The sequence below is a fragment of the Plectropomus leopardus genome, chromosome 10 (genome assembly GCF_008729295.1).
Source record: "Plectropomus leopardus isolate mb chromosome 10, YSFRI_Pleo_2.0, whole genome shotgun sequence".
Lineage (NCBI taxonomy): Eukaryota > Metazoa > Chordata > Actinopteri > Perciformes > Serranidae > Plectropomus > Plectropomus leopardus.
Genome location: NC_056472.1, coordinates 16,647,394 through 16,779,500, shown reverse-complemented (window position 1 = coordinate 16,779,500; position 132,107 = coordinate 16,647,394). Strand labels below are relative to the sequence as shown.

The 132,107-nt window shown below is 38.9% G+C and overlaps 4 protein-coding genes across 10 annotated transcripts in view; 3 read left to right on the top strand and 1 right to left on the bottom strand.

The window, feature by feature from the left end:
• The first annotated feature begins 6,820 nt into the window (after nt 1–6,820).
• Nucleotides 6,821–14,170, top strand: cd302 (CD302 molecule). Of its 2 annotated transcripts, XM_042494853.1 has the most exons (7): nt 6,821–6,973; nt 9,403–9,528; nt 9,644–9,754; nt 10,604–10,786; nt 11,416–11,436; nt 11,540–11,787; nt 12,013–14,170. In XM_042494853.1, the coding sequence occupies exons 1-6, from the start codon at nt 6,883–6,885 to the stop codon at nt 11,740–11,742; spliced, it is 735 nt and encodes a 244-aa protein (XP_042350787.1). In that variant the 5' UTR covers nt 6,821–6,882; the 3' UTR covers nt 11,743–11,787; nt 12,013–14,170. The 2 variants fall into 2 exon arrangements, with proteins under 2 accessions (XP_042350787.1, XP_042350786.1); XM_042494852.1 differs by having other exon boundaries at nt 11,540–14,170.
• A 7,884-nt stretch (nt 14,171–22,054) lies between these two features.
• Nucleotides 22,055–87,824, top strand: LOC121948856 (bromodomain adjacent to zinc finger domain protein 2B-like). 6 transcript variants are annotated; one of them, XM_042494368.1, is made up of 39 exons: nt 22,055–22,412; nt 31,472–31,515; nt 55,893–56,054; nt 58,387–58,572; nt 59,077–59,208; nt 60,535–60,692; nt 60,819–61,055; nt 61,793–62,076; nt 62,239–62,395; nt 63,008–63,632; nt 64,550–64,846; nt 66,438–66,498; nt 68,054–68,162; nt 68,361–68,462; nt 69,615–69,825; nt 70,250–70,342; nt 70,427–70,488; nt 70,786–70,851; nt 71,748–71,813; nt 72,769–72,813; nt 73,084–73,110; nt 75,562–75,627; nt 75,822–75,962; nt 76,568–76,822; nt 77,945–78,168; nt 78,623–78,697; nt 78,842–79,076; nt 79,177–79,239; nt 79,317–79,461; nt 80,291–80,958; nt 81,100–81,388; nt 81,541–81,696; nt 82,414–82,568; nt 82,720–82,925; nt 83,151–83,286; nt 84,533–84,679; nt 84,840–85,129; nt 85,348–85,491; nt 86,623–87,824. In XM_042494368.1, the coding sequence occupies exons 3-39, from the start codon at nt 55,895–55,897 to the stop codon at nt 86,768–86,770; spliced, it is 6,621 nt and encodes a 2,206-aa protein (XP_042350302.1). In that variant the 5' UTR covers nt 22,055–22,412; nt 31,472–31,515; nt 55,893–55,894; the 3' UTR covers nt 86,771–87,824. The 6 variants fall into 6 exon arrangements, with proteins under 6 accessions (XP_042350302.1, XP_042350299.1, XP_042350297.1 ...); XM_042494365.1 differs by having other exon boundaries at nt 61,793–62,395; nt 83,154–83,286; XM_042494363.1 differs by having other exon boundaries at nt 61,793–62,395.
• Nucleotides 87,825–88,999: 1,175 nt separating this feature from the next.
• Nucleotides 89,000–108,789, top strand: LOC121949175 (WD repeat, SAM and U-box domain-containing protein 1-like). The gene is made up of 13 exons (XM_042494794.1): nt 89,000–89,211; nt 89,320–89,793; nt 91,895–92,082; nt 93,707–93,793; nt 95,383–95,476; nt 95,992–96,025; nt 96,196–96,236; nt 96,618–96,724; nt 97,274–97,303; nt 101,933–102,109; nt 106,899–107,033; nt 107,136–107,330; nt 108,547–108,789. The coding sequence occupies exons 2-12, from the start codon at nt 89,396–89,398 to the stop codon at nt 107,285–107,287; spliced, it is 1,443 nt and encodes a 480-aa protein (XP_042350728.1). The 5' UTR covers nt 89,000–89,211; nt 89,320–89,395; the 3' UTR covers nt 107,288–107,330; nt 108,547–108,789.
• An 11,030-nt stretch (nt 108,790–119,819) lies between these two features.
• tanc1b (tetratricopeptide repeat, ankyrin repeat and coiled-coil containing 1b) overlaps nt 119,820–132,107 on the bottom strand; it is a 127,137-nt gene continuing 114,849 nt past the window's right edge. The window contains exons 19-26 of the mRNA XM_042494126.1: nt 129,541–129,674; nt 127,735–127,858; nt 127,431–127,606; nt 127,131–127,263; nt 126,123–126,214; nt 124,179–124,325; nt 122,644–122,744; nt 119,820–122,534 (exon numbers count right to left, since the gene is read on the bottom strand). Of these exons, the coding sequence (XP_042350060.1) occupies nt 120,938–122,534; nt 122,644–122,744; nt 124,179–124,325; nt 126,123–126,214; nt 127,131–127,263; nt 127,431–127,606; nt 127,735–127,858; nt 129,541–129,674 (2,504 nt within the window). The 3' untranslated portion in view covers nt 119,820–120,937. The remainder of the gene's footprint in view (nt 122,535–122,643; nt 122,745–124,178; nt 124,326–126,122; nt 126,215–127,130; nt 127,264–127,430; nt 127,607–127,734; nt 127,859–129,540; nt 129,675–132,107) is intronic.

The window sequence follows — 132,107 nt, the reverse complement described above, 5'->3', positions numbered from 1 at the left end:
AACAGTCATTAAGTTATATGAAAAAAAAGTTCTAATTTATGAAGATTGTTGTACAGACAGCTTGAGGAAATAAGAGATTTTTCATAGAGCTATATGAAAGTTTATTGTTTTTATTTTTTTTACTTGTGCCACACAATTGCCAGTGGTAACTTGTATGTACAGTTTAAAGAACCTTTCCTCTGTCACTTTGTTTTGTAGTGTTTGTTAAAGCCAAAGACTTTTGTTTTCTCACTAGAATGTTGCCTAAGGTTTATTCTTTTCATTTCTTTGACTTTTTTGAATAAAAATTTTCAAAATTTTCAACTTTTAATCCATCGTTAGTCTAGTCTTTTCTGATCAAGAGGAGCTGCTTTTCTTCATCCTGAGCCAAGACTTCACCTGTTATTCCCATTTGTTTGATAATAGCCATTTGCTAATCTTGGATTGATGATTATATTATGTAATGACATTATTTGTGTAGTCATGAAGTCAAATCTGCCGGGGGTTCCAACACTTTTTGATAAAATATTCACTTCCACAGTTACAGTCACAGCACAAGCTGACAAATTGATTTAAAATGTATATTTTTTTAAGGTAATTTTCTTGTTTGTTGGGTTTTTTTTTTTTTTTACTTTACTCTCTTTTTTGTTACTAATTATCAAATAGTTTTCATGTAACTTTTTTTTACTAATTTCTTGCTTATTTGGGGGCGATTTTTTTTTTTTTTTGTGAAGTTGCTTGTCGCTTTCTTCCCATGTTTTTGGAAGAAACCAATCCAATTTGCTTAGGTCTTAAAGGGTCAAACAGTAATCAGAACAGTTTAACAACTTAAGCTTCTGTTTTCTTCCGAGCATGTTAATATACCGCAGCTCTGTTGATCTGGCAGTATTTAGGAATGGCATTTAGGAAGTGCTTTCAGCTTTTCAGATCAGGACCTGCAAAGGACTACATAAACACTGGCGCATGGTATTGCTGACAACATGCGTGGCCTGGGCAGGGTGAGTTATGGGTATCAGGAGGTATGGTGTGGGCTGGGTGGATGGGGGCGTCTGTGTGCAGGCCTTGCAATGGCAGATGGGACCCTGCGGTATCCTGCGGGGTGTTGTGCCACCCTACAGGAGGCCACCAGCTCCAGACGAGGAGCAAAACTAGCGCTCCAGCTGTCTGTGTTTTTGCCACCTGCGCCCATAAGCAATGGAGTTGAAACCCCCCCAACCCCCCCGAACAACAACCACCCTGCCCCCGAGGCTCTCTGCTGTCCTCTCCCTCCTCACCTGCTCAGGTAGGAAGCACCTTGAATCTATACCCGGTTTATTTTCTGCAGCTTCCTAAATGAAGACAAAAAATACTTACCGTGATTATTCAGGCAGCACTGTTGTCCTATTGCAGCACTGTTGATTGGGCTTGACTTGATATTTTAGTAATGACAGTGAAGATACAAGGACAACAATTCAATACAATCATCTGCACTACCCCAACAATAAATACAACCATTGCAAATCTTTTACTATTCAGTTTTTGTTGGAACCATTGTGGAGAGCTGTTAATTTTACTTTGTGATGACTTTTGATGCCATATTTTTTCCAAAATAATAGAAACACATAAATATATTGCAATATAATGCAGATTTGTTGTGGTATAGTATGTTTAAAACAACCACAAACAATCATCAGATTATTTATTGATTTTTCTTTTATTAATCAATTAATCATTTGGTTTATAAAATAACATTAATTAGTTAAACATGACTGTGGCAGTTCCCATAATCCAAGCTGACTTATTCTGATATCAAAGACCCAAAGATGTTCGGTTTAGAAGCAAATCCTCACATTTGAGAAGCTGAAACCTAAAATGTTTTCATTGATAAATGGCTTAAACGATTAACCAAATTTCAAAATTGCTGCTGATTAATTTTCTGTCATTCGACTAGTCGATTGATCAGTTTATCTTTTCAGGTCTGATTATATTCTTTCCTTTATTAAGACATTGTGATGGTGACTTGTAAAACCCGAGTACATTTGACTTTATGCTTGCTTTGCAAACACAATAACAAACAAAATTTGAAGTGTTATATCATAATAAAAAACACATTCGCGCGTATATTTGAATACGTGTTTTGTTTACAGCAGTGTTTCTCAACTGGGGAACCGGGGACCACCAGAGGTCCTTGAGGGAATTCAAGAGGTTTAGAAAAAATAGGGAGTAGTTCATTTTCGCAGCATAATTCACTAAAGAAGTGAGCCCGAAGTGCGGAAGAGTCTTAAGGTCACTATTCATCATAGGTTTCATTTCCTCAATGTTGATCTATTTAAGTTGACAGAATTCTGGTCTTAATTGAACAGCCAAAATCTTTTCAGATGGACAACTCAACCTTAAATGGGTGTATTTTGTATTTATTTTAAATCTTCTCTGTACCTTAAAACATGTAAGTGGGTTTTAAAAGTATGTTTTCTTTAAAACAAAAAAACAAACACACTATTTATCACAGCCATTTAAGAATGTGTATGTTACAAAGAAATCGACTTAATAATTCTCAGAATTCTACTGCTTGCTTTTTTATTACCAGCATTTACTTGTGCTTAATATCATCATCGACACGCAAACTTCTCAAGTAACATTTTAATAGTTGATTTTAACTTCTACCAAAGTCATTTTCTGATAAGATATCTGTAATTTAACTCAGATATGGCTTTCAGGTATTTCATCACCACTGTACATATGATTATTTGGATGTTTATGTTGGAGGAAGGTTATGCATTTTCCTCCAGTCACTCTGGAAGGCCAAGGAAAAAATCTTTGTCGCCCTGGGGAGGGTCATGATAGCCACGCCCCTACTCTAATGAATAAAGTGCAGTCCCTAAATAACATTTATTTGTAAAAGATAAAATATAGTAAAAAGAAGGGAAAAAATCAGCAAAGTATCAGCAAAAATATTTAATCACAACATCAGAAACAAAAGTCAACAATAACCTTGGTAGTTCACTGTTGTGGAAAAATTGCTCAATATAATAGTATTTGAATGTCATCATATGTAACAATAAGTGTATAAGTGTATGATCATGATCGTGGTTTAGATAGCCTAGTTTTGGAGGGCTCAGAGTCCCTCTGCATGCAGACATGTGAGGAGGCTCCTAAAAAGAAGAGAGGGCGTCTCCGGGAATTTAGCTGGTTTAGAGTGGCAAGGTGTAGCAGGAGAGTGGTGTTCCCATCAAAGAACACGGATACAGATGTCCTGTTCAGGGTTGATTTATTTGGCTGTGGTTTGTAATAGCAATACCAATAACAATCAGTATAGCAAACACCATACATAACACGCAACATAATAAGATAATTAATGTAACAAGAACTGTATTCATTACTCAAATATCATATGGATCATATGACATAAACAAATCACCTCACACGAGGTATACAGACAGTACGAATTAGCTTATTAGCTTTGACCACGCACCTGCATAAGATAACATGAGCTTATATGCGCAGCTAAACAAATACACATTAACACAATGTTAACATCCAACTTCTACAGTATAATGTCATTAGACTCACTTTCTGGCATTTACACACAACAATAAACCAGCAGGGTACAAGTGAATGAAGGTAAAGGCAAAAAGGAAAAATACCATCTATCCACCCTTGTGTTAGGAAAGAAACTAAACTTCAGGGCACTGCATTTCACACACAGGTGTGCTGCATTCAATAGCTTCAGAACAACTATGGTGCGTTCAAGAGCATGGGACATATGAAAACTTACAGAGAAACAAACCAGTAGTGAAAATCTTAATTCAATAAACAAGTCAACAACACATTAACAGTGTGGGCTTTCTAACACAGCCGCCACCGACTGCCTGCATAGATGGTCGAATCCAAGGTAGAAAGACCACTCAGGTAGGTGGATCTTCATCGGCGTCTTCAAGCTTAGGGAGCTGGACCAGACGAGATACTGGTCAAATGTATGTCCAATCCTTGACCTTAATGGCAGCAGTCCATCAGCTCCAGGGTAAGTAGCTGTCACTTTCCCAACTGGCCATAAAGCTTGTGGGAGCTGAGGATACACAGTGAGCATCACTTGGTTCGGTTTGAAGCATTTCTCATCTTTCTGACACTTCTGTCTCTCCTGTAGGCTAGGCAGGTAGTGACCACTGCATGCAGTGACTCTGATACCTCTTGACTGCTTCCCTCCCCCGCAGGATCCAAAACCGACGATGCAGCTCTGCCAGGACTCAGGAGTGTCTCATCCAAGTCCTGGATGATAAGGTTGGTCAGAGGATGCTTTGGATCTAGCAAGACCAGGTGGATGGTGTCTGGCTCTAGCTGATCCACTCTTCGTAACCTCCCCCCAACTCTGAGGAGTCCTGTGTCCCTAACGTACTCTGGAGATAGGGAGCCCAAACAACTGGAGGTTGGTAAGATTCTCAGCTTTGATGTAATCTGCTGCTTTGCTGGGCGAGTTAGGGTTTGGATTGGCCGCCTCGTGTAGGGACCACGCTGTTGCCTGCATGAGGTCCTTCCATGTGGAGAACATGCTGACATCAGGGAGTTGAGGACAGGAGTCGACAGTCACTTGTCCACAAAAGGAGGATTTCCTCAGTTCGCTATCCTCTGGCTCTGGATAAATTGATGGGCTGGTTGGCCAATGGTCATCAGTGTCACTCAGGAAGTCAGGGCCTTGGTGCCACCGGTGAGGTCGGGACAGCTCCTTCTAGGTCTTGCGCCGTGTGATATCATCAGCGGGATTGTTCACGCTCTCCAAATACCTCCAGTTGTTCACATCAGTTTTTGTGGCCACATGTGTACCACAAAAACTTTGTAGTGGCAAAATTCTGACCTGATCCAGTGATGAATGGTCGTAGAGTCCGACCAGATGACCTTTCTGATGGGTAAGGTGAGCTCAGCTTGAAGGACATCGGCTAGCTGAGCACCAGTGAGAGTGGCACTCAGCTCCAGCCGGGGTATGGAGAGTTGCTTCTTAGGCACGCGGGATCTGGCCAGGACAAAGGAGATATGGACTTATTTCTGGGCATCTTCTGTCCGTAAGTAAGTAACAGACCTGTACGCTCTCTCATAGGCGTCGCAGAAGATGTGAAGATCTCTACTTGAGGTTGGTGAGTCTGCGGACACTGGTGCATAACATCTGGAGATTTCCATCTGGATCAGGTTGGGAATCTCCTGTTCCCAGGTGAACCATCTTTCTCATAGGCTCTGTGGCTGGATCGGGTCATCTCAGCCGATTTGTTACTTCCAGAGATCTTGGAAAAGAATCTTGGCACTTGTGGTAAAGGGTACAATATAGTCTAGTGGATCATGTTGACAGTCAAGTACATTATACACTTTCTTCAGCGTGGGTTCAATTTGCTCTACTGGTCTATGTTTGTACTTCAGGGGGTCATCGAGGCAGTCCCAACGTAAGCCAAGAGTTGGCTCCTGAAGGCCCATACTGGATTGAGAAAGCCATAGCTCACTGCTCTCGGATCTGGTGTCGGGTGGAAGATCTTCAATGGCAGCTGGAACGTTGCTGGCCCATTGGCGTATCTCAAAGCCCTCAGTGTGGAGCAAGATGATGCTTCGCTCCGAGCCATCGTTTAGTATTGCATAGGTCTCCAGTACTCTGTCTTGATTATGAAGTGAAACTTTCACAATCTTCAGCATTACCTTGGGGGATCTGTTTGGTCTACCCAGGTACACCTTCGCAGTAGGAGCGGCCACCATGAGCACACTCTTCTGGGTTTGCTGGACTGCATCATGCAGTACAGTCAGATGTTACTCTTTGCAGGTATTGCAAGGTCTCTTGAGGGTGCAAACCTCGGGCTTGTGAGATCGTCCGCACTTCCAACACCAATGTCTGTACATTAGCCACCTCACGATCTAGTTTGTGTTCAGTTTCTTGAACTCTGTGCAGGCATTCAGGAAATGCTCTTTATTGTGGCAATTTGTAAAAAAAAAAAAAAAAAATTTTAAAAAATATGTAATTAAAATCATTTTAGCTTTACAGTTTGCAATTTGTGGAACATTTCTTGTCATGTTGCTAATGCCTTTTTCCCATGTTTTTTTTTTTAATTCAGAGGTTTAAATATTTTTGAAAGGCTTTGCAAGCCACACAAGAAAAGTGAAGCTGCTCCAGGTTTTTTAAGGGTTAAACATGTGCTTTCAAAACTATACTTCAGTAAAAGTAAGAAGAATTGTCAGTACATTGTAGTTAAAGTAGCAAAAGTGAATGAACTCGTTTTGCAGTAAAATGCCCCATGATAATATTAAACTCATATATTCATGTGAGATCAACTGTGGCTCGTGTATTTCGTTAATAATCATAATGAAATTGACCATAAAATAAGTTTGTTTTCTACAGCATTTACAGAGAACATTTAAGTATGTTTTAGTACATACAGTTTACACTGTGCAGTATAAATCCATAAACTTCAGCAAATACTGTGTGTGCAGCACCACCCAGAGGTTCCTGTGTGCAAGATAATCTGAGCCTGAACCTGTCTGTAGTTTTTATTTCTATCATACTAACAGAGTGATTGAATTACCAGGAGACTTTTCAAAACATTAGCCTAAATTTGCATATTGTGTAAGAACTGGATTTTTATAATGTAATAGTCTATAATCGCAGATAAAAGCATTCAAATGGCTCTAATATCTTGCCAGTTATGTGAAATCAGTGTAATTACAAGCATCAGCATTAATTTGTAATGTAGGTGAAATGAATGTGGTATGATTTGTTGCATTGTGTGTTCACTGGTGTAGTGTTGAGCCTGGTGGTGAGTGTTACTGAGCTGCTTGTGCTGTACTGTAGTATGTGTGGGTGGGATCTCGCGCTCACGTTGGCGCTGCAGGCACGAGAGAGTCGAGCAACAGTCCGAAAACTAGTTTGGTGCTGCATGACTACTTGTGTCGGCTGTCATGGAGTCAGTGAAGAAAAATCACCGCTCTCTGTCAGTAATATGCTGTGTCTTTGTGTTGTGTGTTCAGCTGCAGCTCTGTTTGACGGGAGGTAAGACTTTAAATCTTCGCAGTGAACGTGGTGTCTTATTGTTGGCGAGCTATGATTCTTCGCAGCCGTTAAAAATAGCATTGCGTAGGCCCGTGTGTTTGCTCTTTGTACTTAATGTTTGTTCAGTGTCTCCTTTCTCTCGATGCGGCTTGTTAGTAACGTTTGTCCAACTTTCCTGAATGTCGACACTGTTGTTTTGTATATAGCAACTTAACTTTTGAGCCAACGTTAGCGAACACGTAGGTTAACAAAGTTTAAAGCTGTGTGCTTTCCTGTGTTGCAATACTACTTTTGAGCAAATTAACCAACGTTAAGACCGTGTCTTGCCTTCAGGGGTGATTGAATAGCAGGACAGCATTTTTGGGGATTTTGCTTGAAGGTGCCTCATGGCTCATTTTGACAGTAAACGTCATGTGGAGTAATGTCATTCAAATGGTTACACACTGCAAACGTATTAACTGTTAAGTAAGTTTATTACCAAGTTAAAAAAAAAGAACAGTTGCAAAAATGAGACACTTCAGATAAACTATCAACATTTATGAGGCGTGTTTTTAAAGTAGGGGAGACCGGGGTCCATCGGCACGCAACTACTTTCAGCTCTTTTGAAGGTCACAGTGGCAAAAATAATAACCACGATTATTTTAATTTCTATTAAAATCATTGACTCATTGACTTTGAGAATATCAGGCATTTATTTAATATTAAGTCGGGTGATTATTTTTTATACTGGATGTTTTTTTACCTTTAAATACAGTGGAACTTGAAAAACAATGAAAGCTTTGTGCTGCAACCACGACTGTGTAACACATCTTGCACATGATTGTAGTTTGTTAACATTATGTAATAAAACCTAACCCGACTAATATAATTTCACAATACATAATGTTTACAGTATAAATAACGGCAAAATGAGTTTTGAGTAAGGATCAATAATTGTATTCCTAACTCAGGAGAGACTCAGTAGCCATTTCTCCATTATCTTTTTACACACTGTTTTCAACCAAGCCTCCAGGAAGTACACCAGCCTCTGATGCAAATTTTACAAAGTGGCCAAAAATGGTATTACACTGTCGGGGTTGGTCACGTGATGCCCACTGGCCCAGAAAGACTTTTGCCCACTGATTTACATTGGAAAAGAGACGTCTGTAAATAATATTTTTTTGTGAGTGTCATTTAATGACAGCCAAACTCTATGCAGTCCTTCGTTTCATTGTAACTGTGGCATTTTAACTTTGTGCCAACCAGCTCAGTGATTGCGCTGGTTGGCACAAATACACAACATGACTTAAATCAAAAATCAATCCATTTTTAGAAAACATCTCAGCTCATTTTAGAAAACATTTGTGCATATTAAAACATGTTTTTCTATAGCTAAGACATTAACCTTTAATTTACTTCTGGTTAGAATATTGTAACATGAATTATATTATACCAACTATATTGGTTTCCACTAACTTGGGACCAGTGGTGGACCGTAAGTACATTTACTCAAGTACAAGACTTCAGTACATTTGAGAGGTTTTGTACTTTACCTGAGTAACTTTATTCTGGTTTTATGCTACTTTTTATATTTACTCCACTACATTTTAGGGGCCAATGTTGTAATTTTTGACTCCACTTCATTTGTCTACTGCAGATTCGGATTATTAATACAAAATACAAATCAACTGATAAATTGTGATGAAATATTATAGTTGGAGCTACCCTGCAGTATATAACATAGTTGAAAATTAGCTTCACCTTTACCAGCTGCAATATTAAAGTGATGTATGCATCAGTAATTACAATACAGCAATATTGTATAAATTATTCTAAAATGAGCTGTTCTGCATAATGAGTACTTCTGCTTTTGGTACTTTAAGTATGTTTTGATAATACTTTTGTACTTTTACTGAAATGATATTTTGAATGCAGGACTGTTAGTTGTAACATAGTGTTTGTACACTGCCGTATTTCTACTTTTACTTTTTAAGTAAAAGATCTTAGAACTTCTTCCACCCCTACTTGAGACAAAAAACAGAGCTGCATAGAGGGGGAATAATCTGATCCCAAATAACAGGTGCAGCAGTTAAGGGGGGAACAAGTGGAACAGTCCAAAAAAGCAACACACCATTTCTCAAGCACAGACTCAAACTGTAATTATAAAGAGGAACAATGGTCACAAGTTGAAACTAACCAACAGGGTAGTTTCAAATTTACAGACATGTACAGTCTGTTGGGGGTTATAAAATCCAGCCAAACATTATACAAACACGTTTCAGCATCTTGAAATAGTGCTTTGTTTATTTGTTTAAGTCAGCTTTATTTCATAAGATGCTTTGTTAATGTTCCTGCAGCTTCTAAGTCCTCCTGCACAGATGTAAGATAAATCTAGATAGGTCAAGTGTCAAATCTTTCCATTTCCGGGCTGTCCCGTGATTTTTTCTCAGACTGCCCTGCAGACGGACGCACCTGGGTGCCATTTGGAGATGGGTGTTACCACTTTGTCCATGGAGAGGAAGACAAAATCAAAAGCTACACTTTTGAGAGAGCAAAAACTCTCTGCCAAGGATTCGGTACCTAAGACATCTTATTATCAAACATTTTATCAAGGACAAAATGAGAAATGGACTGTATGTATTCTCAATATGTGCATGACTTTGATGTCATTTAATGCTATGCTCTTTCTAGAGCTTTTGACCATCCAGAGCGCCGAGGAGAATGACTTCGTCGTTAAATATAGCCCAGAGGTTTGGAAAAACAATGTCAACGTGTGGCTGGGAATGTATTATGATACAAACAGTAAGTACCATGTGACCGGAGGACTGTAAAAACATGCTGGTTAACTTCCATGACATAAAATCTGACTCTCTATAACAATCAAAAAGGAAAAAATGCAACTTTTTACGACTGTTTGGTGGTAACTAAATGGAAAACCATCACTGGATCTTGAAGGGGCGTTGTTTCAGATGTTTGTAATAATTATAAAGCAGTTGGCCTTAAAGTCCAGTTATCACCTGTGTCTTTTTGGATTCAGTATACTGTTAATTCTAGTGAAGGCAAGTTTATCTACATATTACTGAGCACTTTTTGGACTTGTTGTCCATGTTGGCTTAAAAGTTGAGTGTGAAGGTTTATTCTTGACCTTCGTAACAGTATTTTGACCAAAGAGATATATCATCTTAACTCAAAAATTATCTGATATATTTTCAGTTTTATTGCCAGCTCTGTGTTTCAGTAAATCCTCTATTTTGTTGAAACATATTTGATTTAGAGACTATCAAGCTGTTAGCCCCTGGTCCTATTTTCTGCTGGTGCTTTTAAAAAGCTTGTAGGACAACACTTACTCATCCTTGTCTTTAAAATTCTGGCACAACTTCAGGAAATCCTGTTTTTTGAAGCAGTCATTGGAGGCACCGTGTTACCAGAGAGTCCATAAATCACATTTCAATTACTGTAAATCCTGAGGAGCAAAACACATTTACGTTCAACATTATTTTGTGCTGCAACACAGCTCAGTGCAGTTTATGCTGGACAGAGACTAAATGCAAAATAAAAGGGACACTTCCACCATCATACTGACATGTCTGTCATAGTGGCCATAGTCTGGCTGCCTGTCATGCTGCAGCACTGATTGGTGTGTCTTGGCAGGTGACAACATGAAGTGGTTCGATGAGAAACCTGTAAGATTCACTAACTGGGAGGACAGCCCCTCTCCAGCAGACCTGGTGCCCTTGGATACATGTGTGACTTTGCACAGCAACACAGGAAAGTGGGAAAATGTGAGCTGCCTGGAGCAGGCGGAGAATGGAGTGGTCTGTGAGACAAATCAGAGTAAGATTTAAGTCTTTTTTTGATGCTACATATAAGTAAGGTTCATGCAGATATTAAATGGCCTTTAATACATTCATCTAAAACATGCCAAGCAGATAGTCAGTTTTTTCTGAATTTGTAAAATCCCAAAATAATGGGTAAAATCCTTTTTTTTTTCGCACGCACCCTGATGTATTTTTTGCAGTGAATTTTTATTTTTTTACTTTTAAGTGTTTTTCAGTCATTGTTTTCAGTTAAATATTCAACCTGACCTGCGCCTTTCCTGATGCTTCATTATGTTTATTATGAATATATATTCTTTTATCTATATATGCATGTCATTCTTGTTGTTTTTTTATTATCATTATTGTTTGTCGCTATTTTTTATTATGTACTGACTTTATTATCTGATTTTTTAGAAATGTCCTTGGGTGACTTGAAAGGTGCTTATATATAAAATGTATTATAATTATTATTGTTATTATTATTATTATTATGCAGTCTTTTAGATCTAGATGATATTAAACTTCCAGACTTTCTGAAAGTGAATCCATGAGTATGTAGCTAGGATTTTAGTAAATGTGACTTCAGAAAATATGTTCGGGATTGTTTTTCCAATTGCCTCACAATGTGTTTTTTTTTTTCTTCAGAGGCAGAGGAAGCCAAGCCGAGTAAGTCGACCTTTGAACTCTTTCAGTTATTTCTTTACTTATTCCCATGTGACCTTGTGCTTACAGTAGTGACCTTCCTTTCATTGTTACTTGTTCTCCTCAGAACCCAGCGCGCTGCTGTCCGCCCTGGTCATTCTCAGTGTGGTGGCTATCATGGGAGTCTCAGCAGTTATTTGGTTCCTGCACCAGAAGCACAATCTTGGCTCCGGTATCCTCACGGCTTTCGAGTACCACCCTCCGTTCCGAGTCCTGGACACAGACCGGTCCTGCCTGGTGGAGGCTGAAGAGACCGACAGTGTGCCGTAGGAGAACTTCCTCACTCTGCCACAACATGGAGCGCCTCTTCACTGGGTGTGTGTTCATGCATTAAGAAGTCCACTCTAAACAAAAACAGTTACTGAAGTAGTTTTGGGTTAACACATTTCAATGTCATGGCACAGAATAATGTAGTGTGATTGTGAGAAGACTGACACCAAGCTTATTATAATGCTATTTTCTCATGTGGCACATAAACATCGCACTACTTTTGCTTTTTTGTCATCTGCGCTAACGAAAAATCATCTGTACATTTTTCAGATTGGTGCATCAGCAACTGCAGCAGCCTGGTCTATGTCGTGTAAAATTATTATAATCAGGCACAACACATTTCTATTGGGATAATTATTTCTCTCTTGCATATAAAAAGTAACTTGCTATTGCTCGTTGAAAGAGGGAGAGATTAAATAAAGAGCAAAGCTTTTAAACTTTTTTTTGTGAGCAGACAGAAATGATCAGCGATTTAGTATTGCATGGCCATAATCTTTTGGGACCAACAAGAGGGAGCTTGAGATATAAATGGTCACTTGATGCAGCAGAGACAGACTCCCTGACGTTTAGTCCCGTGTATGTATCAAGCTTCAAAAATGCTGGATATTTCACATAATGCAACAAACTACGTTTCCGTTTGACCCTCCCTGCCTGGTGAATGTTAATGACTTTCAAACTAGTGGAGTGTCCTTTACAAGCAGTATTAAAATAAACAGGAATACTCTGTCACAGGCTATCAAGGGTCCATGTGAATAGCCTGAACAGAACAAAAACCCAGCTAGTAATTGCCATTTTGACTTTCCAACACTTCGTCTAATACCTGAACATGAGTATTGACTGAAAGCGAGTACTGATCTGATAACATGGCGCTAAAATAATAAATAAAAGCCTTATTGTGTTAATCCTGTAAGGATGTGAAATAATTGCTATCCCTTTGTAAAACAAGAACAATGCCATAGAACTTTTATCATATTATTTTTATAATTTGATATTTTGCTCGCAGCTAATGTTACGCTATTTACCAGAAATGAACTATTCTTGGCCGCTCTAAAACAGTAGTAGCTAGTGGCTGCACAGCCATGGTCGGTAAAAGAAATAATGGACATAGCTACCGTGATGTCACCATGGGTTTGTGCACTACTAATTTGAAAACTCAAGTTTTGGCATTTCGGCTATCTTGGTTTTCTGGAGCAAGAAGTGACCATATTTTAGACTGGAGCTGTGGAGGAGTGAGGGGTAGATCTGACTCACAGACTGTAGTTATGCCTTGCAGACAGCCTGTCTCTCACAGGACTCAAGGACTCTGCCCTTAAATATGTGTGACTTTGGGCCTTAATGAAATGTAAAGAGGTGAGATACAAAAAAACATGTAGCCTCCGTACAGTTGTCATGAATGTTGAAATTAGGTATAGAGGCCAAAACTATTTTTTTATACCAGGCCATAACCATGTATATTTCTACTGTAATGTTGGGCATTTTATAGGGATTGACACTGTTTTGGAGCCAGCCTCAAGTGGCCATTAGAGAAACTGCAGGTTTTGGGTCTGGCTTAATATTTCAGCCTTGGAGGTTGCAGCTTGTGCACAGCACAATTTGCTGTGTAGATTACTGTTTTAGAGTGAAAAAAAAATATACAGGAAGACTGTAATTTCATCTACTTTAAAATTTACTGGTAAACAACGAAGTATCAGATCAGTGCAAAGACCAGCATACTCAGCAATACCAAATCAAGCAGTTTAGGCAGTATGAGTATTCCAATTCCAGTATCGCTATCGGAACAACTCTAATGTAAACCACTGAGATAGATTTGCACAGTCAGTGAAGCAGTTTCTGTTCCAGATAAATGTCACTTTGAAAAGAAAAGCCATCCCTAAAGCAAAACTGTCAAAGTCCTTATGAAGTTCCTTGCATTTTGTCCTTGGCTTCAGTTTTAATGGTGACAAGGTTAGAGACTTACCAAATATAGCCAGTAAAGCCAGGTTTTGTTAAAAAATAATTACACTGATGAAATCGATTTTATTCATTCCATAATATATTTAGGTGGCTTTAATAAAAAATAATCTACATTCACAGTTCTTCAATCCTTTATATGCTGTTTATCTGGCCAAAACATGCAATGTGTATTTTTGTGTTTCCTTTCAGCCCTGTGAAATCAAATCTTAGTATTATCTTAGCTTTATTTTTAGGATTAGTCATGATTTGGTGTTGGAAATAATGAATCCTTCTGTAACATTAAAAGACAATCAGTATTTGGCTGTGTGATGGGTATCCTGCAGGATGATGACGAGACTTAATAATATTGTGTAAAATACCCCTCTTAATACTGTTGTACACTTTAACAGCATGAATGCTTTTGTGCAATATTTGAGATTTTGCAGGAACCGAGCCGCTTCTGAGTTTTTCGAAATAAAGTGTTTGACAATAAAAAGGGCTTGTCCTTTTTTTTTTAGGCAGTAACAGGAAGTATTTCTACCATGGAGCCAGTTATATGTTGCCTTCCAGCTGTGGGTTGGCCAGCAGTGTGAAAGATTTGCAAGAAAGAAAGAACGACTCCTCTCCAGTATGTGTGATCTATATAGAACATTTTTGCTAAATATATATGCATAATTGAGGAGATGAGGATGAATTAGGACACAGAAATTGGGGATAGAGTTTAATTAGACCTGAAAGGATATCTAAATCAATGTCATGTGAAAAGTGCCACTCCCTCCAAATGTCCAGTGGCTCTGTTGACATCTCAGCGTGGGCCGAGATGAAACAGAAGTCAGCAGGAAATTTTTTCTCATCCCATTTACACACATCTAATTTTAGACTTCCAAGAAGTCTTGTCTTCTGAAAATTTCTCCTTAAAACTCAACTGCATATGCATCCTTTTTTTGAGTGCTTTCTCTCAATGTTTTTAACCTTTTGTTGTGGACTATAAATAAAGACTATCATTTACTGATGTAAATGTTACTGATGCACACTGATATAGAAAACCATAACAAAACCCTTTTCCTCCAAACATTCCAGGTAATGTCTATATTTGGCCACAAGGTGGGACATTGAATCACATTTCTGTCAAGTCCCTTCCCTGACAATACTTGTGCGAGTATTTGTTGTTGAACAGAAATCTATAAGAACACTGATTTGTAGTAAGGACACACCTGTGTCTTGAGGCAACAAATATCTATAAACAAACTAAACACAGTTGATGAAATACAAGATCTGATCATGTCTTCAAGCTGAGGTCAAGGTCTTCTTAGAATAAGAAAGTCATGTAGTCTCACTGTGGTGGCCAATAATTAACGCGTTATGCAAGAGGAATGTCCAAATAGCCGAAAGTAGCTGCAAGAGAAGGCCATGGCTGCATTCAGTGTCAGGTTATGTGTGATTGGTTGGAGATGCTAAACTGTTGCTTCTTGTAAGCTCTGCAATGTCCTCTGACAATAATGATGTAATTTGAAAAGAGCCTTGCATAAACAGAGCTTAACCCTTTTAAACCTGAAAAAAACGGTTTAATTTCTTTAAGAAATATGGGCAGAAAATGATGAGCAACTTTACAAAACATGGCAATAGGAAAAGAAAAGTACCTGCAAATGAGAAAACAAAAACACACAAGAAAATGACCTGAAAAAAATGCTGAAAATTAAATAGATAGATTTAGTTACAGTTCGAAATTTTCTGGATATTATTTTTTCTGTTTTTTTGTTTCCCCTTTTTGTTAAACGTATTATTTATTTTGTCACATTTTACCAAGTTCTTGCAGTTTTTTGTGGCATTTCTTGCCATGTTGCTCATTGCCTTTTTTTTCTTCTTTTTCTTGTGATTTTGAAAGAAATCAAATCAAATTGCTGAGGTTCCAATTTTAAGAAACAAGAAGACTGATGTCAGTCTAGATTCCAAAGAGTTAAAGACTCATTTCCTGATTTAAATATGAACAAAAGCCTGATTGCCAAAAATCAGAAACATCATGCTTTCAGTCTGAAAGTGATTGACAGGTCTTCATATTATGACAAGACAACAAAAATATCTGTCTGTAAACTGCATATCAGTATGACTATACACTGTTTACAGTGTAATGTGAACTGGAGTAAAATAGGCCTATATTGTCAAAAAATACTAATAGCTGAGAAACGCATAAAACACTGATGGCATTACTTCAATCCTGTACAGCACCTCAAATCAAGGCAGTAATTATAAAATGTATTGGGGGGGCCACATATCCCTAAATATTGAAATATGACAAAAATTTAGGTGGCGTTCCCCTTTAACCCTTTGAAACCTGGAAAAACATCAGGTTTCTTTCACCTACATTTAAACCCTTGAAACCTGAGCAAATTGATCTGATTTCTTTTGAAAACATAGTCAAAAAGCCAATAAGCAACTTGGTTGGAATTAGGAAAACAAATGACGAGAAAATGACCTGAAAATTAGTTTTAAAAGAGAGAGATTAAGAAATTATTGGAAGTTAATAAAACTAATAAAATACAAAAAATGTCCAGAAAACAATTTCATAATAATAATATCGAGTATTGAATATTAAGTATTGTAACAATTTCATCTATATTTTTTATTTATTTATTTATTTATTTATTACCTTTTTTATTTCCCTTTTTGTACATTTCAGTTAATTTTCTTGTAACTCATAACTTCCTCCTGTGTCAACTTCCTCATGCCAATTTGTTCAGGTTTCAAAGGGTTAAGTACCAATCATTTATGTTGCACTGCATGTGCATTTTATGTACAACATATTGCTTTAATTTTTTACATTGTATTCATATAGAATACACCTGTGCTTGGTTATGACAACTAATATAATATAGTAAGAAATTAATTTTCAAATTTTGATATTCCTTCAGATTTGGACCCCCTCAGTGTTGGCTCCATGTTTCCAACATCCCCTCAAATGTGCTTTTTATAATGGCCTCATCTGTTAGATTTCAGCAGATATTTATTTTCTTTTTCCAAACCCAAATGTACCAGTTTTCTCAAGGTCAGAGAGTGATTCAGGCTCATAAACATGAAACAAAGTATAGTTTATTAGACATGCTGATCGCTGTGAGTAAGCCTGGGAATGGCACAGAGAGCTTGGGGTTTGGTTGTTAACACTGTACAGTGTTAGTCTTGTTTTAGGTCTCTTTATTGCTGCCTTCATCTCAGATGTTTTTATACAATTTAAACAGAATAAGTTCAAATGAATAATGATATGAAAACAAAATGTCAAATAAGTCTGAGGTCTGCTGATCCCACACAAATTTGTAATGTGTTGTAATGCTGCAGAAAAGTGTTAAGCTGATAGTCACCAGTTGCAACAGAGAAAAATGTGTATTGACATGCAAAAAGGATGTTTATCTTTAATATGTTTTCCTGCACAGGCGTAATTATGTTAATTAAAATTATGATAATTAATTGTAACACTAATATACTGAAAAGCCTCATTTGATTTTTTTGTGAAATAATGGGGTTGAATTTATGATAAACCTTTTGAGGCATAACCATTTATTTTTTGCACAGGGATACTAACTGATGTGATTAATGCTGTTACATCTCGAATACCATCTTCTCTTTTGAACTGGGATGTATGTATTTTATTACCATATAGGGGCTGTTGTCTCGTCACAATGGCTCTAATGGCCTATTTCCACTCAAATAATAGCACATGAATTTCATTCACACATCTGCCACACCGCTGCTTAGAGCAGGAAGAGGTCTGCGTTGACCCAGAATGACTAATTAAAATGGACATTGGTATGCATGAATACAATATGACATACAGTAGCGTGACAGATGGAATGAAAATGAGAGCCACGCTGGATCACTAAACATCAGCTCATCAAGCCTGTGAATAATCAAGGCATGTGTCCATAAAATACAATAGACTTCACAATGGCTTCAACTTGTTAGTATGTAAGAAACAGTACTAACTCTGGCCTTTGTGTAAATACAAAAGGAGTCAAATCAGTCTGAACTCCTTCCTGCCATTCTGGTTTCACCACGTCTCTTTTTCCCAGGAATCCACTGCATATCAGTTATTGTTCAGCTCTTCCTCTGTTCCTGTTCCCGTCTTTCCTTGTAAAGGTGTCCGTCCACAGTAATGTAGAGCATCTGTTTCTTGTGTCCCGGAAATCCCGAGTTTCTCCCCCATTCACTGTCTTGGAACATGCTCCAATTAACAGAGGAAAACAAAGGCCATTATTTCGATGACTGCTCACTCATGGGCCAGTATACTTTATTATATCATGTCAAGACATGGAAGACTACACTTCTTTAAAACCTACAGGGCTGTGGTAATCTTAATTACAGTACAATTTACACTTGTAAAGTAATTGTTTAAACCTGACTTTGTGTTATCACAATTTTAATATAAAATGCCATGTGTTTGATGCCATTTTTACATTTTTTTTTACTTTTCATAATTTATTCTTAAAAAAAATAAGCCTACATTTCAACCCCTGAGCATATTTTCAGAGAGGTCAGAGATTTTTAAATCTTAAGTTGTTGTTACTGCATTTTTTAAAAATGAAACAAACTAGCCCACATAAACCTCCAGGCTACATAAAGTCATATGGTAACCACAATGAGCTGATATGAAGTCTTGGAAGATCAGCCAAATTTGCACATTTCCATAATTTATGACAATATAATAATTCTAAAAATGTTTTCCTTTTTCTTAAAGAAATGTGTAAACATGTACAAATTTAGACTGCATTTTTTTAATGATATTTTTAGACCACAAAAGGGTGTCCAAATCCACCCAACAGACTATCCTAATCGTCCTGGAGAAGCTGAATTTTGGGAAAAGGCACTCCTTGAACATTTTATAAAATTGTGCCCTTCACGTTTGGGTGTTACTCTAAAACATTTATATTTTTTTTTTTTAGCAGACACCTGTATCTTTTTAGGCTTCAAATTATTTTCTTATCTGTTCACGTTGTCTGTAAGTAATATAAGGTTTTTTTCATGTTGATTCAAAAATGTTCCATATGACCCCACTCTCCCCTATATTGTAGGAAGCAAGGACATAGATCTTATTTCAACATTTGGGAGGGACTCCCAAATGTTGAAATGGGGGTCTTCTGCATTTTTAAATGATTAATTCTCTGCATTTTTAATTTTTATGAACCAAATTGTGCCTTTTCTCCACAGCTTTATGCTCAACAACTTTATGCTGTACATGTTTATAATTTTGTCAAAATAAAAGTCCTTTGCACCCTTCATGTTTTTATTAGGGGGAAAATGCATGTGCTCTTAACATTGAGGGGGACATGTCTCCTGCGCCCTCCACAAAATCTATGCCTATGGCCTATGCATAGAAGACAGTGTGATTCTGAGTACAGGCTTACATTTTTATATCTGAAAACACACATGTTGGACCACTTTTTTGGGGGACTGTTTATCCCAGATCTGTTGATAACACATATTTTAAACTGTACAATCCACACACAAACAATTTCAGACACACACGCACACTGACTCACATGCACACAGCTGCAAACTTAAGCGATGAATGTACTCAGCTCAGACACTGTGCCATTTTCTAAATCAAATGCATGTGAAGTGCTGGAAGGCTTTGGTGTTAAAGGGATCAGAGCATTGTGTGCTGACATGATTAAAATCTGTATTATTCAAATGTGTCAGGGAAAAAAAAAATCAATGACAGAGAGTCCAACTCCTGTGCCTTATGGGTGTACTGAGCTTTCTGTGGACTGATGGAAAAATAATAATTAAAAACAAAAAGCACCATCTTAATTTGTTTTCCATCAGTCTCTAGAGAGATCATCTTTGCTGTGTCTTTGGTATCTCATTATACTTTCTAATCAAGACTCTTTAAAAATCCCTTTAAAGGAGACAGACTGTTTGCCCTTCCCCCAGCATGCTGCTGCATTGCAGCCATTGACTGCGACTTAGTATGTCACAAATGACCAAGGTAGGCTGACATTTTGATTGTGCAATGTGAAAAAGCCTGACCGGAAAAAGGCTTTTGGATGTGACGCTGCCCTGATCCGTCTCATCGCTCATTCCCTCTAATGAAGATTGTCCAATACAATTAAATACCCAGGTATCCTGTGGCTCGGGTGACAAATTTATCAAACCATTATTTTCCTCTCTCTCACCATGTTTGTTCATTCAGCCAGGCGTGTTTTTTTCACTCAGTCCAGTCAGTCGTTCCTGTGACTGCAGCATCGAAAATGACACAGAATTAAGCAGGGAGGAAAATCAATGAGCACAAGGGATTGTGAACAAGCAAATGAACCTGTTTTAAATGACAAATTTCTTGATGAAAGGATGTTTTCTTCGACATATTTAATTCAAACATGCATTTGTGCCTTAATTACTGTATCCAATTAGCTCAACTTTATGTTCGTTGTGCTTGGGGAAAAGGTGCAGTACCATGTATTGAAAAACACTCCATCTACTAAACATAAACACATCTTTTATAAAAAAAAAAAACAACCCCAAAACAACACAGTGCACTTGTGATTATAAGTGACCCTTTGTGTTTTATCCATCCAGAAATTAAACACAGAAATCTCATTACCTTCATTGTACCCTCTCAGAAAATGCAAATCTCTCGAAAACAATTCATTACAAAAGCTATCATTTGTGATATTTTAAACACTGGATCTACAGCATTACATCAGTCCACTTCAGCGATATAGTTTCATACTGTTACTTTGTTTTAATCACACTGTGTTGTAAATGTTTGTTGCTGAGTTTAATGATAAAAGTGCACCCCATTTCCTCTTGCAGATTGTATGCTTGCTTAATGATGAGGAAAGAAAGGCAGATGGTAGTTGTTGTCCAACTGGAGTCACTTTATTGGATGATCGGATGCCTTGTAAATAGATTCTCTAGCTTAATTTGGTCCTTGACTGGCAGCCATCCACATTTTGAGTCTACAATCTTAACATAACAGTCAAGAACATATAATTGACATTAATAAATAAAGAGTCTGATGTGCTTCTTTAAAGACAGATAAATGGACTCCTCAGAACAGGTGCAAGAGATCCATACATTCATATTTAGGTATGTGAAATAAAATGACTTTGCAGTTTGCACCCTATTTTCTGTATATGCCAACACTTGCCCTGTAATAGAGCTCTTGTCTTGTTTTTTTCAACCTGTTCCAATGTGTATTTATTCATTGCTATCACCTTTTGTTCTTACTGTTATTGCATGTTGATTTTTCTTTCTTTGTATCTTTTTTTTTTGCATTTGTTGTTGAATGACACTGCTTTGATGTGTCTGTTTTTGGCATCCTGTAATCCAATCTTTGCTTGTAGAACAATCACACTGACCTGAACTGTTATAGCCAACCAACTTAAGCACCATCAAGTCTTTAAATGGAGACATAATTTATTTAATTTGTCAGTAAGTTTTATTTTCAGAAATTACACTACACACTCCTATGTGCTCTGTCATTGTCAGTAAGACTATTGTTACAGCCTCCTTTGGTTATCAATCACAAAACAAACTATGAAGATGTGTGCAGTTATGCAACAGACAGCACTTTGTGCTTAAACTCAGAGAGTGTTATGTGAATAGAGGTTATTATTATTAGTGTTATTTCTATTATTATTATTATTATTATTTTATTTTGGTGGGACAAATGCCCCTTTTAAATATTGAGCGAGACGTCTCACCTGCATCTCCTGAAATCTTCACACACACCCCAGGTCATATTTAAGAGTCAGTTTAAAGTACTATAAATAAACCCTGAAAATGTGTAGCAATTTTAAAAAATAGTTGGATTTCACTGTCATACATTATTGATGTGATGGAAATTGAAAGCATTGGAACGGGGGCATGGAGGGGGGGGGGTGGGGGCAAGAAAAGCCTGAAATGAAAAGTTTGGTTTTCTTTGCAATTTATTTTTTTTTTTTTACATTTCTAAATGATAGGTAGGGTTACTAAATTAAAATGGCAGACTAAGCTGGTCAAAGAACTGCACTTTTAATTTAACAAAAAAATATTGAAAAACTCTCTGAGTCTCCTCTCAACCCTCAAAGACACAAAATGGTTTAGTCAGCCGTTCTCTGCACTTGGATTTATCTATAAATGTAGCTGGAGATGAGTGAGTGACTGACACTGCCATGTCTTTCCAAAAAATAAAACAAACAATGTAACAATAGGGGGGGTGGGGGGTGCATATGTAGCCTGTAGGACCCAGAATTTGGTGCTACACCCCTGCTACACCAACTTGTGCACCTGTTTGAGAAAGAATGATGAGCATTGTAACACAATAACACTCATCAAAATCGTTTTGAAATCGCCTGCATCATCATTTACTTTAAGGTGTCATTTTTTTTCTTTTTTTTTGGGGGGGGGGGGTAATTTTACATTTAGAGGGCAACAGCTACACATATTAGCAGTGCATCCGCTGCTGTTTATGCACGAGCTGGCTGCAGTTTTTTTGGGCGAACAAAAGTTTGCATTGTAGAAGCTTTGAGCTGACGTCACTTCTGTCGAGTTGCTCGTGGAGTGAAGCGGAGGAGAGTCTCTTCAATCTGCGACCAGAGACCAACACATCCAGTCACACTCCCAGCCCGGACTCAATTACACTGACCAAATTCTCCATTCATCTCTCTCAACATCCTACAAACTGCGCAAAACTGGAAAGTAAATTAAAACAGTGTTATTCCATTTCGTCTTGTTTTGGGAGGAATACACCGGTTTTCAACGACAAGGTGAGTTCGTGTGTGTTTTTCTAGGTGTTAGTCACCAGCGTACGTTCAGTAATGTTGTATTTCACAGATTCCTGTCGCCCGGGCTAACAGCTAAGCTAACGCTCCTCTGGCTAAACCAGTAGCATCCCTTCCTACACTTGCCTCACTGAATCCGTGAGTTCAACACGGCAAAAAAAAAGTTCACGTGGAAGTATAAACAGCTTTTTCGTTTGTTTCTGGTCTAAACTTTGTTCATAAAATAAGTGTTGTCATGTTGAACTCGTAACTTGGTCACGAAAGAAGAATGTTCGGACGCAGAGTTGAGAAACTAACGTTAACATGTCACCGGCACTTGGCACACAGAGGCAGCGCTGCTCAGTCTTCAGTCAGTACCTTGCAGCGTGGATCTTGTCTTTGTTGCCAGCTAGTCCACTCTGCGGACTCACCGTGTGTCCGGACACATTAACGGACAGTATGATTTAAACAACATGTACACAAGTTGTCCAAAAATATTCCGTTCTTAAACCCACAGCAAGCCTCTTGTTGTGCATCAAAGTAACGCATGTGTATGGCATGTTGTGGTTTCCAGCTTCGTGTGACAACATGTCATGAAATGATCAAACAACTGCATATAACGCAGGTGGGATTTATTAATGTTTTATAATCAAATGAATTTGTTTGTTATGAGTGTTGAAGCCGGGGGCTGCACGCTGGTCTCGTCTCCCCCCTCTATCTTTTCTTTTTGTTGCTTCCTCTTAAAGGAGAGCGCAGCTAATGCTGCAGCTGCGGTCTGGGTTGAAATTTACCCTTTGAGATTATGACAATACCCTCCATTTTTCTGCTTTCATATTAACAACAAGGCATTCGCCATCTTGTGGTATTTAAATTAGATTAGCGCTGTCTATTGAAACGGTGTTTATCCCTAACAAAGTTCTGAAACTTTGGATGTGAATCATATAACCGTCTGTAGAGTTGAGAGTATTTTAATAGCACTATTCTAAATAGGCTTTGTAGCTCTGTGGTTTGATGTATGCTGGTTTGATTTCAAAACTGACTGAGTATATTAGGAAATTGAAATCTGCCTTCCTGTAATGACATGTCACACTCAGAATTCCAGTTTTTAAACCTTGTAATGGCTCTCATAATCTTCCACAAACACAAAATAATCCTGCTTCAATGCAGAAATGAGAGCATTTTTAACAATGCCCTGGTTTCCTCCATCTGTTATGTGTTTTTCTTTGTTTATAATTTCTTTATTTGAAACGCATACCGTGCCCCTCTCTGTCAAGTCTGAACACAGACATAATCACAGTTTAGACAAAGTTTTTTCAACATTTATGGGCAATGTTAAGGACAATTCTGTAGCATGTTACAGACTATTGCATCTGAAATTAAGACCATGCTTGAGATAAGTAAACATTAAGACCCGTTTACAGCACATACTGTATCTTGACTTGTCATACAGTTGTCATATACAAAGTAAACCAAATTTATGCAAAGTAATGCAATCAGAGAATTTTAAAAATCCCCTGATTTCTTCCATGTTTGATTTGTTTTTCTTTATGTGGGGCATACTCTAAATTTTAAGAAACCTTCCAAAAAAATTATTTGAGTGACATACCGCACCCCTCTCTACCAATTCTGAACACACAGGCAACATTAACCCAGACTAGACACAGCTTTACTACATATAAAGTGCAACATTAAGGGCACTTCTACAACATGTTACAACCTATTGCACCTGAAATAAATTAAGACCATGCTTGAGATAAGTAAACTTTAATAGACCTATTTCACAGCACACATCTTGACTCGTCATAGTTGGGCAAGCACAGGTGTTACTAACAACAATGGCTTTGTTGTATTCAGATGTCCAAGAGAGCCATGATAGTTAGACGGCATGCACAATACGAGGAACCTGAACCAGAATGCAATTCATCCATCATTTATTGTATTTTTTAAACCTGGGATGCACGCCAGAATGTTTTTCCTGAAAAAGGGCCGTTGATTCGTAAAAGCTGGAAATTAACTTGTAATAGGTCCCTTCAAACTTTGTCATCATCAACCCCACTTTTTATAAAAGAGTATGTGTTACAATTTCTGAACAACTGGGCTCGTGCAGTGTATAGAGCTTATTCTGATAGTGTAAATTTCACTTACGTCATTTAGTTTGTTTTGGCAGGCGTCCTTTGTTTGCTGCACAGTGGCGCTGATTCGTCTTCGCAGATATAATTGGTAGTAATGAACTCATGTGTGCCCTTTGCACACACAGTCCTGAGCAAAATGGCAGTAAACAATATTCCTGGTAAAGTCCATCATTTAAATGGCTTCAGTAGCCAAGGCAGTGAGATAAATCAGATCACAGCCTTGATGTGTTATGCATGCATCCAGTAACTGCCAATGAATCAAAACACAGGTAGAAGGTCACTAAATTTGCCTCATATTTATTCAGAGCACATGTCCTTGAAAACCTCTGCAGAGAGAACAATGTTGAGGTGCCGTATATTTGGATTCTAAAATGAGCTTTTAACTTAGGAATCAAAAGAGTCAGCAACTTGGCATTTGAATGTTAAAAATCTTGCAGGTCCTTGCTATATTTTAGGCTCCACTGGCAACATAGCTCATGGTTATTAAGATGTATTTACTTGATCACAAACTATTAATTGTATAACTTAAAATATCCTCTTTATAAACATTTAGACCAGGGATACTTGCTTTACCTGGGGGCCTCTTTTGCAAAATGACAGGAGGCCAAGGACCGGTCCCAGCAGCCCCATACATGTATGTAGGATTTTAGGACATTTCTAGGATTTTAGGATGTTTCTAGGGTTTCGGATGTTGTGTTGTGATTTTAGGACATAAATAAATAGGACCTCTGTCAAGGGCTTCAAGGGATCGCCACTGGCACTTTTGTTTTTTGTTTTCAATACAAAAGCTTTATTTTGAAGCTGTTTTATTCACTCCTGCACCTTATGTATACTAAAAGTACAAAAACAATTCCCAGTATGAATCACTTTATTTTTAAAGTGAATTAGAAAATTAGAAAAATTAGGAGGCCGCCCAGCAATTTATGGAGGGCCAGATTTGGCCCACAGGTCATAAGTTGAGTATCACTGATTTAGACCCTATCTTCCATTTGCAATACCATTCATTAGCCTTGGTAGATTTGTGTGCACAAAGTCAAGACCTATAGTGTCAATTCAGTTGACTAATATCTTATTTTTCCTATTTACCAAGCTGTGTTAGGCATAACCAGATTTGTGTTTTGCTGAATTAGTCACAGTGCTCACCATTTGAAGTGGGGATCCAGTAAAAAATTCCTTAGCACCTCTAATTCTTACAGAATATGAGAAGGTCCTCTCTTTATGTTCTTTTAAAAGTGCCCATTTTTCCTTTGACCTTTTGAAAGGGCCGAAGGAAGAAAAAACAGCACTGCTAATAATTGTGTTTTCTCCCATTTTCACCCCGTCTCCTATTCTTACCCTTTCCACAAGTTTGCACTCATTAATCAAAGATGCTGGCCTCCTGCTGAGGGCTGAGCAGGTTCATCAATTTGGCAGCCGGCTTGCTGTAAGGAACAGTGCCGAGGCTCTTAACACACAAGCATAAATAAATCTATGGTCTTTATATGCAAGCCCTGAAGGTTAATACTGTATAATTCAATGTACCCTCTTTGTCTGCTGTGATTGATGTTTTCAAACATGTAAGGCTTGACGGGAGTCCCTTTTTGTAGGTCAGTGTTGACACTTTATGATTGGGTGAGCTTGGGGGGAGCGGCACGAGGGAGGTGGATTATTAGGAATATGTCAGGGAGATTACTCTTTTTCACTCATCTTCCTGATCTATTTTCTCTCCGCCTGGAGATGCTTTACGTGGTGCTTTATTTGAACCAATGATGCTTCTAAGGTTGAAGTCTCCCCTGCTGTGTAAATGGGGCTGATGTTTAAAATGCTAGTGGTCTGGTCTATTTGTTTGACTGTTTTGTATTTATTTGCCTCCTTTGCTGCAGGAATTACAGGCCAGTCCATATTAATAATTCTCACTTGGATAGTGACAGGACCAACACAAACCTTTCACACAAAGACTGTTCCTCAGCAGCCCCCTTTTTATTGATCCTTTTGCATTTAAAATCTGGTCACTGCTGCCACAAACACTTCCCACTTAAGCTGCGTTAGGCATGCTGCTGCAGCCATATTTTTAAATATTTAATTTTTACCCAACATTGTCTGGCCTGATAAGATAGGAGAAAAGAAATGTTTCCACCAAAATGTTTGGATCAGCAAAGGCCAAAATCTAGGGCTTTGTGAACCTAATTGCATAAATTCTTTCCTCACCACGATGAGACATTGTGTAGGCAGTGGGCATGGCATCTTTGCATGTCTTGAGAGTCTTGCCTCTTAGTCTTGTACTTAAAAAATGCACACTTTCTTATTTTGAAGAAACACCTTTGTACCATACAGACCTTACCGGTTATATATGATGTATAAGTTAATCCTTTAATGAAAATAAACTGAAGTGTTTAGCTGAGAGGTTCAAAATTATCTGAGGTTAACGTTAAAGGAGTAGTGTGTAGGATTTAGTGGCATCAAGCGGTGAGGATTGCAGATTGCGTCCAGTTGAAATGTCTCCCATGTGTATGAACTCCTGCTTAGGATTTCTTCAGTGTTCAGGAGGTTTTTATCACGAACCAAATTATCCACAGAGTTCTCTTCTTTAAAACAAATAAACCAGGTGATTAAAACAAAAACACCAAAAAAAAAAAACAGCTTCACGGTACATATTTGTGTTTCTCTGATACTGAAAGGCTCCCTAGAGATGGATTGCTAGCTCAACACCTGGGAATGTGTGCTCCCCTTTTTTCTCGGATAACTTAAAACCCTGATGTTCAGGAGATTTTTGCTGGGAGCCGAATTAGCCACAGAGGACTCTTCCTTTTCAGCACAAATGGACCCGGTGATTAAAACCAGAAAATACACTGAAAAAAGCAATTTCATGTTAAAAGTCTGTGTTTTTCTGACACTGTTTGGCTTCTTGTGGAGGGGGTGGCAACTACGGTGGCTGTTGCGAAAACACATATGGGCCTATCTAGAGCCAGTGTTTGGGCTACAGTGGAAACATGGTGATGCAGCATGGTGATGTCCGCAGACGAGGCCTTGCTCCCTATTTAGATGCCAACGTCTCATTTTGAACGTAAAAAAACAGGATTCCAACACTCTTGGAAATGTATTTATTATGTTATATTCCACCTCTGCCAATATATCCCCCTAAATCCTACACACTGGACCTTTAAGGTGAAGTAGATTATCTTTATATTATCTCCATTAGAAATAATCTCCACAAGGTACCTCACAACAACAACATATAGGCACACTCCAATTTTGACTTTTATTCTGACGGGAATTATAGGTGGAAAGTCCTCCCATCATTGATTAGGTGCGAAACCACTATAATATTTTGCCTGTTCAACAATATCTACTTATTTAACACAAATTATGTTCATGAGATTAAATTTTGCATAGATGAGAGAAAAGACACTTTTGCCCATTTTGTAATTTTCTTGAACATATCTGAAAGACTGTTTATATCGGATATTATAGATAACATTGCCAATGTTTTCATTTACTTTATCCCACAATGTATGACATTTAAGGTACAGCATAGTGAACATAAAAATATCAACATTGAGCTGACACCACTATTGAGGCAAAAGCTTATGCACAATCCACCACATCAACCAGTGCACCTTTCTTCCTCACTGCACTGTATGAATGTCACACTGCTTTCTGTATTGCCATTAAGTGTAGTGCTACGAATGTAAACAGCTTTGTATGAACATAATTTGTAGGAGACCGTGTTGGTTTGTCAGAGTTAAGAGGGTGCGTTTAATAAATTAAGAACAGATTTTAAGATGCTACAGTCTTAACAAACATGATGTTCGCCCTGACCTCACTAGCAAGCGGAAACCTTCAAATCATGTCACACAAGGACTGTCAAGGAGACTATCAACAGGGAACCTCTTGGTGGTACCCACGTTAGTTATTACTCATGACTTAGTAAACAGCTTTCTGTGTCGGGAGGCCAGTGTCATTATCTGCCAGATACATGGAGAGCAAAGTAACTCGAGGAGGCTGAGTGTAGTTCAAAGACGGGTTGCAACAACCAGATATTTGAAACGAGAGAGTGACCTTTTTCCCTCTTGACACTGAATGAAACTTGCAAGTGTAGAAGACAGTAATCTCTTTTACACTGGTATTCACACCACAAAATGACACAGATGGAACTGTAAGGTGACCCGCTTGGAGATGACGCACAACAAGTGTTGCTGCGACTGATGTGAGAGCATAAAGGTCATACTTGTAAGTTACAAGAGATCCAGTGTTTGCTTATAATATTTAGAGCTGATTGAGAAAAATCTCTAGAATCATAATCAAATGTCCTTGTTAGGTTGTCTTAACAGTCTGTTGTGTGTGTTTTATGTGAAGGCCTTGACTAGTTCTCACAGGCCCTTCAGAAACAGCATACAGGTGCTCAAATGTATTATGATTATATTAGATAGAAATTAGCATTTTGAGAAAGGATGACAGGTTACATTTTTTTAACAATTACTTAACTTTGAAACCAAAAAGCTGAATGAATGACCCAAGACAAGCTGAAGACCATCAGTTGATTTAAGTTTAATTAAATTAGTCTCTTATTTTTTGGTTGCAGTAAATGATTAGCTATTATATACAAATCCCTTACTTTGGAGGAATAGCTTTAGTAATTGTGAGGAAAATAACAATCCTTTTGCACTCAGTTAACATCTTTTTGGTTCTCAACCCCTCACCAGGAAGAATTTAGCTCCAAAACAGTGTTAATAAAATTAGTACAAGTTTGTTTTCTTGGCAGTAATGGTGTTTGCTTGTCATTATTATAAGACTTATCTGGTTTTAATTCCATTAAACATTTTCCTTTCAAAGTAAAAGGAGTCAAAGGAAGGCTTGACCTAGCAATAACTGTCTTTTTTTTTTCTTATACCATAACACTTGTTCTGTTTAAACCCCATTTCAAGAGAGGATTGCGGTTATTCAGAAAAGGTTTCTTCCCAAGAAAAAAATATGGTATCCGTATTTTTCTTTCATTACAATGTGAATAAAACCTCTAATTTAATTCAGATAACATGGAGGCTTGCAGCAATTTTCAAACTAGACTATGAGGATAACATCACAGCCTTCAGATATTCAAAATCAGTGGAAAGAGTTTAACCTAACATATGAGGCCTGTCCTTTTTCCTATTCCAATAGTGTTTTTCCCAAAGGGGAGAGTTTTTAAAGAGGGATTGTGTGAAGAGAATGTGGGAAAAACGTGGCGGTTTAACAGTAAGATAAATTGCAATTTCTCTGTATCATACATGCCATGTGGTGATTTAGAAGTTAAGAGCTTGCAGTGATTGTTAGACCTCATAATGGTTGTTGTGTCATTAGGCTTGTTTTTTTTTAGTTCAGAGTTATGTATTATATGAGACCAATATTCCTATAGTTCTAGAGATACCTTAGAGTCAGTGATTTATAAACACTTGAAAGGATGTAAGTGATTCAGGATTGATTCAAAGATTGTACATTCCAAACAAAATGAACCCAGATGTCAATGTTTAAATAGTATACATGTGGCGACTGGTCAGAAAGGTTTGTAGAGCCTAACATATGGGTGTTATGTTGTAAAATATCTTGACCATTAGAGCTGCTTTGTCAGAGGATGAGCATTAAAGCAGGCAGAAATCTGAAAAAGACAAAAAAAAACACAACACAACAAAAAAAAAAAAAACACAAGACAACCACTTCGTACACTGACTCAGTGTTTACCATACATTGATTTGTTTAATCTTACCTAATTGTACATTTGCACGCAGCTCCTTCGCTCAGCCTGACCTTGTCCCGCTGTCTCTCTCTGTTTATCAGATCACAAATGAGACAAGAATTACCTAGCTAGCCACCCAAGACCCCTCTGTTCGCTCCTTGCTGCTGTGGACTGCTTCCTCTGGAGGAGAGCAGGCACCAGCTTGGAAGATGGACCTTTGCTCGGTGGTTGTAGCAGCTTGAATTAGGCCAAAAAGCAAACCTCCCTAGCGCCAGGTGTCAAAGCAAGCTTATTGCCAGAGGCAGCGCTGGCCAAGCTAATGTTAAGGCAGCAACAGAAAGTTTTCTGATCCAGCAGTGGAGTTGAGAGTGTGTGGCACCCTGCATCCGCTAGCTGGGGTCTATTTCCGGAGCTGCTGCTCGCTCTCCTTCCCGGCAAGGTGGTCTTTAGCAGCGGGGTGCAAATTAGATGACATATGCTTTGATGATCTAACTTTGGCTACACACTGTAAATGTAAACTTGAAGCTGCAGCTGTGAGCGTTTGGCGCTGGTTAGTAGAAGGCTAAACCATCAGCAACATTTTCTCTTCATCTCTGAAACACTTCACCGTTATTTGCACTGGGTTGCAACTTTCTCTGCAGGATTCCTTGCCAATAAGGCTGTAGGAACGCCTTCTCGAGATTCTTTAAGATAGATTCTCTGATGCTGGAAAACAGAGCCATGAGGACATGCAGTCCTCATGGATTATTTTCAAGTTTAGTATTAAATTTTTGCCCAATGAAGCCAAAATAAAACCGTCTGCCCCAGCTTTTAGGACAAATATTGCTTTATCTGGTCACATTTTCAAACAGATATTTCAGTATTAGGTGTAGACTAATAAGCTTGGTATTTGAGTTTGATTTTTTTCTTTCAGTTTCTAATCAAATTAAAGACATTTATTCAATACAGTTTCCTAAGGTCATTGGATTTCTGCAAAATCAAAACATAGCTACTCTTGTTATACTTACTTTACCATAATCCAATTTAAGCCAAGTGTTTTTGTCATGCCCCATTGCCCTGTGGTTGTCTTTTAGAGCGGGAGTTTGATTTTCTGCTGATGTTTAGAATGGATAACTCATCTCCCCTCAGGGTCCATATTACCATTTTTATTTCATTTTCATGGAGCTTTCAGATAGGGATGATGCTGAATGAGTAAATCGATAGAATCAAGCAATAAATCTGACTGTCGTTGTCTCGTGTTTCAGGTGCAGAGCAGTGATGCCACAGAACTGAAGGCAGTCTCATAGAAGTAAGTGTTTGGTTACATCAGCTTACCCATAGTCCATCTCTGCCGTTATGCTCTTTGAAGTGCCGCTTTTGATTTTGTGAAGGAAAAACCAGTTTGCTTTGTTAAATTGGAAAAAAGTAACTCATGAATGGACATGCAGGACTAAGCAGAACACCTAATTTTAAAGGTATAGGATTAGAATTTTCCAATTAGGTTGAGATTTAACAAAGTCCTCCTTTTATGAAATTAGTTTGTGCAGCATTACACTTTGCTCTCATTTTGTGTGTATCTAATTAATTCCTGTCTTTCTTAGAATTAGAGTGTCAAAGCTTCAGAACATATTTAAATCCCTTGGGGGAGAAAAGAAAACTTTTTTGACTAAGGGGTGTATTAAGATAAATTACAGTGAGGCAAACAGGGGTAATTGGTGGGGTTGGAGCTATTGTTGGGCTTTGTTTTAAATTTTAATTTGGGCTACTCCACATACACAGATGTTTCCTGGTTGCTATTAAAAATTGCCCCGAGACAAATCAAATTCACTTCCTTCAGCTTGAGCTCTACTCTATCAGAAAGTGTGTGTTTTTTTTCTGACAGCAATACTTGCTGCCAAATTATTAGAGTTAATTTGCAGTCTTGCAAGTGCAGTTCATTTTTCTCTGTTGTGCATGCTCCATTGTGGAGTAGGTGTGAATTGATGAGAGGTATTTATTATTAAAGTTTTGTCCAAGCTGTGAATATGTTATAAGGACAATTACACTTGGTTGTCACATTCAGTCAACACAGTTTTAAAGCAGACAAACCGGAAATAGAATTATTGCGCTGCAAGTGAAATATCTTCAACAAGAAATTATTTTTGTTTTTAATTAATTAATTTAATTTCAATTAATTTTGTTTTTGAATTAAATTGTTGGCTAATCAGACATAGTTCAGCAAACAATGCTGCTGTTTCTTGAAGGATGTGTTTGCATCTACCCACGTTTTACCGTTTGTTTCTTCACTACTCTGCCTCCTGCTGTGCTTCTCAACTCTTTTAACATGAAGTAAAATCCTAAAGGTGAGTGGAACTGCTCACTTACCCTTTATGAAGCAAAGAATGCTGAAATTTTGCCATGAAATTTATGGCATGTACATGGCCACCTCATGATCTAGAGGAAAAAGTCTCCCACTGTTTATGTGTCTGACCCTGGAAAGAGACAGGTCATCTGTAGCGCTGCAGACAAGCTGAGTTGAAATGGCAGTGGGAAAATGAGCCTCGCCACAGGAATCCCATCATCTCTAAACCTGAGTACTCTCCCTTTCATCTGTGTGTCGCAGAGAAGCCCTAAAGGATTTATTACAGCAGTTATGAGTAACCTTCAGTTTACTTGCACAGCCCAACAGTAAGTTTGAGGAACACTTGGCAAGTTATAGCCAGCCATTGCTTTTGGTTGCCAGAAGATGACACAATGGTTGCTGAACATAAATTTCACAGGCCAGATATGGCCCTCAGTCTTTAAACACATATTTTATAATGATGAATGAGGAGTAATGGTTTCAAGATTTTACATAACATTCATGCTTTTCTTTTGTCTTTCTCTCTCCTTCTGTTATACATATACACGCTACAATACTATGTAGGAATTGTCATTTACTGTTTATGAACAACATTCAGACTCGATCCCTCCTCCCTACACTGCTTGTGCACACCAGGCCACCAGGAAGTGTGTCACATGGTGAAAGAGACATTTCTAAATCAGTGGATACATTTTTTGAGTGTCACAACACCCGCTAAATGACTCATTTCACTATCAGGATTTGATTCACTTAGTCCAATAACATTTCGAAAGTCTGGAAGAGCCGCAAGATTAAATCATTTCATCCCCATTTAAGTTAGTAGAGCAGTGAACCAAAAGTTAGCCGTTCAGCCAGTGTGGCTGCACTCGGCTGCCTTAAGTCTCTAGTGTGCATGCACTGTGGGCCGCACAGTGCGGATGTGTGCTGGTCACCCCTGGATCATCCGGGTAATTTTTTACATGGCAGCCGAACAATTTTGGCTTCATGCACCACTAAGCAACTCTTGTAGGAATGAATGGGCCCCCGCATTCAACACTATATTCAGCTCTCTTAATACATCCATGAAGTTACTGTACTATTGTAGGAAAAAGTTCAGCTTCCCCAGCATTAAAATTAACAGCATCTTCTGCATCATTGGGCCCATAGAACAAACGCGCTAGAGTTTACCAACCAAGGAGCTAACAGCTGCCGGCTGAGCTGGCTGCTTTCAGTTTAGCCCTCTACTGACTTATATAATCTTTCGACTCTTCTAGACTTTTGAATTGTTATTGGACCAAAAGGATCCAATCCCAATTGTGAAAGGAGTCTTTTTGCAAGGGTTTTGATTCTCAAAGAAATGTATCCACTAATATACAGATGTCTCTTTCCCAAATTAAATCTTTTTGGGCTCCATGGATTCATGTGACGGACCCTGATGATGTAGCTACATGATTTGGTCAAATTGGCTTCAAAGCTCAGTGTTGAAGCTAACTGCCAAAATCTACCTGTCTAACAGAAAACAGGCCAACCCTGGTCACTCTTCTTGCCCATCCTTTCCTTCGGTGCTCACCAGTGAAAGTCAAAACCAAACTCGGATTCATTCTCATTTTAGAACAAGCTTTCTCCTAGCTATACCTGCGTTTTTACCTGCAGTTTTCATAGCCTCCTCTTTTTGTGCTGCTCCTACCTGAACATTACCATTCCGATCTTACCTGTGCGCTGAAGTGTCCCGAGCACGCCAAAATAAGAAAAAGATGAAATACAGGCAGAGGGCAGGGTCTCTGTAGATACATACATCGCCACACATTTCTAGTGGGTCATAATTGATGATGGAGTAGGATTACTTTTGTTTGAGTATGTGCATTGTTTTTTTAGGGAAATCCTGCAGAGTATCTTTAACATCACCAGATCAATTCTGTTCAATGTGATTGGTTTGTTGGCTTTGTTGAGTGGTCAGCTGTTAATAAGGATGTAGTAAGTGACTGTGTTGAAGAGCTGAGGAACTATGTTAATATATTGAAGTCTGTTTATGTTGTGCATCTACGCAGAGATCTCTGCCTCTCATTGCTTTGTTTAAACTGCACTTCCTGGATTGTCAGCGCTGATTTGCCTCCTATAGTTTGATCACCTTTGATGAAAGTTTTTGTCAAGGTTAGGTGAAATTTTATTGCGCAGGCAAGCTGAATAAGACTGTTAGTTAAGTTGTGCCAGTGAGCTCATCCTCCTTTTGCTGAAGGTGGAGGAGTAAAGAGAGAGTATAGGGGTAAGGGAACAAATTAAGAGAGAAATGGTGAAAGAGTATTGAAGAAAAAGATTAAGAGATAAGTAAGAGACCTGATTTTTCTCAGCTACAGTCCAACTCTCCCCAGCAATGTTTCAGATTGAACCATAAAAAAGGGGCAGACACTACATATACAGAGACTCTGGTCTGAATATCTAGACTTATTTTAATCAAGCAAAAGGAAATTTAAATCACCACTTCATTGTACATCATGCCTGCAGCTGCTTTATAGTAAAAGCAAAGCAGTGCTGCCATTCAGTTCTGTACCGCTTCAACAAAGTGGAGATACAAAGCACACAAAGGGCATGTCTGGCTCCAGACAAAGCAGACATGTTTGTTTTCTGAAGATTTTTTAAGGGGCGGGGAGCAAAGTGAAGCAGGACATGTTTCCTTACACTGTTGAAATGTCAGATACATTCTAATCCAATAAACATTAGTGCACATTTTTGCAAGTGAATAATTAATTCAAGTATTTTAACTGTTTTTACAAAGTAAGCATTGTTATTTTTAGTAGTTCACAAAGTGTTGTGTTGAGTTAAAGTGTTATAGATCACCTCCAATTCATATTCAGAAATTTAATATCACTTCAAAAGTAGTGCTTTTAATACTGGTATCATAATTTCCCGATCTTAAATGAGAGGGAGGGCAGCTTTATGGTCTGGTGATTGGTATGTTTTATATGCATTGTCATTTAGTGTGTTCTGTGTGTGTGATAGAAGGAGAGGTTGAGCTATGACAGTGCCCCCCCCCCCCCCCCCCCCCCCCCCCCCCCCACGACACGAACTGTCCCTTCCTTTTTTAAAATATTTATGTGCTTCAGATAATAGTGTGGCTTTACAGAGAGGGCTATATTTTGTGACTTTGCCAGAAGAGTGGCAGATTGCAGTGGCTATGTAATATGATGAGGTAGTACGTATCAGAGTCCACTCTGCTTTTTGCTCTCCACATTTTCCTGCCCAGAGGAGCACTAAAATACTCGTAGGAAGGAAAAATGAAGAGATGAAAGAACTCTGTCAATGGTGAAATCAAAGACTTATGTGAATGATGCAACCATGAGATGTATTAGTTGTATAGATACTACAGCCACACTGATTGTTCTCAGAAGTTTAATGAAAACAGAGGCATATTTATTTTCTAAGAATAGCACTAATATGCATAATGCATATCTGTATGGTACTTATCCAGAGCTGCTGGTTATGTCACGTTGCCTCATGACATTAATGAGCTTTACATTAAATATATACTGTACAAATCTCTCCTTATGTCAGGCTCATAAGGACAGTTTTCCTGCTTTGAGTGAAAAAGGAGCGCAAAAATCACCTATAGTTTGCTGCATTGGAAATATAGAATAATAAATGGCAAACATTTTGTCTTCTGGAAAACAAGAGAAACTTAAATTTATCGAGAGATATTATCTGGTCATAAGGGAATTTTCTGTTGGATTTTTGGTGTGGCAGTTTATCACAGAATGGCGAATGGTTCACCTGTTCTCGAATGCAGGCCAACTATGCTAAGGACGGATCGGAAATTGGATCTAGTGTTGGCAAAAAATGTTGCCGATACTAGATATCAAACAAAAGCCTCCTCCGGGCAGCTGTTTCCATCTCACTCAAACTCACCCTACGCCTGGGTCCATTGCTGCCTAAACCAGAGAGCAGCATGAAAGCAAAGAGCGCTCACTCTTCAGCTGTCTGGGGACCAAAACATTCCCAAAAGAGCACTGTCTGACAAAAAGAGAAAAAAAATCTCAGTTGACTGTGGGGGCTCAGACATTCAGGGGGCAGCCAGACAGTAGTGATTTTATGGTTTTGTGAATTTTGTGGATTGGTTGTTGAAAGTGTGCTTGTTGAGAGGAAGTATGTTGTATATAAGCCCCTCTCCAAAATGCTGTGGTTGCCCAGTGAAACTATGGATGAAGCAGCCTTTTGTTATTATGAAGCACAACCTGGAAAAAACTCCCAAATGTTAGACAAGCTCCGTCGCTGACCACTTGTAAGTCAAAGCAAACAATGTTCCTTTTCTAAACTGCCATCTCCACCCTGTAATGTCAACTCTTGTCTGCACTTAGGCTATTTTTAATGTTGTTTTTTTTATAGTGTAAATAATGAATGAATTAATTTGACCTTTTATATCTTATCTCTTTACTCTTTCTTCAGAAATATGTATCCTTTATTATGTTTTATATTTTATTGCTATGTGAAGCATTTTGAATTGCCCTGGTGTTTGAAATATGCTATACAAATAAAGCTGCCTTGCCCTACCTCGTCTTGCCTAAAACAATCACAGAAGAAAATACTGAATTAATTCATTTATGAATCCAGAAGCACCAAACTGCTATATTGAACATGTACTCACTTCCTCTTGATTACAGCAAACCAACCCATAGGTGGTGCGTGGTTGTATACTATTTGTGTAATACTGGCTGATGCTCAGGCACACTGTATATTTGTTATGTGCTGTTTGGGTTTGTCATGTCATCTACAGCCTGTTTGTTTGAAGGGAGTAATATAATATTTAAGATAGAAATATAGAAGGGACAGCTGAATGGATTTATGTGAAGCAACTTCTCCTAAACAGGGAATAGGAGCAGTGGGAGAACGGTTTGAGTTCCAGGCAGCTGCTTTCCCAGTTAGAGGCTAGTTTGTTGTCAATAAAGTGGAATTAATTATACTTCTCTTCTGGGGTGAGAGGTCAAGCATGCCTGGGTTTTGGGACAACACGGGCTACTGGGGAGCTTGTAGGAAGACTGCAGGTCTGCACAAGTGTTCCTGAGGTTTGCAGATGGCATTGAGGAAAATTTCATTTTCTTGGGTGGTCATGGCCAGCTGCCTGCTGTTCCTTCTTTACTGATGGCATTAAGACATCATCAGAACACAGCAACATTGTGCATCACAAAATAAAGATCCTGCAGTGTTTCTGGGAAAAAAGCTTCAAAGTTATTTTGGATTTTTAGGGCACAAATCTGTTTTTTTTTTTTTTCAAAAAATAGATTTAATAAACAAATAATGAAACCTTGCAGCTGCTTGATCATAGATCTCAAAACACTCAAATATTATCAATGCAGATAAAATGCTTACTGTTCTTGAGCAGCAGAAATGCCACTTAGCTGGATGAGAGTTTTGTTGGCAGCCTACAGGACCTTCGCAGAGAGGATCTGTGGTGTCAGCGCTCAGACGGGTGTAGAGGTGACGCCAAGGTGAACGCAGAGTTGTAGAATGGTTGGAAATCATTGATATTCTGACTCGGAGGCTGCAAATGGCTTGGTGGCAGATGGAGTCTTTGTCAGGGAAGAAAAATGGCAGCTCGGGAGCATCAACGCCATTTTCCCTATCAGCTTGGCTGGCGGGCGGTGACCTTCTGCCGCTCACAGAGATCCCTTAGCACATGATCAATTATCTAACTTCCATTGTTTACTAAGCTAGTGGAAAAGGATTTAAGTGTCAATTTTTTAGAGCGAGATTGCATGTGTAATCATGAAACTAGTGTTTGTTGTTAGTGCATAATGAGGGAGCAAATTGTAGTTTGTTTTGTTACCCGTTTAAGCACCGTAGCAAATAAATCAGTGTAACATTGGCGCATACAAAACCAATACATGGCAGCTGTTTAACTCCATTTATTTCATGTTGGAGAATTATTGTAATTGATTTGACTGATTTCCACAAGTTCTTTAAACAACATTGTTAATGTAAGAGATTCCTCAGGAGTACAGATATATTGCATGGCTTCAATTTGGCAAGCGGTTTTCATTAACATTATTTGAGTCAAAATAGATAATATGCTGAGGTGAAAATGTTTATGCAAATAATATTAATTTGGTAATGGCTCTTCTCATTACACAGATAACACACGCGCACAGAATAAAACTGTGATATGCAGTCATTATTCTGTGCTGTAAACAAATTTAAGTCAGAATAAAATATTAAATGAACCTGGGGGAAAAAAAGAGGAAAATGAGCAAACAATGCAAAAAGAAAATGACATTGAGACCTCAGTTTAATATGTATGTATTTCAGCTTGATGGTTGATTTCATTAGCAGATCTCATTGTTATGCACCGACTGTCCTCCTGCAGTAAAATGGATATTGTATTCACGTAGCCTGAATATTCAGGAGGAAATGTTTTGGTTTGAGTGTCATCCATCAGAACAACTGAAATGTTTTCTTCCGACCCCCTGATTGTAACTATTCATTATACAGAACATATTGATCTTTATTTTATTAAATGTTGTTTTTTTGTATAGCTTGATTATCTTACAACCAAAATGTCATGTCAAATTTTGATATAAGGTGTAAAAATTGTGTTAATGTGTAAATAACATTAAATAACATTTATGTTAATTTTATGGGTTACTCGTAATCAGTTAGGTCAATGGTGTCACAGTGGGGGCTGTAGCATGTTAGTCATACATAATTATAAAGGTAGGCAGTACAGCTTTCTTTGCTTATTAGCCACTTACTTCTGTGCTCTTCTTTCCATTCAAATATTTAACAGTATCTTCCACACTTTTGCAAAAATCAGAATTTAAAGGTTTGCATCCTTTGTAATGTGTGGAACTATCCATACAAGCAGGTTGTTTTTCTGTCTCTAAAGAGGATGATATTAAGCTGCCATGCCATGCACCTTTCCTCCCCTTCTCTTTCAGGCCTGGCTGCACACAGCTTTCAGAGGGCAGTACTTGTCAGGTTTCACTAACAGGGACTGTGTGAATTTTTTTCCATTAGTAAGGCATCGTGTGTTGTTCTATCTCACACTGTCCTCATACAACTGCCCTGCAATGATAATATTAGCAAGGGCAGATGCTCCTCATTGGGGTAACAGGTGGTAACCTAGTTAAGTTTAAGAATATGTATGTCAATATTATTTTGTCTTGTGCTATAGGCTGATCTCTTACTGTCCTGAAGGCAGGCCTATAGACAATTTACAAACAAAAATGCCACAGGCAGAAACAGTGATGCCGTTTGGTTTGCCCTCAGGTTATAATGATATTATGAAGCACTATATTGCAGCAAACAAATGATGCTCAATGTTAATTTAGATTTTTGGATTCTTGTTTTATTTTGCAACTGATGAAAAATAGCAGTGCGCAAAACTCCAAAAATCTTAAACAATATATAGAGGTGCATAGTTTGTCGTAAAGATCCAGAAACAAACAGAACATCGGCACTCACAGATAAATTGAGTAATTTCATTTGGGCAAAATGAAAAGAAGTTGGTGCGTTTAAGTTACTGATCAGCGCGTGCATTTCGGTTAATTTTGTCCATATTAAATAAGTCAATTTATCTGTAACTGTGGTTACATGGACATGAATAACCAGTTTATGAGGCTTATTCTGATTATGATCATATGTGGGGTATGGGGAGCACAGTGAAATCGGGTTATTCACATTCTGTGTATACATCCAAGTTTCTTCCCGAGTACTCCAGCTAGCATTTTCAGGTCATAAGTGTAATGTGCTGTTTACATGCTCAAACACATAAATGGAATGCTCAAAAAACCCAATCGTAAACATTTGTTCTTTTTTTAAATTTTATTTAATTTTGTTAACTTCTTTTTTAGGATTTTTTTGGTTATTTTGGCCTATAATGATAGGACAGCTGTAGTCAGACAGGAAAGGTGAGATACAGAGAACGTGGATGACTGGAAAGGGTCGCAGGTTGAAGTTGAACCTGGGTTTCTGCAAAGGACAGCCTATGTGGGGCGCACACTCTGCCAGGTGAGCGAGAGGTTGCCCCATTCTTTTTTTTTTTTGGCATCATTAGGTAACCTGACAGTGCTGACACATTGTGGTCAGAATGGGGTTAGGGTAACACATACAGAGCTGTTGTGTCCAAAGCCTTTCTTAACTTAAAACTGCAAGAATTGTATTTGATTAGAATTAGTGTCCCAAGGGCAAACCTATTAGTCTCAAGTGCAATAACTGGTTGCACAATCAGCCCAAGTTGAGGCAGGTGAAATTGATTCTGTGCATATTTTTGAGTAACTTCCTACAAAAGATGCAATTCTCATTGCTTTTGTTTCCGTCTATGGTTATCAACTGTCAGCTTTCGTTATAACTCTTTCTCCGTCCTTTCCTGTCCAAGATTACAAAATGGTAAGCAGTTGCAATGCATTTCCTAAAAAGAAAAAAAAATCTACAGAACTAGCATTAGGGCTGGGTGATGACACAAAAACATTAATTATCTCGATATAATTTTCCTCAATAGAAATAATATAAAATGTGGGAAACCCTGTTAAATCATCAGCTAAAATACTTACAAAAGAGTCGGACATTGTCCTGATCAGAATAAATGAATAATTTATTTATAATTTATAAATGAATAAATGTCTCTGGCTTTTTATTTATTGAAGTGTCTTTCGATTATAATTGTTTTGATTCTACCTCAGATTTGCGAAACCTTCTGGCTATTTGGCAAATGTTGTCATTTTCTGATAACAAGTTACAGTTTAAACAACAATTTTAGCAATGGTTTCTTTCAGGAGCAAAAATTAGTCTTTAAACTTTTTTAGAATGATAATTATCGATATCGACTAATATGAACATTTTTATTGCGATAACATTTTTAGCCAGATCACCCAGCCCTAACTAGTATTAGGGCTGCTTTGTCTCTGCAATTTCTGCATGGGCTGTCTACTCATTTACCTTGTTTGGGTTTAAATATGTGTGACATTGGCTCCCCTTTCTCCCAATAGCTTCAGCACCACTTTAGTGTTTTGTTTGGGGTGAAGTGCTGCTTTTGCAGTTTATATTTGCATGTTTCTCGACAACGATTTAAAGCCAGCTCGCTCAACAGTTTTCTGAATTTGAATGTTATGAAGCAGAAGCTGCGATAATCATGAACTAAGTGCACAGTGCCGTCATATTCTCTGTTTTATTCCTAATCATCTCTGATTTGCTGTTTTCAGAGATGAAACTGCAGTTTTAGCCATAGTGTTCTCTGGTGCAATAATATTTAACATCTTTTGAAATGGCCACTTATTATCATGGCTACTTTAAGTGGTCAGTGGTATTTTATAGTCATGTTACTGCAGAGTACACAGCGTCTGAAGTAGAGCAGGCAGGTGATGGAAATATTCATTTAGCAGCAGAGAAAAAGCTCTTTTTGTGAAGATGGCTCAGAGGCAGACAGGAAATTAGTTATTTTCCCCGCACATTCATCAAAATAAAAATAGTCTGATGAGTATCCCAAGTGACTCTCCCTCATCTATTGAAGCCACAGCTGCATGTACTGTTCGCTTCGTATTAACTCTCCAATGAATTTCAGGTGTTTTTAGACGCTATTAAAATATTTTTTTCTTCCTCATCTCAAAGCCATTGTCCTACGTTTTATCCCATAAGAATTAACATATTTAAAATAATGAAATGTCCCATTTAGTTTTATAACCTTCACCTATCACTCTCCTAAAATTGCGTTGTGAAACACAGTTGCGTCCTGGCGCCAAGAACAAAGAACTCTGGATGGAAAAACTGTTAGATATTTGCCTTTGTCACTTCAGTTTCTGATAACCTTTAATTCAATGACTAACAAGCAGAATGTCAACAGGGACTGTCTGTGTGTGCCAAATTGTGTGTGTGCAGTCTGTGGCTCTTGTGCAGCAGAGTTGCCAGGTAATTACGGAATAAAGTGCACGTGTGAAAGCTGGTAAATATCCTTCATTGTACATCACATTCACATTAAAGCCTAAAATATGAAGCAATGCAAACACTCCTTATTTGGGCAGGAATTAAATGTAATTATTTGTTAAACCATTATCATTTTTAACTGTAGAGTATGTCTTTAAATGATCTACTGTTCTGCTTGTGGTCTGACTGTCAAAGTATTGCATATCAGTGGCAGCAGGCTTTATCACAGTAGTTGCACTGCCTTAGTGGTTTCATTTCAAGTGTACGTTTATAGAAAAACAAAACTGGCAATCACTTTTGAATGAGCTAAATTCCTATCTAAGCATTTCTTCATTTGCTTAAGTCCTAGGAACTGAGTCAAAACCTTAGTTATTAGTCTGTTTTTCCTTTTGGTTTAACAATTTACCAATTGAGACAATTGTTAACAGACATACTGATAATGGGAATATTCTAAAATCTATGTCATAAGGGTAAAAGCACCAGTAGTTCTGCTTTGATGTATATAATTATAACAGTATTTTATTTAACTTTATTGTAACTTTAGTCCACTCATTTGCATTTTGTATTTTAGAAGTCAACAGTAGTTGAAAAGACATTTCAAAATATAGAGAAATATATTTTGTGCATGGCAATATAGCCTGAAAATATTATTTTCAAGCCATATCAGCCAGCCCTACCTCATGCAAATTACAGGATTTAGATGATGCCTAAAATCTACACATTGATGTGTATCTAAAATCACTTGATTTTTTTTTTTTCTACCTTATGCACTGAATTTAATGTCCAAGCTTAACAAATGAATGTGAAAGACGGTGCAAATGCAGTGTGGACAACTTTGTTGCATTGTGCACCTTGAGGAGTTAAATGTTTCTGTCTCACAGTAAATGGCTTCCAAATGACTGCATGGAAAACCTGTCAGCCGGTGACAGCTTGTCTACAGGTGTAACCTATAAAAGCACACCATATTTAATTTGTTCAGCTCATTTTCCTTTCTCTCTACAGGCTATATTTATTGCATGCATTTTCACTGCCACATACACTGCTAATGATATTCTGAGGGTTTGATTGACATGCAATGTAAAGGTGAATATCAGCCTTGTAGGTGGTGCTGCAAAAAAATTGAGCATTTATCTGAGGTGCTAAGTTTAGCTTAGCTCTTCACAGCACACTTTCCGATTGTGCAAATCATCGCTAACCTCTTCTTAATGGAATTGAGACAAAAGAGGCAAAGCTGAGCAACTTACTGCAGTCAGAAAATTTGTCAAAGCTGGAGGGTCTCTTGCTTCTATCAGTGTATTGTGTTACCCTGTGCTGTCTTAAATCTGTCTGCTCTGTCCCGTCTGGAGTATTGAGGGCCCTCCTTGTTTCTTTGTGTTCCAAGACTTTGTTATGGGAGTATAGTCCCATGGTTCTCCACATCAAAGAGACTGGTGTGGAGATGTGATCCTCATGTATCTCCATTAGAAAGCTGATGCAAGAGTCCAGCTATTGAACATTTTGTTCCCCCTTTGGCAACCCGACATTCTGTAGCTTTGAGGCAGGGGTGCAGTGCCAAATTACGAGGTTGAAATTCCTGATTATCTCACTTTTTCTGTATCATTGACCTTCATTCAGGACATTCAGCGTGTGCACAGGTGTTTGTTTCAATGTAACCGGCTTCAATAAAGCAGTGGACATATGGACACTGTGTGACTAATGCTTTGAAAGGGACACTCGGGATCTGTTTTATTGCTTCATTTGGCACACCGCAGTCCCACTTCCCATTACGGTTGCCATGTGATTTATGTTGTGCTCTTTGGAGAGTGAGAGAGAGGGGTCCGGGAATGAAAGAGCTGTGATAGCGATGTTTACCTTGATCCTGGCTGCCTTTTATTTCATCCTGGACATTGACAGTTGGGAGAAATGGGTTAAAAGCCCCGTTAGGCCCCATGTTTTCTCCTACATACAAAAACGCTGTTTCTTTGATCATCTGAAAAGCATGAGGGTGTTTTTGGCATTGCAGTCTCAAGCCTTAAAGACTGACAGGAGTTTGGACTTCTATCCTCTCTGTCTCAGGCATGATACATAGTCATATTCACACCGTCAGACTTCACCACACCACTTCCTCCTACAGATGACAAACAGATCCGCGATTGATAACATACTGCTGTCAGATTTTTTTGCTATATTGTAGTTCTGCTTACCGAATGTCCTCCTCAAAGCTGTTTGTTTAGCAGTAATGTAAACGATAATCACATTGTCACGTCTATGTCTTTCTTTACAGTTGAATCTAAAATAGTAGAAGGGGCTCTTTGCTCCGCTGCGTCTTATTTAGCGGCGCCGAATGACAGATAACCTTTGCACCAGCATCCTACTTTCGTGTTTAATTTGTAGCTGTGCTTCCTGTCAGATGATTGCACCTGATTTATATTCAAGCTGTTATTTTCCTGTTTACATGCAAATGCATACCTTTCAAGACCCAATACTATTAAACTGAGATATTCAACTGCTGAATTTGTGTAACATTTACAGTCACAATCCAACTATGTTAGCACCTTGCTTTCTGTGAGTAATTGAAGTTGCAAGGTAAAAGTGATGCAAACAATGTTTTCTTAAAATTGCCATTTTTATCATACACACGAGCGCTTTGTGCCAGAAAGTATTTTAACAAAAGTGTGAAGGCGGGACAAAGTAAACAAATATAACTATGTTTCTTATCAGTGGCATGTTGATATTTTTGAAATAGCAATGGTTTTCATTTATCTAATAAGAATAAAGCTGCATTCACATGGAATCAGGGAGACGGTTAAACCAGGTGAGCCCAGCAGAGAATAATATATTTTATACCATTCTTTGTAAAGAATACAGCATCACCATCGCAGCATATCATCATACATATTTGATTTACAGTCCTGCCATTTCATCGGACTGTTTGTCCCGTGCCATCCAGAACCTGCAGTCTATCGTCTACCTGATTCCATATGAACACAGCATTAGTGGCAAAGGAAACTGATCTTACCTGTAACAGTTTTGCCTGTCAACTCCTGCATGTGCACATTTTGCCGACTAAGAGGGAACTTTTCTTTTTCAACACATTACTGGATAGCTAGTCCATGTGCTGCACAATTTTTTAACAATAGAGCTTGTGGACATGGCATTTTTAGGGGCAAAAACTTCACATAGTTACAAATTTAGCCTCCTTATTTTATGCCCTAGTGAGCAATATTTTTTCCTCAGAAACAAATACTCATTATAATGATGCCTTCAGCAAATGATGGTGAACAAATGATGCAGGAGTAAACAAGGAGGGTGTAGTGGGATGTTGTGTAATGTGTGGTGATAATAATGTGGTGTACAGTACACATGATTATCTATAACACGTGTTGGTGCGCCTTTCCACCTCCCCTCTTTGGAAAACTGAAAATACAAGAAACTGGCTGCATATTATTAAGCAGGTATACTGCAGCTCTCAATTAATGGTTCATTTATGTTAAGTGTAGCTATCTATTGGAGAAAATACTGCTCTAGCAACACATTAACAATGAAAATGTCATCTAGTGGATGCCACTCTCCCTGTACCACCTGCATTTTTTAAGCCAACAACAGATTAATAGCAGCTGATTGGGAGATGCATGAAATTACTTGTTCTTTTTTTCTCCCTCTACCCCCTCTCTTCCTTCTTCTCTGTATGTGTCTAATTAAAAACTGGAGGCTGAGCTACACGATTTATGTTTAATGCTTGCTGCTGATGGGGCAGCAGTAGGCAGGAGCTTGGGAAACGTGTTCGTGATGGATGTCTGTCTGCCCAGAACATGTGGGACTCCCACCCCCAGATCACTCCTCATGAAAATGATCCACATGCAAACTGCAAACTGTGCTAACACTGCTGTGAAGGACAAATGCATTTCTTGAAACATTTGTCATACTGAGGCCTCACATCATTCATCAGAGTCTATTTGCCTCTTTAACTACCAGCCTTTCCAATGTTTTCGCGGTAGCATTCAATACTTATTTGAAACAGTCGATGCAAACAGAAATTTATTTATTTTTTCAGCATTAAGGTCTCCCTAAAAGATGGATGTGCCTCGAAGAACGATGATAACAGAATGCCTATGCTTTGTGTTTTGCTGGTAATTCTCAAGAGCAAAAATGGATTATTATCCCGGCAGTATGAGCGCAGGTGGATCTCTGTGCTGGACTCGCAGCGTGTGTGCGTTCTTGCATAGGAGGTCAAAGATGTGATTACACTGACGCATAAAAGACTATGGCTGTGACGGGCAAATCAGTGACTAGATGGTGTTTGAGGGTGTTTAGTAACACTGGGGCAGGCTTTGCCATGGATCACATTTAGTGACAGTGGGACTGTATCACTCTTACAAAGCATCCCACAGGCTCTCCAGTGTAACCAACACTAGTCTGCCGTCTTCCACCCAACAGTAATAGCCAGTCAGGTTACATTCAGACTGCAGGCAAGAGTGGCCCAAATTCAATTTTTTGTGCTCATATTTAACTCTGTTTTGTTCTTTCTTAAAAGTGTGAACATCGTATAGAATCTAATCTTCTTAATTCAAATTTCTGTCAGTTTCAAATGTGGTCCTAAACCAGCTACAGGTCAGATCTGTTATTTCTTTTTTTTAGTTTGACCTCAGTCTGAACAGTCCTTAGAATTTATAAAACTTTTATGTCAATCCAGATTGACATTTGTTGCAGTTCTGGGCTGGTGGGAGTCCCTCTGTGATACAAACGCGAAAGACAGATGCAATGGAGGTAGTGACAGAGGTTGTTAGAAGTAGTCCTCAACATCCAGAAATTTTGGGTGAATCGTCTCTTTCAACGAATCAGGAGACAGCCTGTCACTCAAAGTGGCCCGCCCTTAATTATGCATAACTTTAAGGCTTAAAAAAATGTAAATGGGTGAGTAATAAAAGAAATTAATCCCCTGTAGAGTTGTCACGAGGGGGGTAATTAGATCTAGAGACCAAAACTGTTTTTTGTACCAGGCTATAAAAATGTTTATTTCTGCTGTAAAGTTAGTCATTTTAATATTTATGGGTCTATGGGGATTGACTGGCTTCCGGAGCTAAGTGTCAAGTCAAGTGACCGTTAGAAGAACTTTTTGGTACTTCCATGTCGGCATCATTTTTGAGCCCCAGAAGCTGCCGTTGTGTCACACTCCTGGCTTCGACTTTGCATCCACACACACCTCCTTTCAAAAGTAGGCGCAATTGCTCCATAAAAGCTGTAATAAGAAGTTGAGCTCTTTTTTCCTTGTCCTATTATCATCTTCTAACGAATTTGCTGGCTTCCAAAGCACATCAACTTATTAAAAAAAACATAAATGCTGGACCATGACCAGTTCCCACTGATATTAGCCACATTTAAAAGATAATGTGAATGCCAAAATAAAATGTGTATCGAAGCAATAACCCAAACTGAGCACCAAGGCTTGCAGTGTGAGCATAACCCTACTGCAGATTCCTTATTTATGACCTAAATCTAGTAGCTTCTTCCTAACTTTTCCATCCTTGATGACAACCATCCTTGCACACACTCCTGACCACAACCTCTGGAAGGCACATGGTTTCTCTTTTCTCCCAGAATGCTCATAAAAAAGAGGCCCTTGCTGCAAAGAGTAAACCTGACAAGAATGGTAAACCAACCCTTGATGCAGAGTATTGATTGTTTAGCAATGCCATGTTTTCCTTCTTAATCACTCTACACAGCTGCCATGACAGCATGCTCAGTACACTTCAACATCACTGAAAATTGAAAAGACAGTGTGTCCTGTATATTTAGGAATACTTGAAAAAGTAAGAAATAGATTCAGTTTACAATGTTAAAGAAAGGCATCCTCATATTTGAGAAGCGGGCTCAGTGCTAATCAATTTTTTACTGATTAAATAATCATTTCAGGGTTAGTTTAGTAGTTGCTTTGTGAAACGAGTGAATTATCAAACATTGCAACATTTAACTGTCTACAAAAATAAGCTTGAATTTACCTTTAGAATTAGGGCTGCCCCTTCAAAGTCAGAGATTCGAATCGTCAGTTGGAGACTTCAGGTCGAGCAGTCTGGTTTCTTTTGTGTGTTTGTTTTCTGTGTGTGTTTGTGTGTGTGTGTGTGTGTCTGTGTGTGTGTGTGTGTGTGTGTGTGTGTGTGTGTGTGTGTGTGTGTGTTGGCATTTGTTAGTCAGCATTTTGTGCAGTGTATTTCTGGGGACTTTTTGGTCCCCAGATTTTGCTGCGGAGTGAGTGCTCTTGACTTTTATGCCATTCTTTGTGGCTGCAGACATGCAGGCAGCACATAGGCAGGGGCACAGCGGAGGAGAGAGGAGACCCTCTGTTTGAAAGTGGTGAATTAGTGTTTGCAAAAAATGCAGATTTGCAATCCGTTATTAGCCCCATTATCTTACGTATATTATATATTTTACGTGAATGTCCTGTCACACTAATGTCCTGCAGAGCCTGTTAAACTTTAAAACTTTGTATGAAAACAAAATAAACTGCAAAATATTATTAATGAACAGCCCAGTCTGATTTGACTGGCACACTACTGAGTCAGGCACAGCCCTATTGTGTTTTAGTTTCCATTTGAAAATACTTCTATGAAATCAAAGAAAACCGTTTTCTTAGTTCTATAAATCCCCCTACTGCATCATCATCAAACTTGGAAGTCATTAGTTGGCCTTGAAAATCCCCCTTCTGCCTGACGCTGAGTAATGCTGTGTGTTACCGTTGTAATGCAGGTCAGTCTGAAGTTTCCTTTCTTAGCTGGGGGGTTGGGTCAGGCACAACACTTCATCACTCTCCAGGTAGAGTAGGAGTCAGGGCCGGGAACAGCAACTTGTCATCAGCAGACATGGGCAGAATGAAGAACTGATGGAAACTCACAGGAGCATGGTACTCCAACCGAACTGTGGGTGTACAATTGAACTTGTTATGCACCTTCTGTAGCCATAGCGACCCCACACACTCCATTTTCTGTCATCCTTTGACCGTAAAAGCCTGCCCCACAGCGAGCCCTCGTCCTGCACATCTTGTGCGTGTACACACAAATAGGGGGAAAGAAAACCTTCACAAATAATTGACTTCATTTCAGCTGGTCTGCTGGGTGACCTCAAAGAGAGAACGGCAAGTGGGTGAACGAATGGCTTTTTAAAAATTTGCTTTATTGATGTCAGCCACCGGGAAGGTTTCAGTCTCTCTGCTTTTTACATCCTTTTATTTCCTCTCATCTAGAAAATCACTGAGGCCAAACGCAGAGTGGCGTTGCTGTTTGTCAGTCGAAGCAGAAGGAATTAATTGTGTTTAGTGGGATGATGGACACCAGCAGTCATTTGTGAGGTTTGGGAGAGTGCAGCGGCATCAAAGCAACCATGTATAGATGTCAGTGTCTGAGAAATTTGATTTAACATGAAGTAATGCTAATTAGTAGGCCACCGGGAATGCATGACAGTTATATCTTGACATATATGTTTTGGGATTTTTTTCAGCCTCTTTATTTTTATCACTTTTGTTACATATTGTAAGAGAACTGATAGAGGCCCTTTGAGTGATGTACCTCTCTATGTTCCAGCGTCGAGACCCTCTGATACACTCCCTCTTTCTCTTGCGTGTACCCTCCATTAGCTGAAAAGACATTGTATTTGCAGTCTGAATACTGCTGATCCATGCTGATGACTGTGTTACTGGATTATCATTGTTAGCATCAGCCATCTGTTATTGTGCAAGAACATGGACAAGGAGGAGCACACAACGATGCTTATATGCATCCAAAATATAGCAACACTGCGTTGTGAAATATCCACAGCTTCATCAAACACACAAACACAGCTGGAATGAGTAAATACACAGACAGAAAATGCATGACTTTTAATGATAAGATAAAAAAAAAGATTTACTGAAGCTTAATAGAATAGTTTGATATTTTGAGAAATATACTGAACCTCTGGGTGTTAGATGAGATTGAGGAAATTGGGCAATATGGATAAAATACCTCGATATTGATATCATGATGGTATTGCAGGGTTGACTATTGTTGGCTTCATTATCTATTTACACAATGAGATTTTTGATGAATAATCATCAGTAATGTGAATATGATGACTTAGTTGGTACACATGTCACTTTTTTCTCTTTCAGTTGTATTTTAAAAATTGCCCCTGCCTAATTATCCTTATTACTATTTATTACAATACAACAACAGTGCTCCCTCATTCTCCCACATTCTTACCTGCATCTTGTTTAATCTGTATATCTTTGATTTTTTTCTAGTATATCTTTGATTTTTGTATTTAAAACCTGTACATTTTTTCTTCTTCTTTGATACATGCCTATTTTTGCACTTTTGTATATTTTATATTTTGTATATATTGATATTTTATATATTTAGTTAATTTCCCACAAGTGGGATAAATAAACGTGTCTAAGTCTAAGTCTAAGTCTAAAGGCAAATAAAAAAACAGTTAACAGTCTGGTAAGTTCTGAAAATTACATCACCTTACTATAATGTAGCCGTTTAAATCAGGAGAAGACCACAGTTGCAATATTACGTTATCTGAAATCTAAGACAATCACATATCCTGGTATCAATATAATATCAATATATTAATATATAACCCTAACCCTAACCCAACAATGTTACTATTCTCATATTTTTACGGTGTCATATTTCAAACTCAATAAAAACAAAATAGAACCATGTTACCGTCTGACACTGAGGCTCGCTTTTATTCCCTCCTTACAGTCTTAATGAGTTAAGTAGGGTTGCCCCTTTAAAGTTGGAGATTCGAGTCATCAGTCGAACACCCCTGACTGAGATTGCTTTTTTTTTTTGCATTGTACTTCTGGGGACACTTTGGTCTCCAATTTGCTGCAGAGTGAGTGCTCTTGACTTTCATGCTACTCTTATGTTCAAGCAGCTGCAGAGGAGCAGGCAGCAGCATGGAGAAGCTGCTTGGTATAGAGAGAGAGAGAGAGACAGCTCTTTTGCTGAGATTACAGCTCACAGCAAGTTAACGTGCTGCAGTCTCTGGCTTTTGTTTGATATCTAGTGTCGGCAAAAAAGGATGTTGCACATTTACGATCAGTTGATAGTGCCATAAGCTTGTTTAATATATTAAATGAATGCTGCTGCCACACTGAATGTCCCACAGAACCTGTTTAGAATTTAAAACTTTATGTGGACAACAAAAAAAAAAAAAGTCAAGTATTCATATTCAACATCCAAATCTTATTCGACTGACATAATTCTGAGTCGGATACAGCCCTAGAGTTAAGTTTATTTATCGGACAATTGCTTTATGGCACACAATGAATTTGGAAAAAAGAAAATAATAATAAATAGGTCTATAATGATTGTCCATTAGTTAACCAAACAGTTGATTTAGGGAATAATCTGCAGTTTAATTCGTATTAAATCATATTAGATGACAGCCCTGAGGAGCTAAGCTAACAGGCCGTCGGTTAAGCATATTTTCTGAAATGTTTTCAAGTAAGCTAATTAACCACCAAACAACCTCCTTTCAGAATAGGAGGTGTTTGACAGTAATAGTCAGTTTGGCAAGTAACAACAACAAAACAGAAGAGTGCTGGCTTTTCTTTAAACATCCTAATAGATACCTCATAAAAGTAAAAGAATGACAGATAAAAAGTAAACAAAGTGAAGCTTTCATTTAAATCAGTGGTTCTGTAAGCTTAGCTTTAAAGCCAACTGTATGATTGCTGTTTAGCCATTTTTGTATCCAAGGCAAAATTTTGCATTAGTTGGTTAGCTTTGCCTCTTCACAGCAGGGGAGTTCCTGTGTTTGATCATGAGCTTTTTCTGTTTGAGTTTAATTAGTCTGTCTGTGCTTGCATGTGTCTCTTGTTGGTGTTTCAGTTTCCCTTTACATTTTAAAGATTTGCATGTCAAGGGGATTCGAAACTGCTAAAATGGTCTGTCGGTGTTTCCTTACACCTGTAATCCACTGGCAAACTGATAAAGCATTTTCATTACCTTCCGCTTGATGTACAAATGCATGCTGGGATAGGCTCTAGCTACCCATGACCTGATGAATATGCGAGTATGCAAAGTACATTATTCCAGCCACTTAAAAAACATTATATGATCCTAGGCTTGCAACAGTATGAGATTTTAATGGCAAGATAGTCATTTCAGAAAATACTATGCTTTCACGGTATATGGTGTAAAACTATCGTTATTATCAGTTACAATGATCTTTTAAGGGATTTCTTTTGTTGTTGTTGTTGTTGAATAAACGCTTTTAATTGAAAGTGTTTTTTAATGGAACGTTGTGCAAAATCTCCCTCTTGAAAATAAACAAACTAAAGGTTTGACTCATTCAGGTTTCATTATTTTTAATACTGTAGATAAGCAGGTGTACACATCATTGTTCATACCAAAGTATATCTTAAAACTACGATACTGTTGCAACCCTGTCAGATCTGCATTATTTTATTGTAGTACCTAAAGTACCTAAAGAATTTGTAGTACTTCTGCCATTTTTCTAATAAGCCTGGTAAAGCCAATTCTCACTCTAACAGAAATGTAAATATGCTTTGGACCCATAAGCCTAAGGCTTTTATTGGAAATCTTTGAGATACTGCATCATCAAAATACTTGCAGAGTTGTTTGTATTTTTTTTAGATTGCTTAGTTGAATAGTTATAACAGCCTACATTTAAATGATTGATGGTGTTTTGTGCTTTGTCTCATTTGAATCTCATTCTGTTAAGATGCTTGTTTTCCTGTTAGAGAGACATTTTTAGGCAGAGATGACATGCTGCGTTGCGCTTGTGGAGTCAGATATGTGAACATGACTTTGATTCAATCAGAGTCATTTGTTCTGTAAATCATCTCTGCCATATTAGCACATGTGCTTTCATAGAAACTGCATCCTGCCGTTGGGGATGTCTGCACTGTTTGTCTTTCACTTCACATGCTTACATTAGCTCAAGATGGTGTACATACATCCATCAAATTAATTTTAAATGTTTGATATAAAAGTTGATTATTAAAAACCCAGAATACTGTACTTACTGCCTCTGTGGTATTATATTTATTGTCTATAAATTCAAGATTATTAGCTTGTTAAAGCCATTTAATTTCTAGTAATGGAGTCAGGATGGGCTTTGTAAATGCTGCAAAAAAAGCCTTTCCCCTCAAGAGCAGGCTGGCTTTTTGCTCATATATTTTAATCTGTTTGCAATGCCACATTTGACAAATGAAGTCAACTATGAATCTGTTTTTAACATCTATGAAGAAACACTACCTCAGTCCTTTCGGGTCCCACATTGATAGAAAATGACAATTTAATTATGCACTAGAGAATAATTATCTATAGAGATCATATCTGCAGCATGTTGATGTAGAATTAAAAATTAAATTAAGACAAAAATTTAGTCCATGCTGATTTTTTTAGTGGAGCGTCCTGCCTTTAATCCTTGACAAAATCTTTGCCATCCTGTTGAATATTAAGTAACTTTTTTTTCATAACGGATGCACAGAAAATGGTTTTGATTTGTATAAGCATACTGGACAGCGTTAAATGACAGGTGAAGTTTGATGTAGCAAGGTCAAAATGACACCAGATGATTTTTTTTCTTCTTTCATGTTGCATTATAAATATGTTAGCACCTTTATTCTGCACAAACTCCCACTCACACTACGGCAGGAAACGGTGGCCTTTCCAGTGAAGCATGGGTGCAGCTTTCATGTCATTTACGTCTCATCAGTGCTGTTCCTGTTGAAGGATGATACTTGATATTCAGAGGGTAGCTTTGTCTCCTCAAATTAATCAGCTGCTCCTGTTTCCTTGTGCAGGGGAGAATCACCAGGGAGATCTAGAAATTGTTGGTGTAACGTACAATACTATAACAAAGGCAGGCTGTAGCAGAAAATCTGGATACGTTAGCATCAAAGAGGATTTTAGATGTGGGCTTTTGTGATCATGGAGATGTGAAGTAGCATAAATAATGGAACATTCTGGAAATGTGGAGCTGATTAAAGAGCATAGTTGTACGAGAATGTCCGTGGCATAATTTGGATGATGCGCAGATCAACATTGGTCTGAGAGACTTCAGAGAAAATGGCAGAGGCTGTGATTACAGCTCCTGTTGATTCATCAGTATTGACTTGATTAAGTTGACTTGGTTAAGAGTGTGGAGGGATAAATGAAAATGTGTTCATAAGAGACTGAAGACTGGCTTAGAGTTTCATTAGACTATCACGGAGAAAAGGCCTGGGCTGTAATTATGAGCTCGAGCTGTGGAGAGCTGATATGACCAAGTTGTCACCAGCAGCTGGTGAACTGAACTACTGTGTCTATTTGTGTGTGTATCTCTGAATGTGGTTGTTTCAACTTTGTTACACTACTGCTACTACTACTATTATTATTAATATTATTGTCAGTGTTATTATTGGTATTATCATTATTATCAGTTATCATGACCATTAAAGGAATGAAAACATTATTTTTTGTTTGAACAAATGCTTCATTGCAACTTAAACTTGAAACCGTTTTTTTAAATCTAAGTATGTGTCGAAAAAAATCAAATTACTGGGAAATTCCCTGTCTGGTTGCTTTTTTATGTTCAATACTGTAAACATAAGATGGTATAATAACAATCATAGCACGGTAAACCATGAAACCGATAACTCACTGCAAGCCTAGTGTGTCAATCATTCTGTACCATACAGTTCAAATATTAATGCTGCTGAATACAAAATTACATAACGCACAATCACAGTCACACAAATCATAATATTGATGTTTATCGCGATGACCTGTTTACTGCTGTTTTGCTTTACATCAAATAAAATCAATGATTTGTAAAAATGATAACACGGTATTTTTAATATCATTGTCTAGGGCTGCAACCAAAGATTACTTTTGTTCATTTTTTTTTGTTTTTTTTAATGTTTGATGATTTACTCAAAAAAAATATCAGAAAACAGTGAAAAAAGCCTCGGTTTCCTAGTGGTGACTTCTTCACATTGCTTGTTTTGACCAAACAACAATCCAAAACCCATTTACAATAGTATAAAATAGAAAGGACTAGCACATCATAGCATTTAAGAAGCTTAAAGCAGCACATTTTTTGACACTTTTGATAAATTACTGAAACATTTGATAAGTTCAGTTTATTTTAATTATTTTTTTGTTTTCTGATGATTGATTAACAAATACAAATACTATACAAATACTAAACAGCAATCGTTTTATCACAATAAGTCTCAGAGTCAATAAACAATACCATTAGGTTGTCTGACAGCCTTTTTGTTTGTTATAGTGGACAACACATTGCATTCACAAAGGAGTGATACACATCTAGACAACAGGGGTTAAAATCCAATATTGTCTCAACGGTAATTCACATGTGTGTCAGAGAAAAACGAAGTCTCAGTGGGGTGTGTGGCAAGAGTGTTTTTTTTTCCTCCCCTTCTTTTCTTCTCTTGCGAGTGTTGATTGGATTGTGTTTGACAGATATGGAGTTTGGCGAGCGGCTGGCCTCCCCATCCTCAGCCCCGTCCTCCCTTCACATGGCCTCCTCTTCAGCCAGCTCCTCCCCTGCTCCACCCCAGACACCCTCCACAAAAAGCAGTCCGGCCCCGAGTCCTGCGGGCAGCTCCCCTCTCACCACCTGTGGTATGAATACACACACACACACACTACTTAGATGTGCACGCAGTCATGGCACAAGATCACAATGACTTTATTTATTATTTATTGTCAAGTTATTATATTTTGTCATTCTGCCCACATTTTGGACAGGGTTTATAAATTATTTTAGGTGGGATAAGGTTCGAGTATGCAGTGCTTCAAACAGCATTAATAGTCACCCACACAACAGCTTTAAATTCACAAGCTATTCATGAATGTAAATGAATGCTCAGTCCGACTGACTTTGCAATAAGTATGCACTTTACTTCCACACAAACTTTTGAGAGAAAAAAATAAGAGGCAAATCTATTTGGAGGAGGCATCCAACTACATTTAGTGAAAAACACTGAATTAAAATCCTGCAACAATAAGGAGGCTTAAGACACCTTCTCTCAGTCTCAACATGTTACAGACAATTTTAATAGGAATGGAAAGGCTGTTGAATTAATGAATGCCCACAATTAAAAATCATTGTATGCCCTTGTGAATGTCTTTTGACAACCTTTAGCTCCAGTTTATCCTGTGTGATTTGACATGTCTGTCAGCCTCACAGTGCGCATGCAGCCGCCAACATCCTCTTGTTTTCTCTGAATACTAATTGTGGTCAAAGCCATTACGCATTGAGAAGCGGTGATGCATAAGCTGTCAGATTACCCCTGACCACAAAATAATGTGCAAATTTACATACCGTGGTTTCTGATTATTTTTTTCCCTTCATGATAAGATGCCCCAAAAAAAAGTAGTTTTTTTTTTCTTGTCGCGCTATCACAATGAAGAACACATTAGAGACATTCTCATAAATTATTCATTTTCAGACCCCCACACCAAACGTGCACAGAAATTTCCCTGATAATTTATTTTGGACTGAACACTAAATGCTGAAAGCACATTGGCACCTCTGTAGTCACATTCCTCTTATGATTATCAAGTAAATTGAGTTATTTTAAGAGATTTTTTCCCTGTGGGAAGTAGAAGAAAGATACCAAACAACCAGTGGTGGTAACACCCCTTTGAATAGGATTATACTCAAGCTTTCATACTCCTAAAAGCTTTGTAATTCCTTTAACCAGGTGAGTGTATCTGAGCAAATGTTTATGCTGCAAATCCTAGTAAAATTAACCCAGTAATGACAAATAAAAGTCTTATTCAATATTGGCTTTTGAGAAAAGGTATGACCTACTTATTTTAAAGGGACACCTCCACATTAAAAATACATTTTTTTTTATCTTACCTGTAGTTTTTTATCAGGCTAGATTGTTTTGGTGTGGGATGGTAAGTTTTGGAGATACTGGCTGTAGAGATGTCTGCCTTCTCTCAAATATAATGGAACTATATGCCCCCTTGGATAGTGGAGCTCAAAGAAAAACAAAAAAAGCATTTTACATTTCAAATATATCTACTGTTCCTATCTACTCTAGGATCATGATAGCATGGAGTGTAAACACTAATGGCATCCTCGACGGCTGGGTTATAGTGTTAGTAAGCAAGCAGTCGGTGCACGCTTCCTTCTGCACAGTAATAAAGAAAGAAAATAGTTCCTACATAAAACTGCTCACAAGGTCTGTGGATTATCTTGAGTAACCAGGTCATGATTTCTGGAAAGAGACAAGCTGAGTGCTACGTAGTTCCATTATATTTGAGAGAAGGCAGACATCTCTACAGCCGATATTATTATTTGTTTTTTGTCGTTCTGCACGTTAGTTTAGTTTGTTTGTTTATATATCCTCATTTAACAAAAATGAGTGGCTATGCCTGACCCTGACTCCTTCATGATCATCACAATAAACAGATTCTCAGACTCACCAGACAGCAGACAGATCCTTCCCACAGCTTTGTCTTTATTTTTTTAGTTTACACTGTTTTTTTTTGGTAAAATGTTGTTTTAAGAGGTCCCTAATTGTATCACAGTATTAACAATTAGTGACTTAAAAAATTTGTAATTAAGGGGCACCCAGTTGCTGACCTGGTGGAGCGGCTGCCCTATGTAAAGGGGTGTGTCCTTGCCGCAGCAGCCGTGGGGTCGAGTCCGACCTTGGCCCTTTGCTGCATATCTTCCCTTCTCGCTCCCCTACTCACTCTAATAGTCTGTTCTATCCAATAAAGCTAAAAAGCCAAAAAAAATCTTTAAAATACTACTAATAAAAAAATACAAATTAAACCATGATATGTTAAATCCATTGTTGTGTAATATACATCTACTGTATGTGTAGACAGAATATCTGGAGAGACAGTCTTTATAGAGAGCACAATAAATCAGTAAGTAAATCAATAGATAATATTTTAACGCATTTTTTGAACTGTATCCTGTATCCTCCAGGCCATCTGCTCCAGGTAACCGGAGATGATCGTGTAAACATGTCTGGCAGCTCCAATGGTTTTCCTTTGGTCAGCCATCCAGCTTTTGGGCTCTACACATCAAGTCCAGGCCGCTCTGAGTTTGGAGGCCTGGGAAGTCTGGGCTTGTCTGCCTTGGCTGCTCACTCCCAGTTTAGTACATTTCCAGGTAGGGGAGTTCAAGATGCAATATTTTAAATTGGTTTGATAATGGAGTTATTTGTAATATAAGTCCTGGGTAATATCTTTGTCCTTTTTTTTAACAGTTAAGACAATAATATACTGTATGTTATTATGTATTTGATTAAAGAAATTCTCAATGATATCCAATTGTGTGCTTTTTAAATAATATCATGACGCTCTGCATAAAGTAAATTGCCATTGCAGAAAGTAGAAGCTGTTTCAAAAGAATAATGGTCTTGGGGAAACTGTTGGGGCTGCGCCATGTCAAGTATGACTTAGACAATGGCTCAGCTTTAACTTTTAGACTCTCTATATAAAGGTATGGAATCCCAGTCAATGGAGTGCATTATATTTTAAACCACATGATTAGTTCTGTTGACAGGTTGGATAAAACATGCTCTTGTAACATGTTGTCAACTGGATTCTCTGCATATCTAGATAAAGTTGCTATTTGTGCCTAACTGTCCGGTATCTCGCTCCCCTACTTCAGACTGGTGGCGGCCATCTGAGGCACATACCAGAGGAGCAGGAGCCTTCTTCCCTCCTCTTCTGGGTCTCCATCCTGCGTTTATGTCAACCTTCAAAAGCCATGATCCCATTCACTCGCAGTCACGCACCTCAGGTAGAGAGACATCTTCCTTCATAAAGTCATACATGTTTTAGTTGTTTAAAAGCAAAAAATGATTCCATAAACATTGTTTTGTAAAACATTAAAAAAATAACTTAATTACCCAGTTTACTCTTGGTTTTTAATTGTGTCTTGGGCAAATGGATCACAAGTGGTCAGCACTAAATGAAAGTGTAAATGACCACCAAGATGCATTGGGATCCGATTAATTTGCTAAGGTGGTTTTGGATACATTTAACCACATTTCTTTTGTTGTGTAAATGCACATGGGTCCTCCTGATCAAAGACTGTATAAAAATGGATGATGCATCTCCACTTTTCTCCCACTGTACAAAAATGAAGGCAAAATATCCTAGATACAGGTGCTGCCATCTTGTGCTGATGATGTCATTTGGAGTCAGTGTCTGCACAGTCGTAATCTGACAGTGGAAATTGTGATATCAGCTTCTTGCCTGTACATCAGTCCAACAAAAATCGCGAGTAGCGCCATTGATTGCAGACACATTGATTTACACACACAGCTGTAAATTATGACGTCACTTCCCAATTTTATAGTATCAAATAACTAACTAAACCCAAATTTATCTGAAAAATGTACATACATCAGAGTGATAAGAGCTACCTAAAATGACAGAAACCAGCTTTGGGAAAAATGTATCTGATATATACTTAGATTTTTTGTTCGGCCCATTTCCCAATCCACTACCATAGGGGGGATGAGGTTTATAATCTTTATTGCAGCCAGCCACCAGGGTTGATCAAGATGTTTTGGTTTTTCTTTTGGGGAACTGTCATGCCGTCCATCTTAATGTACAGACCATGGTCCTGATGTGTCTGCAACAATGGCCTAACAGGAAAATACGTCATTAATGCAGAATGAAATTGTAGTTTTGTTGCCAGCGTGCCATCACACTATGACTTACCCTTTACTGCAAGTTGGATGAAGTGTTGCATTAGTGTTCATTGTTTTTCCCAATGGAAGAAGACGTGTTGGTTTCTGCTATCAGCCATATTTACAGCTGCACAGACACAACTGCTAACGTGACAGACGAGAGTTAGGACATAATAACTGTGCGCAGTAACATTTGACCTTCTGGCAAAATTGACAGAGGCTTGAAAAAAATCTGATAACAAGTGGTCAGCTGGACACCTTGGAGACACATTATAGACACAGGTGTGGCGATGTGTTTGGATCACTAAAAGGCATTTTAAAACCAAGTGAAAACTGGGTCTATTTGACTTATTGTCCTCCTAATGTGTTCATTTTGCTTGTTCTCGTGAGTATCCCTTTTAAGAAATGCACAATACCACTTTCTGTAGGCGTAACTGGAACAGTGAATGGTAGGAGTGCATCTTCTCCTACTGGGAAGTCTGCTGTGAACACCAGTTTGTTTCCAACAAAGGGAAACACGGAGAAAACCAAGGCCAGCAAGCCAGGCAAACTGCACCAGAAGATCATTCAGAAAATAAAAGAAAAGGTTAACACTGTTTTGCTCGAGCACTTGAGTATAATACACCGCATGAAAAAATCACTTCACTGCTCTGTTGTTCCTGGCACCCTTTCTCCTGATTAAAAAAAACAACTTTAATTATTATTTATTTAGAAAGCCAACAAAAGACCGCTAGAGACCTCCAGCATGAGTGGCAGCCAATCAGGATCATTGTCAGATAGCACCAGTGATGGTGAGGAGAGCAGCAGTGATCCTGATGACATGGAGGAGGAAGGGGAGGAGGAGGAGGAGGAGGAGGAGGAGGAGGAGGACAATGACGATGAAGAGGATGATCAGAGCAGTGAGGACTCTGATTCAGCAAAAGACAGTCGAGTGGAAAGGAAAGTCAAGGTAAGCTTTTCTAAAGCCCGGTATACGCTGTTCGATTTTGGGCTGTCCCAGATGGAAGATGACCAATGTAAAAAGAAACATGGCGATAAATATTATTAGATGCTAAATTACTTTGAGCCCTTATTGCAAAATTGGCTTGCAAAGTTGGACTCTTTTTCCCAGCCATGACAACATTCACATTCTCCTCCTCCTCTTCTTCAGACTTTTTTCGATACACATAAATGTCACCATAGGGAGGGCTTGAGTTGTTTGTTTGCATTTTGCTCTTACCATTACAGCGGCATAGATGGATGACGCATGCTGGTGACATTTTGTTCTTGTGTATTGATATCGATGGATGTACGTCGTAGCCTGCCATTCACAAGGCGTTGTCATTGTACAGTGTGCATACATCAAACTTGATGTTGTACCCTAGTTTATTAGATCCGTGTCGCACAGTGTAGCTTGCACTAAACTTATAAGACTGCTAAAATCTCAATTTTAAAAGTGGGATGTAGATTTTTTTTTTTTTTTTTTTAGTTTCTTTATAGAATAATATTCTAAGATGAAGTTATTTTGTAAGTTTTTTGTTTGACAAATTTGCACTTTGCTAAGTAAATGTCAGTTGGATTGTCAGGCGCTGCCATGGTGGTGGGCGGCAAACTGGATGTATGTGCTAGCTGACAGGGCTGCCACTGTGAGGCTCTCTCAGTAGGAGCTGACATGACATGCTGTCTTTTCCTCATCCTCCTACTCAGCGGCTGACACAGAACACTTCTGAGAGTAAAAAGAAGAGACCTTGCACTGCCGATGGAAATACAACTCAAGACAGTCATTGTGAGACTTTGACTTCCCTGCACCGCCTGCAGTCCTCCTCTAATCTCGCCGGCCTGTCACCGTCTGCAGCGCTGTTCCTCCAGAGCTCCAGGACTACAGAGGAGAAAGGCCAGCAGCACATCAGTGTCATACAGGCCACAGGGTTGCCAGCCGGCAACAGTCCCCACACACCGTCCCACAGGGAAGCCTCTCCTCTGCCCTCCAGGTCCTCACCCAGTCCCACCTTACAAAAGCAATTCTCTCATTCATCCTCACCAAAGCATTGCTCTGTCTCCTCCTCCCCCAAACATGTTGCTTTCTGTTCCCCTGCAAAGCCCCAGTCTCTGTATTCCTCACCCAAGCCTCTCTCCCTCTCCTCTTTGCCCAGACCACCAACACTGTCAGCCTCACAAAAGCCTCCACATAAACCCAAATTCCTGATTCCCTCTGTGAAGCATACTCAGCTGGTCGACGGGATGAAGGAGAGCAGCAGAAACCCTTCGGATGAAAGATCGTTACACTTGAACAGTTTTAAATCGAAACAGGTTAGTTATATTTATTATTCACAATTTATTTATTTTTTTATATCTGAATTCTGCCTAAGGTACAAAAGAACAAATTACTGTAATGAAATCAGGGCTTTTATGTGACCACTACATGACTAGAAGTGACAATGCATTTAGCTCTATTGGTAATACTTCACAAAATTGACAAGCAATTAGCTCTGTTACGCTTTGGGATGTTTGTTATCAGGAGAAGAGAAATCTGTCTCTTTTAACAGGACTCTGTTATTGTCACTATTTGAAAAGAAGGGAAAATGTAGCAGTCAGTAACAAGAGGGTTTTAATTCATATGCTGGTGGTACATTAAATACAGTCTTTTGATTGCCAGAGTATGACAATAGCAACAAATACAAGATGACAGCTGGAGTCACACAATGGCACTAAGCCAAACAATTTGAAAATATTTTTCCACAGCAGCCTTTTTATCTTTACTGAAGTTGACAGGCTTGAGCCTGCTCTTCATTGTCCCTGTCTCTTATTACACCTTAAATTCCTTCATTCACAGCCCACAGTAATGTTATTTGAGTGACAGTTTGTGTAATTACTTCTTTTTTTTCTTTGTTTCCTTTTCTTTTTCATTTTTTACTCATGAAGTCCCTCCACTCCAAGGACTCTATGAAGCAAGTCTTCTCTCAACGACCCAAGAGCCAGAACTGGCATAAAAGTCACAAAAATTCAGCATACTCTTCATCGTTGCCAACACAGCATAAACATTCGTCAGATAGCTTGAGCAGTCATTTACCGTCTCTCCTGCACAGCAATGACACCAATCTGTTCTTGAACCAGCACCTTAATGGATCGATCAATAGTGCAGTTCAGGACGCCCCTTTGGCCCTCATCACCAAACCTCGCAGCCAGAGCAGCACCCCCAGTCGTAAGCCCCTCCTGGTAGCCACCAGCCCTCCCTGTCCAATGCCCATCAACCTGAGCACTGGTACTAAGGAGATGTCCGGCAGCTCTGCTTCCCCACTTAAATCTTCACCCTCATCAGGTCTCGCTCACAGACCAAGAAAGACTAAGACTCCCAAGTTTTTACATGCAGGAAAGAGCCTGTCTAAAACCAGCTCATCCTGTCCACCTGTAGACTCAATCAGAGGCAGTGAGTCTGACATCCACAGCAGTAAAGACTCAGACGACTCTTTAGGAGATGGTTTGGATGACGATGATGAAGACAACGAAGATGATATTGACGATGAAGATTCTGGCAGTAGCCTATCAGGTAAAAATAAATATGTATGGTTGTTTGTGTTACTTATCCATAACCAGTGTATTACTTACAGTCAATGGCGGTCGCCACACCCCCAGTTTGAAGAAGCAGGCTGGAGCTGTGCCACGGAGGCTAAGCAATGTATAACACAGCTACATAAAATAATCAGTTTCAGTTTAAGTCTATGCTGTATTTTGTATATTTTCTCTACTTTTCTTGCTGTCAGACAGCACTTTCTGAAGGGGAACTGACTGAAACTAAACCTTATCTATGCCTCCTTCAAAGCCACCATTTACAAAAAACGTAATTTTACCGTACAGAAAATGGGAGTTGTTGTTCTACTGCTGCCCCAATCTGTTAGTTTGTTTGTGTGACTTTGGTGAATCCGACCTCATCCTTTAGAACACCAAAAACTGCGTGATCAAGGCTGTGGTAGATCAGCAGCCCCAATGTTCAGTAAGGTAAATTTATTGTTGTTCTCAATGGAGCCAGGTAGCTGTAAAGAAAGTGATATAACAGCTTTTGTACTCAGGGGCTGTCTGACGGCAAGGTTAAGTGTTGAAAATAGTCTAAATATAGGGTACATTTAACCTGACATAGATGTTTTGGTGGCTAAAATACATTTTGATGCTAACCCATCCACAGCAGTACATTGCTTAGCTTATGTGGTGATGCTTTTGCCTGCTTTTCCAAACTGGGGGAACACCAACCGCCATCCATTGAAGGGAATGCTCGAAATATGTATAAATACCTCATACAAGCCCACTTTAAAAAATATGAACTATTCTTTTAAATGAATAAAGAAATGCCATTGACATGTTATTGCAGATTGAATATGCTAGAGGAGGTTTGGTTGTGAAAAGAATGCTAATTAGGGTGTAATTTTGCTTTCTCTCTGTTTCCCTGTTTCATGCTGGAATCCCCCGCAGAGTCTGAGAGCAATCTGGATAGCGATTCTGATGGCTCCGAGGATGATATAAAGGAGCGCGGTGAGACAGCAGCAGACAGCGATGCAGAAAGGACTCCCCTGAAACTCACTAAAGAATCCTTGTCTGCTCACAAGTCCTCCTCAAACCTCTCAGCCAACTGCTCCCTGCTTAATCTGCAGATCATCAAGCCTCCTAGTTTACCTACTAGCCTACTCAGCCCCACCACAGTGACCAGTTCAGGGGCACTGGGTAACCACAGCACCTTATCACCATCCTTCACGTTTGCCACACTGCCAGGTAACACATCTGTGTTTACCTTAAAACCAAATACATCCAAAACTGATAAAACAGCTTTACAATGTAAAAAGATTTAAAGATCTGTGTGTGTGTGTGTGTGTATATATATATATATTATATCTCCATATATATATATATATATAAAACACATGTATAGTGCATATATACATATAATGCATATAGTTACAGTGTCGTATTTTCATATTAAATTTGGCAAAAGTTTCAAATATTCAGGTAAATCTATGTAAAAGCAATGGATGTAATTGATTTCTTAATATGGTCATCTGCTCCAGGCACGCTACTGCAAGTGCTGACATTACATAGCCCATACTTCTACATGGGGCTACATGCTAATGCCAGGAAAACAGCTAGTTTTGGTTGCTGATGTTGTTAATTTCCCCACCATTTTGGATAATATTCATGCTAGAATGTGTCTGGTTGTAAAGATTTTGGTTTAGAAGCTTATATATTATACAATTTTTCATGGTAGAAAGTGCCACTTTTCTGTGGTACAGTCATTCTCCAGCTGCGATGATGCTGCAGAGACGCCGAGATTGGGAAATCCCTGAAACGCTGACCAGTCAGAGCGGACAAGGCTTTTTAGGGAGGGGGACAAAATAGTTTTTCCTGAACATTATAGCATGTAAACATGTTCTAGTTAAACCAAAAATACAAGTATAAACCTGAAAATGAGCATGAAAGTTCCCCTTTTAGTTGTTGATTTTGTTTTTTTGGAAAGTGTTACTCACTCAGATGACAGTCAGACCATGAGTCCAATTTCAGCATGGTTTTTATTTTTCTTCCATTCACTTTCCTTATTCAGATTATCCAACCCATCATTAGAAAAAGGACGCTTACAGTATTTTTCCAGTATGAAAACATGGATCTACATCTCTCAGTAGTTTCAGATTAAAATGAGTTCTCTGGAAGAAATTTGTTACGTCATTGTTTTGATGGTCCCCAGCAGCTTTTGCTTTAATAACCCGGGCAGATGCTTTACACATCTGATACTGAATGAGTCACGGAGCATATTACGCTTCTAGCAGAGCTCAATTCTGACTTACCATAATCGAAAAGTATTCATTTCTTTTTCCATTTAATAGCATTAATAGAGGAATCACAGCAGTATGTTGAAAATTACACTTGATGATCTTCAAGGAACATTTGCATTCATAAAAGATTTTAAATGTGTATTTTACACTGCCAACACTACCTCCACTGAACTGTGGGTGACAGTGGTAAGGATTGTTGTTGTATAAGCTCTGTTTCTTTGTTTTGCACCCCTCTTATCAGTCTGGAATAAAAATGTTGATGTCCATGCATATAGGGTGTTGTTGACCCTGAACTCAGCTAACCTACTATATCCCACTGATCTCTAGGGTCATTTAAGATTTGGTATTTATATAAAAAACAATTATCCAAAATAAGTTGATTTTTTAAAGGGTCTTCTTTTGTTGAGGTTTTTATTTGCAGTGCAGTCCCTCTCCTATTTTTGTATGGTGGATAAATCTGTTATCATGGCAGGTCTGTGGATTTACTTACGTCCCCCTGGAGGTGCTGAAAGTGCTGAGTCATTTCTCCTGTTTTCTAGGACCGGGGAAGAGGAGGAGAGTAACGGATGAGCGAGTTCTGCGGTTGCCTCTTGAGTTTGGGTAAGATATTGTTCATGCACTTTATATTAAAAGAGATGCATAAACGATCTGACCATGTTCCATTTGTCGTCACTATTGTGCATTGTTTGTGTTTACGCAGTTGGTGTTAAGAAAAATGTCAGCTCACTGAAGACTGACGAGTGACCTTTCATAAAAGGTCATCTGTGGTCATCTTTATTTTGTGGAGCAGCGTCAAACACATGATCAGCCACAGCAGATATTATGATATCGCAGCAGGGTTCTCCGCGGATCCTTAAAAAGCTTTGAAAGGCATTGAATTCATTAATCTGAAAATAAGGCCTTAATTGCGATTAAAATGTCTTTAATCAGTCTTTCAAAACTCTTCAAAATGGGAAGTAGAATCTTAGAATAGTTGCTCTTCTGATGTCGCATTGTAAAATTGCAGAATAATTGGTAAAACCCCCTATAAAAAAAAAGTATCCAAATACCTCTTGCCTTAGCGTCACCACGTCAGGATTGTGGAACCAACATTATTTTATTTCTGGCCAGGATGTTCAGAGCAGAGGAGCCACTGTCTGTAGTTATCTGTCTACATGCCCTGGACGACATAGTACAGATTCGTCTTTTATTATTTAAATTATTTTATTTTAATTTCAAGTGATTTTATGTAAGTCTTAAAAGGTCTTACATACAGTGACGAAACATTTACCCCGGTAAGAAAAACTGGGGTGCTGGTACTGGTATTACGCCTTTATGATCAACACTGGTATCTGTCGTCTGATGTTGTGGCAGTTCCACATTTAAAAGTAGGCAAATGGGTAGATATGAAACTGGGCAAGAATGGAGCAACCATGCACAGACAGTTTCCACGGGGTGAATAACGTAACTGCCACTGTAAAAAGCACCACTAGAGTTCCTTATCTGAGAACAGTGACGTCTTCATCAAGATTTAAGAAGAAGTAGACCACAAAAAACATCGTTGCCCTCCTTTTTAGGGGCGCCTTTAAAAACCCCAGTCTAGAGCAGTCGGCAGGAAATGAAATGAGGCCCAGCACTTCAGCATCAAGGGGTTAATTGCATCCAGCCTCAACACAGACATGCAACATTTGTAGCTCCCTGCCCACAAATTCTGCAGCCTCGGATCACAGCGCCTTTCATCTTCTAGGGATGTTTTTCATCAGCAGGTTCACAGGAAACAGAGGCCACACGACTGTATATCAGCCCCTGCTCTGTGTGAGAGAACGGCCTACACATCTTGTGTGTGAGCCATGGCTGCTCTCCAGCGGAGCTCATGGGAACTGAGGGGTAGCCCCACTTGGCACATGGCCATTTAGGGGTACAATTACAGGAAAGGTCAGAAGAAGACAAGGCCATGGACTACACAGCTATACAGACATCATTTACATAGTTTATCTTTTTTTTACTGGCTGTTGTGAACAAGAGGATGATGTGCATCTCTGCTAATACTGACACTTGAACATTATTTGACAGCAGGAAGGAACTATATATTTATGAATAATAAATACAGCTGTGCAATGGTTATGACCTTGTTTTAACTACATTTAATGTACAGTTTTATTTCTTTGTTCCTCAGTTGGCAGAGAGAGACTCGTATCAGGACTGTAGCAGGTCGTCTACAAGGAGAGGTGGCTTACTTCGCTCCATGTGGGAAGAAGCTGCGTCAGTATCCTGATGTGATGAAGGTACATCTACAGTGTGTAGTTTCATGTTATTAAAAGTACATTTTAAAACTTTAAATGATTGCACATGCTGACTGCATCAGTATAGTGTTATTTTAATTGCCCCTTAGGTGGGAAATGATGACGTGTGTGGTTATTGACTAGTTGATATGATTAAAAATGAACTGCGTTAATTAATATGCATTTTTCTTATGTCTGCAGTACTTACTCCGGAATGGTATAACTGAAATCTCACGGGATAACTTCAGCTTCAGTACAAAAATTAAAGTTGGTGACTTCTATGAAGCCAGAGACGGACCAGAGGTAAATGTTTCTACTTTTTTGTGTTTCTGATTGGCAGGATCTCCCATTGTCATAACTGTAACATATCTGTCACATGATTTTTTATCTTGGTGTCATAATTAGAATGCCAGAATTCATATTTAGTTTCATCACTGAATCAGAAAAGTAAAATATTATGTATTGTACATGATATTTCATTCTATTATTGCAGTCATGTGTTCCACATTTACCTAAAGCTGCAATTTGTATCTAATGCATTACACCAAACCTTTATCTGTGTTTGTTTTGACAACTCCTGGTTTAATAGAGGTGAAAAAGTTAATAATCTATTCATTTGGAATATTTTTTAAGCACGAAGAATTGTCTGCTGGTGCAGAAAATGTAAAAAAAAAAAAAAAAGCTTGTTCAGGCATGTTGTTAATTTCCTGCATTTGTAACAAAACTTTTGGGTAATCAGCATTTCGATATTAACATTGCTGCCAAGTAGACTATATGGCCGCTAGTGACTGAATGATTCTGTTTTCTCTGATTTGAGGTAATGTGAAGAATTAAGTCCACAACAATTGTAAATTTCAAGATAGATGAGAGAAGGAAAGGTTATTCTGAGCTCAAATTCAGTCTTATGAACTTGGGAAATTTTCGATATACAAGACAAGCAGTGATCACCATGAAGTGCCGGAAAATATTATTTTTTGATTTTATAATTTAGAGAATTTGACAAGCAGACAGAATTGTTTGTGCCTTTTGGTGGATGCTGTGGGTGATATTGTAGTCCCCCTTTGTTTCAGGATAATTTCTGTCAAATGACATACCTATGTCACTATTGATACAATTGTAGTACCTCAATATTTGCATTTACATTATTACATTAGAAACAACACCCAAAAAAGGGGGTTTGGGCCCTCTGAGACCAAATGGCCAAGAAATAGGGTGCACGTTATAAACTTCTGATTGCCCAAGACTATACTAACAGGGAACAAAACAGGGAAAAAAAAAGTGAAAAGAATAGTTGGCAGAAAACATCCGGATGACCTGGCTCCCAGCCTTCTATGCAGTATTGTTCAGTCAACATGAAAATCCAGAAAATAAAGCAACGAGTAGGTAATCATTCTCTTCATTTTTTGTTTGTTTTGTTGGTTTTAATCCGTCTTTGTTCGGCATTTGAATATTCAGGGTCTACAGTGGTTCCAATTGGCAGAGGAGGAGATCGGTCCCAGTATCATAGCGATGGATGGGAGGCGCAGTCGTTGCACTCAGTCTGAGCGCCAGCCAATAGGCGATGGAAATGGGACCAAACAGTGGAAGTCTCATCCTCTTAATACTGGTGAAAATAACCTCCAGGATGTCAGTGATGCGAAGCTGCTGCGCAAACTAGAGGCTCAAGGTCTGTTTACTGAAACTTTAACACTTAAACACTTCCAGCTATTGGCTATGTCAGTGATTTTTCCTCAGTAATTTGCATCGTTTATCTTTGGTGTAAGGATGATTGGCCAACTGCTGATCGCATCATTTCATTTCCATCTCGGCTTCAAAAGACTTTAGAAGCAAAAAACTTTTTCTACTTTCTAAAATATTAGTAGTGAATGTTTTTGTGTTATTTCCTCAAAATTAAGCAGGTTTTTTTTCTAGAATCATAAATGATAAAAACCATCTTATTGATTTCTCAACAGGCCATATTGTCATTATTGCACATAAACCCAACAGCTCATTGCAAAAACTCCAGGCACTTTCTCTGCACTTTCTCTGCTTTTTCGTTTCAGTTTGTAATAGGGTCTGTGATTTCAGTAACATATTTCATCATGTTGCAGAAATAGCTCGACAGGCAGCTCAGATCAAAATGATGAGGAAACTTGAGAAGCAGGCCTTGGCACAAGCAGCAAAAGAGGCAAGAAGGCAACAAGGTAAACAGCTCCTCTCTGGGCACACTCTTCTCTAATGCTACCTCATAATGCTGTGTGAAAGCATAATTTTTTTGTGTCTTGCAGCCATAATGGCTGCAGAGGAGAGGCGGAAAAAGAGGGAACAGATGAAGATTCTTAAACAGCAAGTAAGGACTCTCCTTTGCATGCATTGTTTGATTTTCCATGCAAAGCTTCATAACCATCTGCAGCAGCTCTGTTTGTATTCACAGTTTGTGTGCTCCAAGGTGAAAAACGGTTTTAAACACATTTGAATTGCTTTTGAAATTCTATAAGGAAGTTGCTTTCCTTCAAAATGCTGCTCCTTCCTCATCTGCATAGACCCACTGTACTTCTTCACCCCACGCCTCACTCCCTCCCGCCACTCTATAACATGCATGACTTAACAGTTAATTCATTTGATCTTGCCCTCATCCTTTTACCAGGAGAAGATCAAGCGCATTCAGCAAATTCGTATGGAGAAAGAACTCCGTGCACAGCAAATTCTCGAGGTTCGTCCTGAAAGTTATTGCAGAAACATTCTAAAACACTTCCTTTCTGCTGTTGATAGGATTTTTAAAAAACCCAACCAAGGGCTATTCCTAAATTATGTGGTCCCACTTCTGGCCACATCTAGTGAGTACATGTGACTAATGCCTAATTGGTTTTTTGCAAAAGTGCCATTGAATATGAAAATCTCCTCAGACCGTGATGGAGCTTAATACAAAATACAGTATTTCATTAAGTAAGAGGTGGCCCAGAGTTTACCGTGGCTAGGTGAAATACCTATTTTGCATTCTCCCACTAATAGAAGCTGTGAAGTATTTTAGCTTTTATAAATCAAATTTCAGTTGACACGCTTGGCAAGCAGCTCTTAACAGGATTTTGCTGTGGCTATAATTACTGATAGAAATTTTGCTTAATTTATTCTCACTGCCTGCTGGTGTTTCATAATAACTGCAGCCATTTTGTCTCTCAGTGTTAATGGGGAGAAATAATCATCTCATTGCTCAAGATTTCAATATGTTAGATGTGACTTTATCAGTAAGCCACTGGCTCTGTTTAGCTTTCTGTGAAATATTTTCCACTGATGACAATAACAGACGATAGAAAAAAAAACAATGTAGCAAACACATACCAAAGTTATACATACTGTTAAGTACACTTAATCAACTTTTCTTGTTTCTACAAACCAGGTTTATGCATAGCTTATAGATTAAAGATATCTTTTCTTTTATAATGTGCACTTGATGATTTTGATAGAGAAAATTATAACTTAATTTTTCATTAATCAGAGTTTGCTGGGTGAATTCAGTATTCATTTACTCAGAGCTTTCTTGCGTTGTATGCACTTTGTTTTTGAAATTAGTTTATTGCTCCTGTTACATGACCTGTTTTGTACTTGCAGGCAAAAAGAAAGAAGAAAGAGGAAGCAGCCAATGCCAGAATATTGGAGGCTGAGAAGCGAAATAAGGTGAGTAAGAAAAACAAACTTTGTTTAAGGCTCTGATCAGATAAAGCACATTTTGCAGGTTGTAAAATGTGTGGCGCTCTGTACTGCCTTTTTTTTTTTACCTTTTTGCAACTTTAAAAAATTATTGTGGCTTGGCAATCACTGAGTCATCTATCCTGAGCCTAACCCTTGCTGTGAGGTAAACACCCACATCTTAGTTAGATAGTGAGCTAGTTAATAGCCCGTTACCTTACCAAGGAAATAAATATCTGCACAAAACATGGACAGGTGGAGGGCACCTGCTCTGGCTCTGCTTGAGGGTAAGAGGCTGTTCCCAGATAACTTATTTGAAAGTGGGAATTGGAGATCTTTTTGGATACATGACACTTGTTGGCACATAGTAGAAGTTTGACTTTATGCTTTCTGCCAGAAAGCCATCAATTAATCTGATTGGACAATAGGAAAAAATGACACTGGGCGCTTCACTGCTCTGAGCTGAAATGTTTTTTTAGCTCGAGGGGTTCAGGGCAACTCCTGCAAAAATGCGAGACACATAGTGTGGAAAACTGCAAGAACAGTAAGTAAAACCTGTCACTTCCATTGGAAACAACCACAAGATCCGCGCCAGGTTCCTAAAACACATTCTGTCTGTTTGAGGCCTAAAACTTAAATACAGCTGCCACAAAAGTCCCTCATGCCCTTGACTTCAAGTCTTTTGCCCCTGCTTGTCTGCAGTATAATGTTCTTGCTTTGTTACTTGTCAGTGCAAAAGAGATTTCCCTGTCCTCGGTTAATCACTGTGACAAAACGAGGAACCCGCCATCTCATTGCACGCTATGAAAAAAATCAACTGAGAAAATTTAGAGGCCTGGAAGTAAAGCATCATGTTGTTCAACATGTGAGGCCTTTTGAATTTATGTACATTTTTGTTTATATGTTGTGGTTTGTAATTGACATCTTTTGTTTTTTTCTAAAGGAGAAAGAGATACGAAGACTGCAAGCTGTCATACTGAAGCACCAGGTAGTTTTTTATTTCTTTTTTATCCACAACCACATATACCAAAACTGTCCTCACTCTGTGTTTATGAATGTCTTTGAGATGGTCTCTAACTAATGATCATTTTTTGTAGCCTAATGCAATTGTTTTGCACATATTATCCTGTCGAATTATGCTTTGCGGCTCTCTTGGGTGTATTTTTTATTTGAACTCACTAAAGGTTGGATATTTCTTGCACTTATTTTTTTTGTGTGATTTTCCTTCCTTTAATATTTTGCCAACTCTTTCTCCCAGGAGTTGGAGAGACATAGACTAGATATGGTATGGGTATGTTTGTTTCTGTACATTTAACAACATATTGTGAACGTGTTGTGATAAATGGTTGTCATCATAGCAATGTGTGCAGTGTAGCATTGGCTGCGGTCACATTACATTCTTCTGCATGGCTTTTCCACAACAGTGCACTGCATACGTCTACACTATTTGTCTCCCAGAGAAAACACATCCATTATCTGCCCAATACGATCAAAAATGCCTTATATTACATATTACATTGTTTTTGTTTTGGATTGCTTCAATTTAGGTGCTCAAAATCCTTTCACTCTACTCTCCATTCTATCACCTGAGTAAAAATCAATATGCTGCCAGTGATTTACACCACTGAGTTAATGGAAACAACATTTTTCCTCATTTGAGATTTAAATGTGAAGTTGGTTATTTGCTCCATTATTCTCACAAAATATATCTTGACTGTAAGGGAGGCAGTGATGGCATAGATGGACACCACATTTTAGTTTTCATGGTAAAGAGGTTAAATATAATCATTTAAATTTAATTTCCAGGATAGTTTTATTTGACTTTGTCCAATAGGTGATTATGAATTCTGTGCTTTGCTTGTCCCTGTGACACTTAATATTTGCTGCTTATAGATCTAAACCTCTTGGCCCGTACCTTTCAGTCTGGCGCCTCATCGACATGCTCAGATTAATAATGGCTGTTTCTAACTTTGAGCTTATGCTTTGTGTGTGCATCGCTACCTGCAGTGTAGCTTTTCATCTTTCACTGTGTTCCATTTAGTTTAAAGCAGCTACAAGGAGTTTAAAACTGGTAATGAAACATGCTAGTACTGATGCTGCAAACAAGGCCATCAGGGAGAAGATTGGCTATCTCTTTAAAGTCATTCCTAAAGGGATATTTTGCCGATTTTCAATCAGCTTTGCACTAAACAATGTGGGTAGTATGTGTAAATAAAGTATGTTAAAGTTCCTTCCTCTTGCCAGAGCCCAGATTGTCCTACCTCTCTCAGCTCAAGGATTTTAACTGGCTGAGGGTTATTGCTCAAACTACAGATTGTACTCCCACATTGTGTGGCTGACACAAAGAATATATAAGCAGATCAATAAAGAGAGCCTCTTTGTCTCTCTTTCAAACTCAGATCAAATTCAGATCAAACTCAGATCAGATAGTAAAAAGAAGAAGCAGTGCTGATCAAATATAAACCAAGATTTTGTTTCTTCGTTGCCTATTTCTCACCTAAAATGTTTTTGCAGAAACATATTTCAGTGCACTGTTTAGTTGAAATACAGGATTGTTTATAACCAGCTGGTTGCCATATTATCTCATGTGTTAAAGTAGACAAGCTTGCATTACGTCATCCACCAGCAAGATTGTTAATTGGGCCAGTGCAGCGCAGTGCATTCTGGTAGTTGTAGGTCTTCTTCCTCTTGAGGAAATGGAATGCCAAATCCCTTTTTATATGTTTTCTCTGGTCATGTAGCACCAATTTCAAAAGCAGTTGAGTCTTTCTGGTGCATAGACAGCCCAGTTTTATGAAAAGACCAGTTTAAAGTAGTGAAATATCTGCCTGTCAGTGGTTTGAATCCCGCAAAATCAGACAAAACAGTTTACATCAGGCTGTTTGGAAGAGCCTGAGTTTACATTTTGTAGGAACTGAGTTGTAAATTAGCCAGTAAATTCATGTTACACACTGGGGCAGGATCAGCAAGAAAAAAAGAAAAGGATTGATCAAAAAACAAAGAAAAAAACCCTAAAAGGGACAGTGAAAGAGCACAGGTGAAAACTGACTCAACCTTGGTCCTTCATTTAACAGATGAAGAGAATTACGGGAGTGGAAAGGAATCAAAATTCTAAATCTTGAATTAGTTCTCTTCCTTTTACTCAAATATATAAAATGTCTATTTTATGTATTTATTTCTGAAAAATATTGCAAGACATGGTTTTACATTAATAGATGTATTTAGGTTGGTGGCCAAACGATGTTTACTTTGTTTCACTATTTCACTATTTTACAGTTACTAATCTGACAATCTGACATTTATCAATTCATACATCACCTTAACACTACACATCCCTACAAAAAGCTGTGTTTAAAAAAAGAAAAGTATTGTTTAAAATAAGTTGTCACTCACTTCCAAAACAAATGCATGCAGCAGTCAGATCAAGATCTTTACAACGTAAAGTGAAGTTGCTCATGGAAACACCACAGCTTTAGTCCACACTGGCTGCTAAAATCAACACAAAATTGAAGTTCCTTGTAGTTGCTTTAACTGTTAACTTACATTTTAACTAAGATGCAATGTGCAACCTTTTGATTGTGTGATGATTGTGACAAATGTTGATCTGTGTGTCTTCTTTTACTGTGCATGTACTGGAGTTCATACTGTGTGTTGCATTTATGAGCCCTTTTTTTCTTAAAAGAAAAAAAAAGGAGAAACTGTGAATAGAAAAGAAACTGTGTCTGTGCTCTGCCAGGAGAGGGAAAGACGCAGGCAGCATATGATGCTCATGAAGGCTGTGGAGGCCCGTAAGAAAGCAGAGGTGGGTATCATCTGAGCTACTCACGTGCCTGTGTTCCTGGTCATTCCTGCTCCTGTGTTCTGCAACATTGTCGTTTTCTTTCCCTTTTGTTAATTTCATTTTAACGCTGTGGTCATAGTTTATGTTTTCCACCCTCTGTGATTGTGAGCACATTAGTCTGTAGCGGTATCAGTTATACTTTGTCTCGGCTATAGGAGAAAGAGCGTCTGAAGAAAGAGAAGAAGGATGAGAAACGGTTAAACAAGGAAAGGAAACTGGAGCTCAGGAGACTGGAACTGGAAAAAGCAAAAGAGCTGAAGAAACCAACTGAAGACATGTGTTTAGCAGATCATAAGGTATTCACACACTGTGGTGCTGCTGGCACATGAAAATGAGAGTTCATGGATGTTTGTCACCGTGGATACTCTCCATCTGTGGAGTAGATGTGTGTGGAAAAGACTGGATTTTCAACCAGCACAGGGATTTTTACAACATGGACATCAATCAGTATAATCACTGTAGGAGCTATAGGCTTCAAGATTAGAAATGCTTTTGACAAATGTATAGTTTTATTGTTTCGCTATCAGATCTACCAAAATAGATGTGTAATATCACTGAAAGCACCTGGATTTGATTAAAAAGAAGCAGGTGTAGGTCAAAATACTGCCATCAAGTGGCCACTGATGCCAAAACAACAACCAGTGTGTAACTGATCAGAAGCTTTATTCATAAGACTGCTTCAACAGGATTTCACAGACAAACTAGTCTGACACAAGTACAATGTGGCACTGTAGGAAAGCTGGAAATGTATTTAACTTGGTCTTCGATATCTTTTTAAATAGTTCTCTAACACAGGCCAATTTTACGATTGTCTTAATGTGGATTCTATGTGAACATGAAGTAGATACAAACCAAATTGTTTTAAGGTGATACATACAACCTTGTTTTTATTTTTCACCAGCCACTTCCAGAGTTGTCCCGCGTCCCTGGTCTAGTCTTATCAGGAAGCACCTTCTCCGACTGCCTGATGGTGCTGCAGTTTCTGCGCAGCTTTGGGAAGGTCCTGCGCTTAGACATAAATCCAAACATGCTCAGTCTATGTGACCTTCAGGAGGGGTTGCTCAACACCGGGGACAGTATGGGCAAGGTGCAGGACCTGCTGGTGAGCATGCTCTCTGCAGCTGTGTGTGATCCTGGTATACCTGCAGGTCACAAGGTGAGAGTCTGTTGTTGTAATTGATTACTGTTATAGTAATAAACATGTGTTTGAACACAGTTGCATACAAAAGGAGCGCTGCTATATATCCATTAAATGTATTGATTCTGATGTAGTCATTGCAGCACTAGATGAGAACTTGTTTAAAGTAGTATTTTTTAATTTTATTTAGGATAATTAATAAGTAATTAACTGCTATTAACATGTAAGATTCGTAATTGAAGGAGATGTTGGCAGTGAACTGTTTCTTACAAGCTAACTAATCAGAGCACACACGTTTGGATTTTTACTCAGGCTCCGGGCAGCTAAATAAAAGAAGTCTGTCTAGGAGGGTATAAATGTTTTAGAGCTGATGGTATATGCATATGAACTGATGGATCAATGAAACCATTTTAGGAAATTCTTATGTCACAGCTGCATATTATCAAGGAATTTCATGGTTGGGAACAGTAAATGCATTACCACAAGAAATAAAAAACGTAGAAAAAAATAATAGAAATGCAAAAATAAACTCAACAAATAATAAAAATCAAAATTGCTGAATTACAAAATAAAACCTATATAGATACAGCTTTAAAAAAAATATACAAGAATACACAATAAATATGCTAAACTACAACTACTAAAATATACTAAATATACATAGAATGACAGAATAACATAAACACAAGACAAGTATGCAATATGTTTACATTCCCCAAGGACATTTGTCCATTCTGTGCTTGTAGGTTGTAATCGTGTCTTCACATGATAATTGCATTATTACATCTGTTTGCATTAAGAGGCTGTCTCAGGCTGTGTGAACACTTACAGAGACATAGATACGAAGACAAGAGAGCACAAGACTGTCAACTAAAACATCATGCTCTATAATAATCTGCCTGTCTTAGATGTGTCCCAGGGGTCACTTAAGCACTTCACATTGCTTATTTTATTTCCTCAGTAGGACAGTGTTTTACTTCAGTTGCGCTCTTATAGGCTTCACCCTTCATCTGTGCTCTACTCTCATGTCTTACAGTATGTAAAACTAAATTCTGGTTTTGCCTGAATTACTTTAAAAAATAAATCTTTTTTTTGTTTAACACCACAAAAATCCTTTCTGAAACATCCTATTTCTGTCAGAATAAGACCGCCTTGGGGGACCACCTGACTAATGTGGGGATCAACCGGGACAACGTATCTGAGATCCTGCAGATCTACATGGAGGCTCACTGTGAGCAGACAGAGCTGGCTGCTCTGGCCCTCAGCCTCAGGACCAAGGCATTTCAGGCCCACAGCCCGTCACAGAAGGCCTCCATGCTCGCTTTCCTGGTTAATGAGCTCTGCTGCAGTAAGGCTGTGATCAGGTAAGCGTCCTTACTTCTTCTGACAATCGTTTTGTCTTTGATTTTGCAGTTTTACAAATTAAGCAGACTCTCAGTTTTGAAAGGGCACTGCCCATTAATGAACAAAAGTTCCACTAGAATAAATCCTGGTTTGTATAAACAAGTGCTTCTTATGCTCCTGCAGCAAACCGTTAATCTCTGGATCAGAGTGGAAAATATTGGCTTGTTTTATTCATAGAGGCTTCAATTTTAATGGGATAACAGAAGTACCAAAAAGATTGAGACAAATTGTGTTCTGATGGACAGTTTCACAATGTTGCATCAAACCAAATGTCATCAATTTTTCAGTAAGGCTGGTAACACTTTGAAATACATCTGGTGCACACTGCAACGTGGTGCAGTGGCATCATGCTATTTTTATTATACAAAAGAGGCCACCCAAACATCTCTGTCAATATTGTGTGATACTTTGTAGTGAGATCGACAAAAACATCGATCACATGACCAACCTGAGGAAGGATAAGTGGGTTGTGGAGGGAAAACTGCGCAAGTGAGTATATGCATCATCTAAATTGTTATTGAAAGATTCTGTAGAACACTTTTATGTTGGGGCATAAGTTGGTGATGCTGAAACAATCAAGTTTGAATAGCCAATGAATGTGTATGAGCTGACAGTTCCTTTTTGTCTTCAAAGACTGAGGAGTATCCATGCCAAGAAAACTGGAAAGAGAGAGAGCAGTGTGGGGGGAGAAGACAGCCACACATTCGTCAGCCCCACTGCCAGAAACAAAGGCAAGAGGAAAGAAGGGGACAGTGAGGATGAAGAGGATGAGGATGACGATAGCGAAGATCAAGGAGACGACGAGGATGATGAGGAAGAAGAATCAGGGGGAAAGAAGGGGAAGAAAGCAGAGATATGTGAAGAAGAGGTCAGTGACAGTATGAGGAGCCAGCGGCTTAAATCAGTGTTTGTTATAGTAAATGTCAGCCGGTCCACTGGCCTCACACTAATGAGTTCTTTTCATCTAGGACGACAGTGTACACTCAGCCAGCATGGAGGAGCTGGAGAAACAGATAGAGAAAACATACAAGGTAAATTAAACCCTATGAGACAGGAGCTGCACATCAGTGATTTTGACTTCAACCTGCTGCACTCTCTGTCTCTTTAGCAACAGATTCAGATCAGACAGAAGTTATTTGACTCGTCTCACACGCTGCGCTCCATGACGATTGGACAGGATCGCTACAAGAGACGATACTGGGTCCTTCCGCAGTGCAGTGGCATCTTTGTGGAAGGCATGGAGAGCGGTGAAGGTGCAAGCCAAAACTGATAACTATTAACTTTTGTTCTTATTCATCATTTTCAGGCAGCGTTCTCAAAATATACTTGTGGTGGTAGCAAGGGGATAGGGCTGGCATTACCTGTCAGTGTTTTGTCACAGACTGTTTTCCCATCAATATGTGTTTCCCCCTAAATCTGAAACAACCTTGGAGGGGTGCTATGAAAAGAGTCATTTTAACAGAAGTAGAGATCGTCCACTATTTAATTGGTTGTCCATGGCATTGTTCTCACTGTCAGTCAATAAAAATAAAATATGCAAGAATACGTTGCTAGATGTACATGGGTGGCCCACCAAATTAAAGTCTATGTGTGGCAAACACTGACAAAATAAAAAAAAAAAAATGTAGTGCTCTTTGCCTGAGCAGGTCGGGTGGCCAGCAGGTGACCCTCAAAAAAATGATTCGTGTTTGGTATTTTGTCTAAATTTTATTTCCCTGTTCGGTTCTGGGTACATAAAAGAATATAAGGGGTCTGATCACAGGCTTTAGACAATAAATATATTAAAATGAAATGATAATAATGATTATTCAATACAACATTTTATACCTCTGACTGCTGACTTTGTGTGTCAGCTCTATGAGAGCCTCTTCTATCTGTGTTAATAATGGGCACAGTAACTGGAGATGTACTGCTCAGTATTCTAAACCTAAGAAAAAAATGTTAATTTCAATTTTATTTACTGAATTACCTTAAAAATATTATCTTTATTTCACACGTAAGAAATGTCCTAAAATGGTTACCGTTGGTAATAGTTAATCAGGTCCATGCATCTTACTGACGTTACCTTTTCATGTAACTCAGGTCATGAAGAGGCAGAGACAGAGAAGAAAAGTCAGAGGACTGCTCAGGTGATCAAGGTAAAAGAAGAACAGCAGGATGAAGCAAAGAAGCCAGTGTTTTCTAGCCCAGCGCAGAGTACAGACGGTGATACAACCATGCCAGAGAGCCAGCAGGACAGAGACAGTCTCAATCTCTTCCTCCAGAAACCCGGCTCCTTCTCTAAGCTCAGCAAACTCCTTGAAGTAGCCAAAATGGCTCAAGATTCAGACATCAATTCTCACAACAGTCCTTCTGCTAAAGTCCCTTCCTCTCATCCATTATGTCCCACCTCTCAGACAGCCACTACTCAGCAGGGACTGACAGATAAATCAGATACTTCAGTGCCATCTCTGCATAGTGCCCAACAGCTCAGAAGTAGTCCCTGGATAACCTGCAGCCCTCAGTCTGTCCTTCACGGTGACCAGCTCTCCAAGATACTGATGGAAAAGAGCAACCAGTGGTTTAGCCTCTTACCTCGCTCTCCTTGTGATGAGTCCTCGTTCACCTCCGGCTCCAGCCCTCCAGCCTACTCCTCTCCACTTCAGACTATCAGCAACAAATCCCCTTCCTCCCTCTCCCCTAATCCCCTCACTTCAACCAGTTCCAGTACTCCCGCTGGGATCAATAACCTGCAGCCATCTGTCCTTCAGGTTGGTCGATAACAATAATCTTAGTCACAGTTATTTCAGATCACGCTGTGCTATTTTACAAGATGAGTTGGACACTTTTACATTATGCATGTGGAAGTAACATCTGATCATAATTGTGAGTGTGTATATTTTTTCCCTCAGCAAGTTAAGTCTGGCATTCATCAAAGCAGGCTGACGCAGTGCAACGCGTCCAGCACAGCAACAAGTCCCAGCCTGCCTTTCTCTGGTACTTCTCTTCCCTCCGTGCTGGATCTGTCCTCCCAGCATGCAGAGGATAATGCCAGCAGGGCCTTCTTCCTGGCAAATAACAACTCAGTCAACAAGAGTGAGACCCCAGAGCCTCCGAGTGACAAGCCCGATTGTGCGTCATCCCCTGCTGTGGATGTGGCCAAGACCCAGGACTACCCGAGTCCTCAGCCTATCCCTGACGGTAAGAATGGCTTACTGCCAGCGTGCACAAGTGAAATATGCTAGATTAAACATCTCCTCCACTGAGAAAGACTGACTCAGTTATAAAACTTCTCTATGTTGCTAAAAAATCAAAGAATTATGTGATAATAGTTTGTGCATGTGTGTTGGCAGAGATGCTGTGTGGCTGGTGGTGGGTGGCAGACACTGAGGAACTGCACAGTCTGGTCAAGGCCCTCCATAGCCGTGGCATCAGAGAGAAGGCCTTGCAGAAACAGATCCAGAAGCATATGGAGTACACGACCCAGCTCTGTGCAAACAGCAGAGATGGTTGGTCCACATTTCCTCTGCTCTCTTTGTTAATTATTAATGTTTGTTACAGTCATTCTGCCGTTCTTTGGCACTATCCAAGAAAAGAAAAGTTTTGTCAGTTTTTACCTGTGGTATCAAAAATGGTATCAATTATTGATATTTTTCAAGGTATTTCAAGGACATTTCAGTGTTGTGACATAAGGCTCTCACATTCATGGAAGACCTGGAAAAGTCATGGCATTCTACAACATGCCTGGAAAAGTTACGGAATTAGTAAAATCCTTGAACATTTTGGAAAAAGTTATTGAATTTTGTTGTGTGATGAGAGTAATTGTAGTAATCTTAAGCGGATAACAGCACATTTATTTCCGGTAGCTGTTTAAGTGAAGTAGCTCTTCTCTGCGCTACTAATTGTCATGTTGTGTGCCAATACATACTTTGATTTCATTTTAACTGCTCTGAAAATAGAGCATTGGTAGTTCAATGGTACGGAACTTTTTTTTAAATTTACAAACAAAATACCAAGTGTCCAACCGAACTGTCAGCTTTCAATACCCCCGCCTCAGGAGCCTATAATAATATAATTAACATCATGAATTTTTATTATGGGTCATTGAAACAGGGTTCCCATGGTCAACAGCACCACTACAGACATGCAGTGATTTAAAGATATTGCTTTAAGATCGCTTTCCTTAAGCAGCTGATTGTAATTTTTGTGTACGTCTGTGGTGGCAGCGATTGATGTGGCCGAGCTGGAGAAGCAGGAGGTGAGTGAGGAGACAGTGGAGAGTTGGTGTGTTGAGGAGCAGGCCATGGAGGTGGACATCAGCCTGCTGCAGCAGGTCGAGGCTCTGGAGAGGAAAGTCATCTCTGCCAGCCTGCAGGTCAAGGTTTGTGCAGCGCATGTAGATAACAAACCAGTCTTTAATCCAAATTAATTTTCATTAGTACTTATCCAATATATGTCTGTGCTTATCCCGTATCCTCCCTTAAACTTGATGTTAGTTATTGTTTCATCAAATGTGACATTGTCTCCCTCAGGGTTGGATGCATCCTGAGCCCCAGTCAGAGAGGGAAGATCTGGTTTATCATGAGCACAAGTTCTCCTCTTCCCCCGCTCCAGAGAAGAAAGGACAGAGAGAAACCAGCCAGGAGGAACTTCCTGGCACGGTGGTGCGGCAGCCCCAAAATCCCCTTGATATAGCTGTCATAAGACTGGCAGAGCTGGAGAGGAACATTGAGCGCAGGTACCTAGAGAGGAAAAACCCTTTTAAGTTCAACCTTTCAGGTCAGACTGGATAATGTCACTGTACGTGCTCCTCTTGTGGTTAAAGGTTGATCCCACACTCATTCTTAACCAGAACCAAGAGTCTCTTTTTAAAGGCTGTTAGCATTCATTGTGATCATGTTGCAGACTGAATGTGTGAATGCTATTCAGTTATGCTACAGTCTCACTTTCTGTGACCTCAAAGCAGCGAGGAGGAGGTGGCACCGGGCATGAGGTTGTGGCGTAAAGCCCTCGGTGAAGTCCGCAGCTCCGCTCAGCTGTCACTCTGCATTCAGCAGCTGCAGAAATCCATTGCCTGGGAACGATCCATCATGAAAGTGGTTAGTGACACGCTCTCCCTCTCATAATCACAGATTTATTTATATTGTTTTATCATACATAAATTTAAGCACCAATTTAAAGCTCTTTATGAAGATTGATCCTTAAAGGTATACTATACGGGATTGTTGTTCACTGTTTTTAAACATGCTTGCCAGCGAAAGTGAAAGGACAACCCCAGATTCAATCTTGTTTGGCATTTCTCCCTGCTATAGTTGTGTTTTTTGGCACTATTTCTATGTTTCAAATCCAAGCCTGCTGCTTGGACTACCTTTTTTGATAAAGCGGCCCTCACCTGAGCTCTATTGGGGTACCTCCAGAGGACAGACGCTAAGAAAAAATAAACGGCAGAGGGCAGGTTCTCTGCAGAAAATACACTGCCACACACTCTTAGTGGGTCATAAGTTATGATTGAGAGGATTGCTACTGTAAGATTCTACACATTGTTTCATAGGAAAATCCTGCATAATGTGCCTTTTGAGGCTGCATTCAAAAGTAATCAAAGGGGTTTTTGGGCAAAGGGTGAAAAGGAAAGAAAGGTATGTTTGCAACATCAACTTACAGTACATCATTACCAGGCAACAACCATATCAGATAATTAGGGGGCTGTCGCTTGTCATATCTTACCCAATGTACAGAAGAAGCAGTGCAAGCCACTCGCTAGATAACAAAAAAAACACACAATATGTCACATTAAGATAATAAAAAAATGAATGCTTGTCATTTATGGCTGATTATTTAATAAAAAAGCTGAAAGCTTATAGAGAGACTATGTGCTCTTACTTTAAAATAATAACATGCAGGCAATCAAGTGCTAGCTGAAAATGGCCAAGTGATACAAGTGGATTTTTGTGGCCTGTTCAAAAGTTGTAAATATCCATAAGATATTGAAAAAAGCTTTTCCTTTATTTGTAAATTAATTTAGTGTTAGTATTTTTTTATTTGTAAATTTTGATTGTGCAGATCCATTTTATATACTTGCAAAATATTATATAGTCTTCACAAATATTGTTTTTGTATTTGTCAAAGGTGTTATGTATTCACAAATTTCATATTAGCAGAGGAATCCCTGATCTGCCCACACAATTGATATTGAGACAAATCTATCTCCAGTGGATAATAGCACAGTCAATAAAAAAATCAACATGAATTTAATATGCCTGGCCACACAGAATTGCATGAATCAGTAGTTTTCATTGTGATATATTTCATTTTGAATTCACAAATACATATACCTGCTGTTTCCAGCACTGCCAGCTCTGTCAAAAGGGGGATAATGAAGAACTGCTCTTACTCTGTGACGGCTGTGACAAAGGCTGCCACACTTACTGCCACAAACCCAAGATCACTACAGTACCTGACGGAGACTGGTTTTGTCCCACCTGTGTAGCGAAGGTACACCAGCATGCCCTGAGTATTCATTCCACTATATCAGTGGATCTGATTACCAAAATCGATCTACTGATCTATCACCTGCACACATACAATTAATAGATTTGAATATGTTATGTTTTGTGTGTCTCTTCACCAGTCTCCTGTGTGTTCTGTCATTCAGGAGAGTGGACAATCCCCCCAGAGCAGGAAGCAACAGAGCCGAACAGCTGGCGGAGGGAAGAAAGGCAGCGAGGTAAAACGAAACAGTAAGCCATCTGTGGTAGGAGAGCTCATCAAAGAGGAAGCTGCCAGCAGCAACAGCGTGCCAAAGAAAGGTACCAAGGAGTTCAAAAAGAGGAAAAGAGACGACAGCCCGTCTGATGCCCAGGCCAGCCATGACAGCTCTGTCTCTTGTGCGAAAAAAGCCAAGACGGCCAAAGACAACAACACAAATGCCCTGGCAACATGCCGGTACGCATGAACACATGCTCACTGTATGCATAGCAGCATTCATTTTGTCTTCTCATTGTTAAAAAAAAACAAAACATCAACAGTGATCCTTATGCAGTCATGAACCTATGACAATCAAAACATCAGTTTCATCATACACAATCAAGGTGTCAAATTATGTTTCTTTAATTGGTAAAACTATATTGAAATTCTATCAAATGATATTTTCACTTCTCCAGAGTGCTGCTGGCTGACCTGGAGGCCCATCAGGACGCTTGGCCCTTCCTCACACCCGTCAACCAGAAAGCTGTCCCTGGTTACAGGAAGGTCATCAAAAAGCCCATGGACTTCTCCACCATCAGAGAAAAGCTCACCAACAACCAGTATGTTTGTGCTGATTTTTAAAGATTTACTATGCAGAATTTTCCTAAAAAACTATGCGTAGAGTCATACAAAATTGGTGCCTCTCATTCATCAAAGATGAGCAACTTAAAGTGCGTGGGGGTGACACTGAGGCAAAATGGCACCTTTCCATGGGGCAGCTGTGGCACAAAGGTAGAGCAGGTTGTTGTGGTCCCCAGGTCCTCCAGTCAATATTTTATCTTATCTCAGTATCTTTGGGCAAGATACTGAACCCCAAATTGCTCCAGTTGGCTGTTCCATCAATGTGTGAGTGCATGTGACTGGTTACTGCGTAGCAGGTGGAACCATGTATTTTAGTATCGGCCACCAGTGTGTGAATGTGTGTGTGAATGGGTGAATGAGACATGTAGAGTGAAAAGCTCTTTGAGTGGCCAAATGACCAGAAGAGTGCTATACAATGGCAGTCTGTTTGCCACCTCCTGGCAGTGTGATATGCACCGAGCGAATGCACTGGGGAACCTAACCACGTACTTTCCTAAACTTAAGGAAATAAACCTAAAAACAGTGTTTTACCTACAGTATGTTGTAAGTTCACTTCAAAAAGACTGCATGCATGTAACGAGTAAACTGACACGCCGTACCACAGTATCCAATAGAGACACAGGAGGGTACCTGGCACATCATATTAAAACATTTAGGTCCACGGACAAAGCACTGTTATTTGAGAAGTAGGAATGAGAACATGTTCATTTATGCTCAGAGGGTTTGCCCTCTGCCTGGATTTTCTACTTGTTGTGATAAGTTTGGGACATCCCTGGGTATAGTGCGCAGGTGAGGTCAGGACTTTATGAAAAGATAGCGACCAGGTACCAGACCATAAGCATCATGTATCCAAGAAGAAACTACGAAAATTGCAGACACAGCACTAAAAAAATGCAAATACAGCAAAGTGAAATGCCAAGCAGACATAGCTGGGATTGGCTTTCTCTTTTGCTCGAGATACTGCTTACAAACAGTAACTGACAATTCCTAAATTTTAAGTAGATATGTTTGTTTATCGTGTGCAAGATCTCAACATATGTTATACTATTACATTTTTTATTTGGGTGCTGCATGTAAATAATAATTAAAACCTTTCCTTATGATTACAGGTACTTGAATTTGGAAAGTTTCATTGTTGACGTGAACCTGGTTTTTGATAACTGCGAAAAATTTAATGAAGACGATTCAGAAATTGGACGGGCCGGCCACAGCATGAGGAGATTTTTTGACAAACGATGGACTGAACTACTGGAGTAAACGACTTTGTATGCTTTTCTCTACATATCAGATTTCATCTTCGGTGTTGGAGGCCTTCTCTTCACCCGAGACACTAAATCAATAAACAAGTTATAATAACACTAACGTGCAATGTGAAAGGACAAATTCTCCTGCTGAGAAAAACAAACTTCTTGGATTAAAATTGTAAAGTGCAATACTGTTTTGTTTATCAAAAGGCACTGACTCACAGACTTCATGTTGTGTTTTGGAATTCATGATTTCCACAGTAGGTAGGCCTATGGCATTTTTTTATCATCAGTACTTTAGTGTATGTGTGTGTATTTATTTTCTCAAGTATTTATGTTACAGCATTTTCTAAGAAAAAGCAGAAAATCGCACACAGCTTTAAAAAAAATCTAAAGATTGTTTTATGAACAATTGAACAAGCCAATCAAAAAAAAAAAAAACTGTTTACAGCTTTTTGACTATTTCTGTTCATCTGCGGGTTAACTATGTAAAATACAAGGAGGTATCATTGTCACTATTACTTATTTCTAACATGTATAGAGTGTACATACAGTACAGTCTTGTTAAAATATTCTTCATGCATAAGGATGATTGTAGCACTTCATATGTCTAATACTGTACTCTGCCTGTGCTGAATAACCACTCAGAACACTGTGGTCTCCTCAGTATTGTAGTGCCTGACCTCTGACCTCTGAAAAGCATTTGGAGGAGTGTTTTTCTTTCTATATTCAGTGTGTGTACTGTGTGTGTGTGTCCTGCACAATATACTGTAGGAACCCTTACACAACATGTAGAGCTTCTCCTCTGAAAAGAATTGATGTGGTGCATATAGTGAGTTTCATCTCCCAAGCATTTCCTTCAGCCAGAGTCGTGTCAGACATCGTGCGGACGGACGTGAAACCTGCACTGGGCTTTAATCCAGCTGGGAGTCAGACAGAGTCACGGTCCATCGGAGGCATCTCCAGACAGCTGAGGTCAGAAGACTTGAAGTATCTGTATTTTATTATGAATATTGTGAAATGAGTAGCGACTTTTGTGGGAATATTATTTTTGAATAGTGGGTGTGTGGCACAGATAATAATAAACCTGTTTTTTCAAAAATAACAGTAAGGCCGTCACTGTCTCTTCTAATTATTCAGAGGAATTTATCAGTTATTTATTCATCACATGGAATCATATAAGGTAAAACTCCAGTAAAATGCAATCATCAGCTTCCTTTTGCACTCGAATTTAATCCTTTTTTGCTGTTGCTTTTTAATCGTCCGTGTTTCTGGATGGTGATTTTTTTTCTGGTGATCCATGGTTTCTGGTTGCGGAATGATCAAACTGTAGTTTTGGGTGCAGTTGCTTCTGCTGTTTTACAGATTAAATCCACCACAGAATTCATTGATGTTATTGGTGACCTGTAAGGTGCTTCAGACTCTGATTGGCTACATCTCTCGCATCACTGGGTTATATGTTACAGTCCATTCTTATAGCCTGACCCCAACAATAATGATCTTGCAATTTTTGATTCATGGATTTCATTTGAAACATTTTATTTGTTTAATATTGGTTTAGTATTAATGTGAAATGGTCCGAAATTGAGTTAATGCTGCTACAGAATTCAGTGACAGTAGTGGAATGTAGCCCAGTACATTCATCCAACTGTGCTTTAGTATAATTTTGGGGCATTTGTACTTCCATCATTTGCTGCTTTACATTTTTATTCTCCTTCATTGGAAAATGTTATATTTTTTCCCACTACATTATTACCTAGCTGGCTACATTAGGATTTAACTTAACAGACAAAGCATGATCAACAATGAAAATATAACAAAACTACCCAACAAAGTTAAGTAGGCAAAATAGTTTCTCATTGACCAGCTACAACATAAAATGCTGCTTTCACATGAATTTGTCAATAATAATAATAAATGCCAGGCCACTCGGGGAGCGCATTATCTTAAAATGTTTTAAAAAAGGTAAAAATAATTAAAATAATTGCTGTGACATTTGCATTAAATGGGTTTTCCCATGGCCAATGCTACAACCTCAATATCTGGCCAGCAGTATCTCCATAGTCCTGCTGACAAACAGAAAAACTGAACCAAAAAAAAAAAAAAAAGAAAGAAAAAAATCGAACCGGAAACACAAATAAAGCAAACGCAAACCGAACCGGAAACAACCTCCTCGGCGCAGGTACTTTTACACTGACGTACTGAGTACGTACATGAGTACTGTAGCTGATGATACTCAAGTGATGCTTTCAATGTCAGACTTTCATTGTAGAATATTTCTAAATATTGTTTTGCAATTACAGTACAAAAAACGGACTATGACCACCGTGCAACTCAATAACTCAGCTGCGTCACATGACTGATAACAGCTTCTCCAGATAAACACACTTTACAGCTGTGCTTCAACAGGAAGCACTTTGACAGGGCCTGTGCGGAGCAACAGCTCGTGCTGAGGTTTGTACCTTTGCTGTATTTTAAGGAAACTTTTGGACGGAGACATGCTAAATTACACGCTGCTTCCAGTCAGGTGTTCGTCACTCGTTTCCTCTTTTCGTTTCACAGCCGGGTATTTGAGCACCTTGCGCCACCTTGTGAGTGAACCGCTCCCTCGTCCGAGCCAACATACACCTGTGACAAGATGGTGTCACTGCTTTGCACTCTTAGAAACCACACAGACGAGGTCAGCTGCTGCGCTTTCTCTCCATCTCTGCTCGCCACCGGCTCCGGTGACAAAACGCTCCGTGTTTATAACGCAGCTGACTTCTCGGAGCTCCCCTTCTCTCCTCTGTCGGGCCACGGCTACGGGGTTCACAGCTGCTGCTTCAGCTCATGTGGCAGCTACCTGTTCAGCTGCTCCACGGACGGATCCACCATGGTGTGGAGCTCGGAGACAGGTGAGGTGGCCGCGGTGCTGCACCACCCGGCCCGCAGTCCGCTCCGAGTGTGCGCCGTGGCTCCAGACTCCTCCCTGGTGCTGGCAGGGGCCTGCGATGGCACCGTGGCCCTCTGGGACTTCCCCTCCAAGACATTACGCAGGTACAATGTGACCCAAATATCATTAAGTTAAAACTGCATATCAAACAGTTTGTTAAGAGCCAGTTTCCTGCCTAGCTTCAACCTTGAAGTGACATTTTAAAGCTTTTTTGTCAAGTCTTTCTCTATTAATATTCATGTTTACCGTAACCAATTGTCAAAGCAAGTCCTAAGTTATTATTTATGAAGATTTAAATACTCGAAAGCTGTGATTTCCTGAGTTATTTTTTAAGTGCATAAAATGTAAGACACTGTGAAAAAAAAATGCCACTTTTAATTTCTCAGAGTCCAAGGTCACATATTTAAATAGCTTGTTTTATCAAATCAGAATCACTTTACTGTAACATATTACAAACAAATGATTAAATCCTCGGATGTGAGCAGCCAGAGCGCGTCCTCTTCGTGGATATAATACATGAGAAACACCCTGCCTGCATGAGCAGCGCGTGGCAGCAACTTCACCGAACTGCAGCGTGTTTCATGCTTCTGGTGTTCACGCTGGCAGCATTGTTGCTGTGACGCTTGTGCAGGGCTGCCTGCTGCTATGAGTACTGTATTTCCACGTTATAAGCACATATTTCACTCATTTATGAAGTTATGCAAGCTCCTGCATTGTCAGCAACATGGTCCTGTAAATGTTTGACAATACAATGCCTTGTGTCGACAACTGATGGGATTCTGTCAACACAGACACTGTCAGAGGACTTTTATTTAGAAATGGAAGCAGGAAAGTCACAAATAAAGACATGAAACTGTAATAAAGGTAGGTATAGAGTCAGTATAATTGTGCAAACGCCATTTTCACTGTCTATTTCTGCTAAAAACCACATGTGGCATGTGGGAAAAAAAGGCGAGTCACTGTTTATCTAGATGTGCCGCAGCTGACAGGCAGCTGAGACGCGCCTGAGCAGCGCTGCTCATGCATGCAGTGTAGCTGCTCTGACTTATTTACAAAAACAAACAAACAGCTGGTTCGGTGACACTCAAGCACTGCAGTTTGTTTCTTCAGTAAAACCTGGACGCTGGAGTTGATCCCTATGGATCCCTAGAGCTGCTCAGTGGCACATGAAGCTAAAAAAAACCCCAAACGCTCTGTTTCCACAGTATAAAATTACTTGGATCTTTTGCATCTTGGGGCCCATAGAGCATGCGTACTGTTCCTGTGTGGGTAACTTCCACCAGCAGAACGACAGACTTTTGGTTTAGTGCTTAAAGAGCTTGAATGGTGATCAAATAATTTAACCTTGCAGCTCTTTCACACTTTTCAAATGTTATCAAATCGAATGGATTAATTCTTGATAGGGAAGTGAATCATTTCGTGGAGGTTCTGATGCTAACAAAAATGTATTGACTGATTTACAGCAGTCTCTTTCCCAAATCTACGTCAATGGGAATAATTTTTTCTGGGCAGCATGGCATCATGTGACAAGCCCAGACGGTGTAATTCCACTTTTGGCCGATGTGTAAATTTTGCTTCAGTGCCTGGCCTTCTTCTTGGGGGCTTGGTCCTCTCCCATGGAGTCCGTCATATTGTTTCTACAGTGGCCCAGAATGGACAAACCAGACACTGACACTTGATAGGACCATTCACGTTTATGCGTTGACTGTTGTAGTTCTCTTATATGCTTGACAAACGGGGAAGGTTTAAGTTTTGATTCCTCACCAAGAGACCTTTAAAACCTCTGTATCTCCATTTGGCTTCTCAGACCTAATTTGATGAGTCCTAAATTGAGCCTAGTCTTAAATTAACTGAACACATTTTCTAAAGATCAGAGTCACTTCACCTGCTGCTACTTTCAGGCAGATTTACCAATAAAGAGACACACAAGACTAATGACGAACCAGCTAGATGAGCACTTATTGACAAGAACAGGTGAAATATGTTATTAAGACTGTCTTTGTCTGAGGATCAAAGACTTTACGAGCACCCTCAGGGCTGCTATGTCTCCCTAATTAAACCTTATCTTAATTAGTTTCAAAGAGCAAAATTTTAAGCTGAGATTAATCAAGTCCTGCTCCGTCTTTATTTCAAACCCTCTTTAGTAAACCTTGCTGTTCTTAAAAAGTCTAACCCAATTTGTTAATCTAACATCGTCTATTGCAGATGCAGTGCGGTGAGCGAGGCCAGTGTGGTGGCGTGCTGCTTTTCTCCCTGTGGTCAGATGTTTGTGACTGGCTGCACCCACGGAGACCTCAAACTGTGGGACACGGACATCAACTTCCTGCATGCTGAGAAGGACGCCCACGATCTGGGAGTCACCTGCTGCAGCTTTGCGCCGCAGTTTAAAGTTGGTGAGTGTTTAAAGGGTCAGTTCAGCCAAATCACCACTCACATATTCACTTACCAGCAGTGGAGGTCTACACATGGAGATCATTTGTTTGTTGATGTTTTCATGGTTTATTATTTAAAGGTATACTATGCACGATTGTCAGTTTCTGTTCACCAGTAAAAATGCAAGTAAAAGCCAACCCTAGATTAATTATCGTTTGGTGTTACGCTTTGCTATATTTGCGGTTCTTTTTCTGTAGGGATACATGCTCGTAAAAATCCCAAGCACACAAAGAAGAAAATGAAGCATGACAGGCAGAAAACAAAGACTCCTCAGAAAATACACCAGCACACATTGAGAGGGGGTGATAAGTGATGATTAAGGGTTACTTCTGTATGAGTCTTTTGGTTTTGTTTTTTTTTTAATGAAAATCCTGCATAGTATACGTTTAAGTAATTTATCAAGCAAAAAAGTCAAACGTGCTATTTTCTCTCTTGTTTCATGTTCAAGCTGCTTTGGCCTGTTATTAATCATTGTAAACAGAATATCTTTGGGTTTCACACCAATTTGTCTGCCAAAACAAGCAGTTTGAAGACATCAATGTCTTTTTTCACTGTTGTCTGATTTTTTGCAATTCTCTTTGTATTTAGGTTGTAAAAAAAGATAAAGAAAAGAAACTGAAAAAAATACCTACAATGATAATTGCCTGTATGATGCAGAATTAAAACAATTTACAGAATAACTGTATTCCTTCTCTTTTCACCTCCTTCATTTTTTTCTTGTTTTCTTTTTTGTTAAAAAATATCTGCCCATCACACATTCTGTAAATAATTTTATACATTAGAACTAAAGGGGGTAACATTTCTACTCTTCCTATTGGGAAGAGGAAAGGAAGATGAAACATCATAGTCTGCATGACACAGGGTTATAAATTCAGTCCATTTATTCCAGATTCGATTTTATTTGTTCTTTAAGATCCTCGAGAAAAAGGTCAACTTTTCCATTCTCAATAATTCTGACTTTATTCCGCATCAGTTTTCCCGTGGTCTGAATTTTAATTGACCAGATGATATTGATTAATCATAAAATTAATCTGTAAGATTTAAAGATTGATGATGAAAATAATTTCAATATATTAGCACTGAACACTATCTTGCTTGCCCACTGACCTCAATCTGGACAGTTTATTTGATTCATATTTCATCAGTAGATAGAAACATTCCTCTTTTTAAAAGTTATTCACAGTTTTGTTGTGAATTCGGGTGAACTAATCTTTCAGTTTGTTAACTGTGGAAAAAAAAGTTTATATTCAAGTTTTGGCTCATCTGTACAAGTTCATCTTACATAGCATGAATCCATCCTGTGAAGATAAAACTGAACACCTTCATCCTTCACAGTTAGCAGTGAGTCAAAAGCAACCTGTTGCATTTTTACCCTAAAATCAAAATGACATGTTCAGTGTTGGGCAATAAAAAGAATAAACCCAAACACCATATTTATGCCACATGCAGTGTAAAAGATGCCTTCAATGTGTTGTTACACTTCACAAACAGGCTGTCAGATGATATTTGTCTTCTTTTGTGATTAAAGTCAGTCGAGCATGACCATTCAAAGAGAGGGAATGTGGCTGTTTTTCTTCTTTGCAGATGGCTGCTGTGTGGAGTTTCGACTGGCCTCCTGTGGACAGGACAGCCAGCTGCAAATACGGATTGTTTCCCAGCGTGAAGGAGCAGGTAGGCCGACCCCCTCCGCCTGCTTCCTCGACTGAAAGCTCTCTCCTTCATCTCCCATGAGAGAGAGAGACAGAGTGAGAGAGAACCTGCTGACTGCTTTAACCTTGAAATCGCTCTGCAGAATAGAGGAATTTTATTAGTGTGTGGAATAAATCAGCTGCAGACTGACTCATTAATAATGGATCACTGAGACATTCTGCTGAAATACAGCAGCTGCAGAGGACAGTGTGTGTGAGTGTGTGTGGAGGGGAGTTGGAGAGGAAATCAGGTGCATACAGTACATCCACTGTGACATTTATATCTTGTTTGCCCGACAGCAGAGCAGGAACATTTCTTGTATGTTCGGAGGTTGTGTAACCAGCCTGCAGATTGTATATCTGTTAGTCTGTGAACACGCCATGTTGTTAGTTCCTAAGATGTGTTGCCGTGGTGACGGCCGTTTCTGGGGAGGATGCGATGCGTCCCATGTGGTGACCTGCTGTGGTCTGCGGGGATTTTTCATTTTTGCTCAGCTTGTAGAAAGACAGAACAATGTCTGTGCTCGTTTCATTTCTTTAAAATGTATTCTTCACATACTGTGGAGGAGCTTTCAGTGAGCCAGCCTTCCCGAAACGTGCATTTATCTTGTCTTTGCAAGAGGATTGCATGCTTGAACCCCTTTTCCACTGTTTTATGAGAAAGAGACTCAAGTGCAGATGATTCAGGGAAGCAATGGGCCAATTGTGAAGTTGGGATTGCCGTCTATATGGAACATTTTTCTTGTCCCGGTTTACCTTGTATTAGCAGCCCCATATTTTTATGTCTCCATATCCAGAGGAAATGGTCTTATTCCAGCTCTTAGGGTCAAATCTTTCATTTTGTCAGTTGTGCAGCCTTTTCCTTTCACCCAGCAGCATAACTCTCACATCACATTTAATTTATTTTCTCAAGTGTACAGTTACATTATGGCAGGTTTAATAATGTAATTTTTTTTCCTCCTCACTGAGAGTTATGGGTGCTTCACATGGCATCATGAATATGCATGCAAATAACAAATTAACCACCCACAGAGCCTGAAAACAGCATTTTTACTCTAATGGAGAAGAGGGAGGTTTAATTTAATACATGTGTATTTACAGGCTGATAATTTAAATGCTGCCACAGCCCAATTGGTTCTGGCGTGGAGGATTATTGCACGATGAATTATTACTCTGCACTCAGAAGTGTCTTTGTATCTTAAGCTGTGGATGTCTCAGGTTTATTGCCAAAAAGAAAATCTTTTGTTTCCAAGCTGCTGTCAGCAGGTGGCACAGCTGCAAGCCAGCAAGAGGAAAGAGAGTTATTGACAAAAAGTTCCGAGTGCAGGGGGGCATGATGCACTTTGAAGTCTGTGTGTGTGTGCGTGTGCGTGCGTGTGTGTGTGCGCGCGCAGTTTCAGAGACTACATTTTTTTGTTTGTATTTTGTCAATGTATGGACAGATTGCAAAAGGTCGGTAGCTTAACAAATACAGACAATTGTAATTTTAACTCTGACCTTTCCTTTGTGTGTGTGTGTGTGTGTGTGTGTGTGTGTGTGTGTGTGTGTGTGTTTGTGATGATGACCCCATAGCTTGTGTCATGAAGCTGCTTCACACTCTAACGTGCCAGTCAGCTCCAGTCCTGTCTTGTGCCTTCTCTTCTGATGGAGAGCTAGTTGTCTCAGGGTAAGACACACACACACACACACACACACACACACAAATCGCTTCTTCTTGTTTTCACATGTGTGAGCAGCACTAATAAACACCTCCTGCGTTGGCAGCTAAATATTGACATTCCTGCCTGTCAGGCTTATGTTTTGTAATGTCATTTGTTTTATTATGTGCTGTGAAATCATTTGCTCATTTGGGACAAATTAAGTTTAAATTAATCCCTCACCCCATGTTTTAAATTCCTCCCTTTTTCTGTGCTGTAAACAGCAGATGCCACTGCTGAGCACTGCTCCTGCTGTTCCCTCAGTCGGCCACAGGAGGAGTGTATTTTGTTGTGTTTTAGCGTCTGTTTGCATCCCTCTGCTGTGTCTGGCTTTAATTCAAACACACTGAAGGTTAATCTCTGTTTGCGCATAAACATTTGAATAATGTGTGTGTTTGAATTTCTTTTTTTTATTTGATTATTATTCTATAATGCACATGCATGCATGTGTCTATTAATGAAGTTCACTCTAATTTTTCAACAGTTCAGTGGATAAAAGTGTTGCCATATATGATGCGGTAAGTAAAGCAAACATAAAAAAAACACTTACAAAATGCAGTTTTTTTTTATTATGCTTGGCTTTGTTGCCTAAGTTAACTACCTTCTAAGCAATAAATCTCAGCCCCTTTAAACACAGAGATGCCAAGCATTGCTGTTCTGTCTGCGTTTGTCCGTACTTTATTTACAGAACCTGGGAACCCTGCTGCACATGCTGAAACAGCACGACAGGTAAATGACCTGACCTTCCACCCGCTATGAAATCTCTGCAGCTATCAGACAAACAGCAAAAATAGGAGCCCAAGTGTTTCACATTTTTAAAAAAAAAGTGTAATTTTTGCTTGATTAGTTTTTCCCAGAAGCACTGGGTGCAGTGATGCAATAGTATATTCTCCTGCGCTGCTTTCCAGACAGTCATTGAAGTGGCACCGCAGGTAGGCACCAGCAGAGCCCTTTGAAGTGCATGAAAGGATTTAAGATACTGTACGATCTAAGACTGGGTTTTTTTAAGGGTAGAGGGAACCTGACTTTTAAAGCCGATCTCTTCCTGTGCCAATTTTAGTCTGTCATACACACCCTTCACATTCCTGCTCCTCTTCCTCCTCCCTGCAGGTACGTGACTACTGTTGCTCTGTCTCCCACCATGCCGTGGATTGCAACCGGCTCCATGGACAGAACTGTGAACGTGTGTAGAATAGGAGATGGAGTCAGCACAACTGGTAAATATTTAACAGGGAATTGTTTAGGTTGATCCCTACAAATGCACAATCACTCCTCTTTTTTTTCTAAAAGAGACGTTTAGCAGTCATTCAAAGCCCAGGAGCCATTTGAAGCGCCAAAGTCTCCCAAAAGAGTGTTTTGGGAGATATCCAGCAAGAGAAGCTCCTATTACATGTGTATTGCTGTCTGGCAGCGGTGTCTAGAGAAGGAATTGTGATTGATGTTTATTGGTGCAGCAGGGCAAACTACCACTGAGCCTCAGAGAGCTGTTGTTATGGAGGTGAATCCTCCTTAAAAAGAAGTTCCAGCCCGACATGAAAGAAAACATTGGGAATACTAAATGAAAAGGTGCAATTGTTGGCCTTGAAGCTTCATCAGGGCAGCTCCCCATCTGCCATTAGTCAGGCTGATGTTGACAAAGCAAATTCTATCTCAATGAAGATCTGCCCTTTTTACGTCGCTACCGCTTTCTCTATATATCTCCCCTTTCCTTTAATCTTTATTGCTTTTCACATTTTAAAGTTATTCCCTTTTATGTTTTTCTGCAGAAGCTGAATCAAGGCAGACAGTGTGCCAAGGTAAATGAATGCATCACTCTGTTTTTCCCTTAGAAATCTTCACTTATTCACAGTAGTTTTTGAGCTAAAAACACTGCTGTTTTATTGTTTGGTGTTCTTTATGTTAATGTTTGAATGGTTCGGATATCAGAGTCTGGAACAGGTGCTTAGATCGTTCACCTGAAAACATCTTTTCTGTTGAGCTATTGTTGTATCACACTCTTTTGTCTTTTTTGGATGCAGGGGTAAGCTTTTCATGTGATTTTGTGTTTGTTGTGTGTTTATACTGTATATTGTGTCATGTGAACCCAGAGAAACCCAAAGCAGGTGCTTTGGTGAAGCTACTAGGGATCCAAAAAAAAAAAAAAAAAAAAGAGAATAACTAGCGAGTGTCTGGCTTTAAAGGATAAGGTTGGCGTTATTCAATATTTTTCTTAATGCCAGCAAATCCCATGAAAAGACAAACAACATTGTGTTGGTCTGTCTTTCAACACCTTGCCAAGCACATTTGTTCCTGCTGCATTGTGAAAAATGGGTCACAAATATGTAGTTTCATTTCCAGAAGAGGGTCAGTCATTTCTGGTCTCAGTAGTTTTTAGCCATGCTGGCACTGTGACTGAATTTCCATTAATTCTGGTGCGGACATTCTTGTCCCGCTTAAGCGGTGGGAAAAGATGTTGTTTTACTGTCTCACTAAATATTTCCTATCAGCCACATGCTTAACATGATGTTACACGCTGTAAACATTGTATCTGCCAAAAAGATATTGTCACTGTGAGCATACTGGCATTCTGACGTTGGTGCCCAGCTGAGCAAGAGTGTAGCTAGGCAGAGCCGCTAGCCATAGACTCTTTAGGAAAGTTTATTTATATAGCACATTTCAACTAGGTAATTAATGTTCTTCATGTAAGACATAAAAAGGCATCAAAGAGAACACCGCCTAAATTTAAAATCCCAACATGTTATTTCTGTGGTCTAGGAAAGTACAATCAACATTTGTGAGCTCCTCGCTCTCAAAGCCAGTAACCATAGCAGTGTCAAACCTAGTATAAGGACTGGAGCTGCTCCAATGGGAGCCTGATTTTGTGATCTGACAGAATATTTTTCTTTTTTTAATCCATATGAGCTTTATTCTATTGTAGTGTTCTCAGTTCTGAAAGAGAAAATGTGCCCATATACTCAGATAATCTCCTGGGTGCTTTCAGTGTCTTCTAGAACATCTTTCCCAATTCATTGTCTATGAAGAAGCTCCAGACTTATACTTTCAAGCACTCTAGTTTTTGGATTTGGTGAGAGTTTGTATTGTTAACTAATATTTTTGGATTGTCTCAAACCAAATGAATAACATATATGAATTTTGAAAATGTTGTTCCCCTTTAAAGTAATGCAATATAAAAAGGCACTTAAATAGGATTTATAAGCCAAAATTCTGTTAAACAGAATACGTTGCACTACAATTGCAGTGCAGTGGAAGATGTGACTGTAAATAAGCAAAATTGTGATTTAAATCCTCTACAACCTGCCCTAATTGCATCAATGTCTTGGTGCTCTATAAATAATGTTCATTATTGTGATGATGATGACGATGATGATTATTATTATTATTAATACACACCCATCTTCTCAACAAACTGAGATTGAATCCTCCCTCCCCCTCCTCACCTATGACAACCTACCCTTTTATTTTTTTTTCTTTATTACTTGTTTGTTTCTCACTTTGTGGTGCATGAAAGTTTATCTACTGAGATTCAAACAGATACACAGACAAAAACTAAGAAAAAACAAAAATGGCATTTATGTTTTATCATGCCACAGTTCGTGATATTAAGTGCCACCTATCCTGTTAACATTTCAGTGTTACAGAGTTTGGTGACCTCAAGTGATTCCCAGTAAACTCCACCCATCCTCAACCTGACTCAGAGTCTAATTAGCCAGAGTGATTGGAAACACCTGTGTTTGTGTGCAGAGTCAGGCCATGGCTCACAGTCTATCAGCAGATCAGAGATGTATTTTGGCTCCAAAATGAGTGCTTCATAAACCTACAATAATATAAAATTTAATAATCACTTAGACAGTAAAGTAAATAGTGCATTTGTTGGGGACTATTTTCAGCAGTGGATTGACATATGTCAGGCATGCTGGTGAGTATTTGCAAATGTAATGTAATTTTTAGACATCAGAGAAGGTCTGTGATACAGATTAATAAGTGATCAGAATTCGGCTGCACAGACAATATTCGTTAGTGGAATCAATTCACTGATTTGTTGACTATAATAAAAACAGACTATCTCCAGACTGATCCTGTGAATAATGGAGATGATGAAGAGGCCCCAGGGTAGACCAAAAACATGCTGGAGAGATTATTTATCTCATCTGGCTCAGGATCCTCCAGGAGGAGCTGGAAACAATGCTGGGGAGAGGGACGTCTAGACTACCTTGCTTAGCCTGCTGCCACGGTGACCTTAACCCAGACAAGCAGCAGAAAATGGATGCACGGTGACGAGAGCTTCGTATGTACATCTGTCCAAGTAATTAAACACTACAGTCTGAGCCGCCCCAGTCTGCAGTGAAGCTCTGTGAGGTTTTCAAGCTTTTTGGCACAGCGATTCCATGACTCAGCCTCCTAGACTGGGAGACTCCACACTCAGTCAGCCAGAGCTGCTGCAGAGAGGAGGTGGTGTTACTCCACTTGCTGTTGTGGATATTTCCACTCAGTGTAGCTCAGTGTAGCAGGATCTCTGTTTGCATAGTTTTACTCTTGCCAAAAAAAAAAGGCAAATCAATTTTTAAAAAACTCTGCATTGCCTTAAGTGTAAGTGTTAGCATGCAAACCTGCTAAACAGAGACAAAGATGGTTAAGATTTCCTGCTGCTGAACATGAGCATTTTAGCATATCTAGTTGGGGAGAACCGGGTTGGTTATCACATTATCTTTTTTGGTTGTTTTGATTGTCTTTGTTATCATTTTGAGTCTCAGTGTTGTTGTCTCTTTGTAGTTGTTTTCTGTCTCTTTGGGGTAATTTCACATCCTTTTTTTTTAAATGTTTCTTAGTAGTTGTTTTGACTCTTTGTAGTCATTTCGTGTTTACTTGTGGTTGTTTTGAGTCTTTTTGTAGTTGTGTCTCTTGAGGTAATTTTGTGTCTTTTTGCTTGTCTCCTGCTCTTTGTAGTTATTTTGTGGTTGTTTGGAGTCTCTGTAGTTCTTTTGTGTCTTTTTGTGATTGTTATGGCTCTTTGTGTAGTAATTATGTTACAGTTGCTTTGGATCTATTTGTTGTCATTTGAGTGACATTTTGCAAGTGAGGCCCAGGGGGCCCTGACACTTAGGCCCCTGGGCCCCTGCCTAGCTTAAGGCTTCCATTACACATTAAGGGGGAATCTATTAAGGATATAGATTTTTAGGGATTCGAATTAAAGTGTGACAACACACCCTGTTTATCCCTATCAAAGAGCAAATATTTGTAGACATGCTGCCATGCTTTTCAGGAATCCTGTACCTCATTACCTCATTCCCAAAGCAAATAGCAGGTACACACAGGTTTTTTAAACACGGGTAAACCCGCTTAATGGCTTTATTCCCATTGCCACTGAACTTACAGTTGGAGAGCGAGTCGGCCTTTCCGTCAGCTGACGTGTGTGTGTGTGTGTGCGCGTGCATGTGTGTGTGTGTGTGTGTGTGTGTGCGCGCGCGCCTGTGTGCGCGGGCACGCGCACACTGTCTTGTTCGTGCAACGTCACAGACAGGCAGGAGAACAGGTAAACAGCGGACAGTGACAGAAGCAGAGGTCTTTGAAAACTTAAAGACGATAAAAACCTGTGTTATTTGACCCGGGTGTGAATGCTGATTGTATGCATTCCCATTGCATTAAAAAGCCCAATGTCAGCAGGTGTTAGTGGGTTTTTTGTGCTGTGGGAATGAAGCTTTATACAGAAAAATGAATCAAGCAGGATGACAGTGTCAGTCAGAATGCGGTGCAGCCACAGGACATGGTACAATTTGAGTTAGGAGTGTCTTTTTTAGTTGCCAAACTTTACTTATTCTCAGGGGCATACATGTTCATCTTGAAACATATTTTGACCTCCAAAATCCCAATCTTTTGGGAGAAAAAAAGAGATAAGTTTTGGGGTGGGCGGGGGGGGGGGGGGGGGGGGGGGGGGGGGGGGGGGGGGGCTAACATGTAGTTAGCGTGGTAATGAGCAACACCTCCCAGTCTTCAGTGTCATCCTTCACATGGCTAATGATGGGCAATAGGAACCATGAGGCTGCTGTGATGTGTCATTAACGGGGCCAGCACACAACAGGCCAGTTTGTCTCGGCCTCATATGATAAATGACGGCCGCTCACTCACATAGTGTCGTGTGAAGGTTGATGAGCTGCATGCTGTGGCACAGTCTGAACTAATAGACCCTCAGTTTAATTTTCTGGTGTTTTTTTTTTTTTTTGGTGGATCACATTCTTGTGAGGTTTGGGGATCTGTGTGTGTGTGTTCACAGTAAAGTAACTGTCGCTCCCATATCAGCACAGTGGGAGTGTGTCCTTTTCTGTGGAGTGTGAGGGAAATTGTTTGTTTGCATCTGATAAGTTTTGTTGTAAGAAATGTGGGGGTATAATAGCAGAGCACTTCCTCCCTTCCTGTTGTTCGTTTTGCAGGAAGGAAGTTGCCGGGTCACTCCAGGCTGCTGGTTGCTGATTGGTCAGAGGGGGATGTGCAGACTTGGCTGTGTGAGGGAGGACTGCAGGAGCTCGTCAGCATCTTTAAAGCCAACAACATCGACGGAGCAGAGCTCAGCCAGCTGAACAAGGAAACGGCAGCAGAGCTGGGAATTGGTGAGGACTGAATATGAAACACAGTCACGTACACTAGTTTTAGAACACACACACACAGGGACACTGGGACTCTGTGTTTTTGTGAGGATTTACTGTTTGATCTTAAAACATGACAACTTCAATTGGATAGCATGATATAAACCGCTTTTTTTTTTTTTTTTTAAATCGATGCTGTGATTTATTTTTTCCCCTCCACAACTCTTCCCCAAACAGTGATCTGATTTAGGGATGTGAAACTAGAGCGTTTCTATCTGCTTATACAATCACAAATCACGCTGTGAGGACAGTATCCCGCAGGATGACCTTTACGTCACAAACAATGATAATCCCTCTGAAAATAAGATTAGTCCGCTCAGGGTCGTCCAGGGTCTCACTGTGGAAAGTCACTGTACAAACTGCGGCCAGGAAAAAAAAAAACAAACATTCCTCCCTGCAGTGGATGGACACAGTGTTTCAGCAGCAACAATACAGCACAGTAACAGTCGACAAATGTCACCATCATTATTTTCACCATGTTGCCAATATATAGCCTAGTTTAAAGTCACTGTATTAAACTTTCAAAACATTAATGTAGCAGCAAACAACTAATTGCTATGTAAAAGAGTTAGTGAAGGATTGGAGTATTGAGCAGAGACTGAAGTCAAACTATCTTTCTGTGTGTTGCAATCAGAGTTTTTCTGATCTATTTAATGGTAGGTAGCTTAGCATGCATATTAGTGTATGTTAGTGCAAATTAGTGTATCCAACTAATGGATGTATAAAGAGAAATTGATACAATGTTGGAGGCGGGGCCCTGTTCATTCTTTAGGAAATTGTTAAAAAAATTACGTATAAATTTATTCAGATTAGCGCTGCTTTAGGATGATTGTGCCCCCAAAGCAGATTCACTAATAGATACAATGATTCAATTGTGTGGCTCTTCTAGACTCTCAAAATATTATATATTTGACAGAATGGGTCAAATTTTGATTGTGAGGGATTGTGACTGAGGGATGTGACAATCAAAATGTTTTCCCACTGATTTACATACATCTTTTTCATCACATAATGGGTGTGATAACATTGTTTGGCCACCAAAAAACTGACTTCAAAGCCTGCAATAAAATTTGGTAGAAAGTCAGACAAGTAATGAGCTTTTGGTGCTGATAGCTCCATCGTGTCATTCCTGGGGCCAGATGCCCAAAACAGCGTGGACAAATTTGTTGAGGCAATCTTTGTTTAAAATTAACCTGTGCTACTATGCACACGACTAAATACAGCACATGTATTATCATTAATTTGAGAATGATTGGCAATTACATTTAGTAGAAAGATAATCTATGATTTAGTGTTCACTTCTGCAGCCTGTTGCACCAGATGTAACCTAGTTATGTTGAAAATTATTGCTAAAGTGAGATTAATGCTGTACAAAAATAACAGCAGTTGCACCAAACAAATAAGTTACAACATAAGTAGCAACTAAATAGTCAAACATACCACTAGGGTCGGTTTAAATCATAGTATAAATCAAGTATAATGACTCTCCTTAATTGTAAAACAGCATTTTTTTTTTCCTCCACACTGCATCATCTTCATTAAATACACAGTATTTTGCAATGCAATAATCCAGTAGAGACCTAATTAATCCATACATTTCAACATCAATCCAGTTTACCATGATGTGTTAGAATGCCCAGTGGCTCATGCCAGCCAGAAAGCTAATGCCCTTATCTTTTGATCGTTGTTTAGCTACCCTAGTTATGGTTATTCCCCAAGTAGTCGTGATGCAACAAATTTTAGTAGCTGATTTAGTTACAACCTAACTAGTTGATTCCACAAATTAAATTGGCTAAAAACCTAAATGAGTATTTTATTATTAGCTTCAATCTCTTAACCTTTTTTTACATCACACATGCTTCTTTGTGGAACATTGTGTGCACATCTGGTTTAAAATATGTATGATGTGCACACACTTTCTCTGCAGATGAATCATTTTCTCTTAAAAAATTTAGCACATTGTTTGCCTTGAATTTTGTCTCCTAGGTAGAGGTGCTTTCTAATTAGTATTTTAATGCTTTAGTGCTATTTTAAATGCTAATAAGCTAAGCACATGTTGAGTTCTTATTTACACACACAGTTTTCAGTGGCCATAATGCCCAGAAAAGCTGTCTCTATTTTGATTACAGGTACCTCTTGCCACTGTAATCATTTAACTAGCTGCATCACAGTCCCACCCTTAATCACAGTAAAAACGCCCTCCTGGCTGTTTTTGTTTGCTTTAATTGGACAGCAGTAGACGCAGTTAAAAAGAAAAAACAAAAAAAACAACAACAGTAAAGCCAACTTCCCCGTGCATGCTGCTCAGTTATGCAAAGCATGTCCTCTGGACCGAGCATCTCTTTCCCATGTGTTTAGTATGGAGACAGCTCTCATCATTACCACAGAACGAGAACAGAGGACACAGCAGATTGCCACATTTCCTGTCCTTTTTGGGCCAACCAACAACTATCATTTTCCATGCATGCTGCTGGTGTAAACGAGTGTATAGACACACACTCACTTACACGGCACACACACAGTAAATTAGATTCTAGTGCACTTTACTTAATGAAAAATTCATGAATCTTTGAGTGAGCAGAGGAAAAAAAGTTAATTTCGGATATAATTCAGTGTATCTCTATGGAGACAGCCTCATTCTGCGGTTTTATTGTAGCGTCTCATCAAATTATCAATCTAAATGTAAAGTGGACAGTATAGTACTAATGGCTTGTGCCCCCATGAAAAATGTGGGAACTTATGGAAATCTTAAACTCTATAGCGCTGTTAAGTGCAATTTTTCTATCCAAGAGTAATTTATTGGATGAATCAGAGCACTTAATAGGTTCAACGTGTTATATGGAGAGAAGACATTTGATTGAGCAACATCCATTTTTCCCTTTAGGATTCAAAGTGTTTGATTGCAACAGCTGGTCCATGTCCACATCTACCCGTTTTACTACTTACTTTTCAAGGCACCAAGTTCATCTAAGTCCCTGTACATCATAACATACAGGATTACCCATGGTCATGGAAATCCTGGAAAAGTCATGGAATTCCACTTTTTCATTTTCCAGGCCTGGAAAAGTAATGATATGAGTGAAATTCTTGAAAGTTTAGGAACCGTCATGAAATTTTGTTATATGTAATGCAGTTAATTATTTCTGTAATCTTCCATGGATAACCTTCTATGTCAGTGATACTCAACTTGCTTTACTTGGGGGCCACTTTTGGAAAATGAGATGAGGCCAGGGGCCAGACGCAACAGCCCCATACATGTTTCTAAGATTTTAGAAAATGTCTAGGCCTTTTAGTAATTTTTAGTAAAGTATGGCATAGAAAAATCACGAGTCATAGTATCAAAAGTCATAGTATTGTATATCATAGAAAACACTTGTTATATAACTCAAAAATAGCCAATAGAAGAAGGTCTTCAAGTATGAGAAAATGTCATCATCAGTGTCATCAAAAATCATGAAAGAATGACTGTAAAATATGTTGTCCAAAATCAAGGCAAAAAAGTCCTACCATAGTTTGTTGTTAAAAATCATGAAAAAAATCATAGTGTAGTATGTAATCCAAAACAAAACAAAAAAACTTTATGTTTCAGAGTTAGATTCAGACAACTTTATTTCTCCCAGAAGGGCAATTCAGTTTTAAAATTTTCCCAGACCAAGCACAAACTGACAGACAGGAATAAGCTGCACTCAGCAGCAGAAGTCATGTGGTCCCGTGCATACTTACTCAGCAGAAAAAAGCAGCCTGATAGCAGAAGGAATAAAGGACTTAGAATACCAATTTGTTTTCTTAAGCGGTGCTTTGTAGCACTGGCCTGAGGACATTTAAGTGAATTCACTCAACAAGACTTGATTAAATTGACAGATAATGACTTTTGCTTTCTGGGCTTCATATTTCTCTGAGAGGGAGCGTAGGTCTTTCTGCTGGACTCCGATGTTCTAGGAGCAGACCTTAACAATACTGTACTCTATGGTTGCCTGGAAACAAGGGGTAGTTCAACTTCCCCACAGGCTCAAATCATCCCGCTCTCATCTATAGTATGTTGTCAAAAATGACATAAAAGTGCCCAAAAATGTTATAGTACAGTATGTTGTCAAAAACAACCCAAAAACTCGAAAAATGGCACAGAAATGTCATAGTATAGTATGTCGTCAATAATGACCCGAAGTTGGACAAAAACGTCATTTTACAGTATGTCATCAAAAATGGCCCAAAATGGTCCAAAAACATCAAAGTGTAATATGTCGTCAAAAATGACCCAAAAACATCATAGTATATTATGTTAATAATGTCATAATAATAAAAGAAAGGCACAGTGTAGTATGTTGTTAAAAATCATGACAAAAACATCACAGTATAGTATGACATTGCAAAATGATTTTAAAAAGTCATTGTTTAGCACGTCGAAAAAAAATGTAGAGTTGATAAAAGTCATAATATATTATGTCAGAAGAAAAACTGAAAAAGTGACATGATTGTATTTTTAAAAAGTACTTCAAAAGATATAGTATATCCAGTTGGAAAAAAAACAGGTAAACTTTTTAGCATTGTACATCAATATAATTATAGTATGTTGAAAAAAGTCATAGTAAAAAATGTCACCATATAACATGTAGAAAGTGGAACTGTGGAAGAACATTAGCATACAATTTGAGCAATTTGAGCTGGTTTATGTGAAATACTAAATCTTTGATGATAGATTAATGGATAGGTTTTTAAGACTTACATGGAAATGACCAGTGTGTTGGTTTCTCAGAGTCTGTGGGCCTCCGTGGTCGTCTCCTGAGGAAAATTGAAGCCTTGAAGGGAGAGCAGAGCGGTTCAGAGGCCCCCGACGAATTTCTGTGTCCAATCACCAGGGAGCTGATGAAGGATCCAGTCATGGCTGCAGGTGAGATGGCAAATCCATGAAACCTGTCCCAATGTCACAAACAGAGTCAAAGGCAAATTATTATTTGTGTACAAAGTGGTAAACTGTGAGTCTTCTCTTCAGATGGGTATTCTTATGAACGAGAATCAATTGAGAGCTGGATAAGAGGCAAGAACAAAACCAGCCCCATGACAAACCTGCTCCTTCAGACCACACTGCTCACCCCCAACAGATCCCTGAAGATGGCGATAACACGATGGAAGTCGAGCCAGTAGACAGAAGTTCCTTTCAGCATGTTTGTCACAGCCAGCTTAACAGGTATTTTAGATTCTCATCTGCTGACAAGCGCTTGCATTAATTACTATTGATAGATTGTTGTTCAGGGTAGCACTCAGAGCAAATTTGACAAAATAATCAAAATCTTAAGATAAATGATATGATGATGATATTTACAGCAGTCCTGTTTGGCAAAAATATATACATACATGCCAATTATACTGTGTATTTGAAGACAACATCACCAAAGGCTGTGTAACTGCAACTGTTAGCTTATGTTTTAGCATCTGCTATTATCCAATAATATTAACTTTTGGCCACAGTGGCTGCTGTACAACAAGCAGTCACATCAGCTCGCTTTAATGCATTTAAAGTGAAACTTGTGTGTTTTTCAACCTTGACCCTGTTTTCCAATGTTTTGGAGTCTAAGTGACTTGTGTGAAGAACAGTTTTTGGAAATTGGTCCAGTGCTAAGAGCGCTGCAGCCAGCAGCAGCAAAAAAAAAGCTGCAGTGCGACCACTCAGTGCAGGTGGGTTATCTCAATTTCTTAGCAGTCAAAGTGTTTGTTTTTGACACTGACAGGCTCAGATTGTTATCAGTATCTGACAAGTTATGGAAAAGACCCTAATGATTCATTTTTCTTGTTTGGTCAGTTTTGTGTCCAAGTCTCGCGAACAAGAAGACTCGTTCTGAAATCTCACAAGAGATGACTTGTTGCAGGGAGAAAACCACTGAAACACAAGTGAGAGTTGGCTGTAAGAGTTTTTTGTGTTGGAGTATCAAACGTGCATGTTATTCTTATCTAAATACGTTTCAGTGTAATGAATATATGTGGAATATGTAGCTAATTTCAACTGACTGTAAAATAGTCTGCTACATTTCAGAATGAGACTTCCCCTCCAGCAAGACCTGGACACAAATCAGACCTGAACAAGCAAAGGGTAAGGAGAACCGGTTCATTTCTCTTTTGGGTCTCAAGCCTGTCAGCAGAAAAAACAAGCACTTGGAAACAGATTGACAGTGCCCGCTTTTCTCATGTGGTTCCGTTGTGGCTTGTTTCTCTGCTGCTGGCGACAGCACTCTCTCAAAACCGGACCAACCTCAAAAACTGTTGTTGCCATTAGTTACCTCGACCCAAAAACATGAGAAGGTGGCATCCAGGCTAAAATCCTGAATTTTGTCTTATAGATTATTATAAATTCATTAGCAAAAGAGGATGTGAAGCTGAAGTCATGCCGTGTTAATTCTTTTGTAAAGGTTCGCCATATTGTGGGGTACGCCTTACCCCACAAGGTTACCATTGCCTGCTACAGCATCAAGAAACAGTATTTCGACAAACTAATCAGGACAAAAAACATAAATGACCTTGCAGCCAATGCACTACCTCAACTAAAAAAAAACAAGACTTCATTTACTATCTTAACCCCCATGGTACGTATTATGATGACAGTTGGGAAAAACATGTTTGGAATGTTTTTTGGTTGTAAAATAGACCAAATAAACATAATCTAAAGAAATGTTCAAGAGTTGCTGTGTTATCTTTAATAAAATTATTGTTAGTTTAAATGATTACTGTGTGGTCCTGCCTTCTTTGTTATGCTCTGGAACAAGCTGGGCAAAACACTACATTATGATGTTTTATGTGGTTTTCAGCAGTTTTTTAGACATGTCGTTTTGACATTTTTCACCATACTATAGTATGGCAAGCTGGGGAATCCACAAATTCTATACTATGGCTATTTTCAACATACTATACAAGTATACTACTACTATATACTACTATACTATTTTCGGTCATTTTTAGACATGCTATATTATGATGTTTTTTGCAATATTCTATGGTATGGCGAGTTTTGGCATGCTGTTTTATGTGGTTTTCAGCATTTTTTGGAAATGTCATATTTTAACATTTTTCGGCATACTATAGTCTTGTATTTTCTGTCATTTTTTCAACATGCTATATTATGGTGTTTTGGGAAGTTTTTGCAACTTTCTACGTCTCGACGTGCTATTTTATGTGGCAGACGTCACTGCCAATAGTGCCATATGACCCTTATATTAGCAGAGCAGTCAGATATATGCCGAGATTTTATTTACAGAGTTACAACGTGCTTCACAATACCAAACTATATAATATCATCCTAAATCTTACATTTTAAATATCATCTTTAATCTTAATATATATATAACTTTGTCAATAAGACACTTCAAACACTTAAATAGCTAAGGGATATATGGTTTTAGCACATAAATCAGATGTGTTGGTGTTTGGGTCTTAATGACAAAAGTTTTATATATATATATATATATATATATATGTGTATGTGTGTGTGTGTGTGTGTGTGTGTGTGTGAAGATTATTTTTTAATTTAGGGACTTTTTACTGGATTTACTACTGCAGGAAAAAAAAATTCTGTTCCCAGTAAGATTTGATCTCACACCCCTCCAATCATGAAGCAAGCACCTTAACTCTCAGAGCTAATCCTCTTAGTGCTTCCTTGATTTTATTTTGCCAGTGAAGTCTGTCTAAAACCGACAGACATCACTGCTTATACAAATTTTTTTTTTTCCTAACCATATTACCCTTATATTATCAGAGCAGACAGATATTATATTTGCCCGTTTTTTGTTTTTTTTTTGGCTGTTTTTGTGTCATGTCATATTTTGACAGTTTTTGCCATAGTTTGCATTTTCGTTCCTTTTTTTTGAACATGCTTTATTAAAGTGTTTTGGGCAGTTTTGGCAAAATTCTATGCTATGGCATGTTTCAGCATGCTATTTTATGTGGTTTTCAGGTTTTTGGGACATGTCATATTTTGACATTTTTCAAATTCAAACTATAGCCTTGCATTTTCTGTAATTTCTTTTGACATGCTATATTATGTTGTTTTGGGCAGTTTAAGCAAAATTCTATACTGTGCTGTGTTTTAGCTCACTATTTTATGAGGTTTTCAGGTGTTTTGGGGAACTGTCATATTTTGAAATTTTTTGCCATACTATAGTCTTGCATTTTTGGCCATTTTTTTCGACATGCTATATTCAAGGTGTTTTAGGCAGTTTTGGCAAAATTCTGTGCCATGGCATGTTTCTGCATGCTGTTTTATGTGGTTTGCAGGTGTTTCTAGGACATGTCATATTTTGGAATTTTTCGCCATAGTCTTTTAGTAGTCTTGTATTTTCTGCAGTTTCTTTGACATTCTATATTATGGTCTTTGGGGCAGTTTTTGCACCATTCAATGTAATGGCATGTCTCAGCATGCTATTTTATGCAGTTTTCAGGTGTTTTTGGCCGTTTATGCCAAGGAGTGTCACAGCTCGCTATTTGACGCAATTTTCAGCTATTTTTTTGAAAAAACATATTTTGACATTTTCCGCCATACTATAGCCTTGCTGTTTGGGTCATTTTTTCTACATGCCATTTTTTTTCTGTTTTTCTTCGCCATTTTTGCAACATTCTAACATTCTTTGTTAAGGCATGTCTCAGCACGCTATTTTATGCGGCTTTCAAATGTTTTCTACGGAGCCCCTCTGGTGACATTGGATGAAAAAAAAATAATGCGTGGCCACGTATTACTATCTTGTGGCCACGAGATAATAACTTGTGGCCATGAGATTCCTCGCGTTTAAGCCCATGCATTTTGAGCAGCCGAATTAAGTGTCTCTTGCTAAGAATTACTCCATGCCTTGCTGCAAGTGACTTAAGTATGTCATTGTAATTCATTAATTACTATAGCCTTGCTTTCATTGTCATTTTTCAACATGCTATTTTATGGGTTTTGGGGCTGTTTTTGGATGTTTTTTCAACACTGTACACAATAACATGCCTCTACATGGTATACTAAGTGGTTTTCAGCTGTTTTTTGGACATGTCAAATTTTGACATTTTTGCCTTGCTTTTTTCGTCATTTTTTCAATATGCAATTTTGTGGGTCTTTGAGCTGGTTTTGGTTGGTTTTTCAACATTGTACAGTATAACATGCCTTCACATGCTATACTAAGTGGTTTTCAGGTTTTTTTTGGAAATGTCAGTTCTTGACATTTTTGCCTTACTATAGCCTTACTTTTTTCCTCAATTTTCAGCATGCAATTTTATGGGTTTTTGGGCTGTTTGACAAAAACTGAACTTCGAGATGAACCCAAATACATGACACAGGAGAACATAGTAACAGACAAATGATTTATTAAGAAAAAGGCAACAAAACAGACTCAAGCAGAGGGAAGGCAAAAAACCAAAAATCACTTTATCGACGCAGCAAAAACTGACAATACAAAAATCTCTCAATCGAGACAGTAAAAACTAACAAAACAAAAATCACTCAATCGAGGGAGCAAAAATTGACAAAACAAGAATCGCTCAAGCGAGGAAAAAGAGCAACAAACACGAGACTAGACAAAGTTCTTAGACCTTGGGAATGGCGCTGGTTCTCAGACTCAAGGTACATGATGCACTGGCACATGACAAAGGGAGACACTGACTATATATACACAAGGTAAGGGGGAACAGGTGGAGACAATCAGAGGCAGGGCCGACAATCACACTGGCAGGAAAACAAACAGCGGGAGGAAATAAGTCATCTGAAAAGAGAGGAGAGTTAGAATTTCAAAATAAAAGGAAATCACCAGACAACACAAACACAAGACAAAAAGCATATCAACATAATTTCCTAGAAATTAAACCATTTTTTAATGTTTTTTCAACACTGTATACTATAACATGCCTCTACATGATATTCGATATGGTTTTCAGCTGTTTATTGGACATGTCAAATTTTGACATTTTTGCCATACTATAGCCTTGCTGTTTTTAGCTATTTTTTGACATGCCAAAATATCGTGTTTTGGTACCGTTTTTTTTAATGTTTTAATACTATGGCGTTTCACAGAACGCTCTTTTATGCTGTTTTGAGGTGTTTTCAGCTAATTTTGAGATGTGTCAAATTTTGACATTTTTGCCATACTATAGCCTTGCTTTTTTTGGTTGTTTTTTCGACATGCCAAATTATGATGTTTTGGTGCCGTTTTTGCATGTTTTAATGCTATGGTGTGTCTCAGCAGGCTCTGTTATGCTCTTCTTAGGTGTTTTCAGCGAATTTTGAGACGTGTCAAATTTTGACATTTTGCCATACTATAGCCTTGCTTTTTTTGGTCATTTTTTTCGACATGCAAAATTATGGTGTTTTTGACCATATTTGCACTTTCAAATGCTATGGTGTGTCTCAGCACGATCTTTTATGTTGTTTTAATGTGTTTTTCAGCTAATTTTGGGACGTGTCAAATTTTGACATTTTTGCCATACTATAGCCTTGCTTTTTTTGGTCGGTTTCTCGACATGCCAAAATATCGTGTTTTGTTTCCGTTTTTGCATGTTTTAATGCTATGGCATGTCTCAGCACGCTCTTTTATGCTCTTTTTAGGTGTTTTCAACTAATTTTGAGACGTGTCAAATTTTGACATTTTTACCTTACTATAGCCTTGCCTTTTTTGGTTGTTTCTCGACATGCCAAAATATCGTGTTTTGTTGCCGTTTTTGCATGTTTTAATGCTATGGCATGTCTCAGAACGCTCTTTTATGCTTTTTTGAGGTATTTTCAGCTAATTTTGGGACGTGTCAAATTTTGACATTTTGCCATACTATAGCCTTGCTGATTTGGCTTTTTTTTGACATGCCAAAATATTGTGTTTTGGTACGGTTTTTTAATGTTTTAATACTATGGCGTGTTACAGAACGCTCTTTTATGCTGTTTTTAGGTGTTTTCAGCTAATTTTCAGATGTGTCAAATTTTGACATTTTTGCCTTGCTTTTTTTTGGTTGTTTTTTTCGAAATGCCAAAACATCGTGTTTTGGTGCAGTTTTTGCATGTTTTAATGCTATGGTGTGTCTCAGCATGCTCTGTTATGCTCTTTTTAGATGTTTTCAGCTAATTTTGAGACGTGTCAAATTTTGACATTTTGCCATACTATAGCCTTGCTTTTTTTGGTCATTTTTTCGACATACAAAATTATGGTGTTTTAGACCATATTTGCACTTTCAAATGCTATGGTGTGTCTCAGCACGCTCTTTTATGTTGTTTTTTGAGGTGTTTTCAGCTAATTTTGGGACATGTCAAATTTTGACATTTTGCCATACTATAGCCTTGCTTTTTTGGTCGTTTTTTTGACAAGCCAAAATATGATGTTTTGGTGCAGTTTTTGCATGTTTTTAATGCTATGGCGTGTCGCAGCACGCTATTTTATGCTGTTTTGAGGTGTTTTCAGCTGTTTTTGGACGTGTCAAATTTTGATATTTTTGCCATACTATAGCCTTGGTTTTTTGGTCGTTTTTTTTTTTGACAAGCCAAAATATGTCTTTTGGGGGCAATTTTTGCATGTTTTAATGCTATGGCGTGTCGCAGCACGCTCTTTTATGCTGTTTTGAGGTGTTTTCAGCTAATTTTGAGATGTGTCAAATTTTTGACATTTTTGCCATACTATAGCCTTGCTTTTTTTTGGTTGTTTTTTCGACATGCCAAATTATGATGTTTTGGTTGCCGTTTTTGCATGTTTTAATGCTATGGTGTGTCTCAGCAGGCTCTTTATGCTCTTTTTAGGTGTTTTCAGCGAATTTGAGACGTGTCAAATTTTGACATTTTTGCCATACTATAGCCTTGCTTTTTTTGGTCGTTTTTCTCGACATGCCAAAATATGTGTTTTGTTTGCCGTTTTTGCATGTTTTAATGCTATGGCATGTCTCAGCACGCTCTTTTATGCTCTTTTTTAGGTGTTTTCAACTAATTTTGAGACGTGTCAAATTTTGACATTTTTACCTTACTATAGCCTTGCTTTTTGGTTGGTTTTTCGACATGCCAAAATATCGTGTTTTGTTGCCGTTTTTGCATGTTTTAATGCTATGGCATGTCTCAGAACGCTCTTTTATGCTTTTTTGAGGTATTTTCAGCTAATTTTGGGACGTGTCAAATTTTGACATTTTGCCATACTATAGCCTTGCTGATTTGGCTTTTTTTTGACATGCCAAAATATTGTGTTTTGGTACGGTTTTTTAATGTTTTAATACTATGGCGTGTTACAGAACGCTCTTTTATGCTGTTTTTAGGTGTTTTCAGCTAATTTTGGACATGTCAAATTTTGACATTTTTGCCATGCCTTGCTTTTTGGTTGGTCGTTTTTTCGAAATGCCAAAACATTGTGTTTTTGGTGCAGTTTTTGCATGTTTTAATGCTATGGTGTGTCTCAGCATGCTCTGTTATGCTCTTTTTAGATGTGTTTTCAGCTAATTTTGAGACGTGTCAAATTTTGACATTTTTGCCATACTATAGCCTTGCTTTTTTTGGTCATTTTTTTCGACATACAAAATTATGGTGTTTTAGACCATATTTGCACTTTCAAATGCTATGGTGTGTCTCAGCACGCTCTTTTATGTTGTTTTGAGGTGTTTTCAGCTAATTTTGGGACATGTCAAATTTTGACATTTTGCCATACTATAGCCTTGCTTTTTTGGTCGTTTTTTTTGACAAGCCAAAATATGATGTTTTTGGTGCAGTTTTTGCATGTTTTAATGCTATGGCGTGTCGCAGCACGCTATTTTATGCTGTTTTGAGGTGTTTTCAGCTGTTTTTGGAACGTGTCAAATTTTGACATTTTTGCCATACTATAGCCTTGCTTTTTTTGGTCGTTTTTTTGACATGCCAAAATATGTCTTTTTTGGGGCAATTTTTGCATGTTTTAATGCTATGGCGTGTGTCGCAGCACGCTATTTTTTATGCTGTTTTTTAGGTGTTTTCAGCTAATTTTGGGACGTGTCAAATTTTGACATTTTTGCCATACTATAGCCTTGCTTTTTTGGTCGTTTTTTCAACATGCCAAAATATGGTGTTTTTGACCATTTTTGCACTTTTTAATGTACTATGGCGTGTCTCAGCACGTTTTTATGCTGTTTTTGAGGTGTTTTCAGCTAATTTTGGACGTGTCAAATTTTGACATTTTTGCCATACTATAGCCTTGCTTTTTTTGGTCGTTTTTTACGACATGCCAAAATTATATGTTTTTTTTGACCATATTTGCACTTTCAAATGCTATGGCGTGTCTAAGTACACTCTTTTATGCTTTTTGAGGTGTTTTCAGCTGTTTTTGGGACGTGTCAAAATTTTGACATTTTTGCCATACTATAGCCTTGCTTTTTTTTTTTGGTCGTTTTTTCGACAAGCCAAATTATGGTGTTTTTGACCATATTTGCACTTTCAATGTACTATAGCGTGTCTCAGCATGCTATTTTATGCTGTTTTGAGGTGTTTTCAGCTAATTTTGGGACGTGTCAAATTTTGACATTTTTGCCATACTATAGCCTTGCTTTTTTGGTCGTTTTTTCGACAAGCCAAATATGATGTTTTGGTACAGTTTTTGCACGTTTTAATGCTATGGCGTGTCTCAGCACGCTATTTTATGCTGTTTTTAGGTGTTTTCAGCTAATTTTGGGACGTGTCAAATTTTGACATTTTTGCCATACTATAGCCTTGCTTTTTTGGTCATTTTTTTGACAAATGCAAAATATCGTCTTTTGATGTCGTTTTTTTGCATGTTTTAATGCTATGGGTGTCTCAGCATGCTGCTTTTTATGCTGTTTTGAGGTGTTTTCAGCTAATTTTGGGACATGTCAAATTTTGACATTTTTGCCATACTATAGCCTTGCTTTTTTGTTGGTCGTTTTTTTGACAAGCCAAATATGATGTTTTGGTGCAGTTTTTGCATGTTTTAATGCTATGGCGTGTCCCAGCACGCTATTTTATGCTGTTTTGAGGTGTTTTCAGCTAATTTTGGGACGTGTCAAATTTTGACATTTTTTGCCATACTATAGCCTTGCTTTTTTTGGTCGTTTTTTTCAACATACAAAATTATGGTGTTTTGACAATATTTGCACTTTCAAATGCTATGGCGTGTCTCAGCATGCTCTTTTATGCTCGTTTTAGGTGTTTTCAGCTAATTTTGGGACATGTCAAATTTTGACATTTTTGCTATACTATAGCCTTGCTTTTTTTTTTTTTGACATACCAAAATATGTGTTTTGGTGTCGTTTTTGCATGTTTTAATGCTATGGCGTGTCCCAGCACGCTCTTTTTATGCTGTTTTAGGTGTGTTTTCAGCTAATTTTGAGACGTGTCAAATTTTGACATTTTTGCCATACTATAGCCTTGCTTTTTTTGGTCATTTTTTGTTGGCATGCAAAATTATAGTGTTTTTGACTATATTTGCACTTTCAAATGCTATGGCGTGTCTCAGCACGCTCTTTTATGTTGTTTTGAGGTGTTTTCAGCTAATTTTGGGACGTGTCAAATTTTGAATTTTTGCCATACTATAGCCTTGCTTTTTTGGTCGTTTTTTTGACAAGCCAAAATATCGTGTTTTGGTGCCGTTTTTGCATGTTTTAATGCTATGGCGTGTCTCAGCACGCTCTTTTATGCTGTTTTTAGGTGTTTTCAGCTAATTTTTGGACGTGTCAAATTTTGACATTTTTGCCATACTATAGCCTTGCTTTTTTTGGTCGTTTTGTCGACATGCCAAATTATGGTGTTTTTGACCATATTTGCACTTTCAAATGCTATGGCGTGTCTCAGCATGCTCTTTTATGCTGTTTTTAAGTGTTTTCAGCTAATTTTGGGACATGTCAAATTTTTGACATTTTTGCCATACTATAGCCTTGCTCTTTTGGTCGTTTTTTTGACAAGCCAAAATATGATGTTTTGGTGCAGTTTTTGCATGTTTTAATGCTATGGCGTGTCCCAGCACGCTATTTTATGCTGTTTTGAGGTGTTTTCAGCTAATTTTGGGACGTGTCAAATTTTGACATTTTTGCCATACTATAGCCTTGCTTTTTTGGTCGTTTTTTGACATGCCAAAATATTGTGTTTTGGTGCAGTTTTTACATGTTTTAATGCTATGGCGTGTCCCAGCACGCTATTTTATGCTGTTTTGAGGTGTTTTCAGCTAATTTTGGGACATGTCAAATTTTGACATTTTTGCCATACTATAGCCTTGCTTTTTTGGTCGTTTTTTTTGACATGCCAAAATATTGTGTTTTGGTGCAGTTTTTGCATGTTTTAATGCTATGGCGTGTCCCAGCACGCTATTTTATGCTGTTTTTAGGTGTTTTCAGCTAATTTTGGGACGTGTCAAATTTTGACATTTTTGCCATACTATAGCCTTGCTTTTTTGGTCGTTTTTTTCGACATACAAAAATTATGTGTTTTTGACCATTTTTGCACTTTTTAAATGCTATGGCGTGTCCAGCACGCTATTTTATGCTGTTTTGAGGTGTTTTCAGCTAATTTTGGGACGTGTCAAATTTTGACATTTTTGCCATACTATAGCCTTGCTTTTTTGGTCGTTTTTTTTCGACATGCCAAAATTATGTGTTTTGGGGGGAATTTTTTTGCAACATGTTTTAATGCTATGGCGTGTCTCAGCACGCTATTTTATGCTGTTTTTAAGTGTTTTCAGCTAATTTTGGGACATGTCAAATTTTGACATTTTTGCCATACTATAGCCTTGCTTTTTGTCGTTTTTTTCGACATGCCAAAATATGTGTTTTGGTGCAGTTTTTGCATGTTTTAATGCTATGGCGTGTCCAGCACGCTATTTTATGCTGTTTTGAGGTGTTTTCAGCTAATTTTGGGACGTGTCAAATTTTGACATTTTTGCCATACTATAGCCTTGCTTTTTTTGGTCGTTTTTTTCGACATGCAAAATTATAGTGTTTTTGACCATGTGTTTTTGACCATATTTGCACTTTCAAATGCTATGGCGTGTCTCAGCACGCTCTTTTATGCTGTTTTTAGGTGTTTTCAGCTAATTTTGGGACAGGTCAAATTTTGACATTTTTGCCATACTATAGCCTTGCTTTTTTTGGTCGTTTTTTTCGACATGCAAAATTATAGTGTTTTTGACCATATTTGCACTTTCAAATGCTATGGAGTGTCTCAGCACGCTGTTTTATGCTGTTTTTAAGTGTTTTCAGCTAATTTTGGGACATGTCAAATTTTGACATTTTTACCGTACTATAGCCTTGCTTTTTTGGTTGTTTTTTTGACATGCCAAAATACCGTGTTTTGGTGCCGTTTTTGCATGTTTTAATGCTATGGCGTGTCGCAGCATGCTCTTTTATGTTGTGTTTAGGTTTTTTTCATTTAATTTTGGGACGTGTCAAATTTTGACATTTTTGCCATACTATAGCCTTGCTTTTTTTTGTCGTTTTTTTCGACATGCAAAATTATAGTGTTTTTGACCATATTTGCACTTTCAAATGTAATGGTGTGTCTAAGTACGCTCTTTTATGCTTTTTTGATGTGTTTTCAGCTGTTTTTGGGACGTGTCAAATTTTGACATTTTTGCCATACTATAGCCTTGCTCTTTTGGTCGTTTTTTTGACAAGCCAAAATATGATGTTTTGGTGCAGTTTTTGCAAGTTTTAATGCTATGGCGTGTCCCAGCATGCTATTTTATGCTGTTTTGAGGTGTTTTCAGCTAATTTTGGGACGGGTCAAATTTTGACATTTTTGCCATACTATAGCCTTGGTTTTTTGGTCGTTTTTTTTCACATGCCAAAATATCGTGTTTTGTGCAGTTTTTGCATGTTTTAATGCTATGGTGTGTCTTAGCATGCTATTATATGCAGATTTGAACTGTTTTCAGCTTTTTTTGGGACGTCACATTTTGACATTTTTGCCAAAACTATAGTACTGCTACTTTGGTCATTATTTCAATATGCTTTATTATGGCATTTTTGAAAGTTTTTGCAAAATTGCATGCCACTGACATTTTTAACTATACTATCATTCTCAGTCGTATTTTCGACATGCTACATTATGACATTCGGGGCAGTTCTGGTAAAATTGCATGCTGTGACGTATTTTGGCACTGTATTTTATGTGGCTTTCAGGTATATATGGGACATATCATTTTTAAATTTTTTCGCCATATACCATACTATAGTATGCTGTTTTCTGTCAATTTTTAAACATATTACATCATAATGATTTTGGACATTTTTTCGACATTCTATAATATGACATGGTAACATAGGTAAGAGGGTGCGTACAAGATCGTGTCGATGACAAGATGCATATTCACATTCTTTGTAAAACATAGCTTTGTTCATATACACAATGTGACAGCGATGGCAAGTTTGAGCGAACTAGACAGATATTGCTGTGTGACTGTGAGGATGACTTTTCTTTTCTTTCTCTACTGTGTACATTTTACAAAATTACTTCATAAGTTTTATCGCAAATTTAAAAAGGAAACACACTATACTTTATCAGAAATGATTGCAAATTTAATGTGCCATTGTCCTGTCATTGCCATTTGAGGCCACAGAAGCATCTGTTCCGCAAATCTTAGTGTCACTTCATTGAATCGTTGCATTGCCCAAGGCTTTTTTTGCAGTAACTCTTACAATCAGGTTGTTCAGGCTTATGATTATCATAAAATGTCATCTTAATTTATTCGGCCCTGTGTTATAGAACACAAGCTAGCAGACCTGATTGTTTTTTCCTTAGTGGGTCTTTATTTCTGTCTCCCGTGGTGGATATGGCAGTAATGTTCTATTACAGTATGTGATCACAGCTAATAAAGCTCACAATACTGAAAACATGGCAACAATTGCATTAAATGTACATATTAAAATAGAGCTGATGGCACTGTGCCCCAATTTGTTTTTATAGATATTTTTAACTCTGTAATATAAACTGCAACTGTAGCATACACTTAAACTCATTGAGAATCATTAAATGTCTTATTAGCTGTGCAAAAATAACTATATAAAATATATTGCTTTTACAATTAACCAAGCCATTGGCACTGTAAATAAATTAAACTAGACAGCAACAACAAGCAGATACAGAAAGGATTTCAATTCAATGTTAATGGTGATTCTATATAATGTACAAACACATTGAACAAATGCTTTTTAAGAACCTTTAACACCATTTAAACAACATTGTGCATAAAACTCAAAATACGCAAGTCTGAACTTGTCAATACACTTAACATAGATCTTCACTGAAAAGAAAGAAAATACATATTTATATAATATACACAAGAGGATCTATAACATCCTTCGTAAAACACAGGAATGCCCGTCCTTTTAGACTTTCTTCCACCTTCACTGAGGACTTTCTCTTATTTCTCCTCTCTCAGCACCATGGACGTGATGAACACAGGTCGAACCTCATGTCACTCACTCCGAACTGTTCTGTAATAACATTAAGCTGTAACTGAATATGTTGTTTAAGCACTTGAGCGGCCTAAGTGTGTATAAAGTGCTCGCTGTCACTGTTGCGTTGATGAGAACTGTACAGTGCATGTCTAAATACTTCCTTCAGTGCAATGTCTCCAGCTTGGCTGAATGACGGCGGACATGTTGTCATGTAACAGAAGCTGATAGCCACAAGCGACAGGTGGGGAGAGAAATCTGGAGCATTCAGTACACTGCCTGCCGTCTGTGTTCACACAGGGAAACAAACAGCTTGCAAACTAAGCTTCTCACAAGGCTTAAAAGTGAGACTATTCGGTTTGGGGTCGGATAAAGAAATTAAAACTCCTTACTTTAGATTTTTGCTAGTGTGCGTTATGGACTGTACGAGAGATAAAACAAACATCTCTACACATTCGACTCTATAAATGATCGCTTTGGTTTCATTGAAGCTACGTGAATGGCAGGATTATCTCGGGCAAGGCCAGGCTGCTTCGGCTTACTGTCCATGAACGTGTGCGGCATCGCCAGCGCTGGCTTGGACTCTTTGTAACAGTTGGCGGCTTGGCAGAACTTCTCCGTGAATTCCTTGGCATGCATGCCATTTTGTAAGCTACTCATTGCCATAGCACCCTGAGGTGGTGGAGGTTTGTGCTGCTCCTGGTAAGTGCTCACCGTTTTGGCGTAAGGCAGCTCACAGTCGACGGGCAACAGGCCCATCGCTGACATGTTGTGACACACAAGACTGTCAGATGAGTGGTTGAGCCAGCTGCGGCCGGCAGCCTGCAGGCTCGGGTGACTTTGCAAGCCGTGGTGCTGCTGCTGCTGTTGAATCTGCTGCTGCTGAAAGCGTGCCGTCTTGTCAGTGATGCCCATGAAGGGTCTGGGTTTGTACTCTGTCACAGAACTGGCCTGTTGGCTGTGCTTTGTTTTGTCAGAGATCTTGGTGCGGACGTCCGGTCCCAGCTTGCCGCTATCTGACAGACTGCTGCTGGACGCCAGGCTGCTGGTGGAGCTGGACACACGCATGCTGCTGCTGCTTCCTCCCTGTGATCCTGTCGCACCACACATCCCCTCTTTTCCGGGGTCAGTGTGGTTCCCCTGGGGCACGGGACCAGAGCAGGCCAACCCGTCCAGGGAGGATGCAGAGTGGGCAGACAACCTGTCTTGTCCGAGTCCCTTGGAGCTGCTGCAGGACGGGTAGGACACCTGGGAGGAATGGAGGCTCTCGTTTTCACAACTGTGACCCATGGAGGTGGAGGCAGCCGCCAGTGACATGCGGTTCCCGTACACGGGCTCATCCGCTGGGGGCGGCAGAGGGCTGATGTCGATGCCTGGGCCTGGTTTCAACACACTGGACATGTGTCGGCTCGGTAAGGGACTCGAGGGAGCATACTGAGATTTGGCCCCTGACACACGGCCCCCGACAGCCCCTCCTCCAACCTGCATGGCGCTCATATGCTGGTTGGTTTTGACTATCTGGGCCTGCTTGGTGGGCTGCAGGACAAGACCCTGCTGAGCCAGCGCCTCCCGGTGCTCTCGAGGGTACCGGGGCGGGGGAAGTCTGCTGGGGCCCGGGGGGGAATTGGGGCTCTGACTCTGATGTCCCAAACTGTTGCTGACAGGCTCAGAGGGTAAGACTCTGTTGTAGGGATAACTGTTTTGTGACCAGCAGGCTTCAGTTGTCCGGTTGTGCAGCGAGGACTCCTCCTCTTCTTCTTCCTCCTCCTCCTCCTCTTCCAGGATGTCTCTTTGTCCCTCCACGCTCCTGGCAAGGCTGTGCTCTGAGGGATCCTCCTGTCCTTCATCCTGCTCCTGGTCAGACCCGTGGCCTCCCGACGCCTGGCTAGAAGCAGCGGCAGCCCCGGCAAGGCCTCCTTTAGTTTGAGTGCGCTGCATCTGTTTACACTCCTCTTCTACTCGAGCCAGCAAACGACGGATTTCCCGGTTATTGGGGCACAGCTTGGCTGCTTCGTGCAGGTCAGCCAGGGCGGCAGTAAACTGCCTGTAGTTTGGAGAGCGTAAGGAGAAACATTGTTACCGGATCCAGAGCATATATTTCACCACGAATAACAACCACAGGAGCTGCTCTGGAGCTGCGCTCAATAGTTTACCTGCTGCTTCTTTTAGCTCTTGCGCGGGCATAGTAGGCCTCGTAGGATTTTGGTTTCAGCTCCAGTGCTTTTGTTGCAAACTCCTCAGCCATCCCAAAATCCTACAACAGGAACAGAATCAATAAATTACTCAACCAGTTGATATTTAAGTACATGTGGCTGAGTTTCAATTACAGAAATAAACGTTTTAAAATATACAGTAAACACGTTTCATCCTTGCAGCCTGTTAAGTCTTTCTTTGAGGACAAAACTGTATTTTAGTAGTAAATAAGTAATGGTTGAATTTGGCTCATGCTACTTCTCTCTAGCATTTATGCTCCCTGTTTAAGTGATAACACTGCACTCCAGGTGCTGTGGTAACACACAATCAATCTTGTGTCTCCGCACGCTATGTAATCACCTCAACAGCTGGCTCGCTACAAAAGTCCTCCTGCTAGACTTAATGACAAGACTAAGAACTGTGCAGACAAAGTTTTATGAAGAACTTTTTTTTTCAATAATCCAGAAATTTAAAGACAGAACGGCCGTCCTTGCTTCAGTCATATTTAACATTTCCAGCCCATCTAAAATAGTTGTTTAATTCATCATTCTGTTAAAGGGATAGTTCAGATATTTTGAATTGAGATTGTACCATCACGAAGCTAAGCACTGAACTGCTGCGCGTGCACACTATATACAGGATATTTCACCACTTTACCCGGCCAGCAGACAACTCAATCCAACTAAGATTTGAAGCTGTTATATAGCTATCTCCAGAGCTCCTATGCTACTTTGAAAAAAACGCTCTAATTTTACGTCTTGGAGCACAGGAGCATCTGGTCTACTGTTGCCTCGGTAGGTAGGCTTTGAAGAGAGCATAGCTTACGTTTACCTGCATGACAGCAAATAAAATATTCTAAACACAGTAAACACAATTTTTTTGGGTGGCTAAAATGTGTTTTGTTGCTTCCAGGTCAGATTCCTGCCTGCTTATCCGAACTGGGGCTGTGCTCTCTGATATCTACTGTAGGTAACACACTGAATATGGATACCGCATACAACCCCACTTCAAAGAATCAGAACTACCCCTTTATACATTGGGTGACAATTTGAATAGAAAACTGTTGGGCTCAGTTAAACTGGCTGTTTGAGCACACAGGCCGGCACATGCCGGAAGTGTTTCACAACAAGATTTGAGGAGATTGAGTCCATTGCCCACTGTGCTTGTAGCTTTCTCCCCACCTCCTCCCTGCTGCCATCTGAACACTAACAAGCTTCCCCTGCCCACACATGCTCAAATAATTTCACATGCCACAGTCCTAGCCATAGATTTATGTTTTTTCTGAATCATTTCAAAACAATTTGGAATGCTTGTCTGAAAAAAAGAAAATTCCTAACCAAAAACCCATTTAATGATGCCCCATTATGTTCATTACTCGGAGACAAATAAACCTCCAGTGAATGAAAACCTTATTTAAAGTCATTAAAGGATCAGTCTAAAAATACAGCACAGGCTGAGGAGCAAAAAAAAGTAGAGTGTCTCTTGAGAGGCTTACATTGGTTTTTCTGCGACAGCGGGAGAGATTGAGGTACAGAGAGACCCTCAGGTCCTTAAATGCCTTCAGGTCATCGCCAAAGCCTTCTCTAGGAAACTTCCTCAGGGCGTACTGGTACCTCTGGGCTGCCTCCTTCATCTTCCCTTTCTGGAGGACACGTGGAGGGCAAACAAGCGGTGAGGAAGAGGACAGGACCAAAAGGAGAAATGTGTGTGGGGGTGAGAAACAGGGCAGAGGTATTCACCAGATACTCCTGCAATAGCAATTCTCCTGCTCAAGTCTTCCCCCCTCATCAATCACACAAAACACACACATCTAACACCTGACAGGTTTGTCCTTTATGCCACAAACTCAATCTGTTAAATGTCACGCATCGATCATGGCTCCTTTGGTAAGTGGTGCAGAACATACACATCTATTTATTTCTGCATTTGCCTGAGCTACAAAAGGATGGTGAATACTTAATTGTTGTGCTTAGCTACATGCTATTGTTCAGTGCTTTTTTCACTTCCACATTTAAACATGATATCATCTGACAATTACTCTGGCTAAATTTTTGTGCTTTAGTACAGCTGGGCAGTTAAAGGAACATGAAACAGGCAGGAAAGTGCTCTTAACAGGTCACAGTACAATCCTTTTACACAGAGATCCAGCAATACTGCCGCAACCAAGACCCTTAATTAAGCCATCATAATGTCGCCCCATTGTGTGATTTTATATAGTATGCCGGCGTTCAGGGAGAAAAGGAAACATGACAGGCGAGACATTTAACACATCAGGATTGGTGGACATTATATGCATTTGACAGCATTAACTAAACAATAAGAATTATTTACAGTCACTGTGATATAGCAATGTCTGTCAAAGCACTTATGATTATAATATAGCAGTAATTCTTATCCTCTAAGGATTTCCTACACCTTGTCGACTACATTTAAATGCATAAGAAATATTTCACTTTCTTTTTTGTTATTATTCTGAAAAAGACAATATTTCTAATAAGATGTTTACATGGTTACGGAAGCCCTAAGCGGACGTGTTTTTTTTTTTTTTTTTACAAGCCGTTTTCTCGATATAACAAGATATTATCTCATTATCTCGAGAAAACGGAGTTTGTTTTCCTGAGATATTATCTCGTTATCTCAAGTTATAGTTCGTTTTCTCGAGATAACGACTTAATATTTAGGGAAAACAAAGTTCGTTTTCTCGAGATAACATGATAATATCTCAGGAAAACAAACTCCATTTTCTCGAGATAACGAGATAATATCTTGTTATAACGAGAAAATATCTCGTTATATCGATTGTAAAAAAAAAAAAAACCACGTCTGCTTAGGGCTTCCGTACATGGTTAAGGAAAATCAATATTCCACTAAACCTCCTGTTACATGCAGCTGTGCTTACTGCGATTAACTTGACCTATACTGTCAAAAAACCTATTGTCAAAGTATAGCATGTTGAAATATGACATAGTATGCATGTCGAAGAAATACTTGTTAAAGTCAGAGTATAGCATGTCCACAAAAGTCATAGTAGAGCATGTTTAAGAGATTTTTGAAAAAGTCATAATTTGTTGAAAAATGTCATGGTATAGCATGCAAAAAAAAAAAAAAAACACAGAGAAAGACTTGGTAAAGTATGTAAACAAAAGTTATACTATAGTATGTCAGAAAAAGTATTAAAAAAGTCATAGTATTGTATTCCAAAAATGTATTGGTATATCATGTCGAAAAAACTAATGCAAAACTCAGGATTGACAAAAGTCAGAGTGTAATTTTATTGACAAAGTCTCAGTATATTATGTCCAAAATAGTCTTAGTATTGCATGTTGAAAAATGTTCTTATATAGTATGTCAAGTATATCAAAAAACAGCCAAACTTCCTACCTTCAAGAGGCAGTGTAAAAGAGGCTTGTGTAATTTTTTTTTGCCAGTTCGACATTACCTTGTAAAGCAGGTTTCCCTCCTCCATCAGCTTCTGCAGGAGGATGATCAGGATATCAGGCTTGGAAGTAGCCATGGCCCAAGCAGCGTTCCCTGTGGGTGCAGAGGAGTGGGAGAAAAGAGTGTGTTATGTTGTTGTTGCTGGTGCCAACAGATGGTCGCTGTATTCTCTGGAAATTGGTACAAGGTAAAGTTACCTAAAGATTGTACCTGATCGATCGTAAGGTGATGTTCTGTGGCCTTAGTTTATTGAAGGCAGTTTAGAAAGAGTTAGGAGGGAAAGAGTGAAGAGAAAAAAGGTCATGCGACAGCAAGGGGAGTCATTTGTAGTGAAAGAAAAAAGGGTTACAGAGTATAGCGTGACACTATACAATTACATGTCACTCAGCTTTAATTTGCCATGTGTTTTCAGCAGAAAATGCATGCAGTGTTAACTGTAATGAAAGAAAATGTATGGGTTATGCCCATTACTATTTTTTTTCAAAGACAGCAGAGTGCACTGGAGATAAGCTGCAGACCCAGATAGCTCTATGAATGTCATTTAGGTGATAAGTCACATTCTTAAATTAGCCAAGCAGCACACAAGGGAGAAAAAGAATGACACACACACACTTACATACCGGTTTAAGTGAGCCTACACACACACACAAGCCGAGCAGTGAGTGAGGAGCAGGAATGGAAACAGGGTTTTTCCACAACATTCCACAAAATTAGTCTGATCGTATTCTTAGTACCACGAGATACTGAGCGAGACAGAAACAAGCTCGACATGGAGGCTAAACAACATACTGCGAGTCTCTGTGTGTTTACTGAGACGTGAAGGAGCTCAGCAGACCACGGACGCTTTCTAGAGGCCACAGGAGTGACAGCTGACTAAGTGGTGACTTAACTGACAGCACCGAGAATCTGCACACACAGCTCCTTACGGGTGCATAAAAGAAACGCTCTACATTTCCAGGAGGTTTTATTACATCTGGTCATATATTTTTTTTCTAAGCATTGTACTTACCCAGCTTGGCGCCTTTCTTCAGTAGAGTAACCACCACCGACGTGTTGCGACAGCCTATGGCCCGATCCAGAGGCCTCATCCCACTATAGTCCACATGCTCTATCACTGCTCCTCTCTCCACCAAATACTGGACCTACAGGACGACAGCGGCAACACTTAAAAACTCACTGTGTTGACAGTCACAAGCTAGCCTAACACGGAACAGTGTGTGTTCAATTTTGGCACAGGGACGCTCTCAGCTAAGGCTAATTGTGTGTTTTTGTGCACCAGTGTTGTGCATATTAAACTAATGTCACTTACAATCTCTGCATCTCCATAGAAGGCAGCAAGGTCCAGCGGAGTTCGTCCGTTTTTGTCCGTATGGTCAATGACTGCTCCTTTTTCCACCAAAAACTGCACTACATTCTTGTGTCCTTTTAAACATGCCCAGCTCAGGGGGGTCAGCCCCTCCTTGTCCATTGAAGTCAAAGATGCACCTTTGAGATAAACAATAGTCATTCAATAACACCCATATTAAATATTGATCTAATGAGTATTCACTGCCTGGTAATTTCTTGGTGACTGAGACTTAATGATAAGCGGCGGTGATGTTGTAGGAGCTCACCTTTAGAAAGCAGAAACTCGACGGTGCTCAGGTGACCCTCACAAGCGGCCACCATGAGGAGGGTCCGGCCCTGCTTGTCACTGATGTTAATGTCTGCACCATGTTGCAACAGCAGCTCTGCAATCTAGGAAACAGACAAGAGACCAGTCAGTGACCAAACATCTTTAAAGAAAGAAAAAAAAATCACACACATCCAGGGGCATTATGTGTAAACAATGCATGTGCATAAAACCACGCCTACCCACACATAAACTGGAATTTATGAAGACAGTATGTTCGTCAGATCAGTGTACACACACTATCTGAAATAGCAGCAGGTGATATTATGAGGACATTGAAGTGAGAGATGGGTAACATTGTTTTTAGGCGGTTTTCCAATTTCACTAATTGTGTCATTATTTCTGCAGTCTACACAACATTCTTTAAAATGTCAATCAAAGGTGCATTTTATGAAATCAATTTTGATTAATTTAAGTGGTGGATTTCACAATTCTTACTATAAACATTTGAGCCATAATCTCCTGTTAACAGTAATTTATTTCATCCTAAATTGTGAAGCATTTCAAAGTCTGTTTCAACGTAAGTGCCATGGATGAATCATTAATCATCCTTCATTCAATCATCATCCTTCAACATTTAATAATGATGACTGAGATTTTATCAAGATGATGTTTTGCCAAACTGAGATAAAATAGTGGTATGCACGCAGAGAATAGCCACAGCTGTTTGTAATGACAGCTGGTCTGGTACAGAACCTCGCTGACAGTGGAAGAAGTATTCAGGTCCTTTACTTAAGTACTTATACCAACCTGTAAAAATACTCTGTTACTAGTAAAAGCCCTGCATTAAAAATTTTACTTGAGTAAAACTATGTAAGTGTGATCATATTCAAGTATTAAAAGTAAATGTACTCAATGCAAAAAAAATCAGACCAATTTAATAATAAAAAAAAAATAATTGAAGGAAAAGCAGCAAGACCTTATATTTGAAATGTAGGATCCATGACATGTTTTTACATGAAAAATGCTTTAAAAGATTAGCAAAGTAGTTGCCCATTAATTATCTAGTCAACTGACTAATTATTTCATCTGCACTCATATTTTCATATATGTGCGCAAGTAACATATGTAAGGTATTGTATTGTAAGGTAACTAGTAACTGAAGTTATCTTTCCCTCTAAAGTAAATGTAGATCAATTTTGTACTTAAGTCCAGTACTTAAGTAAATGTACTTAGTTACATTTCACCACTGCCGCCGATGTGACACAGTCTGTGAAATTTCACTTTCTTTGCCATTCCTCATTAACAGGTCAAATAACTGGTGGAGCAGACGCACGTTTCTACATGCAAACTGATATTTCAGGGGACTCCTATGTCCATTTAAGGCTGACTTTGGGTGTGGAAATGGGGCTGATGCACGTGCGCCCAGCTCTACAACTATCAAAAAATACAACACAGATACGTGTACACACGGCTTTATAAGTCTGACATAAAGAACGCGTATGCATATCTGCAGGTTTTAGTCGTGAATCTACAGTTTTATGCATCTGACCCCAAGTGCACAGAACACCCACAATACTGTTCATTTAGCAGGGGCCATGACTCTGTCACAGGAAACAATTAGACCACAGACAACTCTGAGGGCAGGACGTAAAACCTACACAATACAACATTAAAATGCCACACTCTGTTGGAGGATAGAGGGGAAGAAAATGCTGAGGTGTAATTGTAGTTTGAAGCAGTGTGGTTGCTGTGGATATAGAGGGAGAGTCTGTATGGCACAAAAGAGCCACTCAGTGTGTCTCACCTGCCAGTGCCCCTGTCTGACGGCGCAGAAAAGAGGAGACACCCCCCGCCGGTTGACCTGCTGCACCACTGCCCCTTGCTCCAACAGGAAGCCGCACACCTCCATCTTCCCTCGGCCTGCTGCTGCCGTCAAGGCTAAAGAGAGTACAAGGGAGGAGACGTTAGGTCTGACTTCTTTATTTAGCTCCATACAGAGGAACAAGTTAAGGTAAGAGTACAGTACAGTGTTGAGAATTAGAATTTTAACACATAACAACATAAAGCCAGAGAGGTCACCGTATAACAAGAAGATTAGTGAACACGATTACATGTACAGAACATAAAGTCTTGTGCTGTCCAGGAGCGCAAAATCCTGCACATCTTTAATAACCAACAAGTAAGTGCAAGTAAAAAGGCTCGGGAACAAATAGTGCTTGCAATCCCAGAATCCCTCCTATTCTTCAAAGACGAGTGGAGAAAAGCAGGCTAATGTTTGGTGCTAATTGAGTTTAAAAACAGACAATTATGCTATGCTTATTAAACTCATTAAATTCCTGCCGCCAGCTCCCCAGGCCTTGTTCAGAAAGATGAGAATCCAGTTATTTTATGCATCAACAGACAAACATTAGACAACAAAGTCAAACAACTCTGTTAAACACCCATTCTTGTTGATATTTTGTATCTTTTTTCAGAACACGCTTAACTGGAATTAACTGCGTCAAATGAAACAAAGACATAAATTGTGCTTGTATTTGGGTCTGTGAAGAAAACAATGACAGATTCTTGAAATTTTCAATGCTTACAGTTCCGTTGCTGACGTATGGCAGCAGATGGGCCAGTCTTAAATGAGCGCTGCTTATCACAACAGAGTGAGATCCACCGTAAGAATGGGAACAGCTCTGCTCTCACAGTCACCTCGGAGAGATTTAAGGAGCCGCTGAGCCTCCTTATCTGACTGACATCATCCATCTGGATGAACAGTCATCAGAGCCAAACAACCACCGCCCTCCATCTGCTCAAAATATGGATATCATCACACACAGCACAGTGGAGAACAATGACTGCCAGCAGCTAAACTTAGGCTCTGTTAGGCTCCAGGGAGCAACATTAACAGCACCTGTGATCATGCTGAATTACAACCAAACAAACTATCAACAGCTGTACAGTTTGTTGATGTCTGAAAGGGACACCTGGTTTAACATAACTCACATTATTTTTGGAAGTTCACCATGCTCAGTGCCATTCCCATATCTTCATGTTAAAAGAATACTTCAACCCCCAAATGTATATCAGTTACTCCCCCCGTTTTGTTTCTGTTCAATTTCTGACAATAACCACTTTTCTTGCATCCATTCTGAATGAAGAAGCCAAAATTGAAAAAAAGAGTCTTGATGAAGTAGCAAAACTATGTCGAAAACAACTTGTGCAGTATAATCCGTCTCATTTATACAGTCTTATTTGCTCAGTACTTCCCAAACACATACATTATCAATAAAAACACCTTACTATGTAAAACACTTAAGTACAAACAGTATAAACAATCAGAATAAACACTCATTTATACTCTCTTTACATACAAAATATATACACCCATTTCAAACGTCGTAAATGTCACTCTCCTCATACTTCCATGCGTCCTTTATGTTGCCACAGATACAGCCACTAGATGGCACTAAAGGGCGGAGTCAGAAGAGTTGTAGTAATGTACTTTTTACGAGGTGGACAGCTGTGGTCTGTGAGGCCAATAAATACATCATAACATGTGGATAGAGAATTCTTTTTACCATCTTTTCAATTCGTCCTGCTCCACCATCCCCTACAGTTTTATCTCGCTTAACTACTACTGCCACCACAATCTGGTAGTACTGCTCCATTTCATCTATATCCGTAAGCGTTAAGAAAACATTTACAAATGGCGATAAAAAGAATCGAGAGAAATCTCCATCCGCGTCCACACACTTATCTAACGATGAGCATGAATTAGCCCTAACACATTGGTTAGCAGTGCACCTTACAAGTTAATATGCAAGTGTTTGGGAAGTACTGAGTCTACAACTGGATAAATGAGACTTGGATTATACTGCACAAACTGTGTGAGAGATTAAAGCATGTTTTGATGTAGTTTTTCTGTTTTGCTAAACAAGAACTTTCTGAGTCTTTGGATTCTCATTTCACCATGGAAACATGCAAGAAAAACAGAGTTTTCTTCGCAAATCCAACATAACACAGGGTAAGTAAGTGATATACAAACGCTGTTTTGGGGCATAATGTTTTCCTTTAAGTCAACAGTAAATGCTTTTCTGACTTCATTATCAATAAAGTCTTATTTTATCTTATGTTTTGTAAGCTATTCATCAGCCTGACTCAACCCTGCTCTGCTTACTGCTGTAGCCCACCTACATAGCTGCCTTGATAGTGTCCTCCGGAGGAGACTCTGAATCACTGTCTGATAACACAGATTTACAAAGTAAACACACAATAATGTCCTTATCCACCAACACTTCACCACCAGGCTGGAGAAACCCAGGACACACCAACAACTACAACTAGGAGGTTGTGACCTGGCATTTAAACCAAAGCTTTGCAGAT

What these genes read in the sequence shown, in the direction of transcription:
- cd302 (XM_042494853.1), top strand. Translation starts at nt 6,883, where the DNA reads ATGGAGTCAGTGAAGAAAAATCACCGCTCTCTGTCAGTAATATGCTGT. An exon ending in AATGTATTATGATACAAACA is followed by an intron (nt 9,755 to 10,603) that starts GTAAGTACCATG and finishes GTGTCTTGGCAG; the next exon opens with GTGACAACATGAAGTGGTTC. An exon ending in GGTCTGTGAGACAAATCAGA is followed by an intron (nt 10,787 to 11,415) that starts GTAAGATTTAAG and finishes TTTTTTCTTCAG; the next exon opens with AGGCAGAGGAAGCCAAGCCG.
- LOC121948856 (XM_042494364.1), top strand. Translation starts at nt 55,895, where the DNA reads ATGGAGTTTGGCGAGCGGCTGGCCTCCCCATCCTCAGCCCCGTCCTCC. An exon ending in CGGTTGCCTCTTGAGTTTGG is followed by an intron (nt 66,499 to 68,053) that starts GTAAGATATTGT and finishes TTTGTTCCTCAG; the next exon opens with TTGGCAGAGAGAGACTCGTA. An exon ending in AACGATCCATCATGAAAGTG is followed by an intron (nt 83,287 to 84,532) that starts GTTAGTGACACG and finishes TGCTGTTTCCAG; the next exon opens with CACTGCCAGCTCTGTCAAAA.
- LOC121949175 (XM_042494794.1), top strand. Translation starts at nt 89,396, where the DNA reads ATGGTGTCACTGCTTTGCACTCTTAGAAACCACACAGACGAGGTCAGC. An exon ending in TGCGCCGCAGTTTAAAGTTG is followed by an intron (nt 92,083 to 93,706) that starts GTGAGTGTTTAA and finishes TCTTCTTTGCAG; the next exon opens with ATGGCTGCTGTGTGGAGTTT. An exon ending in GTGTTGCCATATATGATGCG is followed by an intron (nt 96,026 to 96,195) that starts GTAAGTAAAGCA and finishes CTTTATTTACAG; the next exon opens with AACCTGGGAACCCTGCTGCA.